The 144,179-nt window shown below is 38.4% G+C and overlaps 1 protein-coding gene across 4 annotated transcripts; it reads right to left on the bottom strand.

Moving 5' to 3' along the window:
* Positions 1-42,109: 42,109 nt before the first annotated feature.
* On the bottom strand, positions 42,110-106,766 carry KITLG (KIT ligand). Of its 4 annotated transcripts, XM_039365205.1 has the most exons (12): positions 106,253-106,766; positions 101,418-101,550; positions 99,412-99,550; positions 70,283-70,396; positions 55,663-55,725; positions 53,754-53,936; positions 52,724-52,883; positions 51,196-51,285; positions 46,629-46,738; positions 45,865-45,941; positions 45,318-45,400; positions 42,110-42,482 (listed from the first exon to the last, which is right to left on the bottom strand). In XM_039365205.1, the coding sequence occupies exons 3-11, from the start codon at positions 99,442-99,444 to the stop codon at positions 45,361-45,363; spliced, it is 870 nt and encodes a 289-aa protein (XP_039221139.1). In that variant the 5' UTR covers positions 99,445-99,550; positions 101,418-101,550; positions 106,253-106,766; the 3' UTR covers positions 42,110-42,482; positions 45,318-45,360. The 4 variants fall into 4 exon arrangements, with proteins under 4 accessions (XP_039221139.1, XP_039221142.1, XP_039221141.1 ...); XM_039365208.1 differs by lacking the exon at positions 99,412-99,550 and having other exon boundaries at positions 106,253-106,765; XM_039365207.1 differs by lacking the exons at positions 99,412-99,550; positions 101,418-101,550 and having other exon boundaries at positions 106,253-106,763.
* Positions 106,767-144,179: the final 37,413 nt, after the last annotated feature.

Raw genomic sequence — 144,179 nt, 5'->3', positions numbered from 1 at the left:
TTAATTTTTAGAATTTTATTTCAGGATAAGATTGAACTGTCTTTTTTCCTATATTTATATTTCTTCATGTAGTATAATTTTATTCTTAAATCATCTCCCCCCCACTTTACTATATAGTTACTATATTCTAATATGTTTTAAGGCAAATATATTGAAGGTTGTATCTTTAAGATGCTTGGAAGTCAGAATAATATGAATTAGAAACCGATTTTATAGCTAATGGTCCCCAGAGTAAATTGCTATAGAGTAGTTTTAAATGAAGTCTAACTGAATCTGAAAGTATTTAAGTACAGTTAATAGGTTCTGTTTCTAAAGATCAGAGGTATAATTGATCATCTGATTTATGCTTAGCTGCTTTTACTGAATATCATTTACTCTTGTCTTCCTAGACAGAGCATATATTGCTCTGTATATCATATTAAAACCTTGTTGCTTAACTAAAATTAACATCTGCCTTGGAGTCTAGAGTTCAAATGCACTACCTTTTTCTCAGAACAGAGCAGCTCACTGACATGTCTATTAGTATCCAGTTGGCTTTCTATTTCACCATCAAATCTGCTATCCAGGATTTCAGAGCGTTGCAAGTAGGATACTTTGAGTCTGGACATTTCTGCCTTGAGCCTAGTAGGACTATAGCCACAAAAAATGGTGGGGACAAAAGTATGATTAGGAAACTTTATATCTTAGATTTTAATAGAACCTCCCTTGGACTGCCATGTGAATTACTTCAAAATAAACACTATTTGAGTAAAAAATAATGAGAAAGTATTTGTAGTACAGGTAGTCCTGAACTTACAACAGTTTACTTAGTGACCGTTCAAAATTACAATCACACTGAAAGAGTGACTTATGATCATTTTTCATACTTATGACTGTTGCTGCTTCCCCATGGTCATGTGATTTACATTTGGATGCTTGATAACTGACTCACATTTATGATGGTTGCTGTTGAGTCCTTGGCGAAAAGCAGACGTGAGAAGCAGTTGTAGTTCTCAGGTTTCCTTTTATTCTGTGTTCAGCTTACAAGTGAAAGCTTCAGCAATGCCCAAAAGCTCCTAGCCTCTTATATAGGCAGTTCCCGGGTAAATGTGTTACTTTTCCCGCGCCAGCACCCCCGCATGCGCACAGGCGCTGGCGACAGCCTGTCTGGTCCCAGGCAGCTTGCACCTGCCTGGGACTGCCTGCAAACGCCCCGAGCCTGTTTGCAAGGCTCGGGACATAACACCCCTTTCCCCCGGGCTAAGACTACTACCAACATACAATTATTTCTTGATGCAGTGTTCTACTCCCCAGTGCTCCTACTGTTTACTGGCTTTTGTTTGGCCAGCAATGTTATGTAATCCTCTAAGTATTTAGGAGATTTCCTTGCTCTCTGTGACCTTCTCAGCTCTGGGTTTCTGACAGGTGTTCCCTGACTGAGGGGAGACGTGAGCCTGTTCTCCTTATCATGCCTTGGTGCCTTCCAAGGACTGTGCCCCGATGCCTGGCCTGCTTGCTCGCCCACCGGGCTCGTCAGGCCAGGGCTTCTGTCACTTTGTGACCTGGTTGACCTGCCTAGCTGTAGGCCCTCGGGCCCCTTGAAGTGATAGCCACTGCTGGGCGTCTCTATAGAACCTCCTAGGTCCGTCCAAGACCTGTCAGGAGGCTGTCCAATCCCTAAGCCCCGTTCTGTGTCCGGGCTCGTGTGGGTCTCTGTACCTTCCCAAAACTCAGTTACTCCCTGATTTGGGCTAGAGGTGTTGCGGTCGGGACTTGGTTCCTCGACCACCTCCCTGTAAGTTTGACCCCCTGTAGGACTTGGGGTAAGGTCAGGCCAACTCTGGGGATTATGTGCCAGCTCTCTTGCGGGGTATGATTTATTGGGATGCTCCCGGGTATCCTCCCTGACTGGAGTACTGTGCTGTGCAGGTGAATAGTGATTGTACCCCCGGGGTGACTCCCTGGCTGGAGTAGGCGTGAATGCCTGGTAGTTGGATAGGCTCTTAGAATTCCTGTTTGGGGCACTCGCGGAATCTTGGAATGGGCTGTTTGTGGCTCCATGATTGGAGGTGGGCAGCAGCTCGTGCCCCTCCCTTTGCTCTAAAGGGTCCCCCTCCCCCCCTGGAAAAGACCCAGGAGTCTCATCTGAAAGGTCCCGCCTAGGGCGGAGTTGGTCGATGTGCCGACGCAGGACACGACCGTTGTCCAGGGCTACCTCGTAGGAGAGAGGACCTGTGACCCTGGAAATAGAAGCGGGGACCCATGTATGACCAGGCCCGTAATTGCGAGTCCAAACCGGGGCACCCACAAGTAGTTGTCTAGGTGCCCTAGGATGTGAGGTAGATGAAGGCAGTCTGTCCGGATGCAACCGGTCAAGCTTCGTAGTAAGTTTGCGCCCCCAGCGAAGTTCAGCTGGGCTTCTCCCTGTAGAAGTGGATGGTGTGGTGCGGTAAGAAAGGAGAAAGTCAGCCAACCTGTGATGCCAGTCCCCATAGGTGAGTCTTTTCAAGGCGTCCTTTGTGATGCGGACCATGCGTTCAGACATACCGTTGGTGGACGGGTGGAAGGGTGCAGACGTGGCATGACGAATCATGTTAGCCTGTAAGAAAGCTTGGAATTCGGAGGAAGTAAATTGAGGGCCGTTGTCAGAGACGATGACATCTGGGAGCCCGTGTGCAGCAAAAATCCCCCTCAGTACCTGAATAGTCTTTGCAGTGGTGGTGGATGAGACAGGTACAACCTCAAGCCATTTTGAATGACTGTCAACGAGGACCAAGAAGAACTGGCCCTGAAAGGGCCCAGCGTAGTCAATGTGCACCCTAGACCATGGGGACTGTGTATCCTCCCATCTATGCACAGGAGCTTGGGGCATCTCTGGGCGAGAGCGCTGGCACAGGTGGCATGCATGCACCTTAGCCTCAATGTCCTTATCTAAACCAGGCCACCACAAGTGGCTGCGCGCAAGGGCCTTCATGCGAACAATGCCAGGATGACCCTCGTGGAGGGACTCTAAGATCCTAGTCCTCATTGAGGTGGGAATGACAACTCTGTTTCCCCAAAGCAGACAACCCTGAGAAGTGGACAACTCATTTCTTTTGCACCAGAAACTCTGAAACTCAGGACTAGGGCAGTGCTCAGGCCATCCAGACAAAACCCAAGAAAGGACACGTGAAAGTGTGTGATCTGTGCCTGTTTCAGCGGCGACATCCCTGGCATTCAGAGGGGACTCGGGCAAGGCTTGGATGGATAGAATGTTGACAGCTGGCGCAGGGTCAGCTTCTACTACTGGCAGGGGCAATCTACTGAGGCCATCAGCATGGCCCATTTCTTTCCCAGGCTTGTGGAGGAAGGAAAAATCATATGCAGACAGAAAAATAGACCACCTAAGCATTCTAGGGGAAATGATTTGGGGAGTTTGTTTACGTGTGGTAAACAGTCCCAGCAGAGGCTTATGGTCAGTGAAGACCGTGAAATGCCTGCCATACAAGAAATCATGGAATTTTTTAATTCCAGCAACAACAGCCAGAGCCTCCCTGTCTATCTGAGTGTAGTTGCGCTCAGCAGAAGACAGTGTTCTGGAGTAATATGCAACAGGAACCTGAGTTCCATCAGACCTGAGGTGGCTCAGGACGGCTCCTACCCCGTAAGGGGAAGCATCACAAGCGATGCACACAGGAAGGGACTCATTGAAGTGTGCAAGTACACTGTTAGAAGTGAGTAAGGCCTTGACCTCATTGAAACTAGCCTCATGTGTTTGTGACCATTGCCACACTGCTTGTTTGTCTAATAGCCTGTGAAGAGGCTCAGCTACACTAGCTTTATGTGGAAGAAAGGAATTGTAGAAATTCAGGAGGCCCAGAAAGGCCTGAAGTTCGGCCTTAGACTTTGGCCTAGGTGCTTCTAAAATGGCAGTTAGTTTGGATTCAGCAGGGTGAATCCCAGCAGCATCAATTTTGAATCCCAGAAATTCAGTAGAAGGCACCCCAATTTTGCATTTGTCTCTTTTGAGCTTGAGGCCTGTTTTCCTGAATCTTAACAGAACAGCCCTTAGCCTTTCAGCTAGAATGTGTGTGGAGTCTCCTGCAATTAAGACATCATCAAAGTAGGGGCAAACCCCCGGTATGCCCCGTAGTGTGTTTTCCATTACGCTTTGGAAAATCCCAGGAGCGACATTCACTCCAAACTGTAGCCTTTTTACCTTAAAGGCTCCCCTGTGGGTCACAATAGTCTGAGCTATAGCAGCAGCATCATCAACAGGCAGCTGTTGATACGCTTGAGCTAGGTCAAGCTTTGCAAAAACGCGCCCCCCCTTGAGGGAGGCCAGAATATGACTGACCACAGGAACAGGATAGGCATGTTGCTGCAATGCCTTATTAAGAGTGCATTTGTAGTCAGCACAAATGCGAATGTCCCCATTTGCCTTTAGAGGCGTGACAATGGGGGTCTCCCAAGGGCTGGAATCAACAGGTTCTAGGATTCCCTGTTGGATCAGTTTGTCTAACTCAGTGTCAATTTTACTCTTTAAAGCAAAAGGGACCCTTCTTGCTTTAATTCTAATGGGTGTGACAGTGGGGTCTAGTTTTAAGGACACAGGAGGTCCCTTGAATGTGCCCAGCTGGGGGCTGAAGACATCTGCAAATTCTTTGCAGACTTCCTGTAGGTCGAGTGTTTGTAAGCTGTTGAGCCCCGTGACGTGTATCCCCAAGGCTTCAAACCAATCGAGTCCTATGAGACTCGTTCGTTCACCCCCTACTACTAATATGTCTAGTGGACCTTCAAAATTCTTATACTGTACGTTAAGGGTGGCCTCCCCCTTAACACACACTCTCGAATTTTGAAAGTCTGTTAACACAATGTCTGAAGGCCTTAATTTAGCCTGAGTTCCACTGCCGGAACAAATCTTCCTAAATGTATGTAAGGATATGATTGAAAGGGCAGACCCCGTGTCTAGTTCCATAGTTAATGGAACCCCTTGTAGCTTCACCTTGAGTGACAGCTTTTTCTTGATGGGCTTGTGTGTGCCTGTCCTGAAGATGCTTCTTCGCGAAGCGCAAAACCCTACCCTATTCTGGCTGGGGACCCTGGTACCTTTCAGGCGCAGTTCTTCCTGAAGTTGTACCTTTCGTCGGCCCAGACACACAGCTGCAATATGTCCTTGTTTCCCGCACGCCCGGCAGATAGCGGAGCAGAATTTGCAGTAGGTTCTCCTGTGGCGACCTCCACAGCCGATGCACTTGAGGGGAACTGCAGAGCTTCCTTTCTGATTCCCTTCCTTCGTGGGGTGGAGACGGTCGACTTCCTCGTCCGGATCCTCCTCAGAGTTCCCTTGGACGTCCTCTTGGTGCACGGATGCAACATCTGGACTGTTCCTGATCGGCCGCATGTTTTTGACGGCGCTGCCTGCTGCTTCTTCTGCGGTGACCTCTCTTAAGGCATCTTGGAAGGACAAGTCTTCTTTGGCGAAAAGCCTCTGTTGTAGATCTCGATGCCTTAAGCCGCACACGAATCGGTCCCTCAGTCGTTCTTCGAGGTCCTTGAACTCGCAGTGCTTGGCGGCCTTCCTCAATGCGGCGATGTATTCATTGGCCGACTCTCCGGATCGTTGATCCCTCTGCTCGAAGATGTGGCGCCATGCGATGACGGATATTTTGGGCTGGAAGTGCTCCTTCAATAGCTTCTTTAGATCTGCGTAGCTGACAGACTCTAATGGGACAGGTGCTGCAAGGTTCTCTGCGATTTCGAAGGCGTCTTGACCGCAGACACAAAGCAGGGTGGCAGCCTTCAAGCTATCTTCCCTCACTTGGTTCACCTTGAGGTAATTTTCCACCCTGGCTACGTAGGACTCCCACCGCTCTGGATGTGAGACGTCGAACTCCGAAAGCCTTCCAACCTTTGCCATTTCAGGAGACGGGTCTATCAGCCAGCCTACCCCCGAATGCGCACTGGATTGGTGGGTAGCTGCCGAGTCAACGCCGTTCTGTCGTTCCGCCGCTCAGGACTCACTTGGGTAAGCTTACACCTCTTCCTTTCCAGGCGATGTAAGGCATCCCATCCTCGTCACCAGTGTTGAGTCCTTGGCGAAAAGCAGACGCGAGAAGCAGTTGTAGTTCTCAGGTTTCCTTTTATTCTGTGTTCAGTTTACAAGTGAAGGCTTCAGCAACGCCCAAAAGCTCCTAGCCTCTTATATAGGCAGTTCCCGGGTAAATGTGTTACTTTTCCCGCGCCAGCACCCACTCATGCGCACAGGCACTGGCGACAGCCTGTCTGGTCCTGCAAACGCCCCGAGCCGACTGCCTGCAAACGCCCCGAGCCCGTTTGCAAGGCTCGGGACATAACAGTTGCAGTGTCCTGGGACATGTGATCACCTTTTCAATCTTCCGACAAGTAAAGTCAACGGGGAAACCAGATTCACAACAACCCTGTTACTAATTTAACAACTGCAGTGATTCACTTTGTTAAATTTGCGGGTTAAAGGCATTGCAATGAAACGAGTAGTGTGAACAGCAAGTCTTCTTTATTCATTCACCAACAAAGAGCAACAGAAAAAATGATGCGCAGGCCTTTTATAGTGGCCTTGCAAAGGCCAGTGTCAGCCAATGAATGCAAGGCTGTTTTCGCACCTTGCACATGTGTGCAAGGCTGGAGACAGCCATTCTGGTCCCGGGCAGCCTTCTGGTTTGCCCGGGACCCTTTGCAACATTTCTGAGCCTGCTGAATGATGCCTGCACATAGGCAGAGCAATCTTACATTTGTAATTATACAAAAAAAAATACAACAAAATAATACACTGAATTGTAACACCCTTCACCTGAGTGTTTATTCTGCATATGCTTAAGAACTGGCAAGATTCCCTTGGCTTGACAGAAACCTCACATAGTCCTTAAGATGTTTGGGTGGACTCTTGGCCTGCTGTGACCTTCTTATGGCCAGTGTGTGTGCCTGGCCTCCCAGCTCGCCTGCCAGGCTAGGCAGGCCGGGACTTTGATGCCCCAAAGACCCAGGTGACCCACCCAGCTGCTGACTGGCTGGATCCACTAAATCCAAGCCAGCGTTCCTTGGGGGGGTAGAATTCTCCAAGTCCAGTGGTGGGGTGGAATCCCCCAAGTCCACAATGGACCCCTCTTGGGAGCACTGTCCCTCGAGCTTAAGACCAGCATCTGGAGTGGCCTGAGGGCTGATATGTTCCAATAACCCATGGCCCCCATGTATGTGCCGGAGGTGCCAGAGTCAAGAGCCGCTTCCATGGCAAACCCCCTTTCTGGAGACTCCCTGCCTGGAGCAATAGCTGAAGTGTGCGAATGCCCCCTTTCTGCCACTGGAACATGTGCGGCAGCATGTGAAGAACCACTAGAGCAGGGAGACTGGTCCAGAATTGTGATTATGGTACTCCTCCCCCCCCCGAGAGCAGAGCCAGGAGCGGAAGTGTTGCTGGGAAGCCTCCAGCACAGTTGGTCTATGTGACGTCGGATGATGCGCCCATCATCCAAGGCCACTTCATATGACAGCGGCCCAGAAACCTTGTATATCACTGCTGTGACCCAGAGATGTCCAGGTCCATAATTCCTTGCCCAGACCAGATCACCCACCTGTAGTCTCCTAGGTGCCTGTGGCTGTGATACCTGTGAAGCCACCCAGTCTGGGTGCAACCTGTCCAGTTTTGTGATGAGGCGGCGATCCCAGCAGAGTTTTGCTGGGCTCTTTCCTGTGGCTGTGCAAAGTGTGGTGCGTTGTGAAAGAAGAAAATCAGCTAACCTGTGATGCCAGCTGCCATATGTGATTCTCTTGAGAGCATCTTTGGTAGTGTCCACCATCCTCTCTGCCTGGCCTTTGGAAGATGGATGAAATGGTGCTGAAGTTGCATGCCAGATCAAGTTGGCCTGTAGAAAAGCCTGAAACTCAGAAGAAGTGAATTGGGGGTCATTGTCTGAGACCAGGACATCTGGAAGTCCATGGGAGGCAAAGATTCCTCTCAACACCTGGATAGTCCTAGCAGTAGTAGTGGAGGAAACAGGCACAACCTCTAGCCACTTGGAATGGCTGTCAACGAGGAGAAGGAAGAATTGTCCCTGAAAGGGCCCAGCATAATCTATATGTACCCTTGACCAAGGGGCTTGTGTTTCCTCCCACCTATGTACAGGGGCCTGAGGCACTTCAGGCCTGGACTGTTGGCACACTTGGCACCCGTGAACTTGGGCCTCGATGGCTTTATCGAGCCCAGGCCACCAGAGATGAGTGCACGCAAGTGCTTTCATCTGGATGTCCCTCATGCAGAGAGATCAAGACTCTAGTCCTCAATGAAGCTGGCATGACTACCCTGCTACCCCATAAAAGGCACCCTTTGAAAGTGGAAAGCTCGTGCTTCCTTTGCCAGAAGCTTTGAAACTCAGTACCTGGACACATGTCAGGCCATCATGACAGCACCCATGTCAGCACATGTGTAAGCGTGTGATCAGACAGTTCCTGCAGCCACATCCCTAGCATTGAGGGGAGATTCAGGCAACTCCTGAATGGAGAGGATGTGAATGGCAAGGGCAGGATCCACCTCTATCTTTTGTAGAGGTAATCTGCTGAGGCCATCTGCATGGCCCATTTCTTTCCCAGGTTTGTGTATCAGTGTATAGTCATATGCTGACAGGAAATTGACCATCTCAGCATTCTAGGAGATATTATGTGAGGGGTTTGCTTGTTTGTGGTAAACAAACCCAGCAGAGGCTTATGGTCTGTATAGACCGTGAAGTGGTGGCCATATAAGAAATCACGCAATTTCTTTATGCCAGCCACTATGGCCAAGGCTTCTCTGTCAATCTGGGCATAATTACACTCTGTAGATGATAGAGTCCTTGAATAGTAGGCCACAGGGACTTGTGTCCCATCAGCCTTCAGGTGACTAAGTACTGCTCCCACCCCATAAGGGGATGCATCACATGCGATGCACACTGGCAATTGCTCATTGAAATGCGCTAAGACCGTATTTGAAGAGAGCAAGGCCTTAACCTCGTTGAAACTCCTTTCATGGACCTTTGTCCACTGCCATGGAGCCTGTTTATCCAAGAGCCGGTATAATGGATCAGCCACTGCAGCCTTGTGGAGAATTAATGCACGATAAAACTTTAAGAGTCCCAGAAAAGCCTGAAGTTCACTTTTGGACTTGGGACTTGGGGCCTGCTGAATTGCTTGGAGCTTGGATTCAGCAGGGTGGATACCTTGAGCATCAATTCTGAAGCCTAAGAATTCAGTGGAGGTGACTCCAATTTTACATTTATCTTGCTTCAGCTTCAGACCCGCTTGGCGGAAACAAAGCAAGACAACGCTTAATCTTTCAGCTAAGTTTAGAGATGACTCCCCAGCAATGAGGACATCATCGAAGTAGGGACAGGCCCCAGGAATACCACAGAGCATGTGCTCCATTACAGTTTGGAATATACCAGGGGCAACATTAACCCCGAACTGTAGTCTTTTGGCCTTAAAGGCTCCCTGGTGCGTTACAATTGTTTCAGCTTCAGCTGTTGCCTCGTCAACAGGTAACTGTTGGTAGGCCTGTGCCAAGTCAAGTTTTGCAAAAATTTGCCCCCCTTTGAGGGAGGCCAGAATGTGGCTCACCAAAGGCACTGGATATGCATGCTGTTGTAGCACTTTGTTCAGTGTACATTTATAGTCCGCACAAATCCAGATTTCTCCGTTAGCCTTCAGAGACATTACAATGGGGGTTTCCCATGGACTAGAGTCCACAGGTTCTAAGATGACCTGCTGGAGCAACTTGTCCAGCTCTGCATCAATTTTGCTTTTGAGAGCAAAAGGCACTCTTCTAGGCTTAATCCTAATGGGTGTGATAGCTCGGTCTAAACGTAAGGCAATGGCAGGCCCCTTGTATGAGCCAAGCTCTGGGCTAAACACATCAGCAAACTCTTTGCAGACTTCTGCAAGGCCTGATGTTTGCATGCTGTGAAGCCCAGTCACATGGATTCCAAGAGCCTCGAACCAATCAAGTCCAATGAGACTCGTGCGATCATCCCCAACTACCACATCTAGTAGGCCTTCAAAAGCCTTACACTGCACCTTGAGCATGGCCTCTCCCTTCATGCTGACTCTGCAATTCTGGAAGTCAGTGAGAATTAAGTTCGATGGCCTGAGTTTTACTCGTAGGCCATAGGCCACTACTGCTGCAAATCCTTTGAAGGTGTCATGAGAAATGATTGATAGAGTGGACCCTGTGTCCAACTCCATCGATAAGGGAACCCCCTGAAACTTCATGTCAATGTGAAGCTTTTTGTCAAGTGGCTTATATGTTCCTGTCCTTAAAATGCTCCTGCGTGATGTGCAGAAACCCACCCTGTGTTGGCTGGGGACCCTGGTACCTTTCTGAAGCAATTCTTCCTGAGGCTGGACTTTCTGGTGACCCAAACAGACGAAGCAATGTGGCCTTGCCTGCCATTTGCCCAGCAAATGGCGGAGCGGAATCTGCAGTCAGCGCGCTTGTGGTGTCCTCCACACTGAAACACCGGGGAGATGCTGGGGCCTTGTCTGAATGCTCCTTCGGTCTCCTCTCCACCTCCTCTTCAGGATCCTGTTCTGGATCTTCTCAAGTGACCTCTTGATGGACGGTAACGATGGCTGGAGGATTTCTGGCGAGCCGCAAAGCCTTCACAGTGCTGCCCACTGCTTCTTCAGCTGCAACCTCTCTCAAGGCATCTTGAAACAAAACATCTTCCTTGGTGAAGATCTTCTGCTGCAGCTCATGACTTCTTAGGCCACAAATGAAACGATCCTGCAGCTTCTCTTCCAGATTCTTGAATTCACAAGGCCTTGCTTTAAGGCAGCAATAAAGTCTGCAGCAGACTCACCAGGCCTCTGGTTCCTCTGCTCAAACGCGTGTCACCAAGCAATCATTGAAAGTTTAGGTTGGAAATGTTCTTTCAGCATCTTCTTCAAATCTACATAAGACACTGACTCCAAAAATGCCGGGGCCACCAGATTATCTGCTATGTCAAATGTTTCTTGTCCACAAACACACAGCAAGGTAGACACTTTAAGGCTGTCTTCTCTTATCTGATTGACTCTGAAGTAATTCTCCACCCACGCCACGTACGAGTTCCAATGTTCTGGGTGAGAAATATTAAAGTCTGACAACCAGCCTATCTTAGACATCTTAGCCTTCTGCAACCTTCGTCAATGCCTTCGCTGCAAACCTTTTGTTGGAAAGGGATCCTTCTGCCAAGCTCACCTCCAGAGATTCTGTACTGGCAGGCAGAGTCGCAATTCTGGACGCCGAACTTTTCCCAGGGCTTCAGGACTTCCTTGGTGAGTCCTATCTTCTTCTGTTGGTAATCTTGCTTGCAGCGATCCCACTCTCTTCGCCACTGTTAAATTTGCGGGTTAAAGGCATCACAATGAAACCACTAGCGTGAACAGTAAGTCTTCTTTATTCATTCACCAACAAACAGCAACAGAAAAAATGGCGCGCAGGCCTTTTATAGTGTCCTTGCAAAGGCCAGCATTAGCCAATGAATGCAAGGCTGTTTTCACGCCTTGTGCATGTGTGCAAAGCTGGAGACAGCCAGTTTGGTCCCGGCAGCCTTGTGGTTTGCCCGGGACTCTGAGCCTGCTGAATGATTCAGCAGGCCCAGGACATAACACACTTATGTGGCAAGAAAAGTCATAAAATGGGGCAAAACTAACTTAACAAATTTCTCACTTAGCAACATAAAGTTGTAGTTGTAAGTTGAAGGAGAAAATGTACAGGACAAAAATGCCTGTCTAGGAGAAAAATACCAGTTACTATACCCATTTCCTGCCAGCTGTCCCATATATATTGTCAATATATTTGTTTTACTGTTAAAATCAAGCATTCTCCATGCTGGTGAATCAAAGTGTAGCTAAATCAGGAGATGTCAAATAGGACTTTTTTTTAAAAAAAACTATTATAAATATTGCTTTTATAATAATTATGAAAAAATAAAAAGGAACAAAGGACAAAGATACATACATATTTAAAAATGCATAACAAGTGCTTAAAATAAGTGTAAAAATACAATAAAAATTAGAATATAATTCTAATATGTCATTACAACAGTAAATATTTACAATTCTATATATAATTAATGCAAACATGCTAGTATGTGCGTATGTCTAATATATTTATATAATTCTCACACTTTTTAAACATACTATATTTGCATAAATGAGTCCATATTGTATTATACTTGTCCATATGAAGTCTGTGTCTATAGGCAATCTGTTCATAAGTAGCAAGCACAATCAAGTCTTCAATCCACTGAGTACATGGGTAGATCACAATAGGAATTAATCTGGGCTGTTTGTTGCTGCCGGTATTACCCAATACATCTGAATGGTAATTTGGGATCCCTGTCGAATAAAACATTGCATAATAGTCCAGAGAGCCAATTCTAAATTCCAGAACTGTACCACCAGTCTTTACTATGATCTTACTATACACCCAGTTTTAATTATATAAATCTACACTTGCCAATTAATATTTTTCATTTATGATACTTTAAGCCAGTGGTTCTCAACCTGTGGGTTGGGACCCCATTTGGGGTCGAACGACCATTTCACGGGGGTCGTCAAACAATGCAGTCCGCCATTTTTTCCCCTCTTTTCCTTAGCTGTGCTACTCCCTTTTATTCTATTGGCCTTTGAAAGCCAATAGAATAGACTCTCTTGAATAGAGTCTAATTCTATTGGCTTTCAAAAGGCAATAGGAATTGTCCAGACTGTTTCTGCCCTGCTGAGCCCGCCAAAAGTCCCATTCTGCAAACGGTGCTGCACCAGTTGAGTAGTCCTCGACTTATGACCGGTTGGGGATCATGGCATTAAAAAGGTTGAGAACCACTGCTTTAAGCAGAAGAAACTTATATCTTATATGCACTGTAATTGCTAGGACTCTTTCTAGCTCTGACAGCATGAAAAACATTATTTCTGAATGTAAAATTATTGTTGTTCATTGTTTCTGAAGCTGTCTTTTAATTGGGTTTAGATTAGTGTGCCAGAATTCAACTAATCAAGATCATACATTTCCTACATTCTGTGTTTCTTCAAAAAGTGACCAGTGCTTGCAAACTTCTTCCAAAGTGGCGAAGTTCATCTGATCTCCATGGACATATTTTTTTTTACAATTTTGCAGTTGCAGAATAATCCTTCCTTTCACAAGTATGCTTTCACCACTCCCTTAGTTCTACTGTAAAATGTCCTTGGTTCTCAGGCACTATGACACTTCCTTGGCAGAGGCATGTTTAGTAGGTCTGACATTATAAATCTGAGCAAGGGTTCAGTGAACAAAGCTAGCCAAAGGTATCCCCTAATATATGGGGACTGTTTTGGCTTTTTTCCCCTAGCAGTTTTGCTCTCTGTTTCTTCTCAAGTGGGAGGCGTATTCATCCTCATTCCACTGAAGTTTATTTACATTAATATTGAATTTAAAACTGACCTGGTGTGCTGCTTCACCTTCTTTGGCATATGCAAAGTATTGCAAGACTATCTAAACAGCAGATAAAGAATTCAAATGACTCCATCATTTTTGAAGCAGTTCCTTCCACTCCAGTATGCAGTATCATACTCTCATTAGCACTTCCATGCAAAACTGTAATTGTTTAACCCTTTAAATTGCAATAATTTTAACATGGCCAGATAAATCCCATAATCTCATCAAATTGCAGAACATTACTTAATTTCTTTACAAATGAGATAAATGGAAATGAAATAAAATAGTAATGAATATTTCAAAATAAAATAACATCCCAAGCTATCTGCAATAATCTCAGATAAATTTAAAGACCATAAATATAAATCTATGTATATTTATCTGTTTTGTTTCGTCAGTTCTGTAATTCCCCCATTCACTGACTAATTTTTGGAGGACAGAGAGGTGAATAGTAATACAAATATTCCTGTCCCATATTGGACCATTGTTATGAATTTGATTATGTAACAGGTTTAATGGGAAGATATTATAATTTATGGATAAATCAGAGGACATTTCTGATTGCTTACATAAATTGTATATAATTGTGGAATGTGTGTGTGTGTGTGTGTGTGTGTGTGTATGTGTGTGTGTGTGTATAAAAATAAATTTGGTATACATATATAAATCCATCTGTCCATCTAACTACATTCAAATAGTTGAGCTAGCATATTATAATTGACTTGCAACATTCTGGATGACCACTAGATGATAGCAAAGCGATACAGAAAGTCCTTTGTTATTCCTATGTAGTTATCTAGATTCTTGTTTCCAGATGTGTGCAAATAGTTACATAACATTATTATGATCTGATAGAAAGCAGAATCTGATGCTTGAGCAGAAATAGAGCATGGATAGGGCAGGGACAAAGGGTACTTTCAAATTATTTATTTATTATATTTGTATAGGCACCCATCTTACAAAATGTGATTCTGGGTTACATTTCACAATCAAACAACCAATATAAAAAAATATAAAATCCAGATTGAAAAAACAAATATTATAAAAACAAATATACATCACCTGTGTATCAATAATTATGGCAGAATATTTGAATGTTTACCCCAATTTAGAAATGCAGAGCAGCAAAAGAACTTTCCTTGAAAATGTAAAACACATAATGGAAATAATGGAATTATGAGTATTTCAAGAAGAATTACTTTGGAAAGAAATAAATATGTTATAGAAAACTGGAGTAAAATAGTCATTTTCTAATTTCTTTCAGTGCATATTAAAAAGCTTTCCATATATAGCACAATACGCATTTGCAGATCTCAGTTGTTAACAAAAGTGTTTCCTGAACATGATGGAGAGGATGCAGAGTAAGGGGTATCAACTACCACTAATGATAAAAGATAAATTTCAGGAAATGTATCTTTAAAGAAGCAGAAGAAATTATGCAAACATAAATAGCTATATCCTTTAATTATTAAATTTGTATTTATTGTTAAATGCATATACAAAGCACAAACTTTTAATAAGATATTTTATGGTTGCAGCTTGTCAAGTTATTGCTAATTTTGGAAAGACCCTGTACAAGATTGGTATTTGAAGGTATACAATAATGGAAAGCCAATCTGTATTAGAATGAAAAGCATGTATAATTGCATCACTGAGCTATATTTATGGATTTTTTTTAATGATCAATGTTCACAAAGGAATGTGAAAATATAATTATCTCTTTGTTACTTTGTTTTATTTAATTATCTTAAATAGTTATAGGATATGCTTGAAGATAGTTTTGAAATAATAAACATAATTGAATTAAATGATTAAGTTAAATGGAGCCATTTCTCATCCTATCTTCTTGTTCTTGGTGTTTGTTACTACAACATTAATTTTGAAGAAAGCTAACAGTTTTAAAAACATCTTTTTAAAAACAATAAAAGTAGTATCTCATTAAAGTGAAAAAAAATCTCATAAAATGTATGTGTTGGAAGAGATCTTGGATATTTACTTCAATCCCTTGCCTGTGGCAACTTCTCTCAAAACAGTTTGTTTCATAAAATTTTACCATTAGGGTAATTTTCCTGATGTTCAACCAAAATTAACTTTTTTGTTACTTAAACCATTTTTCCTTGTCTTCTGGGACAATTCTGAACAAGTTTGCTCCATTTGTCCATATGATAGATCTTCTGGCATTTCCACTCTGCCAGACCAAATGTACTCATCATCTCAATCATTCTTCCTAAGTTTTTTTTCCTTCCAACCCATTTATCTTGTGGTTTCTCTCCCCAGACATATTCTTATTATCAATGTCTTTCTTAAAATATAGTAAGAACTGTTTGTAATGTTCTAGGTGTGGTTGTTCAACACAGAAGAGTGGTTATTTCTCTTGATCTTGATATTACCCTTTTGTTGATGTAGTCTAGGAGTATATTGGTTGTTTTTGCACTATTGTTTTATTGTTTTGGACTATTGGTGGCTTTTGATCCACCAAAAGAGTCAGAATGGAGATTGAAAGAGAGGAGAAGAGATTAGAACAATGTATTATCTACTAATCACTAGCTAACCTCTTTACTGCTAGTTCTCTAAATATGAGTCACTGAAGAGCACAAGTATGCAAATATAGTACTCTGATATTGTTTGGTTTCCTGAAAGGTTAAGTGGGCTCCTATGAGAATTAAGGTGGTAAATGTGGACTTCCGGTTTTGTGCCATAGCGTATGGCTGTGGGATAGCGGAGTTCTGCTCCCCACAGCTAGTTTCGCCCTGCCAGGGGGACCCTAAATGGGTCTGGAGTTGCCCCGAAGAGGTGACCGTGAAGGAGGAGTGCTCCACTCATCATGAAATGATGGTGGTCATTTTATCCAATCTGGGGAAAGCCCTCCAACCCAACAGGAGAAAGGCTAGCTGTACATCAGCATCTAGCCCAAGCTACATGCAGCCGAAGTCCAAGAGCATGAACCAAAACATTGGTGAACAGCGTGCTTGGAACCGGTAAGAGCATTGATCTTCTCTCTTCTATCTTTTAACTGAATCCTTGGGAAAGACCCCCAAAGCAAGAAAACCTCCGAAAACGAAGGGAGGGAACTATATCCCCACTCCCTCATAGATGGAAGTGGCGAATTAATACTAAGGGGGAAAGAAATATATTGAAATTAAATTTAAAATACTACAGTCTGGACAAATCTAGAAACTAAAAAAAACTGTTAAGACTATACCCTAAAGAGTTTTGATGAAATTATAAAAATATATCTAACAATAATAACTTTTTATCTGAAAAAAAAAACTGGAAAATAAACACCTACTGACAATTAGTGGAGAATCAGAGCACAGAACACTAACAATAATGACTCAGAAATTGGCAGGATGCCCAAAAACAAAGAATAATCTGTTAACTTGAATTTTAAATAACTTTTAAGAAAACAGCTGGGAACAGAAAGAGCAGGGCCAACTATAAGATTAAAAAGTGTCTGAAAAAAAAATACCTGGACTGTTGTCTAAATGTAAGAATTGTTTATAGAATAAGAAAAACTTTGGCTTTTGGCTAATCTTTTAGAGAAGAATTTACAGGAAGGACTTTAAGGTGGGCTACACATAATGAATTGCAACTTTGACTGATTAATAATTGACCCCTGAATAAAATACTATTACCCATACTACTAATTATAGAGATTAAAATATTGATGAAACATGGATATTGTATACCTATCAAAAAATGACAGACCACCAGATTCAATATTTATATCTGAAGGATTTAGCCTGGAACATCAAAAACCTTCAGAAGCAATATTTCAAGGCAAGATAAATACTTTTCAAGAGGAAATGTATGCAATGTTATGACAGATGCAAATGACAATAGATTTAAACCATGAGGAAATCAAAACCAACTTTAACAACATAAATAAGCACATTTCTAGCCTAAATCTATAATCAAAAAATACCCAGAAAATGATGGCAAAGGAACAAACAAATCAGATAACAGAACATAAATTAGAAGAACATAATCAAATCAATGAAGCTACAAATGAAAATTTAATACAAACAGGAAAAAATCTACAAGTCTTTGATATAACAACAAAAATGGAATGGACTATAGAATTCCCAGGAGAATCATCAGAGTTTGGGAGGCAGAAAGTATATATTTTACCTATTTTATCTTCATTATTCCCAACAATACTTACAAAAACACAGGAACTGCTGGGCAAGCGGAATATATCAACTTGGACAGCTAAAAGACAAAAGGAGAAGGCTAGAGGCAGATTCAAGAGACTTGACTTACCCTACCAGTTGGAGTATTACACGAGCAAACACTTGTTTGAATATGGTTAAAAGAATAGAGAACCTTGAACATAAAGGGGCCCTATAACAAGAAGTATAAGAGATTTAGGTAGTATAGTATGTTTTACAATATATAAAATGTAAAAATATTGGGATGATGTAACTTTTATAAACATAAGTGAAATATAAGCTGATCAGAAAGAATGTTATATGCAGTTGCTATAAGTTAGATAAGAAGTACAGTATTTTTATAATGCATGAAATATGAAAATATTGGGATGGGGTACTGAAATGGAAAAATTTGGATATTTAGATGACTAGCATTGAGAAAATCATGACTGATAAGAATGGATTGAATATAAAGGAGAAATTAAGCTTTAAACAAAAACCACGAAAATAGGATGCATGGTGAACTAATGAGATAATTTTTATAAGAATAATATAAGCTGATAAAAAATTTTACATATAGATGTTATCATTATCTGTACAAATATGAAAAAATGTCTATATTTAATCATTTATACATTGAAAATATTAAGAATTATATTTGTTTAAGGCTGAAGAAGGAGAATACAATTGGAAGAAGGGAAGATCAAAGAAATATAATATTAATTAATATACTAATTATGGAATTATCAAGATCAATCATTACTGACTGTTAATTAATTATTATTATTTTCCCCCAAGTATATAAACCAAGAGAACACGCTGTGCACCAGGCACTGGAGACTGTTATTGTAAAAAACCAATATATGTTGTTGTTGTTAATTGCGAAGTCGTGTCCGACCCATCGCGACCCCATGGACAACGTTCCTCCAGGTCTTCCTGTCCTCTACCATCTTCTGGAGTCCATTTAAGTTCACACCTACTGCTTCAGTGACTCCATCCAACCATCTCATTCTCTGTCGTCCCATTCTTCTATTGCCCTCAATCTTCCCAGCATTAGGCTCTTTTCCAGTGAGTCCTTCTTTCTCATTAGGTGGCCAAAGTACTTGAGTTTCAACTTCAGGATCTGGCCTTCTAAAGAGCAGTCAGGGTTGATATCTTCTAGGACTGACCAGTTTGAACGCCTTGCAGTCCAAGGGACTCGCAGGAGTCTTCTCCATAGTTCAAAGGCCTCAATTCTTTTGCGCTCAGCCTTTCTTATGGTCCAACTTTCACAGCCATACATTGCAACTGGGAAAACCATGGCCTGGACTATACGCACTTTTGTTGGCAGGGTGATGTCTCTGCTTTTTAGTATGCTGTCTCGATTTGCCATAGCTTTCCTCCCCAGGAGCAAGCGTCTTTTAATTTCTTGGCTGCAGTCCCCATCTGAGGTGATCTTGGAGCCCAGAAAAATAAAATCTGTCACTACCTCCATTTCTTCCCCATTTATTTGCCAGGAATTGAGAGGGCCGGATGCCATGATTTTGGTTTTCTTAATGTTGAGTTTCAAGCCAACTTTTGCACTCTCCTTCTTCACCCGCATCAAGACGCTCTTTAGTTCCTCTTCACTTTCTGCCATCAGAGTGGTATCATCTGCATATCTTAGGTTGTTGATATTTCTCCCGGCAATCTTAATTCCAACTTTTGACTCATCTAGCCCTGCCTTTCTCATGATGTGCTCTGCATATAAGTTAAATAGGCAGGGCGACAGTATACAGCCTTGCCGGACTCCTTTTCCAATTTTGAACCAATCAGTGGTTCCGTGTCCAGTTCTCACTGTTGCTTCTTGACCTGCATATAAGTTTCTCAAGAGACAAATGAGATGGTCTGGTACTCCCATCTCTTTAAAAACTTGCCACAATTTGTTGTGATCCACACAATCAAAGGCTTTAGCATAGTCAATGAAGCAGAAGTAGATGTTTTCTGGAACTCCCTAGCTTTCTCCATGATCCAGCGTATGTTGGCAATTTGATCTCTAGTTCCTCTGCCTCTTCGAAATCCTGCCTGTACTTCTGGTAGTTCTCGATCTACATACTGCTGGAGTCTAGCTTGTAGGATTTTAAGCATAACTTTACTAGCATGTGAAATGAGTGCAATGGTGTGATAGTTTGAACATTCTTTGGCGTTGCCTTTTTTTGGAATTGGAATGTAAACTGACCTTTTCCAATCCTGTGGCCACTGTTGAGTTTTCCAAATGTGCTGGCAAATTGAGTGTAGCACTTTTACTGCATCATCTTTTAAGATTTTGAATAGCTCAGCTGGAATACTGTCACCTCCACTAGCTTTGTTGTTGCTCAGATTTTATAAGGCCCATTTCACTTCACATTCTAGGATGTCTGGTTCAAGGTCAGTGACCATCTCATTGTAGTTATCTGGGATGTTAAGCTCATTCTTGTATAGTTCTTCTGTGTAGTTTTGCCATCTCTTCTTAATCTCTTCTGCCTCTGTTAGGTCTCTGCCATTTGGTCCTTTATCATGCCCATCTTTGCATGAAATGTTCCCTTCATATCTCCAATTTTCTTGAAGAGATCTCTGGTCCTCCCTATTCTGTTGTTTTCTTCTATTTCTTTGCACTGTTCATTTAAGAAGGCATTCTTATCTCTTCTAGCTACTCTTTGGAATTCTGCATTCAATTGGGTGTATCTTTTTCTTGCTCCCTTGCCTTTCGCTTCCCTTCTTTCCTCAGCTATTTGCAAAGCTTCCTCAGACAGCCATTTTGCTTTCTTGCATTTCTTTTTCTTTGGGATGGTTTTAGTTGCTACCTCTTGTACAATGTTGTGAACTTCCATCCATAATTCTTCAGGCACTCTGTCTATCAGATCTAATTCCTTAAATCTATTTGTCAACTCTACTGTATATTCATCAGGAATATGATTTAGTTCATACCTGAGTGGCCTAGTGCTTTTCCCTACTTTTTTCAATTTAAGCCTAAATTTTGCAACGAGAAGCTCATGATCTGAGCCACAGTCAGCTCCTGGTCTTGTTTTCTTATGTTCTTGGACCATAATAAATGACTGTACTAAAATTAGTACATCCTATGTTTCAGTCGTTAAGCAGTAATTTATGGAGAAATAGTTTGTTCACAGGAAAGAGCATGAAAGTCTTATGTGGAGAAAGAGTAGCTAAAAAAACTTTAGCAATCTGCTTATATGTTGGATGAATGGTAGAAACAGCTAACATTATTGTGGCTTTAGAAGACAATCAACAGAATCTAAAATGACTCTGGGATATACCAAGTCTTCCTGCTGTTGTGTAGCCTGTTTCATGAACTGTATATATTAGTGCCAGTGAGCTGATGGATGACTTGCAAAGCTATATAAATATTTCTTAACTTTTTGTGCATTAGATTAAACATGATTGGTGGAGAGAGGGCTTTTTGTATTAAGCTGTAACCCTTCATAAGAGGAGTTAAAAAACACCCTCTTAAAGACTGAATAAAAAGTTTCACATAATTGAATGTGAATGTGAACTATTAACTCCATTGGCTCTTGAGGACTATATTTTTATATCATCCCTGAAAATAATAAAGAATAAATTAGCTTTTGTTGAGTTAGCTTCCTAAAATTATCAGTAACAAAGGGAAATTACACAAAAGTAATGCTGGAGAGAGTCCAGCCTAATAATTTTAAGTGAAAAAAAATGCAAAGATACTATTTCTGTAAAATCATGAGAACGTGTATTCATTAGCAATGTACTCCCAGGGATTGGTCTGTGGGAAAAGTTGTAACAAATCATCTCCCACCATTGTACTGCCAAACAGAAAAAAAGAGCAAATAAACAAAAGTCTTCCTTTCCTTTTATAGAAAATTTCAGCTCAATCTAAGGGTGCTGTTCTTTTAATCGTCCAAGCACTACAAGGTCTTTGTAGAGCATTACCTATATGTTTCATAGCCTGTTGAGTATAAAACATCTGTAATCAAACTTTCTGTTTTTAACAGTTTTTTTTCCCTCTAAGGTTGATGTCTGCAGAAACAAAATATTGTGTCAATTGGTTTTAGAACAATATTAAGGTCTTAATAATACCAGTTTTAAAATGTAGTTATTATAAAAGGTAGATATAAGCATATAAATAAGTACAACTCTCATGTGTAATAGATACTGGTAAAGGTAAAGGTTTCTCCTGCCCAGTCGTGTCTGAGTCTAGGGGGCAGTGTTCATCAGCATTTTTTTTAGCTGAGGGAGCCAGCATTATCTGAAGACATTTCAATGGTCATGTGGCCAGCATGATTTTACACCAGTGGTTCTCAACCTTCCTAATGCTGCGATGCTTTAATACAGTTCCTCATGTTGTGGTGACCCCCAACCCCCCATCCAGCTGGCCAGGGGGTATCAAAAACTTGATCAAAAAAAAAAGAGGAAAAAATGGGAAAGTAAAGGTAGTCCTTGACTTACAACAATTCGCTTAGTGACTGTTTGAAGTTACAACATCACTGAAAAGCGAATTATGATTATTTTTCACACTTACGATTGTTGCAGCATCCCCAGGGTCATGTGATTTACATTCAGATGCTTGACAACTGATTCATACTTATGACGTTCACAGTGTCCCAGGGTCACATGATCAATGGCCAGAGGGCGTGGCCAGCTGATCACTCAGGTTGCAGAGTGCCTGTGGGGGGGAATCTGTGGGTCTCTGGGATGGGACTGGGGTGGGTGCCTGCCTTCCTTCCCTCCCTTCTCTCCCCTTGTCCCTTCTTTCCTTCTTTTCTTCCTTTCCTTCACCTCCCTCTTTGTCTCTTCCTCCTTCCCTCCCTCTCCCATTGTCCCTTCCTTCCTTCTTTTCTTCCTTTTCTTCACCTCCCTCTTTGTCTCTTCCTCCTTCCCTCCCTCTTTCCCATTGTCCCTTCCTTCTTTTCTTCACCTCCTTCTTAGTCTCTTCCTCCTTCTCTCCCTCTCTCCCATTGTACCTTCCTTCCTTCCTTCCTTTCCTTCACCTCCTTACTCTCTTCCTCCTTCCCTCCCTCTCTCCCATTGTCCCTTCCTTCTTTCTTTCCTTTCCTTCACCTTCCTTAGTCTCTTCCTCCTTCCCTCCCTCTTTCCCATTGTCCCTTCCTTCTTTCCTTCCTTTCCTTCACCTCCTTCTTAGTCTCTTCCTCCTTCTCCCTCTCTCCATTGTCCCTTCCTTCCTTCCTTCCTTCCTTCCTTCCTTCCTTCCTTCCTTCCTTCCTTCCTTTCCTTCACTCCCTCTTAGTCTCTCTTCCTCCTTCCCTCCCTCTCTCCCCTTGTCCCTTCCTTCCTTCCTTCCTTCCTTCCTTCCTTCCTTCCTTCCTTCCCTCTTTGTCCCTTCTTTCCTTCCCTCCATCCCTTCCATTGTTCCTTCCTTCCCTCTCTCATTGTCCCTTACTTCCCTCCCTCTTCATCCCTTCCTTCCTCTCCCCCTCCATGCCCAGGAAGGGACAAGGGGAGGGGGCAGGCTGCCAGCGTGGCTGGTGACTTTGCTGCTGGTGGCCATGGCGACATGCCAAACCAGCCTGTGCACAGGCAGAGGCAGAGGAGAGCTCTACCCAGCTCACTTGCTCAGCTTTGCTGGGCTACAGCTGATTCGCACTTCTGCTAAATTAGCAAGCGGCATATTTTCCAGCAAAACTCGAGCAAGTTTGCTGGGCAGGAGTTCAGGAGAGCTGCTACAGCTGATCTGCTTCTGGGCTGCTCAGTGGAAGCGCGGATCAGCTGTAGAGGCTCGCCCCAATTCTGGACAAGAGGGAAGGAAGGAAGGACGGAAGGACCAAGGGGAAAGAGGGAGGGAAGGAGGGACAAAGAGGGAGGCGAAGGAAAGGAAGGAAGGAAGGGAGGGAGGGAGGAAGGAACAAGGGGAAAGAGGGGGGGAGGGAGGGACAAAGAGAGAAGCGAAGGAAAGGAAGGAAGGAAGAGACAATGGGAGAGGGAGGGAAGGAGGAAGAGACCAAGAGGGAGGGAAGGAAAGGAGGTTCCAGCCAGCAGAGACTTGGCAGCCCGGCTGCCGAGGAACAGAAGAGCACAAAGCCAAGGAGAAGAAGGTGGTGGTTTCCTCCCAAAGGGGGCTCCTATTCTCCACCCCTTCCCTGGGTTTGTGGGGAATTTTTCATCACCAACGCTGACAGGTGCTCCTTCGAGCCCACCGCAAGCTTTCTCGCCCCCTTTGCTTCTCCCCCCCGCTTTCATGAGGATTGTGGTGCCCTTGGGAAGCCGATTGTGCTTTGAAGCTTAGGAGAGGAGGAGGAGTCCCTTCCTCCTTCCCTCCCTCTCTCCCTGTCAAGCCCCGGTGGGCTCGACATGAATGGGTGGACGAGGAGTCGAGGACGGGCGGGGTGGCAAAGGAGACCGGTGGCTGTTGTCAGACCTCCAGCTGACAAGTGCAAGTTCGGGGGTCGCCAGCTGACAGGCACAGGAGTTGGGTGCTATGGCGGCCTCCCCTTCGCTGACCTGCGTGCATGAGAAGAAGTCAATCCAATTGCTGCACAATGAGTCCCTGGGGAGGGCGGAGCCTTGCTCTGCGCCTGTGCTCTTCATGCGCCCCCTGCAGGGCACATTTGGTAGAGTTCCTGCAGACTGCCACCAAGCAGCATATTTTCCACAAACAAGTGAGGTGGAGTGGAGGGGGGAGGGGAGGGAGAGAAGGCGGTTGACAAGCCCTGCCTAAGACCATCGGAAATATGTGTTTTCTGATGGTCTTAGGCGACCCCTGTGAAAGGCTCGTGTGACCCCCAAAAGGGTCGTGACCCACAGGTTGAGATCCGCTGCTTTACACAGAGGCACATGGAACACTGTTACCTTCCCACCGAAGGGGTACCTATTTATCTACTCACATTTGCATGCTTTCGAACTGTTAGATGGGCAGGAGCAGGGGCAGCACTTATGATAATTAATTTAAAACATTAACACTTTAATTCTATGTATCTAAAGTGTTTAAAGTATTTTATGTTTATGCAATGCTTTTCCAGATGTGGTCTACTTAGAAATGAATCATATTATCAAAAGAGCTTTCTTCCTATTTGAAGGAAGGGATGTTCTGGATGGAACTGCTAAGAAACAGAAAATTATTTATCAGGAATAGCAGCTGTTCCATCAAAAATGAGTCTGGTGGTTTCAGCTTATTTGACACTTGACAAAACATTAACTTGGAATGCTGCTGGAAGATAGATAAGGTGCTATTGAATGATATCTGTTTTTATATTGCCCAATATTCCAAGGAAATCATAAATGTCTGAAAGGGGGTAACCATGGTCATTATCCTGGATAATAGGTAGATCATTGTCTCTTTGCCCAATCAGTGACTTCAAAATCCTGTATTTCCTATTGTATCAGTCTCCAACCTATCAACTAGCTTCATTCACTAGATGAATAGCAACTTACTTTAACTTATCAATAGAAATGTACATAAAAAACATCCTATTCATTTATTTATTTGGCTTCACTAAAATATACAGTAATAGCTCATCTAGCAGTTAGGTAACATTCCCTTACCTTTGTGTTTTTTTACCAATAAGCCATAGACAGCAAAGTCTTTTCCAAGTGATTTGTGTGGCAAGGACAAAATAATATTTGATGACAATGATAACAATATCTCATGTCCTTCATATGTATCATATTTAATATTTACATTATTATTTGTAAAAAGTTTTTCTTTATCAAAAATTTATGCATTTTACACATTCAGAAAACAGGAATCTAAAAATAAATGGCTTTTATCCAGCCTAATCAAGAGGGAGTGTATTTTAAAAGGTTTGCTTACTTAGGGATCCACAAAAGCTTTCAATATTGATATAGTGGTCTGTATAAAAAGAATGGTTGGAAAGTGATGCTGTAAACCTAAAGAACAAATAATATAAAACACAATGGAAATATCAATAAAACAGTTGAAAGGGGATTATAAATGAATAAAGGGTAACCAATTAAAATAAAAGTACACCTGTCAGGAACTGCCCAAACAGGTTGGATATGGATATCTAGCTGGATTCTATGACTGACCTATCTTTTGATGTTCCACTGTTAGAAAATATAATCAAGAGCGGAAGGTATATAAATGCAACCAGATCATCTGTCAACAGAATCGGTTTTGTTTCCTGTTATACAGGTGATCTTAGCACTTGTTAAATAAATTAATTATAATTGTCCCTTTTGATTGTGCAAGGTAGAATTTCAGTTAAGTTTAATTGTACCTCTTTATCATTTAGTAGAATACTAGTTTCACAAGTAGAAACTAGAATATGGATAGCTATGTTTCAAAACTGTTGTGGAATGTGCTTATACAAATTGGATTCCCAGAACATCTCATTGTTTTTATGCAAAACCTGAACACAGGTTAAGATGCCAGATCCTGGACAGAATATCCAGAATCAAGGAGTGAGACAACATTATAAATCTCTGCCTTATTTAGACAATGTGTATGCAGAATAAATGACATTAAAACATGAGTAATGATTTAAAATTGGTTTATTATTGAAATATCAATAATGTGCACAATGCTGATGACATTATTTTGACAGCTAAAATGCAAATGTTCTATAACCCCAATAATGAAAGTCAAGCAGAACAGCGAAGAAAAATAGATCTAAGATTAAATCAAAAGGAGACTAAACTAATGGCAGCAGGTATATAATCAGACTTAATTGACATTGAATATAATTGAAGTACTAGGCAGCCTTTACTGTATGATCAACTGTCAACACCAAAGCTACTCCACAGAGTAGCATTTGGTAGAATAATAATGAAGGCTTGAAAAAGATAGATCCTGGGATCTGGCCATATCTGTAAAGATAAAAATTGTTCAATAAAGGTTTTCTCTGATGCTTTATAGAAAAAAAACTTGACTTTGAAGAAATAAGATAGAAACAATATTGATGCTTTTGAATTTTGATGTTGGAGAAAATTCCCGAGGATACCATAGTAGCTAGTGAAACAAACAGTAGATCATGAAATGAATTTTCACATGGCTAGGCTGAAAATTATCATACTTTGAACATACAATGTAAAGACCTCACTCTATGGAGAACTCTGAAATGTTGGAAAATGGGTAGGAATAGCAAGATGGATAGATTCAGTTACAGTGACATTGAGTGCAGTGTTGGAAGAACTGAAGAACCAAACTGAAGAAAAATCTAGCTATGCAGTCAGTCAGAATTGGCATTGACATGATGAAATGTAATCTATCAATTAGTGTTTAAATACTGATTAAAGCTCGTGATAAGAAATCCTCTCTTCCAATGTTCACTGGAAAAATGTCTTCAGTGAATGAGCTGGGTTTCCTCTTTTCTGCATCCTGGGTGCACACAGACAGATGCAATCTTTGTAGACTCCCTCTCCCATACACCTTCTTCAGCTCTTCACTTGCTTCAGACAGTGTGATTTCCCCTGGTGTTCTGCTTTTAATACTTGAATGTCAACAGGCCTCCAGTCACCAAATGGAGCCTTGCTGTCTGTTCTAGCAAATGGAGCCTTGCTGTCTGTTCTAGCAAATGCAGGTTCTGATCAGAAGACTGTGTGTTCAAACCATGACATGGTGAGGTTTTTGAGAGCCAGTTTGATGTAGTGGTTATAAGACAGTGGTGGCAAACCTATGGCACGGGTGCCAGAGGCGGCACTCAAAGCCCTCTCTGTGGGCATGCATGCCATCACCCCAGTCTTAGGCCTTCAGCTGGGTTTTATAAAACCTTTTCTCTTTAGGCTTCCGCTGCCATGTGCAAAAAAAAAAAAAAAAAGGTTCAATCAATCAGTCAATTTCAACTTCTCGCGGGGAAAAAAAATCTTGCAAAGTTGGAATTGATTGATTGAACTTTTTAGTCTCACCCAGTCTGCCATTATCACCGCAGCCATGCCCAGCCAATGGGCCACACCCAGCCAATGGGCCATGCCCACCCAGCATCCGATGATACATAAGTGGGTTTGGGGTTACAGTTTGGGCACTCGGTCTCTAAAAGGTTCGCCATCACTGTTATAAGGCATCAGGCTAGAAACGGGAAACCATGAGTTCTATCATACATTATTATCTATGAAGATTATCAGTCATTAGGTTATGGTTGTCCCAAAGATGCTTTTTCAAAAGACAAAGAAAGAAGAAATCCGCTCAGGTCCCCATCTGGGAGGAACAGACACACCTCAGGATATGAAGAACAAAGACAGCAGCTCGAAAATAAGGCTTTTAATTGGTCAGAAGCAACACAGCATGCAGTTCTGGGATAGCCAACAAATTGATTCAATGAGTACAAGGATTTTTTTATACAGTTTACAACAGACATGTCAAACACAAAGCCCGGGGGCCGGATGTGGCCCACAAAGGGGTTTCATGTGGCCCGTGAAGTCATCCTGGGAACAGTGACGGAATGGCCCCCTCTGCCTTGGCCCTGGCCCAGGCCAGCCAGGAGCCAATGTACAATTTTGTGGTGGCCATCTACGCTGAAATGTATTCAGTCTTAGCTCCACAAAGCCATCTGGAAACAGTGAGGAATCAGCTCCTGCCGTGTCAGCCCTGCCCCCAGGTGTATGCTGGGGAGGTGTCACCCTTTGTGAAGAATGAAGAAATGCACCATTGCCTGGAAGTGGCCAGCAAATGGCCCTTGCCTACTTCACCTATCTGGCTTGATGGGCTCCAGGGGAGGGGTTTTGGCAGGCAGCAAGGCGCTCAAGACTGGGCAGGCTGGGGGCTGGGTGGCATTGCACAGGTAATGTTGACTCTTATGCATGGCATGGATGCTCATGGCATCCCCTCTCCCAGAGGCCACCAAGCCAGATATGTGAAGTAGGTGAAGGCCATGTGCTGGCTACTTCCAGGTGATGGTGTATTTCTTCATTCCTCATGAAGGGTGACACCTCTCCAGTTGCGTTTCTTGCCTGTTTTTCTCCCTCCCTCATCTCAAATATTTTCCCACCACTCTGTACTTAGGAAGGAAAGAAGGAGAGGGAAGGTCTGAGGGAAGTCCTGCCTTAGTCCTGCTCTGCTGCCCTTTCACCATGCCCTTGCCCCCTCCTCCTGGCCTATCCTGGGGGTCTCTCATCCTATTGCTAAGGAAACTTTGGATACAAAGCCAGGTCTCCTCCCATGGAGAGGGAATGGGCCTCCCTCTGACTTTGCCCTCATAGCCATCATGAGCTAAGGAGAGCAAGCACAGCAGCAGCATTCTTGAGGAGGAGGTAAGTACAGCTGGGTGCCCTCTTGAGTAAGTGGGACTGGGCTTGGTGCCACGGGTGCTCGAGGGCCAGGCTGGGCATTTGACCTCTGCTGCCCAGGGCTCCGGGCAGCCTGCACCACCATCCAGCCCCCCCACATGGCCTGAGAGGAACAGTGAGGCTCCTCCAGTGGACCATGTCTTGGCATTTGCCTTGGTCCCATCCTCTTCTGCCAGAGACCCTCAGATCTGTCCCACTCCTGCCCATGCCCCCACAGGCACCCTTGATGCGACTGATGTAGAGCTGCCCATGCCCACCCAGTAGGCCATACCCACTCCATCCACACCTACCCAATAGGCTGCACCCATCCTGGCCACACCCACCCGGCCCCCCAAGGGCAACCACAATGCTGATGTGGCCCTCAATGAAATTGAGTTTGACATCCCTGGTTTACAACATTTCATAATTTAAAGGCTTGCTTTGTATGCTTCTGTTGTTAGATTTGTTTAGCTTGTTTCACAAAGGCTAGCAATAGGTCTAAAATACTGACTTCCTTGGGTTTTAATCCTGTCAAACAAATGTAATTAATCTTACCCCCTTATCTTTAGTCTGTCTATTACCTCCATTGAGCTCTCTTTGTGAATCAATACGGCTGATTCAATGTTCTTGCTTTTTGCAATAGCCAGGGATTTCATGAGTGAAATATTGTTTCTGTATTTCTTTTCCTGAGTTTTATTCTTGTGATTTGGGGGGGGGGGGCATAGTAAAAAGGATTGGGAATGGGGTGCGTTCTTACCACAGCATCTTTGGGTATCTCACCTTACATACAAAGCCAGCTAGGTAACCTTGGGTAAGTTACTTTTTCTTAGCCCTAAGAAGGAAGCAATAACAAGCTATTTCTGAAAAACCTTGCCAACTTTCTGATTCTATATAATTACCTTGAGGTAAGATGGGTGGCCTATAAATTTTATAAATAAATAAATAAATAAAATAATTTCATTTCCAGCAATTAATTTTCCATCTCCAGAAGTAGCCAGTGAAGTCTTTTCCTTGTTATTGTTGTGTTCTTTTTAAGTATTTAATCACTGGTTCTTTGTGACAAAAAGGGTATTTAAGATCTTCTGCTCTTTATTATTTCTTTTGTAACAAATTGCCATATTCACCATCAAGAAATCATCTGATACACAACTTTTCTTTTTGCAGCCTATATTTCAAATCCTCTTTCTTTTTTTTTTGACACTAGCCTTTACTATCCCACCAAGCATGGATTATTTAAAATGTAGGATTCTGAGTGTGAAAAAATTCTGACAAAGACACATAGTTTTGCATATGCCTCTGGGGTTTAAAGAGCTGACTTGCAGATGTGGAAAACACTGAATCTGCTTAAATGAAAAATGAACAAGGAAGCTTTTTGTCTAATTTCAGCAGCAAGGCTATGCAGTTGACATACTTAACTAAACCTCTGTTTTGTTGTGTTGTGTTTCATTTTGATTTATACTGCTGTCATTTTGTGATAATTTTAGATAATGATGTGATAGTTTAGACACATTCTAATATCCACCCATCCTTTAAAGATCTCTTACCCAACTGGAAATTATATGATAGCTTTGTTTTCCTTTTTCTGATTATGAATGGTAAATCCTGATCCAAGAAAATAAATTCTCTTTTTCTCTCTATTTTTTTCCCTCATCCTCTCTCTCTCCCCCCCCCCATCTCTTCTGTGTGCCTCTGATATTCTTCCCCATTACTGACTAGGATGGTAAGATATAGCTTGAAGTTAGGGATTGTGGGAGGGGAAGATACTATAAATGAGACTGTGCCTGCTTCAAAAATTATTCATGTTATGTTTGGTGCTCGGTGAGGCATTCATGAGGCAGCAGGTGAACAACAACTCTTTATTAGCAGTTCAAACAGAAGCCTGGCTAACTCCTGCTCCACCTCCATTTATACACTCAGCCACTAGGCGGCGGCCAATAGGATTCAAGCATTAGTTCCTGCTTTAATACAAGTTAATGAGCATGTAGACAGAAAGTCTGGCCTTAACAGACAGAGTCTTATGACTGTTTTTTCAACATTTCCAAGTAATTCACCTCAATATATTACAATTCACACAATATTTTCAGACTTTGAACAAAGTAGTCTCTACTGTTCATTAAAACAATCACCACCTTTTTCCGGCTTCCTTATCCAAATGATTTATTGTCTAGAATGGGACAATTAATAACAAGCACATGGCCATGGCCACTTCACAATGGGCCACCCTCCATAACCAATCTGCCACAAGCCCTTTGCTGGCCCTTTGCCAGCACTCCTCCCCCACACCATCATCCCACGTGATTTGCCAAAGGACACTTGTTCTTGGCCAATTCACAGCATGGGACAAGTAGCTGCATCTCCCAGCAGTCAATCTGCATGCTGAAAGATGGGCCCTTGCCTTCCCATTGGACACAGTTCTACCTGCTTGGCTTTCTGAAGTGGAAACTGGAAAGGTTGGGGGGGGGGACAAATGTGCTGTTTCTCCTGGCAAGAAGCAGAGTAATATGACCTGCTGTGCTTTGTATGCACAGAGGGGGCTGGGATGGTGAAGCTACGGCAAAAAGCCATGATGGTGCAGTAGTTAGAATGCAGTACTGCAAGCTAACTCACTGCTCACTCCAGGGGTTCAATTCTAAGTGGCTCAAGGTTGACTCAGTCTTCCATCCTTCCAAGTTCAGTAAAATGAGGACTCAGATGCTGACTCTGTAAACCGCTGAGAGAGGGCTGTAAAGCACTATGAAGTGATATATAACTCTAAGTAGTATTGCTATTGCTATTGCCTTCCAGATAGTCCATGTTGTTGCAGGGAGCCCCTTGGCTGAATGCTGCAGATTGGTGGCAAGGCAGGGGGCAGATCCACCTTTCAGTGAATGGATTGACTGCTGGGACACATGGCACACTATGAATAAGCTGGGGACAAGTGTCCCTCAGCAAATTGCCTGGGACAAGGATGCGGAGGAGAAGTGCTGGCAGAGGGCCATCCAAGAATGAACTCCCGTGGTGAGTTGGCTGCAGGGGATGTGGTGAAATGGGTGTGGTGATGTGCTCACCGCTAACCCTCCCTGTGATCTGGGGGAAAAGGTGTCACTCTTAATGAGCCAGTGACTTAACAAAATGACTTTTTTTCTTTTCTTTTTGTATCTAATGCCTTAGTCATAGCAGAAATGTGGTTCATTTTCATGAGACTTTTTATTTTCATTGCCAATATAATTATGTTGTAAATTATTAATCAAACTGAAGTAATTGAAGTAATGACTTAAAATGTACTTAATTGAGCTGCAAAACTCAATAAAAGAGTACAGTGAATTTACAATAAATTATTTGTTTAGTAGCAGCATGCAAAACCCCAATTTGATTCAGGTGCCTGATACTAAATTCTAGAAATGGACCAACCTGATCTGGTTTCATCCAGAAATAATTTACTGGTGAAGTCCAGTTGAGATTGCTTTCTTGGACAGGAATACCTAGAGTAAAACCTGTACCAGATCCTGTAACTCAGCCAGCTTCTATATTTGATTGAAAAATTATCAGAAATATTTCTATTTTAGAGACCTATCTTGGTACAATGGTTAAGATTCAGGCTAGAAACCAGGAGACTGTGAGTTCTAGTCCTTCCTTAGCCACAAAGCCAGCTGAGTGATATTGGACCAGTCACTCTTTTTCACCTCCAGGAAGCAGGCAATGGAAAATCACTTCAGAAATCTTGCCAAGAAAAATGCAGACTTGTACAGTCACCAGAAGTTGCCAGAATTCAGCAATCATTTAAAGGCATGCATGGATGCACATGCACATGCACGCACACACGTACAAACACACATACACATATTCCATTCTAGTTTGCATGCAGTATATTCCCAGTTAATCCCTATATCTGGATCAGAGCAACACTTACAGCTAATGGCTTTTTTGCCCTTGGATGAGTACTGTATGTTACAATGAATGTTTTGATTTTATGCAAGAATTGGTCCCTCCATTTAAGGATCTCAGCTTCTGGCAGTCCCTCTATTCTTTACCTGAATTGGAATCAGACATCTCACTTGCTCTGGTAGTGCACCCCATTCTTTATTTAGATATCTTTATTAGATTTTTGAGATCTTATTAATTCTAAATTGGATCCAAATCTGAATAAGTGTCAGTGGTCTCTTTTGAACATAATGCTACTTCAGATTCTTCACACTCATTTTCAATAATCTCTTATATGAATAAGCTTTGCATACAGATACCCTTAGGTATGATACCCTTGCTCCCATTCTGTAACTCATACAAAATTTTATCTGCACTTTTGGTAAATGCATTGAAGAAGTATTCAGATTTCAGATTTAATTTTCTGAACATTAAAATATTATTGCTCATTTCTGAGCATGTATATATTTGTCTTAGCTTGTTCTGGACTTCCTTTCCTGAGGCATAATTCTGAATCATCTTGCAGTTTTTAAAGTTCATTTTTAGAATTATTTTCAAATATTGCCTTTCTTTTCAGGCTTCAGATGCTGTGTTCTTTCCTATCTTCAAGCATTTCATTTTCACCACCATTTTCGGAACTCAAAATAAAACAAAACATTATGCTAACTTTGAAGGCAGGAAAAAATGCTCTGCAATTAGGATATTTTAAGTCCTCAGTTCAGACTGCTGTTTTACATGGAAATAAATTAGAATGTTTTGTGACAGGGATGCTTTGGGTGGCTCTGGTCAATCAGTGCTTAATTCTGGATCCCTGCTGGGGTCATGATACATTCAGTGATATATCCAATTCATTGTTATTTAAAACAGTCATAAACTAGAAATTCGGGATTGAATCACTGCCCAAAGTCATCTTGGGCTAGTAATTTTTACAGTACTGTAAAATGAACCATTTCATTGCCCAGATCTTTTGATGGTACCTCAAAATGCAGCCATGAATCATCCAAAGTGGTTTGACATTTACAGATTTCAAGATGCTATGTTTAAATATTTGTGAGTCATCCTCACACTAGCCAATCTGATAGCCAATCATTAGCTGTTCTTCCAATATCTGAGGACTGAGAACTTTTGACCAATCAGTGCTCAGTTATTGGCCAGACATCCCTGCAGACACCTATTGGCACTGAAATGTGAGGTTCCTGTATTGCAGTATTAACTACTTAAAATTGATTTTTTTTTTCTCAGCAGATTGTTTGTGAATGTCCTAGAATATTCCAGGAAATCTTACCATGGTAACTGTTCAGGCACAACATCATTTGATCAGTTAAATGTCTGATAAAAGGTTTGTCATTCTCTATCATAAGAACTGCATCTTTGCCTGGAAGAGCACTTAGCCTAACTTATTTCAAAAACTTGTTCTGAAATAAAATTTGGCAACAACTGTATATCCTGCCCTGATCTCCTGGAGAAAGTAAAAGTTAAAAAATGAAATAATCTTTCTTTGCTCTTATACAAAGATATAAACATAGAATATTAAAAGGTGTATTTAAAACAATTATCCGTTATAATTTCTTGCAACACAGTCAAATGAAAGTATTTTAAAAACTAGCAATAAAAGGTAGATCTTAAAAATGACTTTAAAAAGTATTTAAAAAAATTCCAACTTGAAGTATGAGAAGTAGCAAGGAAAATACTATATAATCAGTTTTTCAATAAAATGCATTAATTTTCTCTTATTTGAGCTAGGTGCAAAGGGAAAAACCACAGCTATATCATCAGTGTAGAAAACATACATAGACACAGCCTATGAATTATGGTCTTGAAACTATTACTTAAATGAATAAACAAGACAGATTTAATGCAAAAAAATCACTAAGTAACATGTATTATATAGAATAAGTGAGAATAGTTTCTAACATGCAAATTGTTTGGCCGTGTTTGCAATAATCAACTTAAAATAGACACAAAACAAATATTCTGTTCTTAATTTCTTTAATTGGACTTACCTTACAATTACAGTGTGCATCATGGCACATTTGACTGCAAATAAAGAGATATTTGTAATAGCAAGGATCTTATTTCATGAGGTCAAGAAAATGCCTCCCTTTGCCAAAAAAGACAGAATGTTGCTTCTGTGTTTGAGTGTGGCCAAAAGATCAACCTCTCACATATGTCTGAAAAAAATATAATGTATATATTTTGTGACTGAATTCTTTTTTCTGTGGAACTAATCAGAAAGATCATCAAGTCAACAGAGTGACACTTATTTAGAGTCGGATATTTATTTTATCCAAATTCTTAAAGCTGAATTAAAGACACTACCACCAACAAGTAAAACACAAAGAAAATTTAGTAGTAGGAAGCAAATGCTTTGCTTCTTCTCAACTCCACTGAATGTTTTCTTGTGCTCAGTAACTGACTTGAGTTTCTGACCCATATGTTCTTTGTTCTACCCTTAAGGCCCTTGCCTACAAAGCAGATTCAAAGTCATTTTTCTTCCATCTCATCTGTTAACACTTCAGATTAATAGAAATAATACTGGGCTCCTCCCCTTGGCACCAACTTTAGTCCAATTCTATTTTCTGTTGGTGAATCCAGAAGCAATTCATCTCTCTCTCCATGAAACACACAGCTGTTGGAAAAAGGCAAACTGCTTTGAAGAAATTTAGGAAAATAAATTTGCTAATCTTTATTGCTTCCAAGAAAATCTAGATTATGATTATATGCTTGGAACATGTGGTGCACAATCTGATACACACCCCACATTTTCCTTTGACAAGGACACTATGGGAGACTGTGGAGTGCCGGGAAATGAATGGAAAGTAGAGGAGACCTAAACAGTCAAAAGGCAGAAAGTGCATCATAAATAGCAACTTAGCCCAGAAACCTAAGAAGCATTTCAAATAATTTAAAGAGATGCCACCTTCATTAGCTCACTATAAATATCATCTTCCAAGCATTATTTTCACAAGTGCAGTGTCCATTTTTCAGATCGACAAATGCCATCTTGCATGATCAAATGCAGCATCCAGGTCCAGCTGGGCAATTTTCATGTCTGCATTTATTATGTCTTGCCATTTTTGCTTCAGCCTTCCATGTGGATGCTTGCCATCTGTGTTAAAGTGGAAGGCAACACAAGCAACAGTGCAGGGTGCTGCTCATAGGACATAGTCATACCACTATAGGCATTTCTCCTGCATTTTCTCAGATATTGGAGCAACACACACTTGTTGATATACTTTGTCATTGCTGACATGGTCAAGAAGAGAAACATCTAATGGCCAACAAAAATAAGGATGTGAAATCCATTTTTTAATTTCCAAAGTTCTGTATTTACTCCAGACAACATTTAAATATGCCTTAGAAACAATTGTGAGTTCTTGCTTCCTTAATCTTGCTCAGCTATGTGGGGCTTGACACATATCCTATTTCCTTTTCACAAGGAAAGATGGCAGGAGATGTCCACATGAAATAGTCTTTACTATTACTATTCTTTTACTTACTTTTACTCATTTCCCAATGCAACTTGTGTAATGGTTATATTTGCATAGGGAAAAAAGTGCTTTCTATATGGAAGTAATCCAGATCACCTCTTCTCAAAATGATATTACCGAGTTAGGAAAAGTTTAGAATAGAAACTGTGAAATCTTCCCTTATCTGGAAGAGATATAAGCTTTTAATTTAAAAAAATAAGTGAAAACATGATGGAGGTATATAAAATTACTCATGGTGTGAAGAAAGTAGGATAGAGTTCTCTCCAACTACCTCATCATCTTATGATGTTATAATTCAGGGTATCAAATGAATCTTAATAAAGGGAGATTTAGAACAGGTGAAATGAAGTATATGGGCTTTTAAAGTTGTAGTCACATACTACAACATGGATGGCTTTAAAAGTGATTCGTGTGAATTCATGGCAGATAAAATTATCAAAGGATAACAGTAATCATAGCTATATGCATTGTTTATTTGTCAGCAATTAAAATCAGACAGATATTGGGAATATGAGTGGAGCTGCATTGCCAGGTTTATATGCTATTTGTGAATGTTCTGGGTGGATAGAATTTTGGACTAGATAATCCTGATTGAACCAAAATTAATTTACCCTGGACAGTTATTATGTGACTATAAATGAGAGAGCACCTCAATACCTTAGAGAAAAAGAAGACTAGAAATAATGAAACATGAATTATCTCAGGCTAGTAAGCATAAAAATGAGTTTTTGTAAAAAAATGCCCATATTGTCTCTCTACTTTTCCCAGTAGAAAAAAAATATCTTCAATCTATCAGTTGAAAAATAAATATCTTGACTTAGTAGTTTAATTTTCTGCCAGAGGAACCTACAAATTTGCTTATGTGCATGCATCAGATTTCTCCACCCTGTAAAATCATTTGTGAAACCTATAGGACCTCAAGGACAGTTAACATTAGTGCCTGCATTATGCTGTAATTACTATCAGTATAAATTCTTCATATTAATTATGTTTAAGTGTGCATTACCCATACATTTCAGTATATTGCTATCATGTACAATTTAATTTTTCAGTTAAATTTCAACAACCAATGTGTAGCCATTTGATGGATGAATTTTAAAACTGTTATATACGCTGAACTGTTGAATAGGTTTTGCCACAATGAAATTAAATTAAACCCTCAAGTTTAATTTCCTGCCAAAACAGCTCCTGATAACCCATATGGAAACATTCCATGTTAATGTGTCAACTAGAATTAAATAAACTTAACTAGGCTAATATAAACCAAAGTAGCAATATAAAAAGCATAGTCAGCATTCAAAAACTAGGTTTAAGATAAAAGTACCTAATTTTATTGAACTGAAGTTTTTTTTAATGTAGAGGCCATGGAAAACTTTATTTGTTTCTTTCTGTTACATTTACAAAATGTTATTCACTACTGAATTGGAATAGCAGGTTGACAATTCTGACGTAAATTGTTATAAGAGGCTGTAAAATATTTCTTTTTCCATCCAGGAACAATTGATTCAATTAATCCACGTTCTAAAGATTCCTGCTGTGCAAAGTCTGAATCTCCACTGAAAAAATTAAAAGTAAGCCCCACCACATCACAGGGCCTCCTTGCACCATTGGATTCAACCACAATTCCCTCCTCTTGTATTCTGCTCTGTACAGGAACTATTGAATAATCAAACAATGAAAATCCCTGTGAATTAATAAGCAGATCTAAGTTAAAGATCCAAAGAGATATATTGTTTTCTTGTATAATAATGTGTTTTTATGAGCATTAAATGCATGAAGTCTTAATAATCCATGTACATGCATTGTTCACAACATATGATGAGATTATATTTTTTTAAAACAATTTTTATTAATTTTCCATTTTAACAAAGCTTTAGGTATTAAGGAAGCAACTTGGTGATTGGGTAATACATAGACCAATAACGCATTTTTCCATACATATGGCAGTTTACATCATCAAAAATTTCCTCTCTGTTTCCCTTAGTTATTATACCAAATTTCAGATTAATACATTGCTAGTTATAACTCAATCATTTAAAACATTTATCAACAACTTTTGATTTATATGCCTTCAAATCCTGTTTTTAACTTTTATCTGGTTTCAATTCAAGTTAGCTTAATGTCCATAGTATTTAGATTTCAGATAGCCCACAGTTCCTTTAGTTCATTACAATATAGTTATCATTTCTAAAATATACTTATATATTCAAATAAATTCTTAGTTTAGTCCACAATCATATTCATCGCTTACTAATAAAATAACTTTTATCCTCTGAATCCATCTTCTATGTTATAATTCAAAACTATTATTTTAGTAACTAATTTATTTCCCTTATAAATATAAATCCTAAATATTACATCAATTGACATCTTTTAAAATCTCCTTATTCCATTAAGTACGATTTAAAGCTCTTCCATTAAAGATCACATAAAGAAGACCATTTTTTAAGTCTAACTCTGGCCTTCCTTTTGTGCCAAACAGGCTTCCATAACAGAACTTTTAAATCCTCAAGTAGATATCCCTTCATTCCTGCATATGTCATTTGAATCAAGGGAGACCATCCAGTTATCATTCTGTCAGAGAAGCTAATCCCTTCATAGTCATTAAATTGTTGGCCTGATAGTTTAAATCTCCATATTTGGCTTAGTGTATTTGTCATGAGTTCAGGCTGATCTTCTTCTTTTTTTGATTTCAGCTGGTTTAGATTAAAGATCATATTCAGTGTTGTAGTTGTTTTTTGGTCGTCTGGGTTATCTGAATTCTCAGTGTATTGTGTATGTAAGTCTTCAGCATCTTCCGTCTTAGTGTTGCTTTCCTCAATTACTGTTGCCGCTGAAGTTGCAAATTCTTTGGATGCAATCAAAGTTTGGATATTAAAGTTCTGAGTAGATTGTAGCTGGCATTCTTTGAGATCCACTTTGGTATTAATTCCTTCTTCTTCTGTTGTTTTTTGGGTTGTAAGTTCATCTATTGGAGTCAGGGCTGTGTTTTGTAGCTTTAAGGTGGTACGTATATCTTTCAGTCTGGAATTCATTTGCTCAGTAGCCTCTAAGATTTTTTCAAGTATAAATTTGAAGTTAAGCTGTGGGTGGTGTTCCTCCATTTCTGTGGTATTTGCAAATAGTCCTTTAGTGGAGGCTATTTTTAATGAAAGCCAATAAGAATCCACCTCCACTATAGAAAATTATTTTCACCACCCAGCTGTTTCAGGTTCTTATCTTTTTTGATAGTGTCAAGGACAAATTTTAGTCTCAGAAGTCTCCCAGTCCAAAAAAAAAATTCACTTGCTGTACCAAGTTTTGCCACAAGATGTCCCTAGTGCCATGCACAGTTAAGCTTTTATCCGATTCAAAGAAGAAAGAAAGAAATATTCCTCTTTTTTTCCCCAGCTTAGCAAACAAACAAAACAATAGATCTCTGTAAGAATAAAGAACTTTTTGAGAGCCCAGGTATCCAGAAATTGCTAGTCCAAATATTTAGTTGTTTAGTCTAGTTGTTCTATTTTTTCCCCCTTGCCTTAGCTTTATATTCCCAAAGTAGGCAGGAGCCACAGAATTGAGAAGGGGTAATAAGGTATTCACAGGCTTTTACAGGAAAATAGATGGCAAGCAGGAAAGGTAAGGTAAGGTCTCATCCAACTCCTTCGGGTTGATTTTGTCGTGCTTAATAGTGCTTTGGGCTTTCGGCAGGAATGGCTTGGTGATCGGCCATGTTAATGGCTGATTTTTTCTTTGTCAGTCCAGTGGAGCTACCTTGGATCCAACGGAAGGGTTGCCACCCTTCCACAGTCGAGGGTCCTCCTCAGCGGTGGTCCTCCAGGGAGACCTTCGACCCTTTGCAGGGTCTTTTGATGAAGAAGAACTGAACAGCAGAGAGAGCAGCTTATCCAAGCATCCGTCAGTACCTTGATCACAAACCGGAAGCCATGATGAGATTATATTAATCCTTTTCAGAATGTCACGTAGGTACTGTATGATAAATAATTTAGGATGACAAGATTTTAGAATGTTACATTGTTCCAAGAAAAAGGACAATTATAATGACTGATGATCATTCTCCTGTGATGAGAATATGTGTGTGTGTATATATATATATATGTGTGTGTGTGTATGTATATGTATGTGTATATATATATAGATGTATATGTATTTGCTTATGTGCATGCATACGATTTCTCCACCTTGTAAATATATATATATATAAATTCAATATGAAATTGAATAAAAATTACAAAGAATGTGGAGAAATTATTACATAACTGCAAAAATTATAGTTTCAAATATGTAAAAGAATGAAAAGTATTTTTATTTAATGATTATATAAAGTATTATCTGAAGAGTTTCATGATACTGAGAAAATAATAGACAAGTTTGATACATTTGTATTAATGTTGGGTTAAAACAAACAAATTGAAATAGGTATCGCTAAGCTATTCCTCATTACTTCTTTTGCATTCCACATAAAATATTAACAACATCATATGCACTCTACAGTATATGAAATTCATAAGAAGGAGTGATCTGAAATAGCCATTTAAAAAAATAATATATTTTCACATATCTCCATATTGTGAATTTTAAAAAAAATTCTGAAGAGAAAATATTTGTTCCTAGTAATATAGCAATGAAAGAATTTTTGCAGATGGCCTTGTTTGGTCAATAATACCAAAAAGTTAATGGAAGTCCTTGGCTAACCAAGCATCAATCCTGCCACAGTACTGGCAGAGAATGTCTCCATTTATTTATTAATTAAATGTATTTCTATGCCACTCAATTTCCAAGACTATTTCTAATACAATAATATTATGTTAATGGCTTATGGAAAAATATATCTGAATCTTTAAAAATTTTGATTGGACTATGTTATAGTATTGTTTATATGCAGAATTATTCCTTTAGATTCAATATTAAACACTCTGGTACAATCAGAATGCTGTTTAATAAATAGAACAGTTCTTTGCCTTAGTTTACAAATCATTTGTCCTATCTCCCTAGTAGAGCATATTGATATAGGCCAAATGCATTTGTTTCAAGATTAGCCAAAATTAGAAATCCAGGTTTATGTTACTCAGTCTTAAATGTGTTACATAACTTTCTAAGAGACTGTGACAAATATGAAAATAAATAAATCTGTGAAAATGTGGAAGTTTAAATAAAGCATTTATTAAGTACAGATTTTTTTATCAATGCACCATAAAGGAAAATTTAACAATAGTTTAATTAAACTTACAATAGTTTAAACCTATTATTGGATTAGTAGTTTGGAATGTAGAGCAATCCAACTATTTCATAGAAAATAAAATTCTTCAAATCCATTTTCAGGAAATAAAATAACTTAACATTATATACAGGTTTCAATATTTTTAGTGTTCCATTAAAATTTGTGACTGGTAATTTTTAACTTGGAAATTATTGTCCACAGTTTTGTTATAATTATCAAAAGGCTGAGAAATATTTAGACAAATAATTCATTCCACTTGAACTGAAGGAAAAATAATTGATAGAGAATTCAAAATGATATAATGGGTGCTGCTTTTAAAATTCATTTCAAAACATTCAAGGACATATATAAAAAGTTAAAGTAAACTTGTTATCTCTGAGAGGACCTAATTTCTGTTAGTATCAAGAATAGTTTATGTACTTTGATTCAGTTTCGTGATAGTTCTCTATCCCAGATAACAATGTATAATACTGTTCCCCCCCTTCTTGTACTGGAACATAACTGGTAATCTTCCTTACAACCTTCAATGGGCCAATCTAGAATAATTGCATTTAGATCACTTTTACTGAACAGACATTAACAACATTGTCAAACTGTATAAAATTTTTGACACAAAATGAAACTCCACTTATATCTTTTGAAATTACTGTATCTGATATTAAATGAAACTTTCTCTCACTATTAACCCAGTTCCACTGATGAAAGAAAACTAGCACATTAGTCCATTGCATAAACTTATTTGCAAGACATATACATTTCTGAAGTTTCCTTTTTTTGTCCATTTCGGTATATTTCTTCTATTCATAGTCTCCATTTGGGTATCCAATACAAACTTCCTTATATCTTGGATCACAAAAATCTTCTTACTGCATTTGCTAAAATCCACTGCAGATCCAAGGTGCAAAGATACACTTTGATCAGCATTAAAAGTGGTAATCCTTTTTGCTGTAGGCTCTTTTCTCTGGTGATGTTGAATTCCATGTTGGTTTCACAGGAGCACAGTTTTTATCCACAGCTCTACAGTGTGAATATGGAGTCATGGGCAACAGCAACAGATGCAGACTCAGTCTGTCACTCCAAAAGCAATACAAATATGCTTAAAGCTGCTTCATTTATGAAGCAAACTTAGAACTGTTAGCTGCCTGGAGAAAGGGAAGGGAGGAAAAAGCTTAAAGTCTCAATATCTCAAAAGCTATTTTAGTGACAGATGTTCAACTTTTCATATTAGTAGAAAATACTTTCACATAGAAATTGCATAGGCTGCCTTGATAATGAAGGAATTGCAATAATGAAGGAATCCTTTATTCAATCCACAGCCACCCTTTTCATTTGTTTTATACTTAAAAGCAATACCAATGTATTTTAAAACATATAAAGCAAAATATAAAAGTAAGGCAAATGAATGAATGAATGAAGACATTTCAAAGGCTTGGCTAAAGACAGCATCTTCAGAGTGCGAGCTAAGCATTACTCCTAAGGGTAGGTTGTGATTTTTTTAATCACAGGGTATGATTTAAAAAAAGATGATGACCACAATAATGTGATCAAAACTTTTTTGGTTCTTTATGCACATTTTATGTGTAACACACAAAAAATTCTGATTATATTTTTGTGGCCCCCAACTTGATTTTTTTGACCATACCTTGTGGATACTCCTGCCTAACAGAGCACAGTCTATAGACCTAGAATTTTATAGGAGAAAGATTTCCCCTACATGCACGATACAGGCCTCCCAGTGAAAACTCTGGTGGCCAGGGCAGATCTTTCATATTTTCCCCACCTGGTACAACTATTGGCAACATATCAATTATAGTTTCTATCATTTGAACATCTTAGCAATTTCTATGGAATGTATGGTAAATAATATAGTGATGAAGTGTTGCTACCTTAGGGAAGAAAATCACATGATATGTTGTGAGAGAAAGAAGAGATAAAGAACAGGAGACAGAAGAAATAAGAGTGAAATTTATAGAAAATTGGTGTTTGTGAATCAGGCAGAGTAGAATTGAAAATAGAAATATGGTGATAGTACTGATTGTGGGTTCTGTATATGGATGCAGATATATGAACACATGTGCATAATATATGCATTTAATCAATCAAAACATGGCTGTAGTCTTCTATCTGTATGTTTAGACAATTTGTTTAAACCTTTCTGAAGCATCAGCTGAACCTATATTAAAACTTAGTGGTTCAGTTCAAATGTCAGAGATAAAATGATCATAGTATATTTCTGTATCAATAGTAAATTGATCCAAATAGTAGCTTGCTCTTCCTTACATGCCATGTTTAGTCCTCAACTTATGACCACAATTACAACTGGAATTAGTATTGTAAGTTGATGCAGTTGTAAAGCAAGATGTCATGTAATTGCAACTATTTGTAATGGTAATCCCAGGGCTCCCCAGTGCGGTTGTTAACCAAGAATTCTGGGTCATTAACTGGGCTTGGTCCATACCAGCCCGAAGTCTCAGTAAGTCAAGGGTCTGCCTCTAATTACCCCTATGTGTCCATCGCTCCCTCATCTATATCCTTTTGGCCACCCTACATCCTGCCTTGTATAGCAACAAGCAACCCCAACAACTAAGTGGCTCTAGGGCTGCTTGCCACAACCAAAGAAACCTCCACCACCTCAGCCCACCCCAGCTGCCATTCATTCACCCAGCTACCTTCTCTCCCCATCCCCACATATTCCCCAGTCTGACCAGGAAGCATCAGCAGCATTCATTGACTCCCAGTTCACTCCAGCAAGCATTTATTCATCCAGTTGCCTTCTCTCCCAGTTCCCTGCATGGATCTTTCACCTTTTGCTGTCTCTGTTTTGGACCCAGTTTCTCCAGTGAACCTTTCTTACTGTCCTACTTTGTCCTTCTTCTGAAGGCAGCATATTTTCATAAAGCTGAGCTATCTTTGGAACACCTTGAGAAAGACAGGCAGCTTTCTGAAGGATATGTTGTCTTTGCAAAGCTGTGCTGTCTTTGGAATGCCTTTGGAAAGAGAGTGCAGCTTTACGAAGACAGTGCAGCTTTACAAAGAAGCACTGTCTTTGGAATGAAGAGAAAAAATGTAGAAAAGTAGGCAATGTTCCCTTGAGAGGCTGGATCCAAAAACAAAGCAGCAAAAGGTGAAAGATCGAAGCAGGAAACTGGAAGAGAAGGCAATTTGGCAAATGAATATTTCCTGGTGCTTGCTGGGTTATGGTGGGGAGCACTTGAGGCTGGGGAGCAAAGACAACTGGGCTTTCTAATGCTTGCTAGAGCAGACTGGCTCCGACTTCCCGAGGTATGGCAAGTAGCCTCAGAGACATGTCATTCTAATGCTGCTTGCTGTCTTGCAAAGCAGAATGCAAGCCAGCCAAAAGGACAATGATGGGGGGAAGGGAAATACACCTATGGGGGCAGTTGAATTGCTCCTGATGTAAGTATGGGCTGTCAAGCACTGGAATTTTCATCATGTAATTATGGCACAGGTGGTAAGTCCATTTTTTAAAACCCCACTGTAACTCCAAACAGTCACTGAACAATTGACTATAAGTCCAAGGCTATCTGTATAAGCATTTGAGAATTTACTTTGATACCCCATGGGCAGGTCTGAAAATAAGCCAAAGTTGCTCAGAAAGCGACAGGAATTCCTTTTGCATCATAGCTGAGCTACGCAGAGGCCAATGATGGGGAAACCTGCCAGCACAAGATGAAATTCCAGTCTTCAAGAAGCAGAGCCTGTCCCTGTGTCCCAGTGCAAATGGCTCAGATATTTATGTGATAAGCCATCATTTTAAATGCTTCTTTAAAAGAAAGCAAGAAGGGAGATTGTTTTTATAGAGTATGGGTTTATTGTCCATGAGGAAGCATGTCAATGTTCTGATGGTATATAGGTTTATATGAGAAAGCCCTGAAAGAATTACCACAAAGTTCAGACAACTAGTCACTTGAAACCCCTAAGTGATATAAACTCAAATGTTCTGTTTCAATACTTGCCTAGACGTGAAGCAGTAACAGTGTATATATAAAAAAGAAACAGCTACACTTGTAGAAGTGATTTGTCTTTGTGCTGCAACATACTGAAAAAGAAATAAAAAACAGTGCTTTTTCAGTCTTTTGTGACAAATCTATTTTTGAAATTATAAAAAATTATTTCAGATGGAGAACAGCCCTTATTTGTTAAGTTCATTCCACAATTACATATTTTAAAATATATTTATATGGAAATAATGTTTTAGAATATAAGAATATAAAGTGCAGGGGAAAATGCATCAATTAGACTTAAAGAGAACAGAACTGTGAACAACACAGACTTCTAAACTCTCTGGTTTGCTATTTTATAAAGTCTGCTTACTAGGAATGCCCCATTGTGTAGCCATTCTCTAGTAAACCTGTATAGAATTGCAACTTTACAAAAGCCTAACACAGGTCAGGAGGTACATATCTTACCTAGAATCTTTCAGGACCAAAATTTCCAAACATATATTTAAATTGAAGAAATAGTATCCTAGCAGACAATGAACTCAAAATTAAATTAAAATACCTTATCTCATTATCGTCTTGGTTGATGTTAGATTGTGTAGTCTGATGAATTTGTAGTATATGCCTGCAGGTCCTTTTCTATAGAAAAATAACAAAACATGCCTTATGGTAATGTAGAAAAATGCAATATAATCATTTTTTTGCATTTTTTAAAACAATGAAATACTAAAAGCATGTTTCTGTTGTCACTCATCTCAAATCACAACAGTTTGACCCTGGGAATAGTACTATTACCCTTAGCTAATCCATGCAATTAGTACCATAAATGTTATAGAACATTTATAGTTTTAATTGTATGGATTAGCTAAAAGTTTGTTCCAGTAGTCTTCCACTGGATAATACTCACTACATCAACCAGGCTTGGCAATCATCAAAGCTTTGTGAATTTTACAGCATTTTAAAAATATTTATCATTGCAAGTCTATGAAATCACACTGCTCTTGCCAATCCCAAACTGGCATTCAATTCTACATCAATACTTATTCCTCTTCACTGGGGAATCTAATTCCACACTGGAGAACTGTCTTCTGCCAATAAGTCATCTGCCTCTAGACAGGATGTTGACAGGAAGGGAAAGGAAATAAAATGACAAAGCTTTTCAGAAACATAGAAAGTTAAAAAAAAAAATCCTTTCCACAAATCCTGTCTGATATCCTGGTTTATTGATATGTTTGATTAACAGGAAACCAAGGTACTTCCTCAAGGGCATATATGATACTCCAATTTGTATCCTATTTAACCAATCACATATTTGATATTTCTCACCTTCCAACATATGGCTCCCAAAACAAAGCCAAAGACAAAAGCCATCAATGATGAAAGTGCTATGCTCAATACTTGATTGCTAGGCTTACTGAGGAAATCCAATTCTGCTTCTGGAATTAAAAACATTTTGGATTAATGAAGACAGGTTAAAACAAAACAAAATCTCCAGGGTAACAATGTTAAGTTTGTGAGTCATATATTTAGTAACACTTTTCTAGTCCTTACATTGTAAATGATACCTTTAAAGTAGTTTGTGGTTTTATTAGGAAGTATTTGGCTGCCTGAAAATCACAGCTTTATTTGCACTTCACTTGGGAAAGGCAAACATTCTGGCAACTTTATAATCTCATGTAACCATCTGCAAAGAAACTCTTACCAAGTTATCTTCTCATTTTCTCTTGCTGGATTTTCAGCTAAAGGTTTCCCCTCCCCATTTAAAACAGACCACATAATTTATCAGAAAAAACATGCTTAGAAGCTCTTAGATATGAATTCTCAAGAGGCACAGCAGCATGAACTGAAAAATGCCAAGGATTTCACCCATTCTTGAGGAACAGAGTACTATTAGCAAAAGCAGTCCCATTGGCCACTAAAACAATAATTGGGATACTTTTGCTCATCTGAACATTTAACAAGCAAGCTATACTAAGTCTTAGCCTACAACAGTGTTTCTCAACCTTAGCAACCTCAAGACATGTGGACATCAATTTCCAGAATTCACCAGCCAGCATGCTGATTTCAACATGCTGAATGTTGAAATCCACACACCTTAAAATTATTAGCTGCTAAACCATTTCTGTAGACCAATACAGTGGTCTACAACAATGGCTAAAAGAAGCAGCAGCCTGCTGCCTATCTGAAATCCATTGCCCTAATCATGATCAGCACAGATTTGTACAGCAGTGACCATAAGACAGCAATGAATATGTTTCTTGTTTTGCCTCTGGCAGTCTTTTTAATTTGGAATCTTGGTGTGACTCAGCTCCTATATCTATGTATAGTGGCTTCCCATATTTTTGTGTTGTTCATATGTAGGACAGCCATCATAAGCATGTATGTGTATTCCATAGCAAAATAAGATCTGCTGAGAAAGAATTAAAGACAGATATGATGGATAGCCATGAGCTGAGATATAGAGACAGTATTGTTGAGTGATTTCTACCTAATTATCTACTATGTTTGCAAAGAGCACCTGATGGCTTTAGGTTTCTACAGTTCATTTAGCAAGAAACTTTAAAGTTAATCCTGATAGAACAGGATTGTAAATTGAGTTTCATCCTCTTTACCACTAGAAATATCTGGGAAAGAAGAAAAATAATCACTGGCTATCTTTATTTGTCCTTCTCAGTAAGAAACTAGTAAGTATGTTGTGATTTCCTGCAGTCCATTATACCTGTGTTCATTACATGTTTGGAATGCATTTGGATTCTTTGTCATCAGTTTAGAGATTCTCTGACTATTCCTCTTATTCATATTCTTGGACAAGAACTCTAAATCTAGCAGGTATTAACATCTAGTTAATATTTGATCCTAACACAGAAGTAACTAGAGTAGATGGGATATGCATACTCTTAGTTTTTGTTGAATGAGCATGTGTTTTCTAAAGACATAATTCTTTAATAATATTCTCTCTCCGCACACATAAACACATATACACACATATATGCATTCTGACGTACGGTCTATAATTAGTTCGAATAATTCACTTTGTTTACACATTAGCCCTTGCTGTATATGGTGTCTCAATACTGCATACAAAAGATACTATTTAATCACCAAAAATTAATATGTATACGTACTAGTAGAAGATCTCTTGACATTTTTGGAAGAAGAGTGCCAAGGGATACAGTACATAGGACAAAAAGGCAAAATAAATAGGGCTACATCATTCATATGGACAGGACTTGGATTTAGGTTTGTTTTAGTACATTTTGTTGCAAGTCTTTATTTTTCATGTGTTCTGTATTATAGGACCAATTTTGGGGCTCTTAAAAAAACAAAGATCACACACCTAGCATACAATCTGTCTACTCCACTGTTGTTTTTCAAAGCTGGAGAAGTATGGACCAAATCCACCCTCTGCACTCTCCTGTATGAATGGTTCAGTGCACAGTTCAGCACCATATCTTTCTATAAGCACCAATGATATGCCCTACTGCAATAGCCATGTTTATAAATGCCTTTGTGAAGATGTTAGTTTATACAACTGGTACTTTCACTAATTAGCTTCAGAATGCATTGTCCCTTTCATACTGCTATATACCTACAAGGATTATATCAATTCTGCTAACTTTTTAATTTAGCTTTTTTTAATGATGGACAGACTAAATTTGTGTTGTGCATTCTAGCTCTGATTAGTTATCCACAGATGAACACTTAACATTTCAATCTCACTGAAATCAAATTCCAGCCAGGATTAAATTAGATAAGCAGCCACTAAAAATGCTAAAAGGATACTGCCCCTTTCAATTCATGTTATACACGTTTTCATTCAAAATACCTGCCACTTATAAGATTTTATTGCCCATTTTACTTCAACTGAAAAATTCTGCATATTCCTGTTTAAGCCAAATATTTAGCTTCACTATAAATACACTTTGGCAATTCATAGTTTATAAACTTATCTAAATTTCTAAATCTTGCTTTTATGCAGATTTATGCAACATTGTTTGAACTTTGCTTAGACCCTTCAGGCATGCTATCTCCAACAGGAAATTTTAATCAAGCAGAACAGATATTTTAGGCCTGCATAATTCATAGATGATTATTTTATACCCAATAAGCCAACTGTAGAAGATAAAAGGTGAAAATCTTAAATATTTGATCATAGTAGGTCTAGAGAACATAGCCTTATATCAATTTAGATATGATCAATCAATCCAGCATTGTCAACAATGATCAGCAAAGGCTTTCCAGAATTGCAGACAGTTGTTCCAATTGCTCCCTTTCTTATATGAAGATCAAATTCGAACCATTTAGGCCTATAACCATATCCATCATGTCTATTTTTATTATGTGTGCCAGGTCTTGGCTGTGAAAATCTAGATTAACTGCTAGATAGCACGAAAGGGAAGCATAAAATTCATTCTGCTATGATATGGTTTGTGGAGGGGGTCTAGCCCAGATTTGGTAACTGTAATTGCCTTAATTAATACTTTCCTTTGTGCAGTATTAACTGCTGCATTCTTACCATTATGGAAAATAACTAAATATTCTTATGCTGTTTGACTAGGTATGAATCCGTTAGATGGTTATCACTTAATTTTATTATTGCTTTGATTCCATCAGACAGGTAGTAGGTTTGCAAAAGTCTTAACATTTTACTTGTTCATCCCAACTACATTCTTATTAATACTGTCATAAGATTTGAAAAATTGGCAAAATACTTTCCTTGCAGAATTTTGATTTCTCTATAACATTTGTTATTCCCCATCAAACAAAACCAGGTACTCTGGGAGAACTGAAAGGCTCTTCTATATTTTTAAAAATTCTAGTTCGTTCATTTTACAATGCTTTCCTTCAGTGATCAGGAATATAAGCATGCCATTTCTTTGGCTATCCTAATTTCTTGTTTATCCTCTAATTGTCTTGTTTATTCTCTAATTTTCTTCTTTAGAAGGTGATTTTTAGCAGTTAGTATCATAACACATTTTTAAAAATCTCTTTGGAGTAGGATATCTGGATCTACTAACTTTCTCATGGCTGTCTGTTAGAATTAAAGTTTCATTTTGTAGGTTGTTAACTAGGTCTTTGTCAAAATTCTCTATATATTCACTTTATTGTTTTCTTTGAATCTAGTGATATTCCTGTCTCATTTCTTAGTTCTGAAATATTTAGAAAAAAATCATTTGTATACCTGACCCTATACTTTATCCCAGACTGTAAACTGAAATGGCAGATTAGGGGCTCATAATATGGCAATGCAAGAAACGGATTCCTTGTCCATTTCATCTTGTGATTTATATAATCCAGTAAATGTTAAAATCATAAAGAAGCTTCTTCACCTTCCCAACTAGTAAGCCTCCTTAATTTAAAAAAATGGGATTGAGCACTACATTTGTTCTTAGACTCTAGAAAAAACCATGTTTTTATTTCTATCACAGCTTCATCAAGCTTTAATAATTTAATGCTTCCCAGGCTGAAGCAGAAGTGTGGGGGAGGAGGAGGAGAAAGTGATTGAGGAGGAGAAGCAACCCTCTCCTGGTTACTTGGGGCCATTAAATGACATTCAGGGTTATGTTATGAAATAATTAAAAGAAATTCATGTATATTGTTTCAATTTTCCATTTTCTATAAAAGTCCTACAATTTTAATTACCAAAAATTAACTCCAACCAAAGCAAATCCATGTGCTTCTTCTCCAAACTCTACGCTTCATGCTGAGAAAGGATATTAATGTTGAGTGCTATTAGACATGTTTGCCACATGCTTCTTTTCTCTGGTGGCAAAGAAGTTTATTTAACCAATGCATCCCGATAATGCAGAACTAGTTTGCACAATATGGCTGCTTTTCTTCCCCACCTCCCCAATTAATATGACAATATTGAATAACAATTGTTTATACTTACTGTTGCTGTTATTGCCACTGCTATCATTCCTAAGGGAACTGGCTGCAACAGGATGTAATAAAAATGGCTCTGTGACACTGGTGCTTGAATCTGAGACAGAAAGAATATGTCAGGTTTTTTTTTTTATATTTTAAGCAGATATGAAGTTGCGTAATGCAGAATGAAAGCCTGGGATCCTGGCAGGATTCTTTTCCGGCCTGATCCATGAACCATATGTGAGTTTCCCACTGCAATAAAGCTGGGCCTATTTGGGTGAGTGGAGGGAGGGACACTACTTTTTTTTTTTTTTTTACTGCTTTATACCATTTAGACAATTCAGAAAAAAGGTTTATGTGATCAGAAGTAAATAGCTATAATAGAAACAGAGCAGTTAAATTTCCTATATTCTGTGTTCTAAAAATATACCATTCTATAAAATCCTGAATGCTTGCTTTATGTGCCTAAAATATGTTGTTATGGAGGTGCGTTGAGGAATATTTTAGATATCAGAGACTGAAAAGGCTAGCATTGTGTCACCATTATTTTTGTGCTAGCCACCTGTCCTTTTGATAAAAAACCTGAGGGAAAGGCTGCTCTTTCAAAATCTGCATGCAAATCCTTCAGGAACCTTCTCAATTGAAGACTGGGATAAAACTGACGTAAAGAGGTAAATAAATTTATTGCACTGTTTATTTTGTTTTAAAAATTAAGCAGCAGTCATGAGTTTTGAATGTGGATTAAGGTTCTAGAGAATAATGGGGTAAATGGTGTAGAAAGATTTTAATCCCTTCTCCCCACTTTGATCCTAGTCTAATTATTTGCATTGGTCAAAAGCAGAGCTGCTGGCTATCATCAAGAGGGTAATGTATTGAGGACTGAAAATGAATAGCGGGGAAGAGGGTCTCTATCCCTTATTCTTGGAATAGGTAAGGGATAGAGATGGCCACATTGGCTATGCTTTTCTATATGTGTGCCCACATGCTTTAGATTCTCTCTCCAATCTCCTTATATTGATGCAGGAAGTCTGAAGTACATATCTCTATGCTGTTTAAAAGGTAAAGGTAAAGGTTTCCCCTGTCCAGTCATGTCCGACTCTAGGGGGCAGTGAAGGAGTCAGTGTTGTCCAAAGACATTTCATAATCACGTGGCTAGCATGATTATATGCTGAGGTGCACGGAACATGTTACCTTCCCACTGAAGTGGTATCTATTTATCTATTTGCATTCACATGCTTTTGAACTTCTAGGTGGGAGGGGCTGGGTCAAGTAACAGGAGCTAACCCAGTTGTGCAGCACTCAGATCTCAAACCCAGGCTGTCAGCTTTCCAAATGACGTGCTCAGTGTCTTTAGGACCATGGTAAACCAGGGTACAGTTCAGCAAACTCAAAACGCTATTTATTACTGATATTTCTAGATGGCTCTATTCCAAACAGCATATAATTGTGTTACATTTAACCTGTATAATACAAGCTCATATTGAATTGGCACCAATCCATTAAAGGTGATTCATGACATTTGTGGATATTTTTATATATAAAGGAGCATTTACCATTTGGAGAGGCTTCTGTTGTTGAGGGAAGAATGCAGTCACTTTGTTCTGGTCTTTTGGAAAAGTTTTTGTAGGCCTCAATAGTGCTGTAAAAGTGCTTAAAGAACTCTTCCGGAACAAATTTATCTTCTTCATATAGATGGTCATGTTGGCTATAATTCTGAGAAAGAGGACAGAATCCCATTTTTAAGAAAATAAGGCCACCTAGTCTATCACTATGCAGGGAAGGTTTTAGGGCAGGAATTTCTTCCTAGGTGAATACATTATTTACAAGTGGCAAAAACACAGGTGAAAACTGTATATGCAAATTCATATTCAACTGAAAAGCTTTTTTGGATAAATATTAAATACACAATTAAAATACTAAACCAGGAATTGGTTTACTTTGCAAATTGAAGCAGCTAAGTTTAAAGCTGGCTTTATACATTATAGTTTCTTTACGTTACAATATCATTTTTTATGTTTTAAACCAGAGATATATAATGGGGGTGAGGGGTTGGTATGTATCTTGGAGAATGCTTATTCTCAAATTTCTGTTTCACCTATTACTATGAAAAGCAATACTGTTGTTTCCACAGACTTATTAGCAGTGCATGCTATGCTTGTTACTCAGAGATTACATTTGAAATAAGTCCTGCTGAATTTGACAGAGATTCAATGCATCAAATGTATATATAAAATAATGTGTACATGTTAAACAGACATATTTATTAAAATACAGGGCTAGAAGAAATTAAACTGTGTGCAAGAATTATTTATATATTATTTTTATGTTCCACAACAATCATACAAACACAAGGGAGGGTATAAATATGATACATAAATATATATAAAAATTGAAGAAATTATATATAATTAAATATATAAATAACTGAAGGAATTACGTATATAAAGTCATAAAGAATGTTTGGCTTATTATACTAGCAAGGTAACTTCTGCAAAAACATTATGTTACAGTCATCCATTCTTTATACATTAATGTCACAGGATACTTAGTAATATAGAGGAAAGTTCAATTTTAGATTATTACCTTATTATATGTGGTAGAAGGTAAGCATGCCATCACATCGATGATGATCCTCCTTAGTTTATTGATAATTGAATAATTACTCAAGACATTTGACATATCTGGAAATTCTTTAAATTTATTGAGAAGATTATTTAGACTGTTTAACAATTCAGGGACCATCAAATGCAACCAACAATGGTAAGGCTGTCAGAGATTATAACAAAGAAAAAAAAGATATTATATTCTGTGCATGCTTTAATAATGTACAATTGTAAAAGTAGTTCAATACATTGTTACATTTGTTTGTTTATTTAGTTATTTTCTATCTACCCAGCATTTATAAACTACCTCAACCCAATCTGCCTTGGGCAGCATTATTTTGTGCTTTGTTAAACTACTATTCAACCATTAATGTGCATGAATCTGTGACTGTCAGCAGTTGCATTTCATGTTGCATGTCAGGAATACAATTCAAATGTCAAAAATACTATGCATTAACAATGTTGCTTCATTAATATATAGACTTGGTTCATCTCAACAGTGAACATATTTTGCTAACACAAAGTGTGTTCATATATTACATTAAGTCATAATGAGATTTGTCTAATTTTGATTTACACCACTGTGTGAATCCTAATAGTACCAAAGCCCATTAATACTGCAGCAGGACAAAAGTTCATTTTCAATTATGAACATCAAACTCAGTTTAAAAGTGCTATTAGATCTAAAAGTTATTAGTATTAGTATTATTAGTATTAAAAGATATTATTGAGTATCTACTGAGATCTCTACCCTATATGGCTTTCCTACCTAATTGTTCAATGAAATGTTGTAGCAATAGCAAAAGCACTTAAGATTTATTATACCGCTTCACAGTGCTTCACAGCCCTCTCTAAGCAGTTTACTAGAGTCAGCATATTGCTCCCAACAATTATGGTCCTCATTTTACCAACCTCAGAAGGATGGGAGGCTGAGTCAACCTTGAGTTGATCAGAATCGAACTGCTGGCAGTCGGCAGAGTTGGCCTGCAATACTGCATTCTAACTACTGTGCCAGAACGATTCTACCTGGTGTAGCATATCTATTTTTTTAAAAATAATTCCAAGTTGGAACTGGAGGTGCTTCTAAGGCCATAGAATACTGCCCCTGTGGCAAATAACCCCGGACATATTCACAAAATGTTTCTGACTATTCACTAAAAAGAAGATGACTATCTTTCTCTCTCACACGCACAAAGTTATTATTCTCTCTGTCAGCAAGTAGATTTAATTAGGCTTTTAATTGGCAGCAAAGAAACAACCTTAGAACATTGCAGTTATATCTGTTTTTTTTGGCCAGGAAAAATTAGAGGCTTGGTAGGAAACCATTTATAATATTACGTACTTTACAATTTAATTAGATGAACAAAATTGAATTTCTGATTAATACTGTGAGTATGTCAATAACCACACCTCAATGTTTGGAATGTTAGAGGAGACAAAAAAAATGCAGGCATAAAAATCTTACAATATTCCTATTGCATAAAATCAAAGATTTCCTGTTTCATCTACCATGGGAAAATGAATCATTTTATATAACTGAAGATTTAGATAGGCTGAGTCATTCACTCACCTAATTAATATGTATATACAAATAATTAAAATTATATTGCTCCTTTGTACACATTTATTTCAAGTAAATAAAATATATGGGGGGGAAAACCATTTAAATGCAGCATGTTAAATTTTAATAGAATTTCAGTGGAAAAGTTTAATTTACCAACAGGAATGTAATGCTCTCTGGCCAGAATATAATTTTATAAGAAAAACCTTTTGAAAAATCTCTGCATTAAAAAGTTCACAATCTGTTTGCATTTCCAAAAATTGAAAAGCAAAAATAATTGATGCTGCATATGTTTATGTTTTGAAATAATTCAAATAGCTTTACATACCAATGTGTCTGTCTTCTGGACATATCTAAGAGCTATCATATAATCATCTGGAAGATTTCCAACCTACAGACAACCAAAGAACACAAAAAATTATTTAACTCTTTAAGGAAAAAAAATTGAAATAGAGAAGACAATGTAGCTAAGCGTATAAAGTCCAATCATGCCTGTGGGAACCTGACATGCCACTTGCATGACCATGCAATGCAAATTTTTAAATCCTGATCTTTTTTATAAATTATGTACCAGCCAATTGATTCATTTCAGATTTATTTTCAAACATTTTTTCAGTTCCTTGTTGAAAATCTCCCTTTCAGGTATTTTTGACTATATCTGTTTTAATCTTTTACTCCTGTGAACGATGAAGGGCACTAGGTGGACTCCTTCTGGTTTATGGCTTGTCTGGCTGTCACTTGTATGTGAAATATCAAACTGAAGTTTGTTCTGCCTATGAAAGAGAAAGAGATGAAGCACATGATCTAAGTCTCACAATGGCTTGTTTTTCTGTTTTATTTGTAGTGGGTCAGCATATTTTTCTAGGACAACTTGCTGCGGCTAGCTTGGCGCCACCAACTCACCTCTGCCAACTCACTGCCACCAAACTGCTGCAGGACAATTCCACATGTCCAACTCGCTGTGGGGACAAATTGCCACAAGCAGCTGGAGCAAGAGCTGGTCAGGTGAGCAAACCAGCAATTGGGCAGAGCACAGAGTGCAGCCAAGGGCTTCTTATTTTCACACTCTTGCTGCTGTGCCAAGCTCTGTGCAAAAGAGTTCGGGAATGGTGGCAGTGGACAGGATGGGTGGCAGGGAAGCAGCAGTGGCCAGGGATGTCCCATTTTCACACCCTCTGCCACCATTGCTGCTGCTGCACCAATCTCTGGGACACAGATGCTGGGGACAGCGGTGGCAACAGGGATGTGAAAATGAGATGCCTCTACCACCACTTTGCTGCCATTGCTGCCTCTGTCCTCAGCCTCTTCAGTCCAGAGCATGGTGCAGCAGTAGTGGCAGCAGCAGAGGCAACAGTTGGGGGTGTTAAAATGGGATGCCTCAACCTCCACCACCTCCTTGCTGCCCACCCTGCCTACGGCCACTGTCCCCAGCCACTAAGGCATGGAGTTTGGCATGGCAAGCCACTGTGCACTCTTCCCACCTGCTCACTCACTCACCCAACTCTCTCCCTCTGGTCACCTGCAGTGTGTTGTCTCCATGGCAAGTTGGCCATGTGGAGTTATCTTGCAGTGACTTGGCAGAAGTGACTGCCCATTCTGAGCTGCTGCAACAAGTTATCCCATTCCTTTTTTCCATGGCTCCTTTTTAAAGCCTTTGTATTCTAATTGGAAAGTTGCTATCATAATTTGACTCAGTAATATTTTCTTTAATCTAAATATATGCAGCTCCTATAACCATTCTTCACAGGACCTGATTCCATATTCCTCATCAATTTGATAGTCCTTCTCTAAAAATTTTCTAATGTGTTTTTATATTTTTTTAAAGTGTGATGAACACGATATTCCAAGTGGGAACTTACCAGGTCAGCATAAAATGGAATAATTACTCCCTGTTATCTTGATTCTATCTTTTAGAATCTATTATACTGCTGGTTCATGTTTAATTTTTCGTCATCCAGTATAACCCAAATCCTTTTGGCATTGTTGCCAGGAAGCCCTCCCCATTTGTGCCTTACATTCTTCCTATATAGATGCATAAATTTATACATATCTTATTCATTTCAGTCATCTGTTCAAGCCTATCCAGTACTTTTTGAATCTTCTCCCTTTCATTAAAAATGTATGAGTCATCTGCAAATGTTATAAATGGGTGAGGAAATCACCCAAGTCACCAATAAAAATGTTGAACAGCACAAGGACCAAGACAGAAGCCTATGGCACTCCACCAATCTTCTTTCCAAGATTAAATGGGGCCAGTGATGAACACTCTCTGGATGTGCTCATTTAGCCAACCATAGGCCCATCTAACAAGAGGTATGGTAGCTCATATTTCACCATTTTATAAAGGGGAATATCACAAGGCACTCTGTCAAAGACTTTGCCTAAGTCCAGGTGCATTATGACTGCAATATTTTCCAACTTTGTCAGAGATAAGGTTAAGCTGGCAAAATTTGTTTCCAACAAATCTAGTCCAGGTGCTGTTAACTGTAGTGTTCTTATATAATTGCTTCTATAAATCACAGGTTATTATTTACTAGGCTTCATCTCTCAGTTTGGACATAAAACAAGCTCATCTTATTGATGATTGCACAGAGAGCTGAAAGATCATCAAGTAACTCTAAGCAATCATTATGGCGTAATGTAGTGAATTAAATTTGTGCCTGATTATGTGATATGCACATGGTCATTTTGGTTTATTTATGTCAAACATGTCAAAAACAAGGCCCACGGGCCAGATCCGGCCCAGGAGGGGCCCAGATTTGGCCCCCAGAGCTATTCCAGAAATGACAAGGGCCATGGAGTTCTATAAGCCTAGCACCTCGGGGCATACTGGCCTGTGGGAAGAAAGGTGTGGAGATGGGAGTATGTGGTGGCACAAGCCAAGAATCGGCCGGCTTCTAGTCACCATCTCTGCCACATGGTAGGGCCGGATGCAGAGCTGCAGACTGGAACTGCCAGCAGTTGGCAACGTGTGAGGCTCTGTGGTAGCTGGAAAGGATGAGAAGGAGGAGAAAGCAGGAAGGGTTTCTCTCTCTCTCTCTCTCTCTTTGTGTGTGTGTGTCTCTCTCTCTCTCTCTCTCTTTGTGTGTGTGTGTGTGTGTGTGTGTGTGTGTGTGTGTGAGAGAGAGAGAGAGAGAGAGAGAGAGAGAGAGAGAGAGAGAGAGAGAGAGAGAGACAGCAGGGAAGTGAAAGTGTGGGGAACAGGAAGCATTGCAGAGTAAGCAAACTTACAAAAAGGGGATCTCTCTCTCTCTCTCTCATACACACACACACACACACACACACACACACACACACACACAGAGAGAGAGAGAAACCCTTCCTGCTTTCTCCTCCTTCTTGCCCTTTCTCTCCAGCTGCCACAGAGCCTCACACATTGCCAGTGGCCGGCAGTTCCAGGCTGCAGCTCTTTATCCAGGGTGAATGCTGCATTCCCCTCTCCAGCCCACATGACAGAGAGGGTGATGCTCGGTTTGTGCCTCTGTGCTCTCCCATCTCCTTGCCTTTCATCCCACAGGCCAGGTGGCGGGCGGGCAGGCTGGGCCCCTTCTTTCAATCTCCCTGCAGGGTGACCCTGAGGATCTAAAACTGATCATATTCTGGATGACTGACACGAAGTTTAGATCAGCGCCACCCCTGCCACCAGCACCTCCATGGCCCACATACCTGGCATCACAGCCTGTGAGCACTTCTCTTTCCCCAGCCCTGTGTGGGAAAGCCACAGTCACCGGCAGCAAAGAGAAGCAAGATGACAAGACTAGATGTCAGGCAGTTTGCAGAAAGCCAGCGAGAAGATAAGGCCATTTGGGGGGTTGGGTTAGTCATGTTGTGATTCTCAGAAAAGTGAGAGGCCCAAAAGAAATATATGGAATTATCTGCAAAGGACTTCTGGGGAGATGGCTTGGAGCCATGTGCTGCATCAGGAAGGTGGTGTGCAGGCAGGTGAGAGAGTAAACTTGCAGATTGGCTTTGTGGTCTATTCTTGCCACCTCCCCTCCCTAAAATCCAGCCAATAATAGAACTCTTTGGATTATGGGAAGTTAAGAGGTATTGGCATGAGTTGAAATTAAAAGGTCAACTCCCCCCCCCATTATTTTGTTGGAGACGTGGAAAGTGTTTCTTGCTTCTACTTCCCCTCATCTGCTCTTTTATAATTTAATCCAGACTTACCTAAACTAATGTCTTTTGGGTGTCATGGACCATAGTTCCCATCATCCTGTGATTATGCTGGCTAGAAATGCAATGCCTTATTTTCTCTGCAGTATGCGCCTAGGAGGCAGTAGGTCTGTGGGATTTAGATGTATTTAATCATTTGTTTCTTCTGCCTAATTTATTACATCAACGTCTAATTTGAAATTAAATGTTTTAGAGAAATCCAGGGTGGTTTACAAGAAAACTGTCAAAGACAGTTTTTGCAAAGCATCACCAGCATTGCTTAAAAATAATATTAAAAGCGTGTATTTTAGGAAAGAAAAATATTAGTAGTAATTTACTTAGTGCTGTTTGACCATAAAATGTGGTGTTGTTCTACATATGCCTGGCTGAACAGTGTGTTTGGAGTTGCCTCTAAATGGGTGAGGGATGCACTATTCTTATTTTCCTTGGGAGAAAGCTCAATAATTAGGGTGCTGTCTCTGAAAAGAGGCATTGTCTTACCTGAACGCCTTTTCTCAGCATGACGATGGAGAATCCACCAATGGGTTATGCTTGTCTTCTGCCCGTAGACTAAGTCAGCCAATTTTGTTCTGCCTCTTCCTGGGACCTCCATTCCCCAGTTCTCAAATGAGACGAAGTTGCTGACTAAGATTCCATTTGTTGGCTCAATCCTCTTCCCTGCATAGGACCTGACTGGCCTAAGGGTGGGAATGGATTCTCCATCGTCATGCTGAGAAAAGGTGTTCAGGTAAGATAACGCCCCTTCTCCAGCATGACGAGTGGAGAATCCACCAATGGGACGTACCAAAGCCTCACTGTCCCTATGGGTGGGAAGCAGTCTGGGCCTGTGTCCCACTTTCTGGTACTACGCACTGGAGGACCTTCCTGCCAAATGAGGCCTCTGCAGATGCAAACCTATCTAACTTGTAGTGTCTTATGAAGGGAGAAGGTGATGCCCATGTCACCGCCCTACATATTTCCTCAATCGGTGCCTGAGTCGCCCACGCTGCCAAAGTGGCAGTGTTGCAAGTAGAGGGTGCGGTGATTTGTCTGGGGACTATTCGCAACTGTCCCTGGTACGCCACTGCTATGCACTTCCTGATCCATCTACCGATTGTGGAAGCTGTGCATGAGTAGAAGGAAACGAACAGGGCCTCCGATTTGCGGAAGGGTGCCTAAGGGCCCTGCGAACATCCAGGGTGTGCCACTTGCACTCCAATTCATGGGAAGGGTGACGACAAAAATCTGGTAGCACCACCTCCTGTGTTCCGTGAAACAGGAAGTTAACCTTGGAAATGAAGGAGGGATCTAAGCGTAGAACCACCCTGTCTGTGTGGAAGGTACAGAGATCCTCTCTAACTGATAGTGCTGCCAACTCTGAAATGCGCCTAGCTGAAGTGACTGCAATCAGGAATGTGACTTTAAGGGTCAAAAATTGTAATGTGCAGGTCCTGACAGGTTCAAATGGAGGTGAGGTAATGGCTTGCAGGACCTTGGACAGATCCCAGGAGGGATATCTGTGGACCATGGGTGGTCTGCTGTTTGTTGCGCCTTTAATGAAAACCTGCACTGCCAGGTGTTTGGCTAGTGGTTCAGAGTTGCCATATGTAAGAATAGAGGATAGGGCAGCCACCTGCCTATGAATTGTGTTAGGTGCCAAGCCCTTGTCTAGACCCTCCGCTAGGTAGTCTAAGATCCTTGGGATAGAAATACTAAGAGGATCTAGCTGCTGCCTTGTGCACCAGCTGTAATAATTTCTCCATGTGGAGTTGTAAATTCTGTTGGTTGAGGGCCTTCTTGAGGCCAGGAGTGTCCTAATGACTCTCGGTGAAAAGGTTTTCCTTTTTAGGAGGCTCCACTCAAGTGCCAGGCGGTTAATTGGAGCCACTGTGGATCTGAATGAAGTAGAGCCCCCTGACTGAGGGAGATTTGATTGTGTGGGGGGATGCAGAAAGACTTACAAGGTCGGCAAACTACAGCCATCTTGGCCTGTGCGGTGCAATAAGTATCATCTCTGCTTGTTCCTGCAATATCTTCCTGATGATTGCCTGAATCAGAGGAAGTAGAGGGAAGGTGTATAGTAACCCCTCTGGCCAATGTCCCTGGAGGGCATCTGCTCTCTCCACTCCTGGAGACGGGAAGCAGGAGAAGAATCTTGGGAGCTGAACATTCTTGGGGCTGGCAGACAGGTCCAGTACTGGGTGACTGAACTGAGCTGATGCTTCCCTGAAGAGAGCAGGGTGTAGGCTCCACTCTGAGTGGTCTATTGTTGCCCTGATCAGAGAAACCGCCAATTGATTTGCTTCTCCTGATATGTGCTCTGCCCTGAGGGAGGCTAGGTTGTTTTTGGCCCAGGTTCCCAGCAATTTGGCCTTGGTCATGAGGGCCCTGGACCACGTGCCCCCGTCAGTTGATGTGGGCTTTGGCTGCCAAGTTGTCCATGAGCACTAGAATGTGTTGATCCTTTACTGCGCTGTGAAATTGATGGAGAGCCAGATGTATGGCTCTGAGCGCCAACCAGTTTATGTTGTGTTTCAGATCCCCCTTTGACCATTGGCCCTGTGCCAACTTGGATTGTAGATGTGCTCCCCAACGGAATAGGCTGGTGTCTGTGGTCAGGGTGACTCAGTCAGTCTCCTTGAACACGTGTCCCCTTGTCATTGCTGGGAACAACCACCACTTTAGTGAATTTAGGACTCCTGGTGGCACCTTTACCCTTTGGTTGGAGGTGTGCCATGAGGAAGGTGAGGTCTGCTTTCCTATCCTCTGATTTCAGGACCTCTGCTCCATCTCTGGCTACCGTGGATGGGGAAAAAAGCATGGCTAAAGGCTCATCTACCTTCGGGACCTCTATTATCTCCGCTAGGCCAGGGTCTATGTTGAACAGCTTCTTGTCTGTTTCCCCCATCAAAAGAAAAGATCCCGGTGCCCCCATATTATTCTGAATTGAATCAAAAAAGAAAGGCGGGGCAGGGAATAAATTATTGTGTGTAGGTGGGTTGAGAAAACACCTCGTTGTTTTTGACCTGACTAGTTGACCTGACTCGATCTTGAGGGATTGAGGGTCTCTCGATCTTGGCTGTGCTGCTGGCCTTGTGAAGGAGGGACTTGAATAGGGTGGGGTTAAATAGACGCACGAACGGTGGATGGTCTGGGGATATGTCATCATCCTCTGACAATACCTGATCCAACTGCTCATAGTCCTCAGCAGGAGACTTCCTGTGTCTGGAAGATAGAGGAGAGATTGATTCCTGGTATACTGAAGCTTCCTCTTTAGAGAGGAGGGGGCGACCTCTTGAAGTCATGGACCCGGCCCTGGAACAATGATGTCTTGAAGAGGCCATGGCCTGAGCGACGGCCTGAGATATCAGAGATTGTAAGTGTTCCAATGACAATGCTCCTTGGTTACCTGTCATCGTCCCCTGGCCCTCAGGCCTTTCACTAAGAGAGGATTTGATTGCCTGTACCGTGTCAGCCTCCATTTCCAGAGGTTCCTGACCAGGCTTCCTCGGACCAAATATTTCCTCCTCTTTATAATTAGGTGGAACTAGGCTGTCCTCTGCTGTGGCTTGCCTCTTTTCAGCCCTAGAAAACTGTTTTTCCAGGGCCTGGTGTCTATGCTTGGCCTCCTTATCTGCTGCCTTAGATGGCCTTTTGCCAGAAAAGGATTCTGCCCACCACCTCCTGGCTAGATCCTCTTGCACCCAGGAGGGCTGATGGAGGATTCCTGCGGTAATTGGGCGTCGTTTGTGTCTGCCATTGGCAGAAAAAGAGATATCCCAGCTCAAACACTGGGAGAAATCTCAATAAGAGGCCTTGTGCAGGATTAGTTCAGGAAAACAATTGAGCAATTTGACAAGTTCCTGTGACTGTCCTCCCTTGAGGAGGTATCCGAATGATTGATTGATTTTTTTTAAATTAATTTTTATTTTTTTATTTTTCTTTTTAAAAAACTAACTTGGCTAGAAGGAAGGAATGAGATGCTGAATCCGATTTCCTTGAGAAGGGGGAGAGCAGTTCGACTGCAGTCCTGCCCTCCCTGCTCTGCAAACACGTGGAGTTAAAATGGTGATCAAAGTCCGCCGATTGCTCTCCGTGTCCCAGCTGATGATTGGGAAGGCTGGCAGAGTTCAGTTAGCACCTGCCTATTGGCTTGGCTCCCAGAAGAACTGCGCGGTGAGTTTAAATACTCCACCGGCCGGCGGAGCTTCGGAAGGAAAACCGCGGGAGTCCCTTAGCTCTCCGCAGCTCAGCTGATCTGCGGGGGAAGCCCTATGAGCCGATTCACTCTCTGTGTCTCAGCTGGCTTCAGAGAAGGCCACGGGGGGGGGGTCTATCAGCTCTCTGCAGCTCAAAAACTTTCAGAAAAGCCGCAGAGATGTAACAGCATCCGTGGATCAGCCGGCTTAGGGGAAACAACCGAGAGGCTGAAAATGCATCCAAAAGGATTCAGCTATCCCTCTGAGAAGGGATTAAAATATCTTCAAGGGAGAGAGGAGGTGCTGGGGGGGTATAGGGAAAAACGAAGGTCCCCCCCACTCTGGAGCTCGCTTGGAGATCAAACAAAAATGGCGCCCCGGCTCTTTGTTCTGTCCGACGATCGGCTGTTTTAAGAGCCTCGCGGTAGCACTGTGATCGCCCAGCTAAGGAAAGCAGCAAATAGCTATTCACCCTTGTTCCCTCCCCCTCCCTTTGAACTAACTCAATCCACTGAGAGAAAGGGAAAAAAATATGACCTGATTGTAGAAGATTGTTTCTGGAGCCAGAGATATCTGTCTGAACGGGCTGAGACTAAGTCGAGAACTGGGGAATGGAGGTCCCAGGAAGAGCGGAGAAAAATTGGCTGATTTAGTCTACAGGCAGAAGACAAGCATAACCCATTGGTGGATTCTCCACGTGTCGTGCTGGAGGAGGCTCTGCTCATGGCCACTGTTCTATAAACCAAACAAGGGGGACCATCTGCTCTTAATGGATAGTAAACAAAGATGATTAGGGGACTGGAGGCTAAAACATATGACAAATGTTTGTGGGAATTGGGTATGTCTAACTTAGGGGTGGTGACATGATAGCAGTGTTCCAATATTTTATGGGCTGCCACAGAGAAGAAGGGGTCAACTTATTTTCCAAAGCATCAGAAGGCAATAATAGATGGAAACTAATCAAGAAGAAAACCAGCCTAGAACTAAGGATTGTGAAAACAACTAACCAGTGAAAAGGCTTGCCTTCAGAAGTTGTGAATGCTCCATCACTTTTAAGAAGAGATTGAATATTACATTGTCTGGAATGGTATAGGTCCCCTGCTTGAACAGGGGGTTGGACTAAAGACCTCAAAGGTCTCTTCCAACTCTCTTATTCTTTGAGAGAAGTGCTTCCCAACCTCTCCCCCTCCCCTCATCCCTTCCTGGGCACAGAGAGAAGGAGGGAGGGAAGGAAGGGAAACAGGAAAAAAGAAAGGGAAGGAAAGAAGATGGGAGTGAAAAGAAGGGAGGCAGTGAAGGAGGGGAGGAAGGGAGGGAGGGAGATTGGAATGAGAGGAGGGAGGGTCTGAGGAAAGTCCTGCCTTAGCACTTGGTCATCAGCAGCCCTGTTGCCCTTTCGCCATCACCTGGTGGTTTCCCATCCTATTGCTGAGGATGATTTGGTTACAAAGCCAGGTCTCCTTGCATGGAGAGGGAGTGAGCCCCCCTCTGACTCACACACTTTGCCCTCCTGCGTCCACCATGAGTAACCTGGCCAAGGAAAGTGAGCACAGCAGCAGCAGTTTCAAGGAGGAGGTAAGCACAATTGGGCTCCCCCTCAAGGAAATGTGGCTGGGCCAGGCAAGGTTGTGAGGTCCTGGTGATGTGGGAGCTCGAGGGACGGGCTGGGTGCTTGACTTTTGCTGCCCAGGGCTCTGGGCACTCCGTGCCACTGTCCAGGGCCCCCCCGCACAGCCTGAAAGGGACAGTGAGCCTCCTCCAGTGGACCATGCCCTGGCACTCACCCTGGTCCCATCCACCTCTCTGCCAGAGACCCTTGGATCCGCCCCGGTCCTGCCCAGGCCCACACAGGTACCCCTGATGCAAGTGACCTTGAGCTGGCCACACCCACCCATCAGGCCACCCCCACCCCAGCCACCCCCAAGGGCAACCACAATGCTGATGAGGCCCTCAATGAAATTGAGTTTGACACCCCTGTATTAGACAGATATTTATCTTTTCAGGAACTAAAGACACCATGTATAATATTCTCTCCTCTTACTTTTTCTTTCCAACCACCAACTTAGGAGGTAGGTTGGGCTGAGAAAGATTGAATGGTCTCAGGTCCCTAATGAACTTCTGTGGCTATCGGTAGACTTCAACCTATATTTCTCCAGTCACACTCTAACCACTACACTGCACTGGCTCTTCATGTTTTATGGCTTAATGTATTGTGGGAATCTAGCCATTATGTATTTTTTTTTTAAAAAATAAAACAAATCAAGCTTTAGTGCTATAAATCCTAAATTATAACTTCTGTATGTAGTTCTAAAACTTAAAGCACTCCTACTCTACTAATCAATTTCCCTAGAAGAAGAATGAGCAACATTTTCTTTTTATATCCTGCTTAGTAGTTATAGGGGATGAGGACCCAGTGATGTCATGGCATCACCAGAGTTGGTAGGAGCAAACATTCCAGATTCTTTTAATTTTAATTTTGAGCTAGAAGAAAGGTCCCATAGAGGGTTTGCCTTGAAATTTATTTAATTTAATTTATATTGGGCCTTTCTAAAATGGTTTTGCTTCCTTTTTTAAGTGATACAGTTCTAACTTTTAAACAATACATCAAAATTCTGTAAAATGAAAATGGGTCTGAAAATTATGGCTATGTCTATTCTGATATGGCTTTCTAGGCCATTAGAGTTTTTGGGGCTACATGCAGCTTGTAGACTCTTGGCTGCTCATCTGCAATCTAAAATGTCATTTTTTTCAGCCATGATTTTTGTTTCAAAATAGATGCTAGAGAAGAGTTTGGCTTCTTGGGTATTGTCCAACAGTTTTCAGAAAGAATGAGTCAATTTAATATGTAATTAAGGATCAGTCTGTGCTAATAAGATCCTTGTTAACAGGTAAGTAGCTAGAGTTCACCTATTACCTAATCAAAGTAACATATCTTCCTATTTAAATTGTTATACTAGACCCATTTGTCTAATTAATAAAATAGATCACTCAAGGGAAGAGCTAGTATTTAGCAAGATAAAGTTATTTACATCTCTTAATCCTGTCAAACAAAAAGAAAACACAGTAAAATTATTTTGAAATACACATTTCCTAGGACTGTGAACTTTTTATAAGATTTGTCAATTTCTATTGATATCAAAAGTACTGATATTCTTAATCATTTCATGTTCCATTTTAATTAATCTATTTTAATTAATTTTAGAAATGGATACACCTAGAATAATTTATCAAAAGCACATTCAGAATCTGCATGTGACTTTAATGCAAAATCAAATATTACATTATATTCAGACTTAGTTGAACTAAAGTAAATTCAGGTAAATCAATGATTATGTAAGTTACCAATGTAAGTTCCAAACTAGGTCTACTCAGCACAATGTTTGCTTTTAGATCAACTCCCTTTCCAGTCGAGGGAGAGAGGGAAAGAGAGAGAGAAATTTTATATTAAAATAAAAGGGCATCTTGCATTAGTTTTTAATTCCTAAATAATTCCGTATTATACTTTTTTGACTCAAGAACAAATTGTATGATATATAACATAGGCATTGTATGGAAGCTTTTCCTTTCCCTTCTTTTTTACACTAAACACATCATGACTTGATCCAGATTTCATTGTTTTACTTTCTGAAACTCATTCCGTCCAAATTAGTCCTGGGTCCCATCCACATTTGACTTGCAGCCTCAATAATATCACATAATCATTTGAGAAATCTTGCACTAAATGAAATTTCTTTTTTTCCCAAATAAGAAAACTATGGTTCACAGCTGTGGAAACAGCCAGGATTTTGAGGCAACTTCAAAACCATCTTTTAGATTTGGAAGAAACCCCTTTCCTCATGTATATTTCAGGAGGAGAGGCAAAAGGATGGTGGGATGGCCAAAAGAATCATTCAGATTCACGTGAACACACAAGCATTTGGGACCCCTTAGCCAGGTCCAACATCAACCACACTAAAGAAAAATTCCTGTTTTCTTTATTCAGTATCCTCAGAGTGATTAGATGCTTCACAATGTCAGCAACCATGTATTTCTTTAAGGAAGGTCAGTGCAAGATTAAATCTGTTCCAGATCGAGAAGCACAACAAGAATTGACATGTATTATGTATATAACCTATTTTACTGGCATCAAAGCCTGTTAAGCTCTTTTCATGCACAGCTTAAAAAAAACCTAAGTAGCCAAGATTTCAAATTCAAGGAGTATGAACATTTTAATAACTATTAAAGAGGAGGAGGAGGAGGAGGAGGAAGAGAGAGAGAGAGAGAGAGAGACTGATATTACATAGCTGAAGCCTTGCAACAAATTTAGATTTTTGAAAAGACATGCTGTCTTATTCAGAAAAAATTTCATGAAATTAGAATTACTTATGTAAATACTGACTAGCAGTATATTTGCTGTGACATCCGTTTCTATTTCATTTGCAAAATTCAGAGGCATAATGCTAGTATTTAATGACAAATTGTAAAAATATCATGTCTGAATTTCCTAGTCCCATATTCTCTTCCTAATCCTCCAATCTTTTCCCCACTGCAATTTTTACTAGGTTTTTTAAAAAAAAATTTTTGCCCTACTTTTGCTGATAGCAGTGCATGCTCTGCTTTCAACTCAAACTGGACTGATTATTTTACTAATAATGACAAAATATATTTATGCTTCCTTGTGTCCTCCAATGCCATAAGAAGTCTGCCCACTTTTTTAGCTTAAATGATGGCAAGGCTCTAGAAGAGCCTTATAAGATACCATTCCTTCTAATAAGAAGCAGTTGCTGGTTAAACTAGCATTATTTATATGCTACAAAATGCAAAAGGAACTTTTTAAAATTCCAATCAATTAATTATTTTTACTTGATGGATCTGCACATTCATATTAGACTTGGAAAGGGACTGTTCCTGCAGTAGGAAAAATGTGATTTATGCTATCTGGTGGGAAAGACAGCTTGCTAGGAGTTGTTAAAACTTGGATTTGTGGACTGCTTAGAAACTGAAGGGATGAGGAAAGCATGTAATGAAAGGAAGGATCAAATCTTTAGCAGGTGACAGCCTAAGACTAGTTGATCTGCTTTGGCTTGTTGGGTCTTGACTGCTGCAGGAATGAAACAACTTCTGTAAAAAAAAGTATCACATCTTTGGATGTCTTTTTCTGACAAGAAAGGGACTGACAAGCATGCCAAGAAAAAAAGTAACTGGTTGTGCTTGCATAAGGTACGACCTGAGTTAAGTACAGTTTGTAAAAACACAGGAAATTGCATCAATATTTCACTGAATCTATACGGCCTATGTTCAATGTTGACTTTCTTATATGCTGTTTGCATATGCATATCATTCATAATGCATGCTGAAAGTCATGCTTTGTAACATTGTTCCATTCCTCTGCCTTTTCTCAGAGCAACAACTCCCAAGGTAGCATTTAGTAGAAAATAATAATCGCAATATATTCTCCAGTCCCATCTCATCCCATCCACTTATGGACCCTTGGATGAAAGTGTACAATCTTCTATGAAGCAAAAAAAATGTTGGCATTGGCTATAAGAAATGGCCCAGAAAGGGAAGGAAGCTAAATTACAGAAGACAAGTTTTGTACGGGTAGTTCTCAATTTATGACGGGTCATTTTGATAGTTTAAAGTTACAATGACCTTAGAAAGGGTCTTAAAGCAATTCTGACCATTGCAAAACATTGCACCACTATCCCTCCATCATGTGGGCACCTCACAATCCATTCACATTTATGAGAGGTTCTCAAGTGCCCCACAAACATGTAGTCATCATTTACAATCTTCCATGTTGGCTTCCACAGAAAGTCAATGTTTTCTGTTTGGATTTCAGCAGGGAGGATTTTTAGTTGCACCCCTCATCCCCTCAAGGCAGCACAAAACCCTTGTTCCTAAGGAGTTGCATGCTTGATTTAAGCAGATGCCACAACAGAGAGGTAGAAGTAATGTAAGGAAGGCTTGGCTCAGGCAGTACATGAATGTCTCTCTGCTTTGGCATTGAAAATCTAACTTGCAGAGGATTTTCATTGTTAGAGCCTCCCAGTGTCTCCTTACTTGAGACTCTGTCCACTTAATGATGGACAGAGTGCTGAGATTGAGGTCATTAAGCAAAGCAGTCATGTGGGTGTTTTGTTTAATGACTAGTTTGCTCAATAACACAGATTCCGGTTCCAATTTATGCCATGAATAGACATTTCTATTTTCAGTGTCTTGATTGGATGATTTAAGATAGGCACACACACATATATTTACCCCTAGTGATTAAAAGCATAGAAAATGTTCCTTATATTTTAGAGTTGAAGAGAATTTAGTAATGGGCCTACCACAGACTTAAGAAGCGAATTCATAGGCAGGCAAAACAAGTGTCCTTGGGAAACACTATAGCTATTTTACGGTTTCAAACAAACCCATGTATTTTATAATGATACTCAGGGCTCTTTCTCCATTTTTTTTAAAAATAAGAACTTTATTAGTTTTTTTTTTACACTAAAAAGATAAAAATAAACAGAAAACAAATAATTAAGACAAGCTTCCATGTTTCTGCCAAGCATATCTCTTTTCATCTTATGCAGTGTTTAGTGAGAAATTTGGAAAGAAACCACTTACCAGTACTGCAATTTCATTTACATCATCTGTCACCGGATTCCCACAGGGATGTTGGGCTTTAACAAGAGGATAAAGTAGGAGCAATTGAAGATAAAAGCAAGTGATAATCCAAGTCTGAGGATAGAGAGAGAGAAAAACTGGGAATATAGTAAAGACAAATTACATAATAACAACATATAAATACGTTTCAGAGATTTTTTTTTTCTTTTTGGCTCTTTCAACAAAACCATTTTCTTAAGTTATAAAACTTGAGACAAGTGTTAAATAACAAGTGGACTTAGATGGCAATGGTTTCAGAAACCAAAGCAAGCTTCCAAAGTAAATGTGGTAACATTAAAAGTGGTATCTTTAAAACTTTCATCATATCTTCAATCTATCAACACCAATCACTGTCTCTAAACTCAGCTGTAAAACAGAATCTGTAGAACAAAGTGCAAGGTGCTTCTGGTGCTTCTCCAATTCTATGAGCCTCTGATACCCTGCTGCTGCTGCTTCTTTTGTAGTAGCTATGCCCATAGAGTTGATAGGCATAATTTCCCAGTGGAGAACAAGTTGACTCCCTTGGCTTTAACCATTCAAAAACCTTTGAAAACTGAGTTACTGCAAAGGCCTTGTGAGCTTAACTGCCAAGAGATCCACTGATTGTGCCAGGTAGAAATAGAAATAATCTAGACAAGAAGCATACCCAGAAATAATAGGTATAAGTATTCCTTTATTGTAAGATTACATTAAGAGAATCTTGTAAGTCTGAAAGTTTATCTCAGGTATACAGTATATTGATAAATATTGATAGTGAGATGGGTGGCATATGAAATAAATAAATAAAATATCTCTCCTGCCTTGCCTTGACAGTTCAAGAAAGAAGGGAGGCTCCCTTCTGAATGTTTGCTATACCTCCATTCCTTCCATGGACTCAGCAATTGTTTGTCTGACCATTGCATAATCTGTGGCTCTTGTTCCCTTGTCTCCCTAGGTCATTCCACGTACCATTACAATGAACATGTAGGCTATCTTTAACTTTTGGAGAAAAGATGGGATATCAGACTATCTATAGGCAATTAAATTATGGCCTGACTCTAACCTGAATTAAGGGATTGCAGGCAACACAATATTGAATAACCGGAAGCCGTATAAATATTTATAGAAGTATATACTATAAATAGAAGAATTAACGTAATAGAAAATTAATCTTATTATATATAATATAGATAGAGAAAATTAGAGAGAAAAGTTGCTCAGACATTACCCCTGAATTGTAGCTGAAGAGGAATGAGACAGAAGAAAGGAAAGGAGAGAGAGAAGAGAGTAAAGGAGGGGGGAAGGAAGTAGGAAGGTTGGAGGAGAAGAGGAGGAGAAGTGGGGAGAAATGGGAGAGGAGTGGTGAAGGAAAGAAGAGAGGAGAGGAAGAAGAGGGAAGTAGGGAAGAAAGAGAAGAAAGAGAAAAAGAAGGTAGAGAAGAGGGAAGAAAGAATAGGAGTGTGGATACAATGAAAGGGGAAATGGGCGAGCAACACCAAAATTTATGTGTATGTATTTATTTTATTTTATTAAGTGTATCTGATAGATAAGAATGTAAAAAGAATGTATGTTAACACGTGATAAAATATTGTGGTATATTTGTTGACATGTATGGGGGAGAGTTGGGAAAAATAAAAAAAGCATAAAAAAGGGATTGCAGGGTCATAAAAAGGAGTTTATTGTTCCTGCATATGAATTTTCTGTTTAAAATACAAAAAGAAAACCACATTTAGTACACTGACATATCAAGTCATGGTAGCATCCTAAATGAGCATCTCATTGCTCCTGATATTCTTCTTTTAAATCTTTAATATTAATAGAATATCATTTTTAACTGAGAGAGAGCGAGAGCGATCAATACAAAGATTATTTTACTAGGTATTAAAATTTATACATCACTCTAGCACTCATTGCATCCAAACAGAACTATTTAGGGCAGCTGGAATCAATCCAATGAAATAAAGTATAATAAATTTAGTATAATAAAGCAATACAAAACACTGCCAATATTTGAAAACATTTAAACTCTAGCAAATATTTAAAAACTGGTATTAATATATAAACATATAGAATATCTTTGTTTTGCTATGATAGAAATTGATTTATAGAATGTCTTCTGATATGGCATATTCTTTTTTTTTTTTTTTTTATTAAAAGTTTTATAAATTTTACAAAAAAGAAAAAAGAATACAAAACAAGAGACAACATATACAAAAAAATAAAACTAAACAATACATATATAAAAAAAAAACCCCCCACCCCTCCCAAAACCCCCCCCCTCCCTTCCCCCCCCCTGAGCTTCCCAGAGCAGAATATAGGCTTAAAAAGTAAAAATAAAAATTAAATTAAGAACTTTATATTTATATATATAAAAAGATTATCTATAATATATATAAAAATAAAACTTATGAAAAAACTATATAATATTTTTGTATACCCAATCTAAATTGTATAAATTTTATCCATTTGTCCCAAACAGCAAGAAACTTCTCTTGCGTTTGTTGCTTTAAGAAAGCCGAAATCTTTGCCATTTCCGCCAGATAAGCTACTTTAAGAAACCATTCCTGCAATGTAGGCAAGGATTCCTTCTTCCAATATTGTCCTACTAACAGCCTAGCGGCTGTAATCAAATTTAACATCAATACAACCTCCTTTGTATCACAATCTGTAACAATACCTAACAAAAATAATTGCGGAGTAAATTTTACCCTCCTTCTAAAAATTCTCTGGATATTCCACCATACTTTAATCCAAAATGCTTTTATCTCTCTGCATGACCACCAAATATGATAATAGGAAGCCTCCTTATAACCACATCTCCAACATTTGGGTTGCACGTCAGGGTACATATAAGACATTTTTTGTGGATCAAGGTGCCATCTATAAAACATTTTATAAAAATTCTCCCTTAAATTCTGTGCTTGTGTAAATTTGACATTTCTGACCCAAATTTTTTCCCAGGTGTCCAATGAAACTGGCTCACCAAAATTCTGCGCCCATCTTATCATACAATCTTTGATTAGTTCCGTTTCTGAATCCAATTCAACTAAAACCGCATAAATTCTCTTAATGTGGGTTTGTCTTGAATCCTTCACTTGCTTAATAAGATTTTCATCTTCTCTAAGAAAACCCACCTTACAATCCATCTTCCATCTGTCTAATAATTGCCTATATTGGAACCAAGAATAAATAAAGTTTTCTTGTGCTAACTCTTCCCGTGATTTTAATTGCCAGTTTTGTCCATCCCATTTAAGTAACTGTCTGTAGGACACCATATCCATTTTAACCCCTCTTTTTATTGCTTCTATCGCATGCCAAGGTATAGCCCATAATGGTACTTTGAAATCACTTTTATAATATTTTCTCCAAATCCTAAGTAAAGAGATTCTTAAGATATGAGATTTAAAAGTCCAATCCATTTTTTTATTGAATATTAAATAGGCATGCCACCCATAAAGTAAGTCCCATCCCTCTAGATAAAGTATCTCAGAGTTTGTCAAATTTACCCAATCACTGATTAGTGTTAAAACCACCGCATCATAATATAATTTCAAATTTGGTACCTTAAGTCCACCCCTCTCACGGAAGTCTTGCATAATTTTAAACTTAACCCTTGGCGTGATATGGCATATTCTTATACAGGACATATAAATGAATATAAAAATCAATTTCTGAATTGCTGTACTCCTTGAATTTGTGCAGAATATGATATCCCTTAATCTAAATATGGGGTATAGCCATAACCCTCAAGTATGAGAAAGAGAAGAAAACAGTTTAGATATTAAAGGAAATTCTTAATTACTTGGGAAGCTAAGCAATATATCTTCAATATGTTCTACATATAATAAGCAAAATATGTTTAATATGGTAAATGCCATTTTATAATAAAAATTTTGATTTCACCTTAAAGCTGTCATTTTACACTATAGAATTGATTTTTTTTTTCTACCACCTCATTTATTGTTAAGTAAAAGAGGAAAGTAGACCTTTTCATAAAGAGCACACAAAAACTTAATATAACTTCTGGTGATTTGTAAAATGTTTCCTATTTAGTTTATGAAGATTGAGGTAAATTAACCCTCGTTAAATTAAATCAGACTTTATATTTGAATGGACATGCATAAGATCCAATGATCAGAAGACAGATGCATGGTTTTTTGATAATTTTCTAAGATGATGAAAATTAAGGATAGAAGGTGAACTTTTTAAAAAGAATTTTATTATTACAAAAATAAGACTACTAAAGACAATCCTTTAACTCTTTATCCTTACACCATACTGGTTTTTATTCAGCCATAATCAACTATATAATAATTATATTAAAAAACTGAGATCAGTCTCTTCTCCAACTGCAACATATCCTCCTATTGATTCAGTGTTTCTCAACTTTGGCAACTTTAAGATGTGTAAACTTCCACTTCCAGAATTCCGCAGCCACACAATCCATCTCTAATTTTATATATGGAACAGCCACCAGTATATTTTAACTGGTAATACTAATTTAAGTTTGCTGCATAATAATGTTCTCTAATGTCTTTTATTAGAAAGGTAAGGGATTGAACTGGGGCCTTTTGTATGTAAAACATGCATTTTGCTATTGAATTATAATCTCTTATAGGGACATAAGAAGGAAGAAGGAGAAGCATCTTAATGCAGCTGCAATTATTGCTACAGTTTCAAAAAAATGATTCTAGATGAATGTTACCAAATCTGTGAATCCTCCGGGCAATATATTATATTTGTTAGGCAATTTGCTTCATAGGAATAAGCTTCACAGAAATATCAGGAAGTACTTGCGTACACAAGTAAATGACTTTTGCCCTTGGCGTGACGTTAAATAGAAAACACTCAATGGATTGTGGAGCAGAAGAAAAGAAAAGAGGGGGAAAAAAATCAAATACAGTTCCATACAACCTGCTCTGTGGCAATCCTAAACTTCCTGGATGTAATTTGAGTGAACCCACGAAAATGGTGTATTGAAAGAAACAAGCATCTCTGAAAGATAACTGATACATCAGAAAAGAAAACACAAGATGTCTTCCATAAATTTAATCCAGTTAAGTTCTTTGCTTCTAAAGTTGCCAGGAAACTATGCCAAATTTTACACTGCTAGTAGTTTTGGAATATGTTTTCAACAAGGATGTGTGAAATTAAGAAGAAACTGTTGTTTTTACTGTGGTGCTATTCTTCCAACATAAATGTTGGAACAGATTACATAGATGCTAAAGCAGCTTAAACTAGCAACTGTTTCATTATCATTATTATCACAGCAATTTGGGTGGGTTATAATGATATCATTGATAAACAACAGATGTTGTCATTACTCTTTTGGTGACTAGATATAGATGTTATAGATATATAGACATAGTTATAAATATAGATATATAGATATATCACATTTTATCTCCAACATAATTTCTCTCTTATTTCCTCCCTCCTTAAAATTAAGAAAATACCCCAATGATAAATTATAGTTACAAATTTTAGAATTTGTAATTTTTTTACAAATAATAGTGATGTATTGTTTTGCCTGAGAGTATTGTTTTTGCAGTGTGCATTTAAAATTGGTTTTTCATCAATAGTGACAGAAATAGCATTTCTTCCCAGCTGTGTATGCAGAAAAGATCCAAACAATCCTAGAAGAAGCCTAACATGCATCTAATTAGGGTTCGAGATTCAGATTACTGCAATAGATCTTTTGTAGGAGAAACTGCATGTTCCCAACTTTGATCTAAATATCTTAATTGCAACGTCCTCCAAGGCAGGGGTCCCAACCCCCGATCCGTGGACCAGTACCAGGCCACGGCTGCCAGCAAGCAGTCCGCACAAACAAGGAAAACTCTATCTGCACGCCCCCTCTGGTCCGCAGAAAAACTTCTCTACATAACTGGTCCCTGGTGCCCAAGAGGTTGGGGTCCTTTGCTCTAAGGATGTCTTCCTTAATCCCCATTTCTTGCCATTAACACATTAATATTCCAATATCATAGTTATTTATTCAGATCTACAGTACATATTAAACTAAGAAAACAACAATTTACATCTCTTTAGCAGAACAAAAACCCTTTCCTCTGCCTCAGAAAGAACAAAACTCTCTAACTAAAGTGGTAAAAGAACTGAAACAAAGTCACTGAGCATCTAGTACAACCCAAAAATAACAGAATAAGATTGCCTGTATTGAAGCTTGTTCCCCAAAATACCAAGCACAAACATTTAAAAAGCCAATAATATAATATCAAATGCAAGCACCAGCTCATTGCAAAAAACAAATCAACTTATGTATAGCACAACTACAATAACTGAATATCTGGGATGCAAACAACATGCTTCACTGTCATTATTTTCTTGGTCTTCCTATTCAGGGCTTTTAGTTCTGCTAAAATTGCTCTGATGCTTTAGAATTAACAGACAAGCATCTACCACACAAAACCCCAAATTAGTTATTATTGATAAGAAATGCAAAAACGTCTGGATGTTATGGTACCCGAGGAGAAAGCCAAAGAGAAAAAAAAGAACTGGAAAAAAAATCACAAAATTCAAAAACCTGCAAATAGAATGACTGTGGCAAAAGAAAGCAAAAGTAGTACCAATAGTAATAGATGCCTTGGGTGCAATCTTTAAAAATCCGGAGCATCACTTGAATATCAATAGCACTGTCAAAATTATCAAGAGAAAATTGTAAACAGTGAGTTTATAGTTTACATTCTACTTTTAACATCATGAAACAACATCTGCCTAACCCAGATTCTTGGGAAGGACTTGATAGATGGACAAAAATGCCAAATCCAGTATAAATTTCTGGATGATTGTACAACAAACCATAATAATATAGGTAATAATGTGCATGTATACCACCCACTATTTACCTTGTTTATGAAAGAAAAACTTCTAGCGGATTCAAGTTATAATTGTTATTTGATGTCATGCTGAAAACTTGACTGAATCAATAGTCCATAGATTATAACCAACTTTTATCTGCTTAATGAGTAATGTTGGCAATTATTTTGTGCAAATAGGAACCTATAAAGAACTATAAAATAAAGCTATTATGATTCTTTTCCATCCTACTACAAATCTTCTGATGGTAACAATGTAAGCTTCTATGTATTCTTCTTGTGCAAGAGACACAATTAAGTATTCATACTCTTCAGTCCCTACCTGGGGGAAGAGGGTTATTTCCTCTGTTATTTTTATTCTCCAATTGGCAATCCTATTTTCTCTGGTTAAAGTTAGTTGATCTTTCTTCCCATAAAATAATTCAAATTCCTAGTCCAAAATCTAACAATGGAAAACTATATGAGCAAATGGGTGGAGAAATATTATCAATAAGTACATAAAATAATTAATTATCCTTACATATATTTAAGCATTCAAATTACATACATTTCATCTCTCTCCTTTTCTTTCTGCTTGGGGTAGAAAATATTTCTAAATTGGACTGCTTAACTTCAGGAACATTCTGATATAAACCATGTAATCTTGCAAACTGACATGTTAATTTGCTTAATTAGTAAGAAATCTTAAAATCTTACTAACAATTTTTAAACAGAAGCATGAGTTGGGTAATGTAAAAATGAAAACTTTGAATGGCTGCTGAATAAGTGGCCATTAAACAAGGACAATCTATATTTCATTAGAAATACATGTCAGCGTCACATATAAAAGTATCATCCAGACATTCTGTTTTTAATAAAGTACCTGTCACCAGCATTATTATTTAACATTTATGTTTTTTTTAATTGAAAGTTTTTGAATTTTACAAAATAAATCCCTTCCCCAAACCCCCCACCCTCCCATACCCTCCCCCCTCTCCCCAAACCTCCCATACCCTCCCTCAACCTTCCCAGAGCTGAGTACAGGCTTAATTAAAATTTTTCAAAAAAGATAAGAAATAAAAAAACTTAAAACACATATAAATCCAAACAAATCTAAATACCTTAAATTAAACAAATTGTCTTCTCTAAAAGATAATAATTACAAGCTTTAAACACATATTATGATATACTCTAAACCTTTTCTAATATTGTAGTTATATTATTACCCATCATTCTATAAAGAATCACCAAAACACCAATTTGAGCATTACTTTCTTTAAATATCTATACCTCTCCCTCTTTCTTTACTCTAAAACACAAAAATAAGCATATGAACATTCATTATACCATTAGGACTGGATACTCATTTAATTAGTTAAACTAAATACTTATATTTAAACTTCTTATCTAAAATTTAATTAAACAAATTAACTTCTCTTAAGAATAATAATAATAATAAAAAAAGAAAAGAAACCAATCTTTAAACAAACTATAGTATACTCTAAACCCTTTTCATATCATTTATATTATTATCCATCATTTTATAATATACTCTAAACCTTTTCATGTCATACATATTATTATCCCAGAACACATATTTAAACATTACTTAAGACATTTTCCAAAAACATTATAAATTTTACTTCTCCCGCAATCTCAATAATCTTCTAAATACCTAAACAAAATACTTAAACTTAAACTTCTTATCTAAAATTTTCACTCAGTCTCCATAATCTTCTGTCCAATAGCCGGTTGCGTCCACTATAAACACAATCCTTATCAGTCTCTCTTGCCCATAAGCATCGAAAGAAATGCATTAAAATCTGCCCTTGAAGATCGCTCCAAAAAATTTGTAAGTCCTGGTTCTCCCACAAACTCAGGAACCAATACCTGTGAAACTTCCTCAACCTCCTTCTTCTGTTGGTCTTTCTCTTTACATTTACATGTTGCTTTTTCTTTACATTTATATGTTGCACAGGTCTCAGGAACCAATACCTGTGAGGTTTCCTCAACCTCCTTTTCTATACGTTTATATGTTGGACAAGTTGTCTTCTGGTCTTTCATCTCTTGTGGAACTTCCTTGAGCTTCTTCTGTTGATCCTTTTCTTTACAGTTATATGTTACACAGGTTATCTTCTGCTCCTCCATCTCTACTTGTTGAGGCCTCCCATTTTTAATTAATATAGGCTCTTCAGACTGCAGTTCTGGCATTAAAGATTGCTCCAAAGAATTTATAAATCCTACTTCTCCCGCAGATTCAGGAACCAATACTTGTGAAACTTCCTTAAACTTCTTCTGTTGATCCTTTTCTTTACAATTATATGTTACACAGGTTGTCTTCTGCTCCTCCATCTCTACTTGTTGAGGCCCCTTAAACTGAAGTTTCCCAATTTTCATAATTCTTAGCACTTCTGACTGCAGTTCTGCCTTTTTTTCTTCCAAAGCTTTAAACATGATAGGTGACGATGAGCATACCCCCAGGACCGAAGTATAAAAATCTTTTGCTTTAGAAACAGTATTAAGACTATAACGTATCCCCAGGTAGCTCACCACCATTCCAGTCGGAACATCCCATCTAAACAAAATTTGTCTCTTTTTAAGTTCATCTGCTAAAAAAGCAAACTCCTTTCTTCTTCTTAAAATTTTTGGTGGGATCTCCTTTAAAATTATAACATCTTGTGAAGCAATTTGAAACCTCTTCTTATAAAAAGCTTGTATAATTTCATTGCGCAGGGATCTTTTCCCAAAGTAAATTACCACATCTCTTGGCAAATTCTTTTGCTCTGCTATCACAGAGTTAACTCTAAATGTCTGATCAATTCCACTAAGTATTTCCTCCTCTTCTCTGTTCAGAATCACAGCAAAGTCCTTTGCCACCATCTCTCTCAAATCTCCTTGCACAGACTCATGTAAACCTCTGATTCTTAAGGCATATTCCATTTGTTTATATTGAAGCATAAGAATCTCATCTTGAAAGTTTTTCATCTCTTTTTCCATACTTTCAAATTTTTCCTCCATGAATTCCACTTTTTCTACTACCTCTTCTACGCGAGAGTTCAACTTTTCAAGAACAGAGGCAACTCCTTTTAAAGTCAAAACTATCTCTTGCCTCAAAGTCTTATTATTTTCCTCTAAAATCTCTTTCATTTCTCCCCTAATTTGAAATATCATATCTTGCAAGTCCTTCACCATTGTTGACTGTGGCAAGGAAGAAGGTGAAACTATTAATTTAGGTTGTTGCCCTGACGATAACACCGAAGAAGAAGCCACCTTGGAAGCTGTAGAGATTACTGGACGCTTTGGGGCCATCTTAAAAAAACTTTACTCCTTCTTAAAAATTGCAAAAATTAAGCAAAAAAAAAAAGAGAAATTAACTCCCTAAATTCAAAAAAAAAAAAAAAAACCTTCAAGAGGGATCATTATTAAAAAAAGGGAGTTCAAAAAAAAAGAAAAAGGAGGAGAAGAAAAAAATAATTAAATAGAAAAAATCCATTCCATTTTTTAAAAGTACCGAAAAGTACAAAATACAAAACACAAAAATTAAACAAAAATAATAATACTAACACTCCATTCCAATCATAAAAAAAAACAAAAAAGAAAAAAGGAAAGGGAAAAAAAGAAACACCAAAAAGCCTGCCGGTCACCATTCTAACTTCCGGAAAAAAAAAACACCAAGAGGCTTGCCGATCGCCATTTTACTTTCCCTTTCAACAAAGGGGAAAAAAAATAAAAAGAGGGAGTATAAAAGTAAAAACAAGTCTTGAAACTTAAAATCCAAATAAATCAAAGAAAGCAAAAACTAAATCCTCTACTCAGCTCTGTCCGTTTATAAAAAAAAAACTCACCAGTTCTCTTTAATCACGGAGGTGGTTGCAGCGGCTCGTTTTGTCCCTGAGGACAAAAGCAGCTGGGAAGCGGAGACAAGTCTGAACTCCGTGGGAGCACTCTTTTCACCCCCCAAAAGAAAAACTTGGGGGGTGCATAAGAGGCTCTACCACTATTCAGACAACTCTCTGCCCCCCCTTTGCCCGGGAGGGGGTTTTGAACCGCTGAACAGCTGATGTCTGCTGTTCATAGCGGTTCTTACACTTACTCAGGAGGACGGCTACAAAGTAGCCGCCATCGCGCGGCAAATCCACCGGAAGTAATCTTAACATTTATGTTTTAACATGTTTCTGAATATATTCTAGAAAATTTGCAAATTAAAGACACTTTGATCAGTAAGAGCCAGATGACAAGTGGGGAAACTTACATCACAACACTGCAATACAAACACTACCTCTTGTACACTAGCATGTGATATCAGAATGAAAGGTTCAAGCTTAAAAGGCAAATTATGGTACCCATTCTGTTATTTTAGTGTCATTGTGGTTAGAATAACACAGCTTCTTCCTGCCACACAGAAGGAAAAATTATAAGAAACCTGTCAATTTCATCCCTACTTATTTCACCTGGGAGCTGCAAAGTTATTTTTCCTCTTTAAATATCTGATAGCACAACCAAGCCAAATAATATGGAAGTAAAAGTGGGTTAAAGAATTTGCATATTTTTAGCCTACAGAAAAGATGACTAAGGGGAAGTACTGTAACGAATTGTCACACAGAAGAAAAAAAAACTTGTTCTCTGCTGCCCCAGAGTACAGGACCAGAAGCAATGACGTAAAACTAAAAGGAAGGTGAAGGTCAGGATAGACATTGGGAGAACAATTTCCTGAATGTCTCAGCTGATGTCCAGTAGTACATGATGTGGACGAGTTCTCCACTAAAGGCCTTCAAGCAAAAGTTGAATGGTTATTTATCAGAGTGCTTAGTGGATCCTGCATTGAGTATGGAATTGGACTAGATGACCTCTGTGATCATTACCAATTCTATGATCCTATGATGCTATTTTAGAACTGATGCAGAATTTTCAGTTGAAAGTGTCCAGTTGGCTTAGAGAATACTTTCTACACTAGAAATGTCACACTACTTAGTTCTCCCACAATAATATCACTTTAAATTATAATAAAGAAGCAGAACCATTCTGTAGCATAATTTATCAACACTTGAAAAAGAAATGACTTGGAGTCTCTGGGCAGAGAGCTATATGGGATTATATACCAACAGAAAAACTATAATCTTGTTCTAGTGGACAGATTAACAATGCATGTGGGAAAAAAACCTCTATTAATCCTGTACAATCTCAACCTCAGTTTGCAGACTCTTTACCAGCAGAATGTTAATCTGATGCAAGGATAGTATAGAATCTGGATCCCAAACCTAGCCCCCATAAGCATCAAAACGTATAGTGGCACTTTCTGTGGAAACAATCAGGCTTCTTGTTCTATCTGGTTTTTTATATTTTAAAAATATTTTAATTATACAAAAAGGAAAGTGCAAAGTGCAAGCTTTCAGTATCATTTTTATTTCTAAGAATGTTTCATTACTCAAAACCTTTTTTAAAAAAATAAAAATGGTGGACTTTCAGGGAAGAATTGGGGAACTGAAGATGGCTCCAGTCTCATGACCACAGTGGAACAAAGAGCCGTAGGTGGGCCAGCTCTTTGGAATTCCTCTCTCAACAGGGAGAGGATTTGGGATAGAAACAGCAATAGTACTTAGACGTATATACCGCTTCGCAGTGCTTTACAACCCTCTCTAAGTTGTTTACAGATTGCCCCCAACAATCTGGGTCCTCATTTTACTGACTTTGGAAGGATGGAAGGCTGAGTCAATCTTGAGCCGGTCAGGACTGAACTCCTGGAAGTCGGCAGAATTAGCTGGCAATACTGCATTCTAACTACTGAGCACCTCAAGTGCTCCAGCTATATGCTCCTCACAAGGTGAGGATAAAACAACAGTCTCCAACAGGTTTAGAGATCTGGGGACAAGGGAATGCCATCTTTTCCCAAACTATGGTTGGTGCCTTTATGGATAGAGGTTTCATCTACTTTTTTTTCTAACCACCCTTGGAAATTTCTTATTAACTGCTTTTCAGCTATTTGGAAAGACAAGTTTTACTGCTCTTGGTAAATTTCCTTCAATTCTTGATGAAAGAAGTTTTAAATATCAGTTTAAGATATTTTTTTTAAAAAGTCTTCTTTTGGAATAAAAGGTGAATATTAAAAAGTTGATTTTGGAAGGTTAGAAATGGACTAACAGTGCAGATGGGTTTGAAATAATATTTTAAAATTATTTGTAAGAATCCTTCCTGTTGGAGATACTGTTGTTTTAAATTCTTTTTTAAAAATTGATAAGATAGATTGGATACCAGAAAAAAACTAAAAGTTACAGTTAAAGGAGAAGAAAACTTAAATTTCACATAGTAGTAAAGAACGAAGCAAAATACTTAATCTATATTTCTTGATTCTCATGTTGTTCACCTTTTGAACATACAGGAGGAAACAGCATCATAGTAATAAGGTTTTGGTGGTTGATGTTGCTACAAATTGAAATAGTATACAATATGGGAAACATTAAGCAAAAATATAAGAGAAATGTAATGACAATGAAAGTGATTATCACAATATCTCATAAGACAATTATTTTTGCAAGTAGTACCCAAAGTAAGCAGAGTGCTATTTGCTGACAATGCTGCATTTTAAGATTTTCATATTGTATCTTTTCATGTCTCTGTTCCAAAGGAATGTAAAGACTCTAAATATTTCTTTGAATTTACTGCTGCTACACATAAAGCCACCTAGAAACTGATTTCAAAATGGCCTGTACTTGGTCTTACTTGTAGCCATCTTTTAAAAAGAAGCCTTGCAAAAGTCTGGCATTTTCCTTGCTTCCCGTGTATATCAGTACAGAAAAAGTATGTTGCAGTATAAAAAAAAACAAGAAAAGCCCCATCAAGACATGTTGAATGCATGACTATAATGGGCATCTCCACTATAGATCCTTTAATAATATCAGTCCTTTTGGAGGGGGAGGGGGTGAAGAGGGCATTCCCCTTTGTATTTTCAATTATTCCAGTGTTTCTCAATTTTTCTTAGCTATAGGAAATAATCTTAGCTTCAGTTGCTTTTTCCATCTGCTTCTTTGGAACCTAAAATAAATTAAAACCCAAAGAATTATGGTTAGGAAAAAAATTCCCAGGCTGCCAATGTTTACCACACTGGATTCCAAATTTAACTTACTATTATGATGTAAGAAAATACAATAAAATGAACTTTGTTTACCTCACTGGATGATGCCATAATAGAGAAAGAGAATGATAATAGAAAAGAAAAGGCAAGTTTACTGTATTCATGCTTTGGAACACATTATTAATAACAGGACAAATTCATAGAAATATCCAGAGACAGTGGGTGATATGTTTAGTTTTAATCTGCTTTCTTTCTCACTCCTGTCAATTATGGGATTAGTTGCAATTATGGAAAGGTTTCTGAAACAAAGATACGAGTTTTGCTCAGTTAGAAATAGAGGAAATCCAAAAGTGTTCTTTGAAATTAATAAGATAGGCTGTCCCCAGTTATCTCCCATCTTCCATATAACTCATATGTTATCCAAACCTTTTAAACTTTGCAGTGATACCTCAGTACTCATTGTTAATTGGTTTTGGGAGGCACAATGAGTACCAAAAACAATGAGTACCAAACAAATTTTTCCCATAAGGAATAATAGTAAGTCACAAGGCAGCAGACACTGATAAGCTCTAGCTTGTGCATTGATTACCCAACAACTGATAAGTACTGGGACAAAATTTTCACGTCAAAATGCATTTAGTACCAAATTTGATGAGTTTCAAAGAAGTTGACTATCAAGGTACCACTGTATTTTTAAGTGTACAGTTTACATTAGAAGTTTTATTTCCATGGGTGAGATTTTGGGATGTAATGGGAATTTTTTCATTAGATGCTCAAATTCTGTTTCTACATTATCTCAAATCATTACACACATATGGAAATTAAAAGGTAGAAATAAAAGGTTGTTTACTAATAGAGCAATAATATAGGAATGCTAGGACATCCGGGAGAGATATAGCAAGATAAAGATAGCTCTGCAAAAGCGAAGCCATCATCTTCAATAAAGAGGAAGAACTGGTGAGTAGGCCGGTTCCTTCTGAATCTTTCTGGATAACTGGAAATCACCCACGTGTGCTCTGGATGGCTGCTCCTTGTGAGATTGTAAAATAGTGGTTTTCTGCAAGTCTGAGTACTGTAGAGTCTCAGTGAAAACTTTTAAAGGACACTAAGTTCACAGACTTCACTTTTTAATCACTATTAAATATTCTAAAGCTATCTAAGACTTTAGAACCACAGTTGAAAGTCACTTCTTTATATATCTCCTCTTCTTTTTCTTTATATTCTTTTTCTAATTTCTTTTTATCTTTTATTACACTTTTTATTATTTTCTTATTTTTTCCATTCTCTTCTCTAAAGTTATTTTGTATTAGTTTATACTATTCTAATTAAAGTTCTTAATAAAATTATTTTTTTAAAAAATATAGGAGCTCTGGGTATAAGAATTAAAATGGATCTTAATTTGGATAACTGGAATTGGAATATAAGGTATTCTTAGAGCAAGAGATTATAGATACAGAGTTTTACAAAGGCTGACTTTGCTGGTGGAACACTGGCAAGAAATTCAAGAACAAGGGACAACTAGTTTCATCTCTCTGAAAGTGTCCTAAGGAAGTATACTTTAAAATGAACATGATGTCTTAAAATAATTGATATTTGGTAAATGTCCTTGAAAAGCCAACAGGTATAAGAGAGAAAAACTGTAGCAACAATTTTGAGACATCTAAAAAGTGAAAACATTTATCTGAAGATATTGCATTTTAGTTCAAAATATTTTAAACTAACCTATCAGAAAGAGACTAGCTGAACCGTGGAAGGAGTCAAGTGGGGAGTTAGTCTGGAAGACTAACACAAGAGGGCAAGATCTAACCCCTCCCCCCAAATGCCATTGAATCTTATCTAGTCAGGCCCAGGTGCAAACTGCCAGTCTGGGAAGATTCCTGTGAAATACGCATAAGCAATAAAGTAGCTAATTGAACTCCTCTTCAAGTGTGGATCTGGTTGCCTGCACCTGACATAACCCTCCAAAGTACTTAGCATAGTCTGGAATCTCTCTTACTGTACATAGAAGGCACATGCCATAGGATAATCAGAAACATAATTTCAAGGATTTCCCCCAACATGGTGTCTTTCAGAAATATTGGATCAGAACTCCCATTATCCTTAAATAATATTGGCAATTAGGGTGTGGGAATGAGAGTTGTAACCCAAGGTATCCAAAGGGCACTAGGTTGTGAAATACACATTTTAAGGAGCCAAATAGGGTTTCCAGATTGCCATATGGGCAAACAAATGTTAAACTACAATATATATAGACTACTTACAGTCAGTCCTGCTTTAGTTATTACAGAGTTGGACTATTACAGTTCACTCTATATGGGCTAATTTTGAAGACTTTTCAAAAGGGACAACCACTGCAACAATAGCACAAGTGATTATTTGTGCTCTCTGATTCAATTTGATATGTACTGGTTGCCAGCCACCTGTGGGATGAAATTCAAGGAGTGATTGTCATCCATAAGATCCCTTTAGGCTCAGAGCATGGTTATGTGTGAGTTTATCTCTTTCCAGTTATTTTGGTTGTCCTATTAGATCCAGTATAGCATACTCCAGATTCCATTATTAAAATTATATTATCTTATAAGTTCTTGGAAATGTCACTTTTTTGAGGCTGCCTGTGTGGTGTGGGATAATACATGCTCCCTTCAAAATCCACAGGGCCTGGTTTTGCTATCATTTAGGAAAACTCTTAAAATGAGCCTTTGGAGCAGAGCAACTTGTGATCTCAGTTTGATATTGGGATTTTATTCTTTGGGTTTTGGTGTGTGTGTGAGAGAGAGACAAAGAGTGGTAAGGCCTGGGGGAGGATTCAAAAAAGGAATCAGTCTAGAGTCTCTATATTGTCACAAGTGCAACCCCTCTTGAATTCCATTAACCTTATCTACTGCCAAAATAGTGCTAACCAGTGGTGGGATTCAGCCGGTTCGCACCACTTCAGCAGAACCGGTAGCTAATTTTTTGTTGCCCAAACCCAGAATGGACTTCTGGAAATGGCAGCCACACAGAGAACCAGTCGTTCACATATTTGAAGCCCACCACTAGTGCTAACAGTTAGTTGACTAGATTGTTGTACATAGGCAAGAATAGTAAATCAGTTTAATTAGAACTTGAAGTGTAGCCCTGGTCTTTTGTTCCTGAATGCACACAGAGAGACAAACACATACAGCCACACAGACACAGACACACACAAACACGTTAATATTTTAGAGACAATGTGTTGAGACAGTTGATATGTTCAGTACAAAAATAAATAAAATCGATGTGTGTCCTTGAAATTACCAGGAGTAAAGTCAAATCAGAGAAGTAACAGTAAGCAACATATACAGTATATGGGGTCGCGACCCATATACCTATGGGTCGCGACCCCATTTGGGGTCAATAGACCATTTCACGGGGGTCGCCAAGCAAGGCTGTCCGCCATTTTTTTCCCCTTTCTGGCGGGAGCCTTACCTCTCTTGGGCTGGGCCAGCTGGTGGCCCAGCCGGTGGTTGGCCTGCTCCATCTCTGCCACTTGCCAGCTACGTCTCGGCCGGTGCAGGGGGTGGCACCACGCATGCGCGGCACTCCCGGGCAGGGAAAGTCCTCGACTTACGATCGGTTGGGTAGTCCTCGACTTACGACCGGTTTAGTCCTCGACTTACGACCGGTTTAGTCCTCGACCCATGACCGGTTGGGGGTCACGGCATTAAAAAGGTTGAGAACCACTGATGTAGATGTTAAACAGAAACAGAGAAAGTATCAAGCCCGAGAGAGGGTCAGACTTTTACTTCCTATCAACACTGACTGAGAATGGCTAAAGGAAGGAAGTGAATTAAGATAACACAGTGCCCCTATTCTCAACTCCTGAAGTTACTTCAGAAAAATATGAATGGTATTGAAGACCACCAGGAGGTGAATTAGAGCAAGGATGGACACACTACCCCCATCCCACTCCCATCGGAGATCATCAAAAAGTAGAACCAATGACATTTCCATGCAATATCCAGGCCTGAATGCCAACTGAAAGAGCTCCAAATACTCTGTTTCATACAGGAACCTCTGGAGCTGCAACGCAACCACTTTCTCAATAACCTTCCTCAAAAAGGGAAGGTTGGAGACAGGACAAAAATTGTCAAATAAAATGGAGCCTAGCTATGGCTTCTTAAGAAGAGGGGAGATCTCAGCCTCCTAAAAGGCTGGGGCACAACCCCCTCCCGCAGAGATTAATCACTGCCAGAATCCACTCACATGCCACCTCCCAGGAAACTTTCACAAGCCAGGAGGGACACAGATGTAAGACACAGATGGTTGCAGTCATACTCTCTAGGATCCTGTCCATTCCCTCAAGAGCAATAGGGTTAAACCATTCCCAGACTACTGGGCAAGAATCTGCAATAAACACCTCCACTGGATCAGCAGCCACATCGATATTTAACTGGAAATTAATTCAAGCAACTTTGTCTTCCAGAAACTAGGCAGCCTCTGCATGCCCCAGTAGGTAGACTTCTATATCTGCCTTCCCCAGAAGGAAATGAGTTACTTTAAAGAGGGTCACTGGGTGATTATCTGCCAATGGGTAAGTATTTACACTTTGCTGTCCAGATCACCTTGAAGTAGGCAAGATAATATCAACTCTTACCCATGTTCAGTTGAGTTCATTCTTTGTCTTCTGCCAATGGCACCCTAGTTATTTCTTAATCTGTTTCATCCCTCTCAATTCCACCATATACCATTATGCCCCTGTGACCTCTCCTGACCTATGGACCTCTTTGCCTCCCACCATCACAGGGGCATAATCCTGTCCAAAGCCTCAGTCACCTTCCTATTCCAAGCAGCAACTAGGAATCAGCAGAATTACACACCAGAACTTCAATTATAACCTACAGTTTTTTCTGAAACCCATCCAGGTCCATCAGTCACTGGAAGGAGGAACCAATTTTCTTCCTATAGAGGGATATCAGTCCACCCCCACCTCCTGGAATGGCAGATCAAAGTTTCCCCAAACTATAAGCCTAGGGAACTGCAACACCATCCACATAGCAAGGACTAGGAGCTCAGGCAAGATAGCTGCTAGTATGTAGTAGGGAGGCTGGTATAGCAACTGCAGTCTCACCTGATCCCTCAAGCCCATCTTTTTAAAAGGGTTTCACAATCAGGCATTTGGGGAGCAATGTCCCTCAAGGCCATCAGACATTCTCTGATGACAACAGCCAGACCCCTTCTTGTCTCTGCAGTCTAAGTTGGCATCACACTCAATAATCAGCTGGGCACATTTCCAAGACAGGAACCCCACCATCTGGACCCAGCTAGGTCTCGGCGATAGAAGTCAGATCAGCCTTCTCCACAAGAATCAGATCAGCACTAAGGCAAGCCTTCTTATAGGCTGAACTGGTATGTAAAAGAAGCAGCCTAAAGCCCAGGTATCCACAGATTTTCTGACTAGGGAAATGGGTTGAGTGCAAGGGGCTGGAACACGAGACCAGTACTTAATACTGAGGATGTGTTCCCCACAAAGGCATGTGCCACATTTATCTGACACCACCAAATACATTGCCCTACCTTGCCTTCCTCACCAGCCATGCCATCCTCCATCATCAAAACTCTTTTATATTAATCTGAAAGGGGAACCCCCTTCAACTAATGAACAACCAGGGATAAGGTGAACCAACAGGTGCTATGGCACGTATTCTCAGCACCTTGAAGTCACTACCATTTCCTTACTGCAAAAGCCGAAAGGTCACATCAAACACTTTCTCATCCCCTCTACACTCATCCTCCATCCATACAACCCTCAAATACCACCCTCCCTGGTCTTCTCACCCACCAGGCAGGGGGCCACTTACACACACACACACACACACACAACCAGCTCTCACCCAGGGGAGAAGAACAACCATAATCATCTGACTCTCCCCAATTTTCTCCTCCACAAGGAGAAAGCTGCTTTTCCCAAAGTCAGATCGTAAACGAAACCAGAGAGCAGCTTAAAAATTAATCAAACCAGTAACCCCAAAACCTGCTGCACAGCACTGCAGTCACAATGTTTCCAAAGATCAAACTCCCAAACACTAATAGAAGTCCAAACTCCTAAAAGACAGTCAACCAAAAACCCAGCCAGCAGCCTATTACACTCCACAAAACCAGCATTAATGTGAGTAGGTCTGTCTGTGGGCCAGGGGAGCTGATAGTCCAGTAGGGTACGTTTGGTAGTTTAAATATTAAAAAGTTATATTATGAGGCCTTCTGATGCAATAAGCTGATAACACACAGTTCACCAGCTGAAATATTTTACTTAGTATACTAAAAAAAGAAAATGTAGTGTTAGCATTGCTTAACTAATCTCTACTCTTATGCACTTTGAAGTTAAAAGCAAATTAAAAATTTCTAGCATAGAAATGCAAATGGGTTTAATTAAATTAGCTTGCAGTAATTCATAACTTGTGGTTAAAGAAGAGGAAATATTTTGCAGCTTCCTCCCTCTCTGCTATTCAGTGTGGTTCGTGATTACATATGAGCTTATGCAATTCTGAATTTCTGCTTGCAGAAACCAAATACCATATAGCCAGTGGTTATGTTGCCCTATGGCTGTTTGTTAAGATTGCAACATTATTAACTTTTACTCCTAGTTGTTCATGAATGAACGCTATAGCAAACTAATTGAGCCGCCTTGTTTTCCATTTTCTGGGTGTCAATCTTATTCTATTAAAAACGTAACATGCATATATAAATCACAGCTTTATAAATCATAGCAGAATTTTTAAATTGTGGGTAAGAATATATTTCTGCCTGTAACATAAACTAATTAATGTCATTATTTTAAGATCAGCAGCATTAATTACAGTTATAAAAATTAGACAGTTCAATATCATCATCATAAAATAATAGTCCCCCTCTCAAGCAAACATCTCGCTGTCAAACAACAAATAGCAACAACTATAAGTAAAAAAGGAGATTGGAATGTAGATCTATACATTAGTTCAGATGCAGCCATTTTGCTAATTAAGAGGGCCCAAAGTCACTAAAGCTTGGATGGTAGACTATCTGGAAATCTTAGTGCTGTAGTCTAGTCTACGTGGAAGAAGGCAATGTCAAATCATTCTGGGTTGTTGCCAAGAATTTGATTTATGAGTCCTGTTAAGTACTTTGTTCGCATGTGAATGATGAAGACACATGGCGATGTTAAACAGCTCTTTATTCTTCTTCTAACAACACCTGAATGCAAACAAAAGACACACAGGTCTTTTTATATGGCCAGAGACCCGGACAATGTCAGCCAATGCGAACAGAGCGTTTTCGTGCCTTGCGCATGCGCACAAGGCTGGTGCCGCTCTGTCTGGTCCCAGGCAGCTTTTGGAATGCCCGGGACAAATGCAACGTCCCCTCCCGCCTAGATAGAACATACTTGCGCACAAACATGTACGTCATACATTGGGAAGAGTGTTATACAGTTTCATTAATTAAATGCAAGGAGTGTGGAATACTCAAGTCTGCCCTCAGGCAAAACCCCTTCAAACTTTATTAATACAATTAATGTATCCGAAATAAAAAAAATAATACAAAATAATCTACCATGAGTTACTCCCGTTATTCAGGGGCCTCCTGAACAGAACCTTCATGATTTGACAGCAACTTCACGAAGTCTCTCAGATGTTTGGGTGGGCACTTGGCCCGCTGCGACCTTCTAAGGGCTGGAGAGATTGCCTGGCCCACCTGCTCGCCTATCAAGCTAGGCAGGCCAGGGCGTTGCTGCCCTAAATTCCCAGGTGACCCTGGTGAGGATGCCTGGCCTACCTGCTCACCTACCTGGTTAGGCAGGCCAGGACTTTGCTGCCCCACTGGTTGACCTGCCCCGCTGCTGGCTGGCTGGACCCTCTAAGTCCAGGCCAGCATACCATGGAGGGGTGGCATTCCCCGAGTCCACAATGGACTCCTCTTGGGAACACTGTCCCTCGAGCTCAAGGCCAGCAGATGGAGAGGACTGGGTAGTAGAAGTGCCCCAATACTCTGTGGCCCCCAAGCACGTGCCTGAGGTGCCAGAGTCAGGAGTCGCCTCCTTGGCAACCCCCTTTGCTGGTGACCTCCTTTTGGGAGCAATTGCGGAATTTGGCAAGCGCCCCTGATGGAATTCTTTTTCTCTTGCTGCTTGTGATTTGTGTGGATACCCCCAGTCTCCCTGTCTGGAGCACGATCTGACATATATGAATACTGTAGATACCCCCGGTGTGACTCCCTGTCTGGAGTGATTATGGATGTGTGGGATGATCCCCTATCCCATGAATTCCTGTTAGGAGCACTTGCGGAACCTTGGGATGAATCCCAAATAGCCTCAGTAGCAGCTAGTGATGGCCTGTTCGGCCTGGGAAACTGTGACCCAGAATGCATGTTATGGTCCTCCTCCCCCCCAGAGCAGAGCCAGGAGCAGAAGGGTGAGAGTCCAGTCTCCAACGCAGTTGGTCTATGTGTCTGTGAAGAACGCGGCCGTCTCCCAAGGCAACTTCATATGACAACAGCCAGAGACCTTGCAGACCACAGCTGTGACCCAAAGATGACCAGGCCCATAGTTTCTTGCCCAAACTGGATCACCCATCTGGAGTCTCCTAGGTGCCCGCGATTGTGACACCTGTGAAGCCACCCGATTAGGGTGCAGCCTGTCCAGTTTAGTGATGAGGCGGCGACCCCAACGGAGTTCAGCAGGGCTCTTCCCTGTGGCTGTGCATGGTGTGGTGTGGTGTGCAAGAAGGAAATCTGCTAACCTGTGATGCCAGTTACCATAAGTCAGTTTCTTGAGGGCATCTTTGGTAGTTCACACCATCCTCTCTGCCAGTCCGTTGGAGGATGGATGGAAGGGAGCCGAAGTTGCATGGCAGATCAGGTTGGCCTGAAGAAAAGCCTGGAACTCAGAAGAGGTAAATTGAGGGCCATTATCTGAAACCAGAACATCTGGAAGACCATGTGATTCAAAAATTCCTCTCAATACCTGGATGGTCCTGGAAGTAGTAGTGAAGGAAACAGGAACAACCTCTAGCCATTTGGAATGGCTATCAACAACAACCAGGAAGAATTGCCCCTGAAAGGGCCCAGCATAATCTATATGCACCCTAGACCATGGGGTTTGAGTTTCCTCCCACCTATGTACTAGGGCCTGAGGCATTTCAGGCCAGGACTGTTGGCACACTTGGCACCCGTGCACCTGGGCCTCGATGACTATACCCGGATGTCCCTCATGCAGAGAGATCAAGATTCTAGATCTCAATGAGGCTGGGATACTACCCTGCTACCCCATAACAGGCAACCCTTGAAAGTGGAAAACTCATGCTTCTTGTGCCAGAAACTTTGGAACTCAGTATCTGGGCACTTGTCAGGCCATCCTGACAACACCCATGTCAGCACGCGTGTAAGTGTGTGATCAGTGGCAGTTTCTGCAGCCACATCCCTAGTATTGAGGGGAGACTCAGGCAACTCCTGAATGGACAGAATATTAATGGCTGGAGCAGGATCTGGCTCTAATTGGTTCAATGGTAGTCTCTCAGGCCATCTGCATGACCCATTTCTTTTCCTGGTTTGTGAACTAAAATATAGTCATATGCTGACAGGAAAATGGACCATCTCAGCATACGAGGAGAAATGATATGTGGGGTCTGTTTGTTAGTGGTAAACAAACCCAGCAGAGGCTTATGGTCAGTAAAGACTGTGAAATGGCAGCCATATAAGAAATCATGAAATTTCTTAATGCCAGCCACTATGGCCAAGGCTTCTCTGTCAATCTGAGCGTAATTCCGCTCTGCAGATGACAGAGTCCTTGAGTAATAGGCCACAGGGACCTGTGTCCCATCAGCTTTCAGATGGCTGAGTACAGCTCCCACCCCATAAGGAAATGCATCGCATGCGATACAGCCAGTTGCTCATTGAAATGTGCTAAAACAGCATTAGAAGTAAGCAAGGCTTTCACCTCATTGAAACTCTTTTCATGGACTTTAGTCCACTGCCAAGGAGCCTGCTTGTCTAAGAGCCTGTGTAATGGCTCTGTCCCTGCAGCTTTATGTGGGAGAAATGCATGGTAAAAATTTAATAGCCCCAAGAAGGCTAGTAGCTCACTCTTAGACTTAGGGCTTGGAGCCTGCTGGATAGTTGCAATTTAGTTTCAGCAGGGTGAATGCCTTGAGCATCTATCCTGAATCCTAAGAAGTCAGTAGAAGTGATTCCAATCTTATATTTATCCTTCTTTAGTTTAAGGCCTGCTTTTCGAAAACAAAGCAAGACAGCCCTTAATCTCTCTGCTAAATTTTGAGATGACTCCCCAGCAATGAGGACATCATCAAAGTAGGGACAGACCCCAGGAATACCTCGAAGTGTGCTCTCAATGACACTTTGGAATATGCCAGGGGCTACATTTACCCTAAATTGCAGTCTCTTGAGCTTGAAAGCCCCCCTGTGAGTTACAATAGTCTGGGCCTCTGCAGCTGCCTCATCAATAGGTAGCTGTTGATAGGCCTGTGCCAGGTCAACCTTTGCAAAAATACGCCCCCCCCCTTGAATGTGACTTACCAGAGGCACTGGATAAGCATGCTGTTGCAGCACCTTATTCAGTGTGCACTTGTAGTCTGCACATATACGTATGTCCTCATTAGCCTTTAGAGGCATTACAATGCGGGTTTCACATGGACTTGAATCCACAGGTTCTAGAATGCCCTGCTGGAGCAATTTGTCCAGCTCAGCATCAGTCTTGCCTTTGAGGGCAAAAGGTACCCTCCTAGGCTTAACCCTGATGGGCGTGAGGGTTGGATCTAACCGTAGCGAAATTGGAGGCCCCTTGTAGGATCCTAGCTCTGAACTAAACACATCTGCAAACTCCTTGCAGACTTCTGCAAGGCTCAACGTTTGCAAATGATGCAGCCCAGTTACCTGGATTCCCAGAACCTCGAACCAATCAAGTCCAATAAGACTCGTACATTCACCCCCAACAACCACCACATCTAGGGGACCCTCAAAATCCTTATGCTGTACTCTAAGGGTGGCCTCCCTCTTAACACACACCATAGAATTCTAAAAATCTGTAAGTATTAGATTGGATGGCCTGAGTTTAACTCGAAGGCCACTGCTGCTGCATATCCTTTTGAATAATAGAAATAATGGAAGAGCGGACCCAGTGTCCAATTCCATTGATAAGGGAACCGCCTTGCAACCTTACGTTAATGGACAGTTTCTTCTTAAGGGGCTTATGTGTCCCTGTCGTCAAAATACTCCTGCGCGATGCGCCAAAACCCACCCTATGTTGGCTGGGGACCCTGGTACCTTTCAGACTCAATTCTTCACGGGGTTGGATCTTCTGGCGACCCAAACAGACGGATGCAATATGGCCTTGCCTGCCACACGCTCTGCAAATGGTGGAGCGGAACCTGCAGTCAGCTCGCTTGTGGCCTCCTCCGCACCCGAAGCATTGAAGAGATGCTGGGGCCTTGTCTGGACATTCCTTCTGCCTCCTTTCAGCTGGCTGGTGAAGTCTATCCACCTCTTCTTCAGGATCCGCTTCCGATCCTTCTCAAGCATCCTCTTGATGGACGGTGGCTGTGTCGGGAGGGTTCTTGGTGAGCCATAAGGCCTTCACAGCTCCCCCTGCTGCTTCTTCAGCTGTCACCTCTCATAGCGTGTCTTGGAAAGAGACATCTTCTTTTGCAAAAATCTTCTGTTGTAAGTCTCTGTTCCTTAAACCGCATACGAAGCGATCTCGCAGCCTCTCTTCTAGATCCTTGAACTCACAAGGTCTGCTTGCCTTAAGGCCGCAATAAAATCCACAGCAGATTCACCCAGCCTCTGGTCTCTCTGCTCGAATGCATGCCTCCAAGCAATAACAGATAACTTTGGCTGGAAGTGTTCCTTTAACATTTTCTTCAAGTCAGTATATGTTACTGACTCCAGAGGTGCAGGGGCACCAGATTCTCGGCGATTTCAAAAGCTTCCTGTCCACAGACACACAAAAGAGTTGCAGCCTTCAAGCCGTCTTCTCTAATTGGATTTACTCTGAAGTAATTCTCCACCCTTGCAATGTAGGAATTCCATCTCTCTGGGTGTGAGACATCAAAATCAGACAAACAGCCAATCTTCGCCATCATACTATTACGACCTTCACCACTCGCTCCTCTGCAAACTGCTATTGGGGAAAGGGTCCTTTAGCTGAGCTCACCCTCCAGCAACGCTATACTGGCAGGCTGGGACGCTGATTCAGACACCATCTTCCCCTCTTCAGGACTTCCTGGGTAAGTCCTTAAAGTTTTTCTTCAGCTTGCAAAGGATTCCACCTTCGTCACCAGTGTTAAGTACTTTGTTTGCATGCGAATGATGAAGACACATGGCGATGTTAAACAGCTCTTTATTCTTCTTCTAACAACACCCAAACACAAACAAAAGGCACGCAGGCCTTTTTATATGGCCAGAGCCCTGGACAATGTCAGCCCATGCGAACAGAGCGTTTTCGCACCTTGCACATGCACACAAGGCTGGTGCCGCTCTGTCTGGTCCCGGGCAGCTTTTGGAATTCCAGGGACCAATGCAATGTCCCGAGCCTGCTTTTGCAGGCTCAGGACACAACAAGTCCTATAATACATTAATTCTGTAGAAGTTGGTTTATTGTTCAAGGAGATGGCAAAGGGATATCAGAGCCACTGCAGAACAGTAATCAAACATTAGGTCCACAGATTTGGATCTAAAGTGAAAGGAGATCCCTTTGAGAAGAATAAGATGAGATCAATAACCTCTTTTCCTCTGAAGCTTGGACAGAGGCCAGACAATTTGGCTGAAAGAGAAATCCCCTTTCTCCCTAAATATGAGTGTTGCTGGAGGAGAATGAAGTTGCCCACTTCTGAGAATGTGTCATGTTTCTTTGGATCAAAATATGCATGCATGAGATTGTGAGTAGAAACAGTCCAGAGCAATGAATTTGGGTTAGAAATGTAAAATTTACTCAAGCGCAAAATTTGAGAGAAAATTTTTATAAAATGTTTTATAAATGGCATTTGGATCCCCAAAAGTTGTCCCGCATGTATCCGAATTTACAGCCTAAATGTTGGAGATGTGGAAACCTAGACGCAACCTATTTCCACATTTGGTGGACTTGTAAAGATATTAAAGCTTTTTGGATTAAGATTTGGTGGAATATTCAAAAGATTTTTAAGAAAAAGATTAAGTTTACTCCGCAATTATTTTTGTTGGGTATTACTATAGATTTTGATGTTAAAGAAACTAATTTGATGTTGAACCTTATAACAGCTGCAAGATTATTGGTGGGGCAATATTGGAAAAAAAATTTGTTGCCTACTTTGGAAGAATGGATACTTAAAGTGTCTAATTTAGCAGAGATGGCGAAGATCTCCGCCTATTTGAAGGACCATTCACAAGAGAGATATATTATGGTTAGGAGAAGATAGATTGATTATATTCAGAAGAAATATGAAGTTGAAAAGTATTATCTTGCTTTTGAGTAGATTTTAGATAATTATTAATAGTTTTAATTATATTATTATTTTTGACTTAATTTGTTAATATTTGTATTGAGAAGGAGTTAAAGTATCTTATGGTTTTGATTGATAGTATAGTTGGTTTATGTTAGTTGGATTATATTTGTTTATTATTTTGTTTTACCCTGTAATCAGCTCTGGGAAGTGGGGGAAGGGGGAGGGGTGGGGAGTTTCTATTGTAATAAATTTATAAAACTTTTAATAAAAAAATGCATGCATGAGATTGTAAGTATAAACAGTCCAGAGCAATGAATGATATTTTACTCTACAATGGTTAATTAGAATCTCACTGTTGGCTAACTAGAACTTCACTGTTCAGAGATCTCCAGGTTCCAGTTATTTGGCAATTCAAGGCCTGTGCAGCCATCTTACCCCCTTTCATGTTATTTAAGTTAACTAGGAATATATATTAGCTATTTTTATATCACTGTTTCTCCATGAACAGCCCTCCAGATGCAGAGGACAAACATTTAAATAGAAGGCAAAGAAGGTAGTGGGATCTACATGGGAATAAAAAGGAAATAAACAGAAGTATAGATAGATACTGACATTAACAAAAGCTGCCAAATAATCATTGGTAGAGTATAACATAATTATTGTGGAGAGAACTGCTATTCTTCAAGAAAAAAGATACAAATATAATGAATATGCTTAAATTATCGCTGATACACACCAAATGTCATGACAGAAATAACATATTAGCAGATCTTAAAGATCTTCTCTTGGGAAAAGAAATGGTACAGAAGGAAGCTTGCATTCTGAACACTCTTCCATATTCTCGGTAGATGTTTCTTTTACACAATCCTATAATTATTTTCATTTCAACCTTGTTTACATTGTGCTTTCTTTAAATTCTCTTGAACTCTGTTTGAGAAATTGGACCATGTCTTTACTATACTCAGTTCCCTTCCCTATACTTCAAAATCAAACCTTTACACCATAAGAAATTGCTGTTTTCACATATATAATGCAATTTATAATTCCTAATACATAATAGCTAGCCCTTAAAAAGAGATATTCAGGGATTTTTAAAGCATAAACAAGATCAGCAGGAACAATGCTTAGAGGTACTGTAGTATTATCTACATTGCAAGAAGCAGCTTAGCAGATTAAGATGTGAGGAAAGGTTTTGATAAAAGAAAGCAAAGTATTTACTTTCTTACCTGAGATTAACTAGCTAGATTATACCTACCTACATACCTATCTGTTTGTCTGACTGTCTAGAAAGAGAGAGAGAGAGAGAGAGAGAGAGAGAGAGGGAGGGAGGGAGGGAGGGAGGGATGTGGATGTGGATGTGGAGATAGATAGATAAATAGATAGATAGATAGATAGATAGATAGATAGATAGATAGATAGATAGATAGATGACAAAATCTGAACAATTAGAAAATTACAATGAACAAACATTTACCTACTTGGCATTTCATTACCAGTATTGCAATCAATATGTTTAAGAAAACAGATGATCAGAAAATCTTGTATGATAGTCTTTTTTTAAAAAAACTGCTTAATCTGCAGAAACAGTAATAGATTTATTACTTTCTTAATCCTCCTTTCTGAATATGTCAGACAAATTCAGAAAAGAGTTTGTCAGAACATTTCAACATGCTTTAAATATACAGTGTACTGTATCTTGGCTAAACTATCTTCTCTGTCTGCACATTCATAGTTTATATATTATGTACTTTGTACTGAAGCATGCATCTGTCAAAAGACAACAGTTGTTGCTGAAATCTACTGTACCTGCATACTTTCTTCTGTGATAACTGTATGCATGACATTTTGCAATTCTGGCAATCAGTCCCTTCCAATATACTTAAAGTTTTGACTTCCTTCATTGACAAAATGCAGCAAGTTGTGGAATGTGACCACATATCAGCATCTAGAAGTTCACAAATGCATAAATGCTCAAATTTGCTTTTATAATTAAACATTTCTTGATAATATTCAGGACTGGAAAGCAATCAGAAAATCTGTTTTGCCCATTATAAACTCCATCTACAAAGAATTACAAATATAAACTCTGCAAAAGGATGCCCTTACAATTAGGTGAACACATTGCACACATACCTACAGTATATTCATGTAGACTCAGAAGAACTACTAATACCTACCTTGAAGCTCAAAGGAAAATCTGCCGCCCCAAAGATTTACCTTTGTATTGTTGTTAATCACTCAGAATTATTCACTTAAGTTGGGCAGCTGTATACATATAGCTGCCCAACTTAAGAATGGGCAGAAATATAGAATATAGAAATGTTCCTCTTCAAGGATGCTAAAATTGCTAGATATTGAAACAAACGAACATTTTGTCACAAATTTCTAGCAATTTCTATGAAGATAATGATGATGATGATGATGATGATGATGATGATGATGATGATGATGATGATAAAAAGTTGGAAGGAACCTTGGAGGTTATCTAATCCAGCCCCCTGCTCAGGCAGGAAACCTTACCATTTCAGACAAATGGCTGTCCAGTCTCTTAAAAACTTCTGGTGTTGGAGCATTCACAACTTCTGGAGGCAGATTGTTCCACTGATTGATTGTTCTAACTCTCAGGAAATTTCTCCGTAGTTCTAGGTTGCTTTTCTCTTTGGTTAGTTTCCATCCGTTGCTTCTTGTCCTGCCTTCATGTGCTTTGAAGAATAGCTTGGCTCCCTCTTCCTTGTGGCAACCCCTGAGATATTGGAACACTGCTATCATGTCACCCCTCGTCCTTGTCTTCATTCTCTTCATTATGCTTTACCTTGTTTTTGTTGTTGCTTATATATAAATAGTCTTTGACTTATGGCTGGTCACTTAGTAACTGTTTGACCCAATTCTGAAGTCTGCCCCTTCCCCACTGTCACAGGACCACATTTTGGGTGCTTGACAACAGGCCTGCATTTACACTCGTTTACAGCATCCCATGGTCAGATGATCACAATTTACAACATTTTTGCTGTGTTTACTTTTATTTTTTTGCAAAAATAAAGAATTTGCTTAATGACCACAGTGTTTGTTGAACAACTGCTACAAAAAGGTAATAAAAATGGGTCTTGTAGATGGTGATCCACTTTACAACTGTCATAACTTGCAACTATGTAGATGGGCAGGCTCTATTACATTATAAGTCAAGAGCTACCTACAATGCCCATCTCAATAGTTCCATCTATATTTTTCTGTTTGTATTTCAAATGTTTACCTAAATAAAATGAAAAATCCTGTTAGATCAGAAAAAGACATATCTAATCTACCATTCAAGGATTAGCAATCACTGAAAGGTTTTTTCATTAAGTTCACCTGGCGTGCAAAATGTGTGTGTCTAGCTCATCAATCCTATGGTTCCACAATGGTCAGTATTGGAGATGAGTAGAGCACAGTATTGTTTTGTTTTGTTTTGGGGGGGACTCTCTCCCACTTTTTTCCTAGTGTTTCCTTCTCCTATTGTTTTCCCCTGCATGGTATTTCAGAGTATAATATCAACCTATCTTCTGCCTGGATTTCCTGAGCATTTGCCAGCTACAGAAACAATTACCCGATCAACAGAAATACAGACGAATACTTCAACAGAAGTTAAAAGCAAATTATTTATAAAATAATTTTGAAGCATTAATATTTCCTGAATAACTACAAATATTACAAGTCACAGGGCATTTTATTGATTGGTATTAATGCCCATAAGAAAGTGGAAATTCATTTTTATCTACATATTTAAGCAACCCGGACTACAGATCTCAAATAATTTTTAGAAGCAGAGCTGATACCTCCATGGATCCATGCCAGAACAAGTAATTTGAGGATGAAGACTTGTGGATGCTTGTAGTTTTGAAATGATATATTCAGGGAAGATCTCCTTGCTGATCACCACCCCTCTTGGATTCATTTTCATTTTTTAATCTAAACATAATAATATTAACATTTACACTTAACAATCTTTAAGCGGGCAATGCAAAAATTTTTGGATAAATATTCCCAAGAAATGCTATATTAAAATAGATTATTATTAGTTTCATTAGACTAACTAAATAAAGTACACTCTGAGTTCAAGGAAGAAAAGTGTGGGAATAAAACTCCCTATTAATATAACCTTTATTCCATCTCTCATTAGGTTTCTTTAAATTTACTGATTTGGCATTTTGCAAATTACAGAACAGCCACTAGCAATATGGAGCTTCCCAACAAAACACAACTGAAGGTAAGTGAAATGAATCAGTATGCTTTATTTGAAATGGGTGTCATTTTTAAATCTCGACTTCACTACATGTTCTCTCAGGTTGTTCAACTTCAACTACCAAATTCCTGTACTTAAACTGTAGAAATAACTTCATATCACAGAGCTGAATCATATACATGCTAGTAAATACAGGAGGCTCAAGTCTTTCGGCAACCAAAATGGTTGGTGTTTGCTTTAAATGCTAGTGTGCCAAAAATACCAAACTAAGTACTGTCAATGTTATAAAGGATACAGTCCATGCAAATAGTCTCAGTTTTGAAACAAAGCAATATGTAAAGGGCCAATTTACACAGAATCCCTTCCTCAGCCCCAACTCTTACAAAAGTCTAGTTAAGATCCATTTGTCCCAAGGAAACTTCACTTTGCATACATCAATATTGAGAGCCAGTTTTGTCTAGTGGTTAAGACACCAGGCTAGAAAGTGGGAGACCATGAGTTCTAATTCTGCCTTAGTCATCAAAGCTAGCTGGTGATCTCGGGCCAGTCACTTTCTCTCAGCCCAATTCACATCAAAAGGTGATTGTTGTGGGGAAAATAGGAGGAAGAAAGGAGCATAAGATATATTCATTGCCTTGAACATTGTTTAAAAAAATAATAAAAGTGGGATATAAATAAAACAACAAATACTAAATAAATGAGTATTACTATGCTGTATGTTCTACAGTTAAATACTTGTAGCAACAACAGTACCTATCTGAACTGAGTTCTGCAAACACATCCAAATATAAAACTGACTATTAACAAGACTATTAACAAGACAACATAATTCTAAACCATGGTTTATGAAATTTAAGATGATGACTTAAAAATTGGGTATGCATGCAAACATCAGCTTCAGACAAAAATAAAACTAAAATTCTTTATATTTTTAATTTAGCCCTTTTGATTTCTACAACAACTTTTACCAGTCTTTCACCTGAGTCTTTCTTTGTATGTATTCATTTTATTTTCTAAACTCTCTTAGCAACACTGATTAGTAGATTTGATTGTTGTGTTTGCTGTTTCTAACAAATGAGGCCTATGCTTATAAACCTGTGAATTGACATTTATATAGGCTTATCAGTCACGCATATCAACCCTAGAGTTGCATAGGGACATAGTTCTTTTCAAAGGAATAGCCTCAAATACATCTGCTCCATAAAAGCCTACTTTGAGTGGCTCCAAGTCTAAGTTAAATGGATACTGGCCCCTTGCAACATATGTTTTGAGAATAGGATACAATTATGCCTCCATAAATTGCTGGCTTCCCCCAGGATTTTGTGCACCATCTATTTCATTATTTCCAAAAGTCTCTTCCAACAGCAAAAATGCTGTACTACTCGGACTGTCCTCCCAGAGAAGCCCTGAAGGTCATATAACTGCTGGCAATGAATGTACCCATTCAGCAAAAGAAAGCTGTATTCTTTCTGCCTCTAGCTCTTTTCCACTGCTAAGGTCTCCTAAAGTTTGCATGTCTAGCCAGCAGGTCAAATTTCTAAGTCTGCCTGATGATCTCCAAACTTGTTGCCATCAACCTCACGCTTCTAAAAAGTATTTCTCCCCATATATTATGAAATATTGCCTTTAAGTGACAGTGAAAAAATGTCTATCAATTGGGTTGCTTTTTTAAAAATTTAAATGCATGTTTATAGTCATTATTACTTTGAAACCCTTCTCTGGTATGACAATTACACAGATTTGGTTCTTATGTTAGTATTCATTTACTGTGCAAATCCTCTCCTCAGAACAATCCTTCAACAAGATTACATCATCACAATTATCTCAATGAGAATGGGTATGATCAAATTCTAAATGGCCAATATAAAAGAACACGGAATTTTATATCTTCATGTATAGTTGTTAATTATATAATCTCTAACTGCAATCAAATATCCAGTTGAAAATACATTTACATACATAAATATTTTTCTGCATTGCTAATGATTAAATCTAAGGATTAACACATAGTAAGTATGCATGCTACTATAGCCATAATTTATGCTACTAAGCAGAAATATAGATGGACTTGCAATACACCAAAACTCTAAAAGAAAAATGTGAATTCCAGTATCTAATACCAACTCTAATGAAAAATTCCTGCACCAGAAGATTCAACTTGCTCCTCCCCTCCCTTCCACCCTTACTACCACCGCCACCACCCCCCAGCTTTCAGCAGTACAGAAGTCTGAACAATAGAGTAGATTGAAAGGTACAAAACAATGGCTAAGGTAGCATGGAGCAGTGACTATTTCCTCAAAGGCTGAAGAGATCCTGATATAGTCACAACCTGATGACAACCTAAACCCATACTGCACAATCACAGTGCATCATAGGAAAAGAACAATGAGAAATACACTGTTGACAGGATTGTTTCCACTTGTCTTAAATGTGAAATGTTATCTTGTTATAAACCATTATCTTGGTTTCTTGTATTTTAACTTCTGAAAGTGCATTAAACCTGACATTTTTCCCCACCTTTTTTCCCATCAGCTAACACAATATAGAAAGATCAGAGAAATTTGTCTGCAACTATACATCTTTCTTTCCTAAAAAAAAAAGTTCTCTGTTTAATTACATCTCTGAATTCTGACTAGAAGAAAACTGGTAGGTCAGAAGGTGATTCATAAGCCACAGAAAAGAACTCTTGAACCCACCAAAGACCACTGCATCAGTTTTTAGGGTAAAATCAGTATTTCAGCTTCAGTAATCTGCTCTGCAGCGGGTAACTTTCAAAGTCATATTTACATGTGCAAAATGGAACTGTAGGGTGAAACTCAATAGCTTGCAAACTGAACTCTATTCACCTTCCTTTTTAAGTAACTTTTTTTTGCCTTTTTAAGAAACCCTTTCCATCATACCGTTACAGACTTCAGAATTTTCTCCAATCAAGTTCGTACTTTCCATTCTGAGCAGACATTAGCATACACAAACTAAGCAAAATTAAGTAGCAACTGCCAGTACTATAATTTGTACGAAATATAGATTGACTACACAAAGCAATTTTCCCCCTCAGGACTCTGATATGGTGTTCTTCAACCTACCTGAGCTATTACATCTTAAAATTCCAGATATAGCAAGATCTCAAATTATGAGAAAGCTATATTAATACTTCTGTACACCTCACTGATCCCAAAATATAGGAACTTTGTTTCACAACTTTTCCCATTAAACAATCTAATTTCATTGTTTCTGTATAAATGACACCGAATAAATTCAAGCAAGGAGATCCCACCTAGATCTCCTTGCCTGAATCCCTTCATTTCTTGCTTATTATCTGGAAGACCCAAAATAGCTTATGAGCCAAGACAGCAGGAGATTCCAAAGAAAGTAGCTAGGAAAACATTGGGATGAAAGGGAGGGATGAAAAAGGCTTTGCTGTATTAAAACTGGCAAGGCAACAACACTGGGAGACTCCATATATCTATTATCTATCGATTTATCATCTATCTATTGCAAGGGAGACTGGTTAAATATTCTTTTAGGGTCCCAAACACATTTAGTTCACTCTTGTCAGCAATTCCTTGTTATTCCAGGCAATCTTCTTTCAATTTCTACTCCTCTCCTACTCTATAACCAGTCCTGTTATGGAAAGAAATTATGGCACAAAATACAGCTTGTAGGGAAAGGAGTGGGTTAGATATGGAATGGAAAAGGGGGGGGGGGTCAATGATAGATAAAAGCAAAGAGGAAAGGGTACCCCAAACAGGCACTCTTTGTATGATTTATTAAAAGAAGCAATAGTTTCTACCCCTTAGTTCTGGCTGGTGTTGAGCAATTTCAATTTACCTATGGATCTAATATTTGCACGATTCATCCTATCTGTAAAGAATTATTTGTTATTTAGAATCCGATCAGGTGGAAACAATCAGGTATTCACAGGGAAGGAAAGGAGGGATTTGACAAACCATCACCAGCCCCTTAAGAATGGCCTTAAGAATGCTTTTGCCCTCTGCCATAGAGTGGGCCGTCGTCACCAGAACACCCCCTCCTTTACCTACCTGCCCCCTAATCAGAATGATCCTGTGGAATAGAAGCGTGTGGGTGGTTCAAGGAGGTTTGCAACCCTTCGCCACCCAAATCCACGCACAAGAGGAGAAGAAAAGTTAGCGGCGCTTCTGCAAGAAACTCGACAGCCTCGTCGCTATAAGGCAACCCACCAGCTAGAAGGTGATCTCTCGCCCGGCTCTTATCGAAGACAACCCGCTCTTTTCTCTCCGCCAAACTTCCACTTGCCTGGACAATCGGTGCCTTCATCCTTCCCCGCGGAGCGCACATCCCGCCCGCCTGCACGCCTTGTATAAGTCTATCCAGGTATCCTTCCCACCACCATTCACGAGCACCACCAAATCCCTGCCAGGATGTAAAACATCTTCACTGGGTACTCACTTGTGTCTTCTTCATAAGGAAAGAGAGCGCTGCAATCCAGCTCCAACAGTCGTGTGCAAACTCCTTTTAGCTGATCTGTAGTTCCAGCATGTTGCAAAGGCAGCTAGACCACGCATTGAGCCTTGCCTAGCGCCCTCTATGGCTTTGCCGTGCCCTGGCCCTCTCTTCGCCCCCAGGCACCGCGGGCGGCGCTCCAGCTGTTTTATTCGGCACCGGCTCCGAGTCCTTCGGAGAAAAGCAGAGGCGGGAAATGCAGCTCAAACCGGCACTGGATCACTTCTTTTATAGCTTTAAGCTGCCTTCCGCAGCGGCAGTAACCGCCCCGAGAGGACACGCCTTCTATGTGAGTCCTTGTCAGGGGACGGGGAAAGTGGAGGAGCCCGGAGAAAGAGGACAACGAAATCAAGCAGGACCAGACAGACAATTGCAGTATATAAACGCCGACAGGGAAAGCGAAAGAAAGAGTCCCAGTCTTTCTCCACTGCCTGGTTTGAACTGCTATCCACACACCGAGTAGGCAGAAAACTATGCTGCATGCTGTTTGCTGTCCCCACCCTTTTCTGCCCCTGTTCCCAGTCACTTGAGTCACTTGACCTTCCTCCAAGCATTTTACACACCTTAAGGCAAACTTTGGACACTGTCCAAGGGAAAATGCAAATTTAACACTGGTATAGTGAAGGACGCCTTAAAGTGTGTCACCTATGGGCTGTTGATGGGATAAAGCCAACATTATAAGGATGCATCAGAAAAAAAAGTGTTATCCGAGCACAGTTCTGTCATGGTTACAGAAAGGTGGGGAAAAGCCCACAATGCCACAAGAGGCTGTAGCATCTAGCTGATCTTGGAAACTAAGCAAAGTTGCCCGTGGTTATGTGGATGGAGGAAATTCAGGTATGTTGGCTGTATTAGGACATTGAAAAATATCCAAGAAAGCAAAATTTGAGAAGGCTCCATGAAGCCATTAGCACTTGAAATGGACTTGAGGAAGATTGTACTTTATGTTATTATGGAAATAAATGTAGCTAGCAATAGAATGGATTTCAATTTCCATTACCACTGTCTTGGCTTCTTTGCAAGCCTTTTTATTGTTGTGGCAACATTCTTGATCTTTTTGGAACATTCTTGATCCTTTTGGAACAGCTCAGTGCTGTACTCTTGTTTTACTAATTAAGCATCTGGTAGAAGTTTCATAACCCATTTATCCCTCTGAAGACTATGCTAGTGGAATTGTCTGAGAGACATTGTGAATGGAGCTGTTCCACCAGGGAACATATATCCAAAGAGGATAGAGCCATCTGAGGGAATATAAGAATATCACATGAGAATACAGACAATTCTTGACTTATGGCTATTCACTTAGCAAATGTTCAAGGTACTTACAACTGAGTTCCAAAGTTCCAAATAGCCCCCCCCCCAGTAGTTATATAGCCACCTGTCAAGTCACTTGACAACTGACCAACATTTACGGCTATTTGCAATGACTCTCAGTCACTTGCTGTGCTTACAATAATGTTATTGTCAAAACCTGGCATTTTCTTACAGCCTGAGGCAAACCAGTGGTTTGCTTAACTACTGTGGCATTCAGTTAATGACCTGTGCAAAAAAAGGTCATAAAATAGGCCAGTCATGTAGGTGGCATGATTTACGACTATCATAACTTATGACCATGATAAGCAGCTTACCTTATGGTCATACGTGAAGGACTCTATATTTTTAAAAAATTATTTTATTTATTTATTAAGAAAAAAATGTATGGTCGATCAACTCACAGTGATTCTAAGTAGCTTACAAAGTAAAACTCCAAATACAAAACCCATTAAAACCTGTCCCCCTGCTGACAACAATCAAACAAACAACTTGATGGGTTCTGTATCACCTTGGGGTCCCTAGGCTCACTGGCAAAATCATGTCTTCAGGGCCTTTCAAAAGATGGGGATAAACCTTATCTTTATCGGGATGATGTTCTACTGGGAGAAGGCCCTTCTTCTTGGTCCCAGTAGATGGACTTCCTCAATAGAGGGGACCTGTAACATAACCTGCACTGCTGTTCTGGTGGGTCAGGTTGATGTTAGTGGTAATTAATTGCAATTTTCCCCATATTCAGGTTATGTCCATGCAATGCACAACTTTATACCACCCTGGATCTAGTACAGGAACAGACAATTACAAATAGACACTTCTATTTCAGTGATTCACTCATGTCACCAGGAAAAAACATGAATATAAATTCTTTATTATCATAAAACTGACAACTATTATCAGCACAGTTCCAAATTGGTGATTCTGTTCCTAGGACCTCTTTTTCTTTTCCCTAATTTTCTTACTTCTCCCTAACTTCTCTTTCTGGTATGGAGAGATATTCAGCAATGAAGGACAGTAAAGCTTCAAAAGTGAAGCACTTCATTTCAAAATCAAAAATGATGTTTCTTATACCAATAAGATTCCTTAGTATTTCTTTATTAGATAAAATGAATGAATGTTGGATAAATGTTTTGTCATTCATCAGACACAATTTGATTGTCAAGCTTATTGCAATGGCAATTTCACATATTAAAGGTAGCTGCATTGTTGCCTCCTTTTTTAATCTTGATAAAAGCATAATAGTCCTGGAAAAATGCACCAGATTTATTTTTTTAAGGCAACATTTTTTTTTCTTTGTCACTGTTGTATGAGATGCTTTCCTCCATCTACTCAGGACTTAGAGAACAACAAATGTGTAAGGAGCCAGATCACACAGAATGAAAAAAATAGAGACCAGCAAGATTAAATAATGACCAGGCAAGTTGATGGCATGAAAAATGTTATGAGCTGTTGGGAGGAAAAACAAAGACTTTAACTGAGATAGGAAGTGAGCTAAAATAAATAAAAAGTCACAGACATAAATATCTCAACAATCTAGCCTTCCATTCTTACAAACCAAATACAGAAGCATCAGCTAATATATAGTAATAGGTTAATATCAGCCTAATTAATGGAATTTGTATAAAAAAAGCCAGCTCCAATACTCATTGAGTCATTCTCTCTAATGAATTGACTAGCTACACTTACTTACTGGTAAAGGAAATATATAGTCATAGTTCCAAAGAACAAGAACTAAGTACAGCTACTTCTATAGTCAGAAATGAATATTTTAGCACAGTTTCAGAATGATAACATTAACATAATTGCAAGTAGAATGTACTTCTTTTGTTTGTTTATTTGTGTGTGTGTGTGTGTGTATGTGTTTGCATCATTTTGGAATCACAATGAAGAGAAACATACTGAATGTTTGCCCCAATGACAGGAACCATTCTCTCTTACTCCTTAATCTCATATCCAATTCCATGACTTGGCCATGCCGTAAAAAATAGCTACTTTACTAAAGTTATTTGCATATCTAAAGTTATCGTAGGGACAGAATTCCAGGCTTTATTCATTTTATTAGGGCCAATATCATTTATGCCTACATAGAGTTTCTATCCTCTCTAAATTTAGCTGCAGTTCTTTTATTTTTGAAAAGTTTGATACGAATGGGTAAAAGATCTATAACAAAAGAAAATACTAATATTATTTTTAGAGGACCAAAGCTATAAATACTGCCAAAATAGTGAGTATGCATCTGTACATGTATGTTCCCATGAATACCTTCTGCACACATAATATATTAGATAACATAAACAAAATATGTAATGGAATTTTTATCTGCATTTTATATAAAATTTATATTTACCTGGTAGCCATCTGCAAGTATGGCTCTGTTTTGAAATATGACTAAATTCCTGACTCTGGGCAAGTTGAATCTTGAACCAATCATTAGCATATTAAAAATGTCTCCAATTTCCCAAATTAGTAAGTAATATTTAATTATATTTTTTTCACACAAACAAAGAAAGTCTTATGTATCTAGCATCATTGTCTACAGATTGCTGGTACTAATAGTCCCTCTATTAGTACCAGCAATTGTTTGGAATCAATCTTGTTAGTACCACATATATTTTTATATAATGTGATCATCTGGGACTAACAGTTGTAGATTATGGTTGCTGCATTCTTAAATCATTGCCTCATGACTTCTAGGTCTAGTATTAGCCAAAAGAATATTAAATGCCAAAAATCCAATGGATATCCATATGATAATCACATACTAAAGTGGTTCAAAAAGAATAAATCTTCACAAAAATATGACGCGAATTTGGATAGAAATTAATATACTTGTAAACATGGACACTTATAAACATACCCATGATGCTTTGCCTTTGTGGGATATGCAGCAATAAGCATGGTGCATATTCTAATACTCAATCTCTTGGGGTCTGTGGAAGACCAAAAAAATGGTCTGTGTATTGCTGCCTGGAATACAGTGACATTGCATTTTTAAAATTGTGTTCAGCATTACCTCTTGAATGCTTCAATCAGAAATTTACAAATCACCTTCCAGGCATGTGAGATAAATCCTTGTAGCTTAATCAGTCATTCTTGCTACTTTTCCATCTGTATGGAGAACAGTAATGATATTCTTACTGGACAGAGATGTTTTGAATGAAGGCAAATATACATTCCAGGATAATGTTGCATGATCCAATCTGGATCGGTCAGTGGGACTGGAGGTGCACCATTGGCTCCAGCACAAGTCTGAAAGCTTGGAAGACTAAAGCTCTGGTCCTGGTGACTGACCCAGATTGGATCTTGCAACATATCTGTTTGTTTATGTTCACAGTTATAGAGCAAAGCTCCATACAATAAATATAGCAAAACTGATATTGTTCAAAATGTAAAATAGTGATTAGCCTCTTAACACCAGATTCAGTTTAAATCTCAAGTTTGAAAAAATGACTAAACTTTTTTCAACCTTTATAAGGAAGGTCAAAGTATACTTTTAACATATGCTGTATTATATACTATTTATCTATCCATACTATAGAGAGTTTTAGTTATTCCAGTATTATGTATAGTGTAAGTATATAGTATATGTGTGGAGCTGGATGACTGAAGCTACATAAAAGCATTCATAATAAATAAAAGTTTATATTAGAAAGTGCCTTAACATTGTTTAATATTTTTATGTTCTCATAATATTTTTCCCCATTTTATCCATTCCCCACCCCCGAGTACTAAAATTCTTAGTGGTTTCTTCAATTCTACTCTGATGTATCACTATCATTTCAGTATAAATCTCTAAAATACTTCTTCAGCATTCTCTCCCCTAAGATTTATTTCAAATCATTTCAACATTTTTATTTTCAGTTTCATTTACTCTGCTGGACGCTTCTTGCTTAGTGCTCTAAAATAAATCTTAAAATCCTTTTTACTTACAGTACATCTGAATCATATTTTTAGTCACACCTGAATCAGGCTGCATTTTCTCTTCTTTAAATATGATCTATCTTTTGTCGATCTGTTTACAGTCTTTGCACTTTTTTTCTCCATCCATATAATACATAGAATCTTTCCCTCATTCTCATTTTTTGCAATAATCATTCTTTGTATGCATTCATCCTCATTTTCTTCATCATTCCATAAAACATTTTTCCACAATTCTCATATTGTAAGTGTAATTCCACAAAAGCATGCTCTGTAACATTATTTTCACTTTGTTCTTCTTTCCTTATATTCACTTTCCATTCAGTTTGTTGGGAAATAATCTCCCTTCTAATTTTTTTTCAGGCAGAACTCAAGGTTTCTTGCAGAAATATTACTTTCAATACTTTCTTTCACTTCTTTCCTTTATTCCCATGCCCTTTCCCCCCAAGGTCCACTCTTGAAATTATTTTTTAAAAAATGATATGTCCCACATTTAGAACCTCTCATCATGCTTATAATATTCACTCTCAGCCTAGATGTATATTAATTCCTTTGCCATGTGTATGCATGAATACACTTATGCTTAAATATTCATCATATTTAATTCATCATATTCAAATTCAGAACTGACATTTTTCTGAACAGATTCTGACCACTTACCAGTCTTGTACATTCTTCAGTTTCTGAATGACATGATTAATTTTTCTGTATTCTCACATCTGATTCCCATTCATACTGTAGCAGATTCATTTCCCCCTCAAATCACATTAATTCAAAATGTGACACATTCCCCTCTCTCCCCCCCCCAACTCCTTTCTGGTCCTTCCATCATCACCATTCATTGGAGCTGAACATGCAACTGTCGCCAACCTATGTTGCCTTCCTTCATGCAAACCCACAACTATCTGGATGACACCAGTTTATACTTTCTGACATACCAACATGTTGCCTTTTTCATTCATACCTAAAACAAAGGCTTCACTTCCCTGCATGTTTTATCAGTTCCATCCCTCAGACTCGGACTACTTTCATTCAAACCTCTGACAATCTTCCCCTTTGTGTTACCAGTAGTTTCACAGACATCCAGCATTACTATTTTTCTTTCTTTTTTTTCATTCATTCATTCACTTCCTTTATCATTTATTTCTCTTACAGTTCAAGTTGCAATCTTCCATTTGTCATGATCACTAAAATGGGTCTCTACCACCCATTACTGGCCCACTGGTACTTCATCATAAGTACAACTGATCCCAGTTTTTATCCTCAGTATGTTTATACATACTGCTTGCTTTCAGAACAGCTTGCCTTCAGAAGTTGTGGGTGCACTATCACCGGAGGCTTTTAAGAAGAGACTGGACAGCCACTTGTCTGGAATGGCATAGGACCTCCTGCTTGTGCAGGGGGTTGGACTAGAAGACCTCCAAGGTCCCTTCCAACTCTGTTATTCTGTTACACTATTCTGTGCAAGCTGGACCATTAATTTAGAGAGTATTTTGTATGGCAAAATGCTGTTGTTTGCATTCCACCAACTAAGAAATTTCTGCAGTATATTGGCACATACTCAAGATGCACAGATTTGAAAATAATTTATGTACTTAAAGCACACACACTCATACACACCACATATGCAGACACATACATGCAAACAAATTAGTGAGGGAGACTGGTTAAATATCCTGTCTGCCTGCTCTGATATTATTAATCAAGATACTGGGTGCCATTTTATTATCTTATGATTTTTTTAAAAGTTTAAGTCTAAATGTAATATTGGGGATATTTATTCTCTTGGGTTTTCACATCAGAGTATCTGCAGAGACTGAAAATACCATCTTCTTTAGATTACAGGTTCTCAGCAAGAACATGAGTGGAACTAGATAAACTGATATATTCATTCTCAATCCTACACTTTTGAAACAGAGGTTTAGAACACTTATTGGGGCAACTGTGTTTGATATCTGTTTTTTTTTTTTCTGCACTTCAGTTGGGCCACTGACGATACAGGTTACTCAGCAATTCAGTTTCCTAGAAGTGACTTAATTCTATGAATTTCTTTAGAAAATGTTGAATTCGTTTTTTCATTTTTATTCTCTTTCATAGTAGCTATTTCAGGAGTAAAACTGCTAAAGCTAATATTAATGCAGTGCAATGCAATATAGTGCAAGGATCTTCAAAATATTCCTAAACTCTGTATAATTTTAAGGCAGTCAGCCAGCCTAAACTAGCACATATAGAAAATAGAATCTTCTTGTATTTCTCTGCCTAACTAACCAAATCAAGCAAGTATTGATTGACAAATTGCTTGAAGGCATATTTGGGCAAAAGCTTGAGATCTGGGAACTCCAAAGAGTTTATAGTCCATCTTGCCAATTCTTCCGAGAATGGAGACTTTTCCTAGCAGGTGGCTGATAACTATAATAAGTAGTTTAGCTTCTTATTTCTGCAATCAACCAAGCTACTCAATTTTAACTATGGAATAATCTAATCCAGCAGCAAAAATTATCCAAGATTTGAGACAGTATGGACAGGCACTACCATGCCAACTTGCTTTCAGTCTAGAAAAAATCCTGGAAGAACTTAATCATAGACATTCAAGTAGACAGAACCAAATTACTCTCTGCCCATGGAGACTCTTCAATCACTCCTATAAATTTCTGTATCCCTTATATAGAAAGTTCTTCTCCCTAGCCTGGATCATTCTTCCTGCTAGGTTGACAACTACCTGATATGTCAACCTTTCATATGAATGGAATGAATACATGAATATATTTTTCATATATCCTTTTAAAGTTGCACTGATATATTCCATTCATAATAAGGAGATTGAAGTATTCTTACTGAATGATCAATAACTAGGTGTTTAAAAAGCATTATCAAAATTTTTATCTATAGCCTTAGTTTAGAGAAACCATTTTGTGCTGGGCATGAATTGTTAACTTTATAGGGTTTCTTCCTTTTATATATATGTATGTATGTATGTATGTATGTATGTATATGTGTGTGTGTGTATGTGTGTGTGTGTATGTACTGTTATTTATGAAAGTAATGATGTGCTGTATGTTTAAATTCTATGACTTGGTCTTGGATGATAGATAGATAGATAGATAGATAGATAGATAGATAGATAGATAGATAGATAGATAGATAGATAGATAGACAGATAGATAGACAGACAGACAGATAGGGACAGACAGACAGATGTTGAATACAGTGAGAAGGATGGCTCAAATGAACCCTCTACATTTGAGTATCAGTAAGTTTTTAAAAAGGCTCTGCTAATGTCCCTTTTTATAAGCAATATGTTGATCATAGCATTAATATAATTCTCTTTATTTGACATTGTAAATAAAACAATAAATGTTTTCTCATAGTAGATTTTTGATAATAAACGTACTATTGTGTTCTGGAGGGCTGACAAGGCTCAGGTTCATGTTTTGTGAAAAAGAATAGTCAACCTTTTACTTGGCAGTAATCTCATCTTTAAAAAAATAAAAATAAAACCCTGCTATTTGAATCAACAGAACCTTCTTGTAATTAAAATGCTCCTCCAAGGGGCAGGGGCAATTGCTGAGAGCAAAGCTCGTGAAAGAGCACATTTTAAAATTTTCTCTATTTATCACCAGACCTGGTTGCTATTTAAATATTAAATATTTTTAAATTAAATAAAATACTTCAAAGCATGCAAACATATTTATTTGTCTAGCAACATTTATAAACTGCCCTAATGTGACTGTGTGCAGTGTACAAAACCAACATGAAAAATCAGAACCCAGAATCAGATCCCAAAAGTATGTTAGTTTTAGATGCATTCCTGATGAAAAAGATGGTGGGAAGCAATCATACCTTTGGGAGGAACAGTTTCAGACCAGAAGGAATGAAGTCATTATTCATTTGGATTCTGACAAATCTTTAAATCAACAATTCTTCAACCTTTGCTTCTGAAATAAGTAATCCCTTTGCTTCGTCTCCAGTATCATACTGCCTTATCTTTTTGCTCTTCAACCTTCTTTGCTTTCTCTATATATGAGCATAACAGTTGACTCTTTCATATTGTGCATATCAAAAATTTAGCTAATTTTCCTGAAGCATCCCCTGGCTTTTGTCAGTTTCAGTACTGACATATCTATTTAATCCATTTTAATTTATTTATTTGGTATGTTATTTGAAAAGCATGATTTCTTTCTTTGTTAGTTTTTCCCATTTGTATTTCAGGGATGACCAAAAGCAAAAAGGAAAAAGCATGTATGTGTTATCTTAAGAATTTCATTCTTAGAAGTATTTTGTAACAAGCTGAGGAGCTGATCAAGGTGACTTCACCGGATCTGTTTCAGTCCCAATTATCAGTCCTTCTTGATATAGATTTACAGAGATTTCTGGGATCCTTGAAACAATACCTTTTGAAGGTTGACATAAGGCACTTAACAGCCATTAGCATTTTGATGCTGTATTTGAATAGGATTCACATAGTCCCTGAAGACATAGGTCAGGGTTATAGAACCAGGGATTGTAGTTCAAATAATTCTCAGTTCATTTTGGAAGATGTGATGCTGGAATGTATGATCACATTCACCCCACTCCAGTATGTGCAATGAAGAATAATCTGTGCTAAACTGGGTCTGAAAAAGAAATAGAGAGCTTACTTTCTGCCCTCTGTGGGAAATTCTATGGTCAAAAGGATTTTCTTAGAAATCTAATAGGTGCAGGAATCTTTTGAAGTGAACTCATGAATTCTCACCTGGGTTCAGTTTGCATAATCTTTTATTAAACAATGCCTTTCATTTCCAAGGACAATAGATTCCCAGGTATCATCTGAAATTGCTTGGAAGTGGGATAGGTATATAATGCAAATTCCTTCCTATTTAAGTACATTGAATCAGATTTTAAATCAAACTACTTTCATATCAGTTTTGTGGACAGCATTCACTGAAATGGCATTTTTTCCTCTAGTGCAACTGATGATTCACACAAGCTTCGAAGAACAGATGGAGACATGATTGGTTGAATCCAGGAAATTGTTAATGCCCCTTTGCTGGCAGCTTTGAAAGAAGCTATGGTATGATCTTATCTGAAGAAACCCTCCTTGGATCAACCTTCACTTTTTAGAAAATGTTGTTGAGAGGGTGGTACAAATTCAGCTAAAGTGCCTTACTGTCAGTCCCATCAGAAAATAAACACCACATGAAGACTTAAACTATTTTGTTGAGATTGGATGAAATTACAAATATTTCAAGTCTAATTGTGCTATACCTACTCCACATTTTTATATAGCAATAAATTAGGCAGGTATCTATCTGAGCCACTTCTAAATGTTCTCTCTTTATTCAGCACTTGATAGGTACTATTTTTCTTAGTCGATTAAGTTTGCCCAAGGGACTTTTATTATAGTCTTACAATGGATCTTTAAAATGTTGATGGTAAATTATAAATGTTTTATTGTTGATTATTGTTGTAAAAATGCAGTAGACAGTACACAAGTAGTTATATGCACCTCTACAGTAGAGCTCTGCATTGGTTGCGAGCTGCATTGGTTGCTTCTGGATTCAATTCAAGGTGCTGGTTTTAACTTTTAATGCCCTTCATAGCATGAGACCAGATTATCTGAGGGACTACCTCTTCCTTATTATACACCCACCCCACTAGAGTAGGCATGTTGCGGATACCATTGGCCAGGGATCTTCATTTGATGATCTTAGGAGATGTGCCTTCACTGCTGCAGTGCCCGTCTTATGCATCATTCTTCCACCCAAAATTAAACTAGCTATATCCCTTTGGTATCCTGAAAATCCCTCAGGTCTTTGCTACATTGTCACATCTGGATCTCCAGGTGACCAGGAAGATGGCTCTGTTGTTGAGGTAACCATTTAATATCCTCCCTTTCCTGTGATTTGTATTTTCACTTTTATGATATTTTTAATATGGGTTTTTATATTGTACATTTTGTTTGTATTTATTGTTCGTATTGATTGTTATTCACTTTTCATAGTTGCCTTTGGTGATTTTTTTTGCTGAAAAAAATAAACTGTCATGAGTCAATAGTTGATTTAATGGCATAACAATGGAGTGAACAAACAAAATAACCTTATTTATTTATTTATTTATGAGACTTATATACCGCTTTAAGTGCAAGCACTCTCTAAGCGATGTACACCAGTAAGCAATGTATATATATATTTACATTGCCCCCAACAATCTGAGTCCTCATTTTACCTACCCCGGAAGGATGGAAGGCTGAATCAACTTTGAGCCGGTGAGATTTGAACCGCTGACCTGCTGAACACAGTCAGCTAAAGTGGCCTGCAGTACTGCACTCTAACTGCTGCAAAAATAAAATTATTAGTTCTTTAGGTATTATTGCAAATCTTTCTGCTGTATTTGTTGGAAAATATTATCTCTCTGGAAATCTTTCCTAATGTGGCATTGATTTCTATCAAAAGGGATTTTTGTTTTAAAAAAAAAAATAGGCTATATGACCTCAGAGACTTTGTGCTCTTCTGCTAATATCCTGTGTCGTCTGAGTGATTAAATTCAGGTGCAATAAGTTAGAAGCATAAAGCTAGCAAGGAGTTGTGTCACTCTGTGTAAGGTCTTGATTGAATGTGAGGTCTGAGGAATGTCCATAAAGAAGTGCCTGTGGTAGGTGCTGATGCCCAGCCAATTCATGTAATCTTTGTCACATTATACATCACTTGTCTATATTTCTGTTCGCACAAATACTTAAATGACGCATGTAGGACATTCAAACAATGAACAGTTAACTGCATTCTGCAGACAGTTTAGATCGATGTCATTATCCTGTCATACTTTTTGTTTAATGAAGTACAAAGTTCTGCCACATCAGGACTGCAAGAAAGAGTGATACTTAATCTTTCCCGTTGTAGTTACTGGAACTAAAGTTGGTTGAAATGGATTCTTAGAATTAGATATTGTTCCACAGTCTTTCAGCATTACCTTAATAGAACTTAATAAAGTTCAGAGCCCAATAGCATTGATTTATTCTGTCTTTTTTTCTTAAATCTCATTTGCATTGATGAATATAAAGGTTTTTCCATTTATGATCACTCGGTAAGGAACTATTTTGAATACTGTTTATATTTTATAATTTATTTATTTATTTAATGTTCTGAAGAAGCCCAAAGAAAAATCCTGATCTTTAAACAACTAAATTTAGAGTGCTTTTTAGTATTGAAAATTTTCCAAATATATTATCCTACAACAACAGTCTTATCACAAACACTGATAGGCATTGCCAAAGGGAAGAGGGAGTACTGTATATACTACCTAGAGTTTGAGAAGGTTATAACTCTAATAAATAAATAAATATGAGTCATTTGTTAACATAGAAGGGGTCTCAGTGTTAAGTGAGAAATGTTTTCTAATATCTCTACACTAGTGAATCTGTGTCTCAGGTGTAATTTAAATCTAAAGCTAAGAATGTATAAATATAAATATGCCAAAGTATTAAATTATTAATTTATTGTATTACAAATCACTTTAACCACACTAACACAGAGAATATTTAAAATCAGCAGGAGCCAATATATCAAATGGAACTAAAATCTGGCAGAAGCTATTTTAAGTAGACACTGAATGTAGAAACTTCCAATGATATCTTTGTATAGCACATAACTTTAAAAGCAGGAATTCTAAAATAAGATCACCTATTATTTCAGCGCTACATGCAAATCCTGTAGAGATCTCAAAGACTGACCTGGCATATTTTGGGAAAAACCTTCCAAAACTATTTAGACCACAGCTATTTCTAAATCAATATGGAGCATATCCACAGTTCAGCTTCCGCCAGTATGAGCATGAACTATCTACCAGTACTGGAAGACCAGAATGCATGACTTTATTCTCAATCCACTTCAGTTATATCTTATGCTGACTCTGTCTTTCCTCTCTGGCTATGCATCAAAAAATAGTGTTTTCTGTCTTGCACTGGGTTTACAAATTATACCTTAGTTTCATCTACACAAACTCTTCCACTCCAGTTGGCTACTGTGGTATGAATGCGTTCTCCATTGAAATCCCTAGTGACTGCCCCTCGCTGCAAGTTTTGTTTTGTTTTTCTTATTTTGTACAGTTTCAACATGGAACAATGATAAAACATATGTGGCTTTTTTTTTTACACTGTTCATTACGGGAGCCAAGAAATGAAAGATTTTGTTTATGTTTTTGGAATTTATAAGAATTCTGCCATTTACCTCTTCTTGCTCACTAATTAAAAAAAAGAGGGTGGGAAAAATTCTTTTTTACAAATTTCACTGGTCCAGAAAGAATAAAGAGGCTAAGGAATCCACCAATCAGAGGTCATTGTAAACATGTTCCAGACAACACATTAAGTCATCACTAAGTCATGACTACTGTAAGGCAAAGGAAGGGCTTGAAATTCAGAAAGGGATTTCATAAACTGCTTTTATTTCTATTCAATTTATGCAAAGGAGACAAATATCTGAAAGCTGTGGTGTAGAAAAGCTCATGGTGTTGTGTTACACTGGAAATGGGGAGATCCAGGTCCATATTAACTCTTTGTAGACACTGAGCTAAAATCATTATACATATATAGATTAGGATTTGGAGGGAGAGGTTGAGTCAATACCTGAAAAATTCTGATTATTTTGTAATCAAGTAGAAGAACACTAATCTTGACTAGCTATACCAGTGGTTCTCAACCTTTTTATACGGCGACCCCGGTCATAAGGATGTGTGGTGCCGCCCCCATGCGCTGCCCCATGCACGGTGCCGCTCCCATGCACGGCGCTGCCCCCATACGCAGTGCCACTCCCATGCACGGCGTGCATGCGCAGCACCGCCCCCTGAGGGAAAAAAATGGCGGATCGCGTTGTTTGGCGACCCCCGTAAAATGGTCATTCGACCCCAAATGGGGTCGCGACCCAAAGGTTGAGAACCGCTGAGCTATACTAATCACTCTACACTAGTTCATCTAGATTTACATCAAAATTGGAATCAAATTTGAATTAAGGGACTTTAGTTTTGTTCAGCTCCATTATTATACCGTCTCTTCTGGGTCATGAAAATTTCTGCTATATGTTGAATAGGAAGATTATTTTTAGCAATTCTGTGGCTATTTATTGGAGATTAACCTGTATAGAAATCATACATAAATAGCCTATAGCTATATCTAGTTTCTGTTCTCATCTTGACTACTAGTGCTCAGTTCAACACAAGCTGACAAAGATACAGTTCAGGGATAAAACACAATGTATTTTTAGAAAAGATGGAGAAAACCCTATGATCCATTTGATCAAGCTTCAGGAGAAAAGTAGTGCAGTCTGATGTGACCAGAATGAACATTAAATATTAAACTGACCATATCTGATCATAAGATAACAAAGCATCCAAAATGAAAACAATATGTTCATAACAGAAACTAAGTATAAACTAAATTTTGTTCAGATATAGTAACTTCTAAAAGACATTGTTACAACACAAACCTTAGCCACTTCAGAATACTGAACATCTAGTAAGAAATACACAGTTGCCTGCTGAGACCAATATAATAGTATATGATTAGAGTGGAGATTATATCCAACCTTCTATAGCAGACTCAAGTTCAGTATCTGAACATATTCATAAATGACCTTGCTAGGGACATTACTTAATTTCCCCATCAAAGGCAAAAGCCCTTCTATGCTGGGGTACAGGAATTTGATGAAAGAATTTGGGGGAATCATAAGATAATACAATTGTAATAGAAATGTGAGGTATTAGCTTTATTCTTTTGCATATCCTCTTTAGATATCAGGATGTAAGGCTCTGCACTTGAATCATTAAGAATGATGTATGTTTTGAATGGGGAATTTATGGCACAAGTCTTTTCTCAGTCCCTGACCTAATTTTATTTGGACTGGGGGAAGATCAAAAGGTGGAACAGGAATAAGGAAGCCAAAAGATTCTAGTTATTAAAAGGAGATAAAAAAGAATTTCTGACTTTCCCCTTTTTGGGTACATGACCCATGTAGTTTGAACATCAGGAAAAATAAAAGGTTCCACAGCCTTGATCCAAGTGGAACACCTTTATTTATTTATTTTAAGCATCTCAACCCATTTCTTCTTCCACTGAGTTTAGAAGACACTAGAGCAGTGGTTCTCAACCTTTCTAATGCCGCGACCCCATAATATAGTTCCCCATGTTGTGGTGACCCCCAACCACTTATACATCACCGGGTGCCAGGGGCGTGGCCAAAGAAAATGGGAAAAAAATGGCAGACAGCCTTGTTTGGCGACCCCCGTGAAATGGTCGTTCGACCTCAAATGGGGTCCCGACCCACAGGTTGAGAACCACTGCACTAGAGATTTCAGATGCCATGGAGATTCAAAGTAGGCCTCCTTAATCTGTCAGGTTCCAAAAATAACTGAAAGTTGGAGTCTCACACATTTAAAAATATGTCACCTCTGTTTCAGCATGCAGTGGACTGACTACAGAAATGATCTAGGATAAGTTGAATGTATTGAGACAGATACTTCAATAGCTTATAATATTATTACAACTTATTGCTAATTGTTTATAAAATTCAATATCCTCTTATGATTTTTTAAAAAAGGTCTGCTACACAAAACTTTCAATAATAGTTTCATGGAAACAGTAAGTAGGGCAAGGATAGCAGGAAACTTGAGTCACCTAAGATAAATTCCAAGATTTCAAACAAACAAACAAAAAAGCTTTCAAGTTCATTTGAGCAAACAATGAAGATTAGCTTCAGAAAACTGTCATCGGCCCCACCTCCTAAAATATGTTTCTGATTATTAGAAAATCTTGATTATAAATAGTATATACACATTCTAAGAGGCAATTCAATTCATGCAATAGCACCATAATAGACTTAGGATTTTTCATTTCCCCCTATATAATTACTGCACTTCAATTACTTCTGACCATTATTTTTCAGGAGAATCTTTGATCATAAATTAAAAAAACAAAAAACAAAAAGTAAAACTTTTATTCTTGAGTCCAGTAATCCTTGTGGTGACAAACTGGTAGGAAAAATCTAAAGAAAAATTGTTTATTATTATTCCCCACTTTTAAACAAAAACCAAAGTTTCCCATTTTTCTCTCCTTCAAAAATCTTGAGCAACAAAACCCAGATCAGTGAAGTCTATGGAGAAAGTAATTTAGTTGAAAAAGAAATAGCTTTGACTTCTTCCTAAAAAAGAATAACAAAAAAATGTGTTTTGTTTTATACTATTTGTGCTACAAACTAAGAAAAAATAATTCTAAAAGAACTTGAGAAGAGCAATTCAATTCACTTTTAAAGTCCTATAATGCATCTTCCTCTTTGTTCTCTTCCTGGCATATAATCCAGAGTAAGAGAACTGCAAAAAAAGTCCTCCTTGCTTCATGCCAATTGCCCTTTTAGTAGCCACATATATTACTTCAGTTTGATGACTATCATAATTAAAGTGCAAAGAGCTTTTTAGCATTGTCAAATGATAGGAATGTAGAGAGAATTGTGTACTGTATGACCTCATTTTAGTCATTAGACTCAAGACCAGATTTTGAAGTTAGATGTTCCTAGAGTAATTATGGATTCAAACATTTTGCTAAGCTACAGTATGATTTGTTGCTTTCCATTTGTGTACAAAAAAAAAATCATTGAATATACTATTGCTTATTTTTGAGCAATAAATCACAATCTTTAATCATTACCTAAGGTGTCTTATATTTATCATGTGTCATGGGGTCATGTGATCATCTTTTGCAAACTTCTGACAGAGTCAATAGGGAACACAAATTCACTTAACAACTGTATACTAATTTAACAACTGCAATGGCACATTTAACAACTGTGGCAAGAAAAGTCATAAAATAGGCACTTAAGAACTGTTCTGCTGAAAATAGTAAATGGAAAGTAGAAAGTGAAAGTTCTCAGACAAAGAAAGTAACAAAGAAGCAGGACTCCTCCGCCATATTTCTTCACTCCGACAGTTTGTTAAAGTAATAACAGGAGAAGATGTTAAGATGTTTCACTTTCTACTTTCCATTTACTATTTTCAGCTGGCATCAAAGTTTCAACAACGCAATAGATTTGGTTTATTTAAAGAAAATTTTTCTTTTTAAAGGGAAATTGCTTTTTCTTCTCCTTTATTCCTATTTTATTATTTTTTTTAATTTTTTTTTCTGTTTTAAAAAATGGCTTCAAAACGTCCTAGACCTTTTTCTCTTCCTAAAACTTCAATTTCTTCTCCAGTAACTCAGACTGTACAACAACCTAAACCTAAATCTTCCCACCTTCTCCTCCACCTCAGGCAATTACACTTAAGGATTTACAAGATGCTCTGGATAAGACTGTACAAAAAACAGCAGAGCTCCTGGCTCAAAAAAAATAATGAGCTGAGGGAAGATATTGTGTTTGCACTCCAGGGGCTTGCTGGTCTTGTAGAAAAGATTGATGACCATGTGGATGAGGTGGTTGGTAATGTTGAAATATTACAAGACAGAGTTGAAAAAATAGAAGATAATGTGGATGTTGTACAGAATGAAATTATAATGTCACAATATAGAGAAATGGAGTATGCTTTGAGAATAAGAGGCTTGAAGGAAAATGATCAGGAGAATTTGAAAGAAGAAATTGCAGCAGAACTGGCTTCTATTTTGGAATGTGATCCTGAAGGAATATTGAGAGATATAGAAAAGATCTTCAGAGTCAATTCGTGGGTTGCAAAACAGAGAAAATTACCAAGAGATGTGGTTGTTTATTTTGCTAGAAGATCACTTCATAATGAAATTATATAGGCTTTCTATAAGCAAAGATTTCAGATTGCAGCTCAGGATGTGATAGTTTTAAAGGAAATACCTTCAAAAATTCTTAGAAAAAGAAAAGACTTTGCTTTTTTGGTTGAAGAACTTAAGAAATGACAAATTCAATTTAGATGGGATATACATGTGGGGATAGTGGTGACCTATGTTGGCACATGATATCATCTTAATACAATTTCAAAAGCAAGAGATTTCTATGTTACTGTTTTAAAAGGAGGTCTACCACCATCTCCAAGATCAAAAAAGGATGAGAGCAAGGCAGAAGCACAGTTGGCTGTAGGTTCAATACCATTTTGGGGAGAAGAATTATTGGTTGAATGTATGCAACAGAGTTTGCAAATAATGGAAGACCAAAGGGAACAGAGAATTACACATGCTGCTCATAAACGTAGAGAAAGAGAACAACAACAACAACAACAACAACAACAACAAAAGGTAGATGATGCAGTTTCATCACAGTCTTCTTCAGAGCCAGTGGGAGGAGCAAGGCCAAAGAGGTCATCGACTGCAAATTTAGAGGTTTTGTTCCAAAGACTTCAACCTGCCAAGAATGGCAAAGCTTCTAACCTGGAATGTTTAACGGTCTCAATTCACCACAGAAAAGAAATAAAGTCTTTCATTATTTGAAACAACACAGAAATGATATTATTTGTTTACAAGAGACTCATATTATTTCTAAAGATCAAAAATATTTGTTTAACCCCCGGTTGGGGGTACATTTCATAGCTCCTGCTTTGCAGAAAAAAGGAGGTGTAGTTATTTATGTGAGAAAGGAGCTTTCACCGAAATTATATGCTCCCAATCAACAACAAAAATATTTCTACAAGATGATTCACCAGAAATTAACTTCCTTGGACTACAAGTCAGTTATTATGATGGGAGATTGGAATGGTGTTTTAGATTCAAGTAAAGATAAGAAGGGTTCTTCTAAAGTGTCTAATCATGCAAGACTTCCTAAAGCTTTTTTTTATTTAAAGGATGATTTAGAACTTAGAGACATTTGGAAAGAATGGAACATTAGGAAAAAGATTTTACCTTTTTTTCAGATAGGCACCAATCTTATTCTAGAATTGACTTTTTTTAGTTACTAATGATTTCTTTTCTAGAGTGAAGAATACCAAGATATTTCCTAGAATAATTTCAGATCATAGTCCTGTATGGTTGGAAATTTCGCTGGAAGAAGGGACTAGAAGGTCTTGGAGGTTGAACGAGAATTTATTTAGATATGAAGAGAATATACAGAGATGTAGAGGTTATTTAAAGGAATTTTTTGCTTGGAACATGAATAAGGGTAGCTCGATGCCAATGGTATGGGATTCTAGTAAAGCATATATGAGAGGGATTTTGATTTCTATGAATAATGCTCATAGACATAAACAGACTCAGAAACGTAAAGACTTGGAAGATGAGATTAAATGTAAGGAAAAGATTTTAATATCAAACCCAGTGGATAATAACTTAAAGGTTTCTATAACTCTGCTTAAGCAGCAATTTAATATGTTAATAGCGGATCAGATGGCAACTAATTTGAGGTATATGAAACACAATACATTTTGTAATGCAAATAAACCTGGTAGATGGTTGGCTTATCAATTACGTAAGAAACAGAAATCAAGGACTATAGATAAAATAATTTTTAAAGGTAAGGAAGTGTATCAACAAAATTTGATTAAAAAGACTTTTTTAGATTTTTATTCAAAGTTATATGCTAGTGAAACTATACAAACTTCAGACAAACTTCAGACATAGAAAAATATTTACAGGAAGCACATTTTCCTAGACTTATGATTGACCAACATGATGGGATTAATGGTTTAATTACTTCTGAAGAGATTATTTCTGTAATTAAACAATTGAAAGTTGGCAAGACTCCAGGTACTGATGGACTAAAAAGCAATTTATTATAAGATGCTATCTGAAGAAATGATAGAACCATTAAAGGAACTTTTCAATGATATTTTGTTGGGAGCAGAGCTACCTCCATCTTGGAGAAGGGCTTTTATATCATTGATTCCAAAGGAAGACCAGGATCTGTCCCAGCCCAGAAGTTATAGGCCTATTTCTCTTTTAAATACGGATTATAAGATTTTTTGCAAAGATATTGGCAAATAGATTAATGCAGGCTTTGAAACAATTGATTCATACTGACCAATCTGGATTTATAATGGGAAGATATATGAAATATAATGTGAGACAAATTGTTAACTTACTAGAGTATTTGGATAAGAACAACCAAATCCCTGCTGCTTTAATATTTATAGATGCTGAGAAAGCTTTTGATCAACTACATTGGAAATTTTTATTGAAAGTTGTAGAGGAATTGAACTTTGGAGACAAATTTTTGTGTGCTCTCAAGGCCATATATCAGCAACAATCGGCACAAATTATAATTAATGGGGGATTAATAGATGTATTTAAAATAGAAAAAGATACAAGGCAAGGTTGTCCCTTATCCCCCTTGTTATTTGTATTAACAATGGAGATTTTACTTATTAAAATTCGAGATTCATCTAGATTAAAGTGAATAAAAATAAGTAAGATTGATTATAGGCTGAGAGCTTTTGCTGATGATTTGGTTGTGACGTTATCCCACCCAACAGATTTGGTCAGAGACTTGGTTGAAAATTTAGCACAGTATGGACAGGTCTCTGGTTTTAAGGTGAATAAGAACAAAACTAAAATATTATTGAAAAATATGTCTATGAAGGGAAAAGATATTATAGTTGAAGCAACAGGTTATGAAGTAGTTAATAAGGTTAAGTATTTAGGGGTATATATTACAACATCTAATGGAAAATTGTATAAGAATAATTATGAACACTTATGGGTAAAAGTACAAAAAGATTTAAATGATTGGCAAAAATTACAACTATCGTTGCTGGGGAGAATCACAGTAGTAAAGATGAATGTTCTACCAAAGTTTCTTTTTTTATTTCAGATGATACCTATCTTAAAAAAGGATGCTAATTTGGATGAGTGGCAGAAAGGTATCAATAAATTTATTTGGGGTGGGAAGAAATCAAGGGTAAAGTTTAAGATTTTGCAAGACACTCGAGAAAGAGGTGGACTTAAAGCACCTAATTTGAAATTATATTATGATGCGGGCACTTTAACTTTAGTAAGTGATTGGCTTAATTTAACAAATAAAAATATGCTTGCTCTTGAAGGTTGGGATTTATTATATGGTTTGCATGCATATTTAATTTTTGACAAGAATGTAGATCTGGTTTTTAAGTCACACATTTTAAGAAATGCTTTACTTCGAGTTTGGAAGAAGTATTATTATAAATTAAATTATAAAATACCTATTTGGGGGATTCCTGGAAAAGCAATTCAGGGGGTGAATTTTGATAATATTTCGTATAAAGAATTACTTATTTGGTCAGGTAGTGATTGGCAACTAAAGTCTTCAGATTTGTTAAGGCAAGAAAATATTTTACAATCATGGTTTCAATATTTGCAAATAGTAGAGAGGTGGACCTTAGATAAGAAAGTGGGAATCACCTTAGCAGATGAAAATTTGGTAATTCAGATTAAAGATCAGAAATATGCTCATATTAAAAGAATTTATAATGAGTTAATAAAATTGGATTCAGAAACAGAGTTAGTAAAAGATTGTATGATTAAATGGGCTCAAAATATTCAGGAATCGATTTTATTGGATTTATGGGAGTTAATTTGGATTAGAAACGTTAAATTTACGCAGGCTCAAAATTTGAGGGAAAAGTTTTATAAAATGTTTTATAGATGGCATCTGGATCCTAAAAAGTTGTCTTGTATGTACCCTAACCTGCAAGCTAAATGTTGGAGATGTGGTAGCTTGGATGCTACTTATTTTCATGTTTGGTGGACTTGTAAAAATATTAAAGCCTTTTGGATTATGATTTGGTGGAACATTCAAAAGGTTTTTAAGAGGAAGACTACGTTTATTCCTCAATTATTTCTTTTGGGCATTTTTGTGGATTTTGATGCTAAAGAAACTATTTTAATGTTGAATTTAATAACAGCAGCAAGATTATTGGTGGGTCAATATTGGAAGAAAGACTCTCTGCCTTCTTTAGAAGAATGGGTATTTAAGGTTTCTAATTTGGCAGAAATGGCTAAAATTTCTGCTTATTTAAAGGATCATTCACAAGAGAGATATGTTATTGTATGGAGAAGATGGATAGAATATGTTCAGAAGAAATATGGAACTACAAAATTTCATTTATTTTATGAGTAATGAATTTTTTTATTTTTTTATTTTTTTATTTATGAGACTTATATACCGCTTTAAGTGCAAGCACTCTCTAAGCGGTGTACACCAGTAAGCAATGTAGTTAAGGGTTAGTATGATTTTGGTTATTGTATAATTAGTAAACTTCAGTAGATTATGTTTAATATGTTTGTATAACCCTGTACTTGGCTCTGGGAAGCTGGGGGGGGGAGGAGGTGGGGGGAGGATGGGTTGGAGGTTAAATAGGTCAGATAAGTAGAAATAGTTTGTTTTTTTTGTATATAATATTGATGTTTTAACTTGGAGAAAGGAATTGCTCGGGCATTTCCCCTGGACCGCATCCGGAGTGAGAAGATAGGAGGAAGCGGAGAAGTAAGTAGGAAGGTTGAGGAGAAGGAGGAGAGGGGGAGAGTGAGGAAGAAGAGGGAAAGAGGGAAGTGAGAGAAGAGGTTAAAGGGTGGATGCGGTTTGGGGGGAAATGGGTGAGCAATACCGAAAGTTGTGTGTATAAATTTACTTTATTCTTTATCTGAAGTACTCTTTATGAATGTAATGAAAAATTGAAAATAAAAAACCTTTTACAAAAAAAAAAAAGAACTGTTCTGCTTAGCAATGGAAATTTTGGGCTCAATTGTGATAATAAGTCGAGTATGTCCTGTATCCAGTTCTACTATAACAGTGGTGGCGAACCTATGGTGCCATCGCCCCAGTCCTAGGCCTTCAGCTGGATTTTAGAAAACCTTTTCGTTTTAGGCCTCCACCGCCATGTGCAAAAAAAAAAAGGTTCAATCAATCAGTCAATTTCAACTTCTCGCGGGGAAAAAAAAAGATCTTGCAAAGTTGGAATTGATTGATTGAACTTTTTAGTCCCACCCAGTCTGCTGTTACCACCACAGCCACGCCCACCCAATGGGCCACACCCACCCGGCACCTGATAATGCATAAGTGGGTTTTGGGTTGCAATTTGGGTACTTGGTCTTTAAAAGGTTCGCCATCAGTGCACTATAATATAAGTCAAGATTACTATTCTCATATTGCAGATAATAGAATCAGAAAATGATTTAGCATAGGATGCCCTGTGATTTCATGTTAGAGCTAAGACCTTATCTTTAAAAAAACAATCACATTTATTGCTCATACCTGTACTGCTCTGGTCTCCCAACTCTTTGCATTATCATTTAAATTCAAAACTAACACATAAGATCACATAAGATGTTACCTAACCAAATCATTTCATATGGAAAAGTGCAAATTGCATGGATCTCATCAATTTAAGATGTCTTAAAATTGGATTACAAGATAATTTTAATAAAACCAGTTTATACTGTCTTTACTAAACTGTACACTGAGAGCTTATGCACCAGAGACAATCACACTTGGCCAATAAAGAATTCTTCTCTTCTCTTCTCTTCTCTTCTCTTCTCTTCTCTTCTCTTCTCTTCTCTTCTCTTCATTATTGACAGTGTATCTTTCACCAATTCATTATTTTTAGAATAGCTTATCTAAGAGGACCAAGGAAGGATAAGTGATAAGAACAACTTAATCTATTATTTTACTAATGACAAATTTTATAGAACAATAAAGCTAAAGAAATATTAATTAAAAGTTCAGACTTTCCTTACATTGATACACAGTATATAATCAGAAAATATTCTCACTAAAATTCTTGTTTTCATTGGAGTTTTCTACAAGTAAGAATGTTCCAAGATAAAGAGATGGATATAGCCTTTATGGAAAAGAAGTGCTTAGGCTCTTCACCTAGTCTTAAGCTATAATGAACTTCTCTGACCCTGAGGCAAAGCTATGCCTGTTGGGGTAAAAGATCACCCTTATTTACAAAAAGATCAAAAGATAAATAATTGTGTAGCACAAACTCAGTTAAATAATGTTGTAAAAAAAGATCAAACAGACTTGTTCTGATCTTTATTGTGCTGAAAGTGTGTTATCCTAACAATCAGCTGCTTCTCAGGAAAATATGTTCTTTGTTAACACAGTGTAATTTTGTGGAAGGTTAAAGAGTTCTATTTATGTATTGTGTAATATATGTTGTGTTTTAGATATTTCACTTTTATTTAGTTTATATTTGCATGTTGGCAAACAAGGATTCTAAAAATGTTGCTTTCCATGAATGTAAAAGTTCCATCACACAGCTACTCTCCCAGTAGCCATGCAGCATAAAGAACAATGTGTGTAAGATTTCCTGGCTATGTTCTTATCTCTCAAAGGTCATTGAAGTTGTACAACATCAGAGTCAAATTTTCTATCACATCTACATAGTGGATCTTCAGATGCCCTCATCAGGGGTTCATTTATGAATGTGCAAAGAGTTATAAAAAACACATGAGACCTACTATAGCCTCTTGATATGCCATGTACTGGCAATAATCCATTTCATCTGGAGCCTGAAGCAGAATGGGTCATTATACATAGGTTTACAGTGTTGCCAAAATAGCTCTGGCCATTTTTATTTCTCATTTCTACAAGTACAGTCTTGAATCAAGATGGGCAGGAATCAGGTTATGGGATGTTTGGCTGTAAGTCTTTAGCACAATATAATTGTAAAATCTTATTTACCTTCTTGAGAAAGAGAACATATCTTTTCCGGGGGAAAAATAAATATAAATAACTGCAATCCTAGCTAGTACTCTTGGATTTTGATATTTTTACTCAATTATAATAAAAAACAATAACATGTCTCTATAGGAAACTTGCAATTATTCATATAGTATATTATTCCTGCTGACAACTGCCACAATGGATCATTAAATGCTCACCAACAGTGAGGAGGTACTCAAGTATATCATAATTTTTCATTTTTAATAAAGCCTGATTTGCCCTGATAAAAGCTATATTGCATACTTCATTCAAGATCAATCTAGAACCCAGAAGGGTTATTATTCCAGTAACCATGTTGTCAGAAAAAGTGTATGGGTGTGCCCGCTGGTCATTAGGAATCAACCTGAACTTGAGGAAATTTTTATCTTAAAGAGTAATGAATTCTGAATGCAAAAGCAATTTGATTATTTTTTTTTTATACATTGAAGTCCAGGATATCTTTTTCTTAAATATCTTAAGATTCTTTTGTAACACTTTAAAATCCAACAAATTTATCATAGTGTACTATTTTATAGAAGTAAAGAAACTGATTGAGCTTTCCAAAATCTCCTATAGTATAGTTCTTTGGAATTCTGAAAAATCTCTTATGGAAATGGATGGTACTCATCACACAGGCCATCTTGTTTACTGTAAACAGAAAAGAGCAATGAGGGCATAAAGCTGCTGCCTCCAATATATACTTTCTTCTCCCACTAAAACCAACAGGCTTCAGCTGAATTACCTTGAATGAATGAAGACTTGATTCTATTTTTATGAAATGTATAATTGAAATAGATTTTTCATTCCATGAAAATATTTTTTTATTTAGGAGAAAGAAGGAAGGAAGGGAGGAAGGGAGGGAGGGAGGGAGGGAGGGAGGGAGAGATCCTGGGGAAAAATGTGAGAGTGAGCTGTCCTGAGAATTAATCTAGGCTAATAATTTTCAACAGACAACCTGAACTTTAATGTGCAAACTGATTGAATTTTTAGGTAACAATTTTTTAAAAAACAAAAATATCCCAACTAGACTTTTAAGTACTAAACTGGTGAGCTACATAGGTTCATTTGATGTCTATCCTCTGTTTAAAGGGTCTTCTATTCCAATTTTTGTTTAAAGATAAATAAAAAAAGTCAAACCTTGATTTGTCCAAATGAGCATCTCAACATATAACAAACATGCAATTCATTTCTATTATGGGCTTGATCTCTCTACCCCAATCAGTATCAAGTAGATTTATCTATTCAGGTAGAGTGGAAGCAGAATAATGTTTTTTATACCAGCTCTTACAGTCAGCTAAAGAAACAACAATAGTGGCATTGACTGCTACTACGAAATCTAATAGATCAAGGAGGGTTCCACCATACTCATCCAGGTCCTGTTGCAGGTCACCAACAAAAGTGACAGGTTTGATTTTCATCCCATATCCAGTCCTGAACTCTGACTGGAAGAGATCCAGATAATCCATTTCATCCAGGATTTTTTGTAGTTACAACCCAACCACCATCTCAACAATCTTACCTAAAAAGAGTGAAATAATTATTCTGGGCAGCTGGGTTGAGTGATCATTTTTTAAAAAGGGTGTACTGTGGATAGTTTGATGGGCATCAGCATTCAGCTGCTTTCTATACCCATACTATCATGTCCTCCTGCCTGCACATATCATCCAGAAGAAGTGTGATTCTAATTTACTGCTGCCTTAGTTCATCCCACAGAGGATCTTCCTGAGGCATCACATGCTTATAAGAATGTTAAATAGCCCCATGGGATATTACTTCTGTCATTTCATAAGATCATATCCACCCAGCAGTTAACTCAGTGAAGAGATGAGCAATTTGATCCTTAATGTCAGCAGTTTTTTTTCAGTGAACAGCCCAAAAGGCAAGAGGTCACCTTAAATAATGCTGCTACCTGACACTCTGTAGATGTAATATGCTAGGATGTGTTGTCCCTCTTACTAACTTAGTGTAGGTTCAAATTTTAGATCATACCTGCATCCAATCATCTTCATTCTTCTTCTTCTTCTCTCAGCATTGCTTCAGGTATATTCCAGATGATTTATTCTCCTGAAATTATCACCCAAGGACATACTACCCAAGAACAACCATAGCAACCATGTAGTATTTGCTGCTTCAGTAGTCCAGAACTCAAGTAAGTACTGTTGTGTCCTTAGCCTGCAAAGGCAGGCTTGGGACATTGCAACTGTCCCGGGCAGTTGCAAGCTGCCCAGGACCAGACTGGCTGGTGCCGGCTTTGCACGCATGTGCGAGGAGCAGAGCACACCAAATGTTGCCATTTGGTCTGGGGAAGAGTTCTTAAGAGAGGCAGAGAGGCCTGCGTGCCTCAGAGCTGAAACGGAGCTGAAGAAACAACAATAAAGGCTTCTTAACACTACAAGATGCTCTGTGATTTATTGCCATTAAGCTGAGGACTCAACAACTGCCAACGAAGGTGGGATGCCTTACAAGCAATTAAAAGAATTGTAAGCTTACCCAGGAGTCCGGAGAACAGCTAGGAAGACGGCGTTAAATTCAGCACCTGCCTGCCAATACAGCGTCGTTGGAGGTAAGCTGGCTGATCGACCCTTTCCTTACAAAAGAGAAAATGGCAAAGATAGGAAGGCTCTCTGAATTTGATGTCACGCACCCAGAAAGATGGGAGCCTTATGTGGCCAGAGTAGAAAACTACTTGAAAGTAAACCAAGTAAGAGAAGATGGCTTAAAGGCCGCTACTTTACTCTGTGTTTGTGGTCAAGATGCATTTGAAATTGCTGAAAATCTAGCAGCCCTGCGCCTCTTGAATCTGTTACCTACACAGATTTAAAAAAATTACTAAAAGAACATTTTCAGCCCAAGTTGTCTGTTATTGCATGGAGACATACTTTTGAACAGAGGGATTAACGGGCTGGTGAATCAGCTAAAGAATACATTGCAGCTTTAAGAAGAGCAGCTAAGCCTTGTGAGTTTAAAGACTTAGAAGAAAGGCTGAGAGAAAGATTTGTATGTGGGCTTAGAAGCAGAGAATTGCAGCAGAGACTTTTTGCAAAGGAAGACATATCGTTCCAAGATGCCTTGAGAGAGGTTATTGCAGAAGAGGCAGCAGGTGGGGCAATCAAGAATATGAGGCCTATCAGAAATACTCCAGAAGCTGTTTCCGTGCACCATGAGGGAGTCCAGGAGAGCTCGGAAGAGGATACTGAAGACGAGGTGAATCATCTTTATCCAGCCAAAGAAAGGAAGCAGAAGGAAGGCAAAGAAAAGTCTTCAGCTGTACCCAAGTGCTTCGGGTGTGGAGGTCACCACAAGAGGACCGACTGCAGGTTCCGTTCTGCAATCTGTAGAGCATGTGGAAAGCAAGGCCACATAGCAGCTGTGTGTCTGGGCCGTCAGAAGGTACAACCCTGAGAAGAATTGCACCTGAAAGGTAACAGGGTCCCCAGCCAAAACAGGGTGGGTTTCTGTGCTTCACGAAGAAGCATTTATAGGACAGGCACACACAAGCCACTCAAAAAGAAACTGTCACTTAAAGTGAAGTTGCAAGGAGTTCCATTGGTCATGGAACTAGACACTGGGTCTGCACTTTCAATTATTTCCATTCACACATTCAGAAAGATTTGCTCTAGCAGTGGGTTCCAGGCCAAACTTAGGCCATCCAATATAGTTCTAACGGACTTTCAAAACTCCAAAGTGTGTGTTAAGGGGGAGGTCACCCTTAACGTACAATATAAGGATTTTGAAGGTCCATTAGATGTATTGATAGTTGGGGGTGAGTGCACGAGTCTCATAGGACTCAATTGGTTTGAGGCCTTGGGATTACAAGTTACAGGGCTCAATAGCTTGCAAACAGTAGGTCTACAAGAAGTCTGCAAAGAATTTGCAGATGTCTTCAGCCCAAAGCTGGGTACTTACAAAGGGCCCCCAGTTTCCTTAAAATTGGACCCCACTGTCACTCCTATCAGAGTAAAGGCAAGGAGAGTACCTTTTGCTTTAAAAGGAAAAATTGATGCTGAATTGGACAAATTGATTCAGCAAGGAGTCTTAGAACCTGTTGACTCCAGTCCTTGGAAAACTCCCATAGTCACGCCTCTTAAGGCTAATGGGAACATTCGCATCTGTGCAGATTACAAATGCACCCTAAAAAAGGCATTGCAACAACATGCCTATCCTGTACCTGTAATCAGCCATATTCTGGCTTCCCTTAAGGGGGGGTGTGTTTTTGCAAAGCTAGATTTGGCACAGGCTTATCAACAGTTATCTGTTGATGAAGCTGCTGCTGTAGCACAAACCATTGTAATACACAGGGGGGCATTCAAAGTCAAAAGACTACAATTTGGAGTAAATGTGGCTCCTGGAATTTTCCAAAGCATAATGGAAAATACCTTGAGGGGTATACCAGGGGTTTGCCCCTACTTTGATGATGTCTTAATTGCTGGAGATTCCACTCAAAATTTAGCTGAGAGATTGAAGACTGTCCTGCTGCGGTTCTGGAAAACAGGCCTCAAGCTTAAAAAAGACAAATGTAAAATTGGGGTGCTTTCTACAGATTTTCTGGGATTCAAAATTGATGCCAATGGGATTCATCCTGCTGAGTCCAAATTAAAAGCTATCATGCAAGCTCCTAGGCCTAAGTCCAAAGATGAACTACAAGCTTTTCGCGGCCTCTTGAATTTCTATAATTCATTCATTCCTAACAAGGCTAATGTAGCTGAACCACTTCATAGGCTTCTGGACAAACAGGCAGGCTGAAACGGAGCTGAAGAAACAACAATAAAGGCTTCTTAACACTACAAGATGCTCTGTGATTTATTGCCATTAAGCTGAGGACTCAACAAGTACTACCATGGAACTATCTGCTAACCTACAGGGAAATTATCCAAGCACACCCTAGAAACCATTTGGAGGCATACCAACCTATAGGCCCATCTCCCCTGCAGTCAGAGTCTCAAGCATTCTCTTTTGACTTGTGTTTGGTGATTATTTATTCTTTTCTTCTTCATAATGCATAAAGAACTGTTAGAATGCCAATAATTGAGTTAATTATTGGAAGCTAAAATAATAAAAATAAAATTTGGGAAATTGACATCCATGTAAAGCATATGCTTATATTATGATTATTATTACTTGATATCATGATTATTATTACTTTGTTGTTTTGAATGTGCACTGAGAGCTTATGTACTGAAGACAAATCCCTTATGTGTCTATCACATTTGGCCAATAAAGTGTTCTGTTCTGTTCTGTTCTATTATGTGTAAGATGGTACATAGGGAAAGTTGAAGACACATGCCATGTTCTTGAGAAATAAGCACAAATAAGAGTCCCTTCCGCAATCCACAAGACAAAAGAAGAAATGAACTACTAATGCACTACTAATCATAGTCACTAGGTCTTATTTATTATGGGGAATGGGACCTATCGGAGTTTGAATACAACCACAATTACATTTCCTCTTCCCTTGGAATTAGAGTACCTCTCTTCTTCCACTAAGTGTTTGATGTGGGAAAATACTCATGATGAAGTAAGTTTGATTTAAAGAACTCTTTGGTCAGGATAAAAAAATCATTTCAGAAAAATATCTAATTGCCATATTGAGGGCTCCAGGATATAGAAAGCTGAATGTAACTGCAATGAGACAGTTTCAAAGTGGCATTGGCATGATTTAGCAATGGTCACTCATTAGAAAAATGTAAAAAGGTTTTTTATGATGCTTGAAATAGTAACAGAAAACCGTGTGTTTGCTAAAGAGGCAGAGATGTGTGCTGTACAGCTGATAAAGTGAAACCTTGGGGCCATAGAGAACAATAATCCAAATGTAATCTTCCTTTGTTAGACTGCTATGCATGCTGCAAGGCTTATTACCATCTTTTGCCTTAAGTAAGACTGATTTCATATCTTAATATGTCATCAAATCATCCTCCCCCTGCATTAGCTTCTACAAAATAGCAGTGGGTTCTTAAAAATCAGAAAACAACTGGTAGAAACAAATTGGCCATTTTCTCAATGGAGGAAAGGAAAAGTGGAGTCCATCAAGGATGTGAGCTGGGACTAATTCTTTTTAATTAATTCATAGATAATATACTGACTTAGAATAAACAATGGCTGGCATGTTTGCAAATGATAACAAACTAATGTGTTTATAAAGTTTGAAACTGAATGGTCAGTCAAATGGCAAATATAGTTCAATTTAAGTAATTATAAAATGTTACAGATTGGAGCAAAATATGTCTAATTTTTTTTTCTCCCTGACAGTTTCTAAGTTGTTTGAAACTAATCAGGAAAAAAAATAGGCAATCATAGTGGTTATTCAATGAAGAAATGCACTCTCAGTGTACATCATTGGTGAAATAGGATATTCTATTCTCAGATTGCTAACATATTAATTTCCTTATATAAATCCATGATATGTACCCATTTAGAACACTGGGCCGTTCTGATTATTGCACTTGACAAATCTAGCTAAAAAAAAGCAGAAGTCAACCAAAATGATCCGAGGGCTCAGATATATTCCTTATGAGGAAGACTAATAGGAGACAACTGAGTAATATATCTAAGGTAATCTAAAATTATGTATTACATGAAGAAAGTAGAAGACAAAAATAAGATAGGAGAAAAGAATAGGACCAGGCTAATCCAATCATCTGACTGAAGGATAACAATCATTAGCACAAGTACTTGTAATGAATTTTGATGACTTTCAAAAGGAATTATATAAATTCTAATTCCCTTTGAAAGTCTAGATAAATTCTAAAAACAGAATATTTGTCTTTAAAAATCAGTATTATCTTTAAGTCAGAATTACCCTCATGGCTTCAAATACTAATTGTAGGGAAGTATGGTGGGATTTGTCATGTCTCCATCTTCTGCTACTGACTATCTCAAAAGTATTTTAAAAACATATTGATCATTTTAACTAAGTCAACAGAAAATGTATCTAGTTCAAATGTATTGATAAATATATTATTTATTGATTTAATTATTTATTCATATAATATCAACAGCTGTCCATATCAGAACAGTAACTCTTGGCAGTGAATATTCAGGATATCTAGTTCATATGGCGCTGATATTTATGATATGTATTTAAATGTTTCAGCATTTTTTTGTCTTCTGGCAGCATAAAAATAATCTTTTCCACAAAGGTAGTCATTTCCTCATTTGACTGAAATACATTAAAATCTGTAATGCAAGCTTTTAATTTTATTGGTCAATTAATTAGAAAGGTGAACCCAAAAATATACAGAGAGATATGACAATTTGAGGGATTGTGCTAGATTAGTCAACCTACAGCATTTTTTTTTCTACTCTGGTTTCAGTAAAAATAGACTTCATATTCTTCTAAAATGTCTTTTAGTCTCACATCCAAGAAAGCCATTTGATGATAGGTTTGACAAGCCTTGTTAGAACTGATTAGCAAATATATTAAATAGCACAATTTATGCTGATCTGAGCAATAGGAGCTCTGACACAACATCATACTCATATGGAAATCCTACTTTTGAAGAAAATGTATGCCAAGCATCAGACATAAATAGGCAAACCAATGAACAGGACAAATCGAGAGAAAAAGATGATAAAATGAAAAAAGAAGGAAGAAATACAAGTATAAATAAAAGAATAATACAGCACACACCTGCATGTACTTATACTAATTTAAAGCAGTGTTTCATATCCTTTCACCACACTCACTCAGCACTTGAACTGGATGTCAATTTATAATTCTTGGCATCCAAGAAAAGCAGAGGGAAAAAAACACAAAATCAAAACCAGAAACTGCCAAAGATATCCCGCTGAGCAACTGCAATGCAGACAGAACAAAAGGAATTGTTTCAATCAAATTGTATCTTTTCAAGAGGGATATAAAGAACCAGTTTCAACTAATATGATTAGCAAAGTTAAGAACTTTAATTTATTATGACTCACATGGCAATTTGATAGTAGCAAAACTTGATTTGAATTCTCCACAAATCCAAAAAGTAGAAGCAACGTTTAAACAGTGGAGGTCCCTGACCAAAAAAATAAATAAATCACCAAACAGATGATTCATTCATTCTGACTGCTAGGAGGTAAGCCAGAGAGATCATCTGTTTCTGGATATAATACAGAAAACATGAATGGAGATGTCCACTTTTTTTTAACTTGTTCCCGCTGTTAAAAGAAATCAGGTGAAGGGCGAAAAGCATATCTGGTTACACAAGAGCAAACCTATGTGGTTTTCAGGGTAATTTTTTTTTTATCCAGATAAATCTTATGCACAGATAAAAGTTTAATATAGATTACTCTGTTGAAAGCAGATATTATTTCGTTTGCAACTGTCCTATGTTTTGCACCACATTGGACTTTTATCTTCTCACAGAATTATTCTAAATTGATTAATTTGAAGCTATAGCACTGTAACAATATGCCATTCAGTAGGGCTCTTGATACTTTATTCTTCATTATCCTTCATAATTACCATCTGTTCAGTTCCATATCTTAATTTCTGCAGACATTTATGTATCTTCAGTAATTAAAACTATGATTCTAGCTTTGATGCATTTCACAATCCTTGAGGAGGAACAGAAATATTCCTAAGAATAGTTTTGTTTTGTAGGAGGAGATCAGGTTGCTTAAATAAAAGAGCAAAGGCACCCCAAAATTATCATCCCAATGAACAAAATCACAACAAATACACAAATCTGTACAAACTTTTCATATGTTAATTTTTATGCCTATGCGGAAATTAAAAATAATTGATTATGTGCCATCAAGTTATTGTGGATACTAAGTGACCATACAGATAGATGTTTTCCAGGAGAACTGATCTACATCCTTGTCCTTTAGGTCTTCCAATAATATTAATTATAATTTAAATGAAAAATTAGAAGAGAATATATGTATGTCATGGTTGAATTATGGAGTTCTTGGTGCTCTCTGAGCTTAATTGTTTGTTTACAGACATTTTGTTATTCAATTAGGTAGAATCATCTGTGCAAAACTATAATCAGATGGGCTGTATTCCTTCTCCTCTTTTTCTTCCTCACCTTTCTCCTCTCATTTTTAAATATAACTTGTACTGGATGACCCTTTGTAGGTAAGACTAGAACATCTGAGGACTCTAGATAAACACTATGGGCACAACAGGTTACCAAAGCTGGAAGAGTGAGCTGAAATCTCAGTAGACGTAGGTATGCCTAGTAAATAGATAGTTTGAAAGATTAACCTCTAGTTATCTTCCTTTTCATCAAAGCTGCTAGGTAAATTGCCTAGTTTGTTTTCTTTCTTCTATTTGTATATTCACATTTTGTATCTCCCTCTCTCCCTCTGTGTATCTGAAAAATGTTCCATATGGTACATTTTAGATTCTATTAAACTAACACATTACAGCAGAGGTATCAAATTCAATTTCATTGAGGGCCAAATCAGCATTGTGGTTGCCCTCAGGGGGTCAGGTGGGTGTGGCCAGAGTGGGTGTGGCCTACTGGGTGGGCATGGATGGAGTGGGTGTGGCCTACTGGGTGGGTGTGGCCAGCTCAAGGGTGCTTCTGGGGGCCTGGGCAGGAGTGGGATAGATCTGAGGGTTTCTGGCAGAAGAGGGTGGGACCAGGGCAAGTGCCAAGACATGGTCCACTGGAGGAGTCTCACTAGTCCTCTCAGGCCATGTGGGGGGGGGGCTTATGGAGCTAAGACTGAATGTGTTTCAGCATAGATGGCCAGCACAAAATTGTACATTGGCTCCTGGGTGGCCTGGGCCAGGGCCAAGGCAGAGGGGGCCGTTCCCTCACTGTTTCCAGGATAGCTTCATGGGCCACATGAAACCACTTTGCGGGTCGCATCCGGCCCCCGGGCCTTGTGTTTGACATGTCTGCATTACAGGGTCAAATTAACTATAAGTTTTATAAGAAAAGCTGACTCAACATTTACCAAAATACAGTATGTTGTAAGCATAAGAATTTTAGAAGGGCAGGACCATAGAGCTGAGTATTCTGTTTGTATCGCAGAATATATACCTATAAAAAGGCTTTAAGCTAAAAAGAACTTATAGCAAAATGTTTGTTCTCATGGTTGGCAGTGATGAGATTGAACTAATTTCATGCTTTAGCTATCCATTTTAAAATTTCTGACTGATGTGCACTATACTATTTCTTTCTGCTACAACTTGATTAGAGAATATGTACATAATATTTTTTGTAATGCACAATTGTATTATAAATACACAGTCTTGAATTTATTAATATATTTATGGTCTGGGAAACTTACTTCATTTTTTAAAAAAAGGAAAGGCAATTATTTGCAGATTGGTTGAATTTTATTATCTACAATTTTGTATTATTTTTATGGCACTTACATCCATCTGAGCAGCCAGATTTAATAAAGCAAGCAGCTTTTAACATTACTGAGTGCTTATTTTTAATTCTATTTTTTAAATAAAAGAAATCTAGGGATTAGTCAATTTTAGCCCTATTTTGGAAATGAAAATATCATCTTTCAAATTAAATGTAAGTTTGTTCTATACTGTAGTAACCTAATTTATATAACATAGGTTTGACATTAGGAAATAACTATTCATCTATAAATTATTAAAATGATTAAAGAAATAACTGCTCTAAGGCTCAAAAGAAATATTCTTGTGGCTCTTTTACTGATTTTTCAGAATTATATGTCTCTATGTCTCCTTTAAACTAGAAAAACTAATCAGAGTTATTGATATATACAAGTACCTTTTTTGCAGACTAATTTTTTAGCAACTTTATTGGGAAAACAAATAATTTTGCATTCTTGCATAAAAACTGGCTTTGATTCAAAATAATTGTCAACATAAAATTAGGGTGAATTTTTTTGTCTAATATGGAATAAGTTAAAAATAGACAGCATTGTATATGTCAAACCTGAAACTTCAGAAACTTGAAATACTACAATCCTCAGGTGTCCAAAATGAAGTGAAGATGATTTGACTTCAAAGCAGAGCTTTTCATAATGCATAACTAAAACATACCTTGAAGTTTGCTGATCTTCTACATATCTAAAATAAGATAAGGATAACAATGTGAGGTCACTGCACAGTATAATTCACATGGTTATTCTTTTTCAAGAAAGGTAAACTATGAAAATTGAAGGGAGTCAAGCCGTAGGACATTTCACACCATTTAAGCTGGAAATAAGCTTGTGAACAATAATGAAAAAGACATGATGTTCACCTATGGTATTATTCAAATATTTGTCTAAAATGGTAGTTTCCTCTCTGAGTAGGGGATTGGACTAGAAAGCCCCCAAGGTCCCTTTCAACTCTGTTATTCTGTTATTATTCCCAACTATCTTTAACAACATTTCCTGCTGTTGGCTTATTGTCTATTTTTCCTAAGACATTATGATGATGTTATGTCTAAAATTTAAACATCTTGAAGTTACTCTTTATTATTGCAGATTTCTGTAAAAGTAAAGTCCATCATTCGTTGAATTCAGAAGTGTGGATGTCATGATTCCGATAGATGAAACCATTTAAAAGAATTTCAAGGCAAGGATTAAAGAACATTTTATTTAGGAAACAAGATATTGGCACATACAAAGGTGGACCCAAGACTAAAATCCCCTCCCTCAGGCTACAAAGTAATAAGTTGCAATTCCCACCCCAAATTGCTGTCATAAATCACATTCACCAATTATCTCAAAACTGTGGGCTCTCCTCCCAGCTTAGCCCACCAAAACTCTTATCAGGACTGCCCTTGGCTCTCACACAGAAGTATTGTTATGGCTAACTGAGAAACTTAACATCCCCTCCCCCTCCTTCATCTAAAATCTCTAAACTAAAATGTGGCAACAAAGACAAAATAAAAAATGGCTTCAGTTCAGTTAGTCACAGCGTTGACAGTGGGACAAAAAGATTCTTGAGGAATAAAGTATACGTTTATATAGATCATATCATCATTTATTTGATATATCAACATTTTTCCTAAGATAATATACATCTGTACAAACATCTTTCTGACTAAAAGTAGAATATATATTTATTTAAAATGTGTGTTTTTTCTTAAAATCACATATTACATACCTATTCATGTAAATTCCAGGGATTTGTTTTTATTTTTCATTTTTTAAAATTCTAGATATTTTCCATTTTTCACTTGCTTTGTTTACTTCACTTAAATCATTTTTTAAATTAACCACATTTTAAAAATGTTATTCTTTTTCATGTTCATAGAGATTCCAAATAACATGAATACTTGCTTCTGAATGCCTAGATGGCAAATATATGCCCTCCCAGACATTGTTAAATGCCAATTCCCAACACTCTTTATAGTCTTGCCAGGGAAGATGATGAAACTGGATTCCAACCACATCTACATATTTGGCTGAAACTTGCTTTAATCTTCCAAACAATATGAGAAAGAGATATTTTGATAACTAATTCTCTAAGATTTCTTACAGAAATTTGTTTGTTCTTACCCTTGAAGACTTTGAAATACTTGTGAATCAAAATCTCTGGTGCATAGTAGCACTTTGGTGTTTACTAAAGATTAGGGTTCCATTTCTTGCCCCAAACATTTATTTGAATGTTGATATTGACTATAGTAGTAACATTTCTCTGAATTCTTGTGTGGGAAAAATTTAATTGTTTAAACCAGGTCATTTGCCTGTCCTCCTGACACTTATTTGTGATGACTCATTGACAATAGTCTTAAAGAAATAAAGATGGTGCATATTTTTTTTTTCCTCTCTAAATGTCAAAACTCACATACAGCCCCTGGAGTTTTAACCAATATTTTCTTTTAATTTTCATCTCTGTATGCACCTAGTGATATAATTCACACATTTCTGAGGAACAGACTGGGTAGAACAGACTTTTTGTTTTACTAATTAGCAGCTTGGTGGGGGGTATCTGAGAATAAGCAATATGGCACCCACTCAGAGGGCAGGAAACTCTCTCTTATTCTAATGAAAATGACCTCCCCTACCCCCTGCTGCTGCTAATTAGGAAAACAAAAACGATGGGAGATCCTAATTCTAGATATACCTTGTGAAAATGGGATGGCAGTAAGGGTTTCTCAGCTTCTGCTATCACTGGCTATCAATGTGAGGGATTTCTTTCT

This window comes from Crotalus tigris, unplaced genomic scaffold (genome assembly GCF_016545835.1).
Source record: "Crotalus tigris isolate CLP2741 ecotype Arizona unplaced genomic scaffold, ASM1654583v1 scf7180000019971.1508617, whole genome shotgun sequence".
Taxonomy (NCBI): Eukaryota; Metazoa; Chordata; class Lepidosauria; order Squamata; family Viperidae; genus Crotalus; species Crotalus tigris.
The sequence above is the reverse complement of the archived record's forward strand: the minus strand, read 5'-3'. Positions and strand labels throughout refer to the sequence as shown.

Excerpts from the sequence above, each read along its gene's own strand:
- KITLG (XM_039365205.1), bottom strand. The coding sequence starts at position 99,444 with ATGCATACAGTTATCACAGAAGAAAGTATGCAG. Across the intron at positions 70,397-99,411 it reads TCACAGAAGAAAGTATGCAG|ACTTGGATTATCACTTGCTT; the intron begins GTACAGTAGATT and ends CTCTATCCTCAG. Across the intron at positions 52,884-53,753 it reads CTTCTACCACATATAATAAG|AATTATAGCCAACATGACCA; the intron begins GTAATAATCTAA and ends CCTCTTTCTCAG.